Below are 125,495 nucleotides of genomic sequence, written 5' to 3' on the forward strand. Positions count from 1 at the left end.
AGAGCTCTGCGGCGGAGCTAGTAGTAGCCTAGCAGGAGCTATCGTATGACATAGCAGCCTAGTTATCATAAATCTTTTGATATTTTCTTATTTTCATTGAGACAGTAATAAAGTGATCATTTTTGTTTTTCATGTTCCTTTTTTGAACGAATATGGGTCACAGAGACACGGAAGTTACCGCTGAAAGCGGCTTTTGCCGGCGTACAGAGAGCATATCCGCGTGAATGACTTATGAAGTGAATAATTATTGCGTTCGAACGGATTAATTATTGCGTTTGCACGAGTTAATAATTTCAGGGGGAAGGAATAGTATTTTGAGGGAACGCAATAGTATCTTGTGGGAACGGAATAGTATCTTGTGGGAACGGAATAGTATTTCGTGCGAACGACATAATAACCTGTGGGAACAAGATATTAATCTGTGGGAACAAGATATATTTTAATATCTTAATGTCAGGACACGGGCTCCGTACAAAAGTGTTCAGAATTGTAGAAACATTTTTATCAAAGCTTAAAACGGGAAAAACTATGACTGTTAGGTTCACCCATTAAAATACAGTATTTTTTTAGCGACATGGGAGGACTGGCAGTTCTGGTCAAGGACTTTCAATTCTGGACGTTGATGTCTGCAGCCAGGTCCTCGTCTATCCATCAGGAAAAGCATTGAACATCTGTATTTGCAAAGCAGACACATTGATCACTCCGCCCTGACAACTCCGGCTGTGCTAATGTAGCTTCAGAATAATGACGTCATATCTTGAAAGTCTGAGTTTGAATTTTATTTTTATTTTTATCTGACTGAAGCAATTTTTACCCAAAAGTTTTAGAAAGTCAATAACGTTTTCAGTTACCATGGAGATCCAGAAGGTCCTCTGTTATGGCTGGGTTCAGTAAAAGGAAACTAAAGTAAATAATCTTGTTAGACCCATTTTCCCCACTACAGGGCGCACCAGATTATAAGGCGCACTGTTAATAAATGATCTGTTTTTCTTATTAATGTCATATATAAGGCGCACCAAAATATAAGGCACATTAAGCGAGACAGAAGAGTCAGAGTCCGCCAGTCAGTCAGACTTTAACGTTCACACTAATTCTAAAACTTCTTTGTAACACATAAAAAACAGACCTAAAAAAAAAGAAACAGTACTGTGACTACACTAACTCCCAACGTTGTTAGTAACACGTAAAAAAACCACAGTCCAACATGCTACACTTCAGCCGCATTAGAAGCATCGGCCACATTAACGTATTCACAATCCCTGCAACTACCAACCTTGTTTGCAACATGTAAAAAAACAACTGATAATGTTAAAACAAACGTTACTGTGACTACGCTGTGACTGCGTAAAAAAAAACCAGTCCAAAACGCTACACGTTAGCCGCGTTAGCATAGTTGCAAGAGCCCCCCAACTAAAGATTTTGACAGAGAAATGTACCTCTCAAAATTGCTTCGACATTAGTAAGAATTAATCCATATATAAGATGTCCTTTTTTGGAAACAAATAAATGCTTTTAAGGGGGCCTTATAGTGCAGAAAACATGGTAATACTGAGAGAGAAAAGCATAAATGCTTTATGCTCATCATGTGCGCTTGCGTGCACGTACAGGTAAACACGTCTCGCTGAATGCTGGGTACAAATCAGAAACTTTTACGTGCTAAATGTTGTGCACTCTGACAGCAACATGTTCCTCGGGGTGTGCTTGTGCACTTCAGCTTTTTTTCGAAATGCATGAAGGCTGAAAACTGTCGGCCGGGCCTCTCATCTGTCACATGTGCGGTAGATGAAGCCGCGTAAGGTCAGAGCGGGAATCATCTTTTATCTTTTCACGTCAGGCTAGTCAGAGCAGCTTAGCATCTTACCCTGAGTGTGTTCATAATTTAAAAAAAAAAACTCTGTCTGACGCTGTGACGTGCCATACATTATTCAACACATTCCTCTCTGCTCGCAAACATACAAACACAGCGCCAGAATGACGGCACCAAAACAAACAGCAGACATCGGAAACGGCAGAAATGAACAGCTTAATTAGGACACAAAACAAATGGAAAGTTGACAGCGAGAGAGAAGCCACTTAACATTGGCAGCAGCTTATCTGAACTCTTCACAAATGCTAGAGGTGTGAGCCTGGGCTCACTGCACATCTCTGAGCACGACTGCTGTCAACACCTCCAAAATCTATTCTGCTTTGAAGCAGGAAAGAGGCTAAAAAAAACAAGATGTACCTGCCAAAATCCATTATTTTAAATGCTTTCTGTTGAAAAACATCATCCAGAAAAAAGCAGCACTATGTGAGTCTATGTTAACTGGTTACTTCAAAGTGCTGCAAAACAGGACTTCAGTGTAATTTGAAACCCCAGGTATCACCAATCCTGTCAATACAATGCCAAGAGATGGATCTGGGGCCACTGATGTGAGGGTGACTGTGAGTATCAGCATACATGAGTCACTATCTGGGATCAATTTAACCATAAAAACAGCTGAGGAACATCCCTGCTCCTTAACATGTTCATGCTAAACCATGGACAAGCGGGGGGGTCTTGCTTTTTTCTTTTCTACTGTTTACTAGCACATGTCTGCCACCTACAGTTGAAAGAGGCTTAGTGTAAAATGCCAAAGTGGTGCAAATGTTGTGAATCTTGCTCATGGCTTTTACTTTCACAGCTCTATTCCGATATTTAAAGACTTGGTGTCATACGACTCTGTCCAGGCACAAACCGCAATTATTAATTTCCCCTCCATGATCAATTTTCAAATGGTCGCTACTTCCGTTAGTTAAAATCGACGCCGTCCATGTCACTATCAAATGTGATTCCCTGATTGGTTCTACCTGCTTTTACTTGGAAAGCCCGTTAAATAGCCGTGCACTTTTTACGTAGAGCCCATGAATGGTTATAGAAACTTGAATAGCTACATGAGAACAAGTTTTAAACGCGGAAGCCTTGAGCAAACGTGTGGAAGTGGACACTTGAATGCATGTTGCAGAAGGTGGTGTGAACGTAGCTTCAGGATGAATCTGATCAACCTCAACTTTTAATGAAAAGACAGACCACAATATGAAGTCTCAATGTTACAGTAAATCATCTAATACGATCGAGCCCTTACTTCAAGTCTGTCCACACCGCAGGCACTAGTTGAATGCATTTCATAAAAGTGTCGACAAGAGGCCTCAAGCAAGAGAAGCCTGATCAGACAGGAAACCCCCCAAAGGTGAAGCATTCAGGCTTTTCTGGCTGACATTGCAATGCCGGAGCTAGCTCACGCTGACAAATGCTACCTTTGGGGAATGTTTCCATGTTCCCTCTGAGGATGAGGGACACCGGGTCTAGCTGGATGGAAATACACGGGACAAACATGCATCCAGCACAAAGACAAAAACAAAAGCAGGGGGGAAAAAAGACTTGCTCCAAGAAGACACTGATTTGTATTCCAAAGTGTCTGTGCCATATCCCTCGTTCAAATAGAAAGCGTTTCATTACTAATAAATGAACAAACGTTAAGGGGGGGGGGGCTTCGAATCTGCCAGTGTTCCATGAATCTTTTATGCAAATAGAATTTCCAATGAGGTGGAGCAATCTTCAGAGGACACTTTTTCCACAGCCCTCGATTAAAATTGATGCTCCGGTTGATTTATAAAATGTATTAATAAGTTGCTGCTGTGGAAAGCGGAGTAAAAGTGATGAAACAGCTTCACTTCCCTGTTCCCCACCCCAGGTCCAGCAGGTCCCTCATCAACCTCTTTGGTGCCCCCCTCCCTCTGTTTCTCACACCCTTTATCTCACTCCAGTCTTGTCTCATAGTGATTTCATAATTGGGCTTTACTCATTGTTATTCAAAACCCCGCAGAACCAATTAATGACAGACCTCCTGACCTCTGGTTGCTACGTAATGGCGGTAACCACAGAGCGCCGACGTCCAGCTCTTTTTTTCCTGCACTTCCAGATAAATAATGATGTCGATTCTGTCTCATGCTGACATAAAACTGAATCTGTAGTTTGATGCTCCCTTCATTTTTAAAGCCTCTTCGTCTTTTATGCCATTTTATGAATCTTTAAGGCTGCCTGGATGCACCCCTCCTGCTCTCTTGTCAGATAAATGTTGTGATTAAAGCGTAATGAGACGTTGTAAGAATGCTGCTCAGTCAGAAGGGGCTGGAAGGTGACCTCCGTCTCTGTCCATGTTCCCTAAGAAGAGTAAATCAGAGGGTTGTTTTTTTATTAAATTGTACTTTTCTGAGGACTCATCTCTGAATGTTTGAAAAATAATACAGATTAAAGCTCTGACTTTAGTTCTAATCTAAAAAGTAGCTTGATGAAGTTGCAGTGATGATGGACCAGAGGGGGACATTATCATTAGGGGAAAACAAGGCAGTTGCCTGTGGGCTCCAATATTCTATTGCCAATTTTATTAGATATTATAAACTCTAAATATTTAGATCTGTCAAAACATCCCATAAAATAAAATAAAAAGTCTCCATGTTTAAGTCACATTAGTTCATGACTGATTTGACTGGAACCAGATAAAACCAAATATGCGGAAATGGGTTTATGAGGAAAAGACAAAAAACAACAATAATAATAGAATGGAAATAAAATTTAAAAAAACAATTGCTTTCATTTCAAGTGTAACAAAATTATTTTCTGCAAACAGAAAATATAGAGTTATCTCAACCCTTAAACAACAACAACAGAAGTTTTTATTTGTCTCTGATGCAGTAATCGTTTTCTGTGCATCCATTTAGAGGTGGCTATAAAGTTACCAAAGCAAAATGATAAGAATAAAAGCAATCAAAAACACAATCAATGAATGTACATATACAAACAAAATGTGAATTAAACGGTCTAGTGAAGTTCATTGATGGACGTGGACTGCATTTTTCCGTTTTCACAGTGCCTTGTCATGTTTTACAGAGCAAAGCAGCCATTTATCCATCCCCCAAAAAAAGAACAAATATATATATATATATATATATATATATATATATATATATATATATATATATATATATATATATAAATAAATATATATATATATATATATATATATATATATATATATATATATATATATATATATATATATATATATATATATGAGAGTTAATTAATGTGATAAAAAATTTTAAATATCAAAAAATTAACAGAGTAATAGTGCAAAAGTCTGATTGGATTACTGGTTTATATATTGTTTGTCATGAAAAATTCTGTAACTGCCTAAAAATGTTGGAGGCATCAAAGTCTTCACTATTGAGCTTTAGAGCTAGAACTGTAGGGAAAACAGCTACTTTGTATGGAAAGAAAAAGAACAGAGGACAACTACTCGAAACAAGGATCAGGTTTTAAAGAAAACAAAACAATGTAGGGGTTAACGTCGAGGTGAAGTCGCTGTTCTCTGCCTCTAAACCTTGCATTTGTTACTACATCTGACTGTCTTTGCAGAGTACAAAAAAAAAAAACAATCAATACTGTAAAATCAGAATTTTGTCAAATATTTTTAGGTTTTTTGTACCAATTTTGTCTGTTTGTTTTTTTAATTTCACAGCTTTGAAAAGTCCCACCCCAATCATTTTTTAATCTATTGTAAAATTGTTCCCAGTGGTCTTTTTGATCATGATTTTTAGCCAAAATAAAAATGCAAAAGGTTTTTTTCTAGGACATAGTTTCTGCAGAGCGGCAGTACTTTATTAGAATTCAGGATGAGGAAAACAAAGACGTACATGGATCTAGTTATCTGCAAGTGGACGCATCCGAATGGAGCAGAGCAGGGAGTTTGTGGCCCGCCCAATATATTTACTATTCTTCCAACAGCATTTGTCTGCTCCTTCTTAATGATTTGAATAAGAAAAAACTCAAGTAATTCAATTTTAAGCTTAATTTCCTTAATGTATGTCATCCGTCATGAAAAAGACTCCACAAGAACATGTTAAAAACACCATATACAGGAGTTGGTCTTTAAGAGACAAATGAAACTTTTCATCAATGTAGGTCATTTGTAATTGTCACACATTTTCTTTGTTTTGTTTTTTTAACTTTTGAGAACCTGCTTAAAATGTGATGAACGTCACCTTTTGAGGTTAACTTCAGTTACTCTAAGAAATAGAACAGAATTATTTTTGCTTTATTGATGAAATTCTACGTTCCTACGCTTTTATATGATAAGATAACTCAAAACTCAAACCAGGAATAGGAAGCAGGGTCAGTGGAAACAGCCAGAGAGATAACAGACAAATTCAGCTTCACCTGAAGACGTCCTTTGACATCCACAGGGAAATGTCTGTATCAGCCTAATGTCAACACAGACAACTGCCAAGGCCTATAAATGTCTGTCCGGTCATACTTCCATCCAACACAAGATGAACTTTCTGTGACCTTGTCAGCACTGAGACTCAGTCAGGAAGAGAACAGAAGCCTTTGTTCACCTACAACAGTAAACACTGACAAATGTCACCAGACAGCCCACAGTCACAACAGATAAGTCAGACACGGCGATCGGCACAGACACAGCGATCTGTACAGCCAGGCGTCTTCCAGTAACACTTCGGCAGCACCTGACAGCGCTGCACATCAAGAAAAAACCTCTAACACGCAGAACAAAGGCCTGAGGAAATCCCTGTAAATACGTCCACAGAAAGACCAAGAAAAATGGAAGAACAAAGCTGATGGATAAGCAGACGGATAAACGCCGGCGGGCAGACAGGTTTTGTGCAGGAGCCAGGGCTGCAGCAGCCTCAGAATCTACAAAACCATATTTTATTCTGTCAACATTTTGACATGATTAATTATGTGTTATCCTTTAAGAGCCGAGAAATACAGTATATATTTGAAAAAGGTTCTGTATCAACTGTGAAGAAACACAAATGACCACAGTTATTTTTTTCCACAAACACTGACATGGTTTGTGAAATTCCATAAGATTGTGTTGAAACTCATTTTTCAAGCAACTACCCCTCTGTGCCCCATCATGCTGCTGCTCCCATGATGCAGTCCATAAAGATTATAATGATGCCTATGTAGAACTGAAGTTTTACTTTACTGAAGGGTTTTAAGGGAAAAAAAATAAAAGATGCAACACAACTAAAAAACAGAAACACAATAATCCAACATGACTTCTCACTGCTGGTCATAGATTTTTCCAATATAAGTGGAAATTGCCATTACTTGCTTTTACATTTATTGAAGTACTCATAATAATGTGTTTTTACTCAGAACAGGTAAGAAAATTAATAGATTTTTAGACAAGTCAAAGTATTTAATTAGAAGTTTCACTTAGTTTCAGTTGAAATTACAGTAGAACACAACTTAAGCCTAAATCTTTGTTATTTTGACAGCTGCATCTCCGAGTCCTCAAACATTTCTGTAATTTCGTTTCAGTATGCACCAAATATTAAGCTTAGTGCACAGTGTTACATAATGTTAACATGTTATTTAAAAAAAACTGTTTTATTCTTGCTGATTCATTGCAGATCTGAAATATCAGCAAGTCATTCTATGGGTTCTGATGGTCATTGTGAAATCGGCCCTTTAGGTTGTTTTTTTATGGCATTAATAGTTTTTGTTTTTGTTTTTTAAACAGCATATATTGGTCATGCAGCCAAACCAAAACCACATAAGCAAGAAAAACAAAGTTAGAAGGGAGTAAGAAATCTATTACTTTTTCTGTAGTGATGCATAAAAATAGAGTCAAACTCCAAAATAAGATGTTTAAAGGTCCAAGAATATTTCATTGGTTGATTACATGTATTTTAACGATACAATGATATTCTATTGAATCAATATTAATGCTGTCCACCCCTGAAACTCCTTTCTGAAACGTAGTGGTGGTAGTGTCATGATTTAGCTACAATCTACTGCAACTGGGCACTGTTCATAACCTTGAATACAGCCCAGAAATCTAAACAAATCCAATGCTGGAGCATTTATCTCTGATGCCACACATAGGATTGGATGAGTTACCTCCTCCTGACGGAACAACTTCTTGGAAAATGGAATTTTTGGGCCCTGGCTCCACCTACCTGTCAGTCAAAAATGAAACTCCCCTAGTAATGTTCAAATTTGGGATCTGATACAATCCAAATAATAGACAGTTAACATTATAGTCAAGTAGAAGAGAAATCTGTTTTGTATTTTTATTGTATTTTTTGTTGTATTGCAATCTTTATGTTGTTTCTGTGAACATTCTTCTCTAGTTTGTTGTGTACGCGTTTGGTTTCTCATTGCAACCCTCAGACTTGAGCTCCATTTGCAATTAGCTCAATGCTCAACCATGATAAATACCAGACTGTTTACAAAATTCAAATTGCAGGTGGATGAAGAGGGTAAAATCCAAAGCAGGGCCCGTTTTTCAAATGATCATACAAAGAATACACAGCAGCAGGAAAATGGATCTTCAAAAGGCTCCCCATCATTTTCAGCACGGATTATGTTGAAAAGCAGCAGCTTGACCTGCTTGGAAGGATGATGGCCGTCTTAATTGACATCTCATATGACAGGCGTCTCCATAAGCTGTTGACCAGACTGCTGAGAAGAATCAAACTCAGCTCGTCATGCACACCACACTGCTGATGTAATTAGATCCCAAGCCAAATAAAAAAAAAAAAAGTGCTTTTATCAGCTTTGCCATAAAAGTGGAATGATTGACATGGAAAAGCAGAGGCTGCTATATCAGTGGGATCAGTCTAATAATAATGCAGGTGGAAATGGGACAGATTTCTCTCTGCTGCATGTGTGTGCTGATTGGTGTGACACATTGGTGTGATAAAGAAGCGGGTGCGTGAAAGACAGACAGCAAAAATCATATGTTTTGTTTCATCCATTGACTGACAGAAAAATATCAAATGAAAGGCATAATTTGACATACTCTTGCGTGCAGACATCCGATGCTTGTGGGAGAAGAACTAATGACACAGATGAGAAAACAGCCCTCTGGTTAGTCCCATTAGCTTTACTAATGACAAACTCCAAGTCCTCTCTCGTGGTGATCTACAAACCCTTTAGTGCAGGTTGCTAAGGGCCATTTCCTGCGCATAATGCCAAGCCATTAAGTTCTCCCCAAATGCTTCTTTGGTGTGTAAAAATGCTGCATGTCTAAGTCAGTTACCAAATGGGCAATTACCAAACCAATGCTAAATCTAAGTGGATGATTTGATTCAATGAGCAACATGCACAAACACAGGGACAGACTACCCATTACGGGACTAATAGACTGTTGGTTCCACAATCATTTTAGCATCGTATTCCACAAAGGTACAGCAAAAATTAGCATTACCTTCCTTAGGTGCATATTCTTCCTGTGCACGTACAGGACTTTGGGGATCAAGCTTCCTCCGCAATCCGAAATCATATAGGTAATCATTTTCTTTGTTCTTATTCATCCACATAAACAAGCTTTTTTTACCCCTGAGAAATATGTGGCATGAGGTTGTATTAGAAAATGCTAATTAAATGTAAATAAATACAAACAAATTGAATGAATAGATGTACTTCATATTTAAATAAATCAGTATCTTCTGAGCTCATATCTGGATCTTTTAAGAACTTGACAAAAACAAGAAAAGTCATTTAGTCCCAGAAATTCACCTCTAGTTTATGTTCCAGCCACTTGCCCCTCGGCCCATTAGCTCAGGTGTTTTTCTCGCCCCGGGCCAAATAGACTTGTCTAAATAAAACATGATATCCTTTTAAAAATTAAACAAATCAATTGACGTAAACGATTTTTCCTCACTTTTTAATGTTGTTTTTTTTCATTAATGTATAATAAATGTAGTGTTCTAGGTTAGCCTTCACACAAATTCTTTGTAGAACTTATGGAAGCGAGAGTTTTTAAGAGCAAAGCAGCCCTGTACCAGTCGGGGTGAAGCTTCTCTTTAAGCAACTTGGTACTAAAAGAGGACAAAGCCAAAGAATTAAGAGAGATTAACTGACATCAACTTTTACAGCTATAGTAGAATGCATTTTTGTATACATTTGAACGTCTGAAGTTAGACAAACAGCTTTATTTGGCCTGTTGATGCTCTATTCTGAATGGACAGGTCGTGACATACAGCCACTACGTACATTTTGTGCATGTTGTACAGATGAAAATTGGTCATACATGGCTATGTGTGGAAAAAGTGAGGACATTTGTGGTCTTTACGTGAACCTTTCACAGAAGCATCACGAATGAACCACATTAAAACTACAGAAATACAAATAAAACACCAAAGAACGCTTCAATCAATGTAAAAGCCACACAATACCCAGATAGTGCATAAACCATGCGTGGTTATTGCGCTGTTTATAAACAATTCATTTGTGATTCAATTCCGTATTTTGAATGTGATATGTGCGCCGTATATACACAATATAAAAGGTATACATGCGTGAGAAGTCCGTTAGACATACGTGGAACTGTCATGAAAAGCCACAGATATGCATTTGCATCTTGCGAAATTCATGCATGCATGCATGTGTAAACTTCACGTATAAATTGTTTATAAGTACGTAAAATCAGGATAAACTGCATAAATCTCAACCGACCAAAAATTCTGGACAGCTCAGAACCAAAAGACTCGTCGACCGAAACCCTTGACGGACATCTGCGTACATCGACAAACACTTGGGAATTACATGTATCCCGCAAGTATCTCGAAAGATCAAAATTTTGCACATGGAACCACTAAAATGAACTTTGGAGAAATACAGGAACTCTTCTGCCAGAATCTTGGATCAGCTGGAGGCTCAGAAGATCATTAGATTTTAAGTCTGTGCATAAGAAATGAAAGCAGCTTTCTTTAAGTTTTTGAAGTCGGTTGGTTTTAATGACACTCTTTCTGCTGTTGAAAATGGCCATCAATGGTACACACCATCATTGATGTTTAAGGAGACATCAAAACACTGACCAGTAAGCCACGACAAAAATCCCAAAGACATTCCGCATTCTGCTACAAAAAAAGGCCTCCTGAAAGCTTTCGGAAATCTAAAAATGGAGAAAATGGTTTTAGATTGCACGGCATCGGCGTGACCTTTCCTTTTGAAAATGCTATTATCTTGGTGCGCTGCGGAGACACCCATGACTCATTGGTTTTGAAGGGAAATGGCACTGGTGCAATGAAGTTTAGCTAAGTGGCCTCAAGATGCTTCTGACGTGACACAGGAGCCCAAAAGCACCAGAAAACAAAAGAAAACAGGGAAGCGGTTATTGCAAAGAAAGAACCCCTGAAATGACAGAATGACAGCAGGATGTGAAATGGTGGGAGGATGACGGTGCTTATCGAGGTGGGGAAAGGAAGGAGAAAGAGGGAAGTAGACAGGAGGGTAAAAAATGTGTGAAATGCAAGATGTAGTAGTCATCATGTGGTTGTGGTGAGGACACAAGTGCAGCCATCCAGCTGAATTGAAAGCAGGTTGTGAAAGACAAATATGCTGACCCAAAACCACTGTGTTCCGCAAAAGTCAAGAGCACAAAAAGAGGAGATTAACTCAAGCATTTCATGTTCCTCTTTTTTCATTGCAGAAAATTGTCAACATGATTCAGCCACAGCCAACAAACTTGGTGCCTCTTTTACAGCTTTCCATAAAACCTTTTCAAACCTTTTTGCATTTACTTTAAGTTTGAGATGTCATTTTTAGGTATAGAAATGTTAAATACTTTAAAGCCAAAACTGGGTCTACACGACAGCCCATTGCTCTGGGATGTTCCCCTTAAACCACCCAACTGATGGGGGCCAACAAAATAGATTTTCTCACATGAGAAAACATTGCAGCCCAGACGAAGTGACATCAACCCCAAACCTAATCACTTTAACATTGTGATGTTACCATCGGTCAAATCTCTTTAGCAATCGCACGTGCCCTCCGAGGACGCAGCGTCACAGCCCCTCCTCCGAGTCAGGTCAAAAACACAGTTTGTAACCACTTCTGCAGCCCACCATAAATCCTTAATGGCGTACTCCATAAACTTTGCCAGACTTGAATATTTATGGATGCCTGTGGTTCCCCAGAGTGCCATTTCCTGTCTGGGGCTTAGTGCAGATCAGAAACTGCTGTGGAGAAGCTCTGCCGTCACAGCTTTGATTGAGAAAAGAGCTTTTGAATACTGATGGGTGGTCTTCTTGGCTTCAGCCATTAACAAAACAGTATTTTGTGGTGGAAAAGTAGCAGCATATCAATAGTTTTAACAAATTCAAGACATGAGCCACGACCTACCTCCATAGCTGCCTAAGGCTGTGTTGTTCTTTCCCTCCTGACTCTAACCAAGTTTGAGTTTTTTCAATCAATAAAAGAGTTAACAACTAGTAAGAACACTCTGGCTTTCAGAATTACTCAAAGTATTAATAACTATGAACACCTTTTATGTAATATTGCAAACCATGTATGACACTTCTTTGAAATCCCACTTCGATCATCTTTTTATCTAAGAGTTACCACTAGTCTTTTAATCAAGATTTCGCGGTTTTTAGCCAAAATGCAAAAGAAAACCTGTGTGGTTTTCTAGGACATAGTTTCTGCAGAGCGGCAGTAGTTCATTTGAAATTCATCGTTGGTGCAAAAGCCTGTCCCCCACTTCTTGACATCTATCTTTACACATCTTTACACACTCTCCCTCTAGCTTACAGCCCCTCACACCCCTACTCTAACATTACCTGTGCAACAAAAATGGTGAGCAATATTAAAAATATCCAGCCGTAAAGTTTTGATCTAGATGGCAGCTCAGTCGAGGAAAACACAGACAGTCATGGTTCTATTTGTATGCAAGTGGATGAATCACAATGGAACAGGTAGCTCATGGCTTGCCGTAGTAGCTTCTAAGTCACACTAACAAACTTTTTTCAATGGCATTCTGCTCCCTATTCACAACAATCTGAATGAAGAAATACTCAGAAATGCAGTTTGAATCTTAATATTCTTATTACATGTCCTCCATCATGAGAAAAATGCTACAAGAACATGTTAAAAACACAACTGTCATTAGGGTGGGTCTTTGAAAGATAAAATTATCCATCAAACTGAGTCAGATGCTTTGTGCATACTTTGTATTTCTTGCTGTAGCCTAGCTTCACCAAAAAAGAAATATTCTTGCAAAACAAGCCCTCACTCAAACATTCTTTCCCCATTTTTCTTCTAGGAAATTAACATACTGTTTGAACAGTCCAATTACGTTTTGCATGAAGAGAATTCCTGACATCCAACTCTAAATCTAAAATTATTTCATCTTCAATGTTTCCCATGGAGCCACAGCAGAGTAAAAATAATGCTTTAAATTAGAAGCATAGAAGCTAAATGTCATGTTTACATCCCTTAAGCCAGTAGACAGTATCACCCTCTAGGGACAAAGGTTTGCAATGAGCTGATTAGAACATACTTTGTTGCTGCGCCGTGTTGTACTCCCTGTGATCTGCTTCAGGGGAATACTTTCCCTCAATATGGTAACCTTAATTTCCCTCACAACTGTAAAAGCGTTGAGAGAAACCAGCTGTTTAGGATCTCGTGTTTTAGCCTGTTTTCTTAATGATTGTGGTGGAGAAACAGTCCTCTCCCTACTCAAGTTTTGAAGCAGGCAGCAGGTCAAGTCTGTTCAGAGCATTCCCCAGACTAAGAGAAAATTCTCTTTGAATTAGGACTAAAAATTCATGCTGAGGTGCTGCAGAAAAATGCTTTATTTATAGGTTCTAGTCCTAAAACACTCGCTGCGGGAAATACCAAGCTAAATTGAAAGCAGGGCAGAGTCAGTGAACAGAGCGAGGACAGCCAGAGGCATCTTAGCTCCATCGGTCAGGTTCACAAGTTCTCTGCTCATAAACTCCAAACATATAGTTGGTGTACATCCCAATGACAGCTGTAGGGAAACACGACACTGTTGATATGTAGACTACACATGTTTACATTTACATCCCGGGACCCTGAGATGGGAACAGGAAGAATTTCTTCAAACACCAGCGGATCCCTGGTGTCAGTATCAGATGTCCAGCACAGACACTTCCTCTGTTATCAGTCTGCATGGGTCACTTGATTGATGTCGGGTTCAGGTCAGCTCAGCCTGCTATAGATGACAAATGAAATACCTGACCTCTCTACTTCCCTGATCCAGTTTGCTTCAAACAACCACCAATGGGTGCGAGAACTGAAAGCGTCGCAGAAACTTTTTAAAATGACCCATTGATTAGAGTTGTCACATTTTTCCCACTCAATGGTCAAATACACACACCAAACTTTGGCGTTTTGGACGAAAACAGCCAAATTGGTGAGAGGGGAAAGTCTGATCATTGCTGACATGTCCAGTGAAGCAGCAGTGAAGCAGCAGTGAAACAGCAGTGAAACAGCAGTGAAACAGCAGTCAAGCAGCAGTGAAGCAGCAGAGAGGCAGCAGTGAAGCAGCCGTGAAGCAGCAGTGAAACAGCCGTGAAGCAGCAGTGAAGCAGCAGAGAGGCAGCAGTGAAACAGCAGTGAAACAGCAGTGAAGCAGCAGTGAAGCAGCAGTGAAACAGCAGTGAAACAGCCGTGAAGCAGCAGTGAAACAGCCGTGAAGCAGCAGTGAAGCAGCAGTGAAGCAGCAGTGAAACAGCAGTGAAGCAGCAGTGAAACAGCCGTGAAACAGCCGTGAAGCAGCAGTGAAACAGCCGTGAAGCAGCAGTGAAGCAGCAGAGAGGCAGCAGTGAAACAGCCGTGAAGCAGCAGTGAAACAGCCGTGAAGCAGCAGTGAAGCAGCAGAGAGGCAGCAGTGAAACAGCCGTGAAGCAGCATTAAAGCAGCAGAGAGGCAGCAGTGAAACAGCCATGAAGCAGCAGTGAAACAGCCGTGAAGCAGCAGTGAAGCAGCAGAGAGGCAGCAGTGAAACAGCCGTGAAGCAGCAGTGAAGCAGCAGTGAAGCAGCAGTGAAGCAGCAGTGAAACAGCAGTGAAACAGCAGTGAAGCAGCCGTGAAGCAGCAGTGAAACAGCCGTGAAGCAGCAGTGAAGCAGCAGAGAGGCAGCAGAGAGGCAGCAGTGAAACAGCCGTGAAGCAGCAGTGAAGCAGCAGTGAAGCAGCAGTGAAACAGCAGTGATACAGCAGTGAAACAGCCGTGAAGCAGCCGTGAAGCAGCAGTGAAACAGCCGTGAAGCAGCAGTGAAACAGCCGTGAAGCAGCAGTGAAGCAGCAGAGAAACAGCAGTGAAACAGCCGTGAAGCAGCCGTGAAGCAGCAGTGAAGCAGCAGTGAAGCAGCAGTGAAGCAGCAGTGAAGCAGCAGAGAGGCAGCAGTGAAACAGCAGTGAAACAGCCGTGAAGCAGCAGTGAAACAGCCGTGAAGCAGCAGTGAAGCAGCAGTGAAACACCAGTGATACAGCAGTGAAACAGCCGTGAAGCAGCAGTGAAACAGCCGTGAAGCAGCAGTGAAACAGCCGTGAAGCAGCAGTGAAACAGCCGTGAAGCAGCAGTGAAGCAGCAGAGAAACAGCAGTGAAACAGCCGTGAAGCAGCCGTGAAGCAGCAGTGAAGCAGCAGTGAAGCAGCAGAGAGGCAGCAGTGAAACAGCAGTGAAACAGCCGTGAAGCAGCAGTGAAGCAGCAGAGAGGCAGCAGAGAGGCAGCAGTGAAACAGCCGTGAAGCAGCCGTGAAGCAGCCGTGAAGCAGCAGTGAAGCAGCAGAGAGGCAGCAGAGAGGCAGCAGTGAAACAGCAGTGAAGCAGCAGTGAAGCAGCAGTAAAGCAGCAGAGAGGCAGCAGTGAAACAGCCGTGAAGCAGCCGTGAAGCAGCCGTGAAGCAGCAGTGAAGCAGCAGAGAGGCAGCAGAGAGGCAGCAGTGAAACAGCAGTGAAGCAGCAGTGAAGCAGCAGTAAAGCAGCAGAGAGGCAGCAGTGAAACAGCCGTGAAGCAGCCGTGAAGCAGCAGTGAAGCAGCAGTGAAACAGAGGATTTGATGGTCACCTGTTAAAAAACCACATCTAGCTTGGGTTCAGTTTTAGGTTTTAGGAGGACAGATAAAGTCACATTAGAGTAAGAAAAAGAAGTTGCAAAAAATTCAAAGAAAAAACACTTATCCTATATGTATATATATATCTATATCTATAAATATAGATATAGATATAGATCTATATATATATATCTATATATATATATATATATATAGATATATATAGATATATAGATATAGATATATATCTAGGAGGAGATACAGGTCCGGCAGAGCAATGGACCAACAGACTTAAAAACAGTTTTTACCCATAATCCATCAGGCTCCCTAATGATACTCTGAACACTCTGAGTCACCCTTTATGTATGGATTTGTGGGGGGGTTTTGTGTGTGTTTTTATGATCTTGTTGCACTTTGGCATATTGCCCCCCTTCAATGCTGTAATACTCTTTTAATAATGAGAATAACACATTCCAAATTCCAATTTTCAATATAATGCTTTGTCAAGCCAGGGGTGTCAAATTCCAGTGTACTACATGTTTTCCAATCAAGCTGATTGTGATTCTTTGCTGAATAAAAATGTAAAAACTAGCAGACTGAGCATCCAAAAAGAGCACACACCTTCATCACTAAGGAAAAAAAGCACAAAAATTTCATTGCTTAAATGAGAAATTTAGCAGCTTTTCGTCTACATTCGAATTTCCTGCACTAAAGAAGGTGAAGGAGCCCACTGCTCACACAGAAACTAAGTTGTGTGCTTACATCACTGTGACACTGCTGCATGTAAAAATGTTCTCCAAGACCTTCTGTGTTTTCACAAATATTCAGTGCCGGAAACTCAACCTCGTCACACCTCATGAAACTGATGCAAGTCAGAACCCGAGCCAGATATTTATGCCTTCTGCCACATGTCAGGCTGCAGGATTGTTCTTAAAAAGTAACAGAACAGAGGCAGCAAGCCCTGTGCAGCCTCTTCTGTTAAACACCTTTGACATTGGTGACGAAACGCATCCCTCCCAGTCTACTAGCATATTTGTATGATTAGTTTTCTAATGATTCAGAAGTCAAATTAAAAACCAGAAATTAACCTTTTATTTTTTCATTAATTCATCTTCTAACCCCATTTTGTCCCTTTCTGGGTCACGTGGCTGCCGAAGCATATCCCGGGAACTCGTGGGTGTGGGGAAGGGGACATCCTGGACAGGTCGCCAGTCTGTCGCAGAGCCACAGTCACACCTGTGGACAATTTAGAGTTACTAATTAAACTATGAAGCATGTTTTTGGACGGTGGGAGGAAGCCGGAGTACCAGAAGAAAAGCCACGCATGCACAAGAACATGCAAACTCCACACAGAAAGGTCCCCCATTGGTGTTCTGTTTCAGGTTTTAGGACTTGAACCGGGGGCCTTCTTGCTGTGAGGCCAGGGTGCTAACCACTGCTCCACCATGCAGTCCCTTTTTAACCTTTTAATGCTTGGTAAGTACAGAGTACTGTATAATTACAACACGAGTTTGAGTTAATAAGAAAAGGGGATCCTGGTGAACTCCATAAGCAAAGTGTAAGTTAACCAGTATCTATGTGTTGTCATGGTTACAAGGATCAATCGGATACTGAAAAAAAATGCACATTTTCTCTTAGATTTTGAAGTTTTTTTTCCCCAGCACTTGTTACATCCAACTTCGATCATCAAAAGCATTCCCAGTGGTCTTTTAATTATGATTATGCCATTTTTTTCAAAAATGAAAAAACCTGTGTTGTTTTCTGGGACATAGTTTCTGCAGAGCGGCAGTAGTTCATTAGACATAGTGATGCCGCCCCCGTTCCCCTCCTTAATGCTGAGAGCTCTGTCTTTAAGCACGGGCACTTGTGGCCCACCCAGCCTATTTTCTACACCTCAACTAGGATCTTTTTCAAACAGCTGTATTTCTTCTGCTTCTGATTCCCAGCAATTTGAATAAAGACATTCTCAGAAATGCAATTTTTAGCTTAATTTTCTTTGTAAATATGTCCTCCATCATCAGAAAAATGCCACAAGAGCATGTTAAAAAAATATCAAAAAAACGATATTCATCGCAGTGGATCTTTAAAAGGCAAAGAGTTCACCATCAGGCTGTGTGTCAGCAGGCAATTATGAGAACCTGCTTCCCTAAGAGTGTGGTTTTCCCTCTCAAATTCATCCAAGGCCTGCAGAGAACTGCTGTTTTTGAATCCTGGCCCACTGTGGCAGTAACCTTGTACCACAAACATCAAAGTTAAGCGAGCGTGAAAGGTGCGATTGTCCAGCACGAGCAGGTTGGACAGCCTCCCCCCTAGGCGGCGTGTGACAGAGCCAACCACCAACGAGAGGAAACCGTTCAGGGAACGAGATGCTGTTACTCAAAACTTAGGAAAACACCATAGCGAAGTATTTACAGTACTTTACAGCCTGCCAAGGCGCATGGAAATAAAGGATTACCGTAAAGCAGAAAGTGGTGAAGTTGACGCCAGGCTCTGTTTTGCAGAGATCCAGGAGGAATCATCAGAAGTTCCACTAAAGCATCAGACACAGATCTCAGCCATTATGTGGATTTAAATGCAGCAGGACCACTTCACCACAAATCTGTGTCAAAGTTTCAATCTGAACAGACAAACGAAATCTAAATACTTTTTCCTTTGATTTTGTGAAGTTCCAGCAACACACAGACACACAGACCCAAGTCGAAATGGACTGTTGAAGTGATTGCTTTAGTTTCTGCACAGACCTGTCATTCCGATTACCTCTGCTCTCTTTAGTCCAGTGTAGGAACTCCTCAAATTTTTCCTAATCTACTTGGATTTCTGCAGGCCCCCATTAATCTAAATGATTTAAACATTGACCATATTTTCTGCACTATGGATCACACCGGATTATAGGGATCACCGTCAATAAATAGTCTTTTTTTCAAACTTGTTTCATATATAAAGCATACCAAACTATAAGGCACCTTAAGCTATACAAAAGACTAAGAGATAAGACCGTCAGACTTTATTACCCGTGTTCACATTAAATCTAGAAACACTACACGTTACTACCCGTGTTAGAAGCGTTAGCCACATTAGCGTGTTCACGTAACTCCCAACCTTGTTTGTATTACATAAAAAAACTGATACTGCTAAAGCAAACTTTTCTGCTACGCTAACTCTCAACATTGTCAGTAACACGTGAAGAAAACACAGATTTGACAGCAGATTTGCAACTCGTAAAAAACAAACTGATGTTTTGACAGAGCGCCGTGTACCTCAAGAAATGGCTTCATTATCAGTAAACACAACTGAAATGAATCTATATATACTGTCAGTTGCTCTGGAGTAGAAGGCGCACTGCCATTTCTTTTGGGCGCTTTGTTGATCTCTGTTACGTTGTGACAGAAAAGAGTAACTCTCTGAAAACATGCTTAAAGACTTATCTCTTAATCAACCTTTATTACTCCAGCCATAATTGCGCAATCTTGAAAGTAACTGAGCATATAAGTTAAAGACACATTTAACATAATAAACTTTCACATCATGCACACATCACGTTCAAATGACTTAATTGATGCATGAAACTAACTAACTTTTTTTAATTCCACATTGTTTTTACTTCATCTTGGCTTTGTTTCAGGATTATTTTTTTTATTTTTTTATTTTGATGTGTTTTACAGCAAATACAGTTTGATCTCATTTTCTGGCTGTTTACTCTTTTTTCACAGTTTTAGGTTTTTCATGGAATTAGTGTGTAACAAAATAAGGCAAAAAAGAGGCTGAAGTTGAACTAAAAAGATGGATGTCAAGCATTGCCACAACAAAACTAAAGGTAAAGTATTTCAGCAAATTGTAAAGTGCTAAAAAAATTGGCTTAAAAAGGCCTCAGACTACTAAAAATGCGTGACAATAACCTATGACACTAACTCTATGAAATAGAAAGAAGTGTGTACTTAGAAAAGCATGATGTGTTCGTAATGTCACCATGAAAGTGTTAATTATGCTTTGTTGTTAAACCTACAAAGTAAAACTAACCTTGAAACTATTTCCCTTTTTTATGACGTATTTACAGGAATAAAATGAAAATCTTAAGGCATAGGTTGACTTTTCAAACCAAGAAATAAGCTGCTAAAAATCAAAATAGAGCTTTATTCCAAAGTGTAACTGTGGGTTAGCAAACAGTGGGAGTGAACCAGGAGAAGTGAGCAGCGCTGCCGTTCTTTAGGCCTTTAAAGCTGTTACTAGCTTTCATACAGGTTTGCCCTTATAATCATCAACAGCCTTAAACCCTCAATATCACTCAACTTCACTTCTTGCTATTATTCATAAGATTTATCAGTTTCCCCATCTAGCAAACCAACCTCTCACCAGCTGCCTATTAAATTTGTAAACAGACAGAAAATGAAGGAGCTCATTCAAAATACATCTTTGCTCCACAATCAACTATTTTCAGAAAAAGCCACGCCGAAGAGATCAAACATCGTTGGAGCTCATTAGCATCGAGAAAATCTCTGCTAACAACCTTTGGATAAATAATTTATAGCTTTTACCCAACTGCTGGGAAGAAAAATGCAAAATTCATTTGTTGGTGTCTGCGAGGCTCTGCTGCTGTTTACAATCCAAAGCAGAAGGAAAACTCATTTGTAAGAGTGCCAGCACAATTTCAAGTATCTGATCATGTGCTGTGATGAGACGCTTTTTGAATTAATGCTAAAATAAAAATCACGTGCAGAAAAAAACTCCTTTGATAGTCGCCTGTTAGAGCTCGTGTCATCGTATTGATGCTGTAGAGCTGTGATGAGGCTGTTTTTCATTCAAAAATGGGATGTTAAAACAGCAGCAGAGTCATTGTGGGATCATTTAGTCAGCACCATCCCCTCCTTGGCCAAAGCTGATGATATTATGGAGATAATAAAAGTTTGGATTAATGTCTGTATAGCCGCGTGGAGATAAGCTGTATTGTCAGTGATCGGGGTCACAGCAGGGGAGCTTCGCCTCCCCTCTATCATCCAGTTAAAACTACTGTGGAGTCCAAAATGTCATCTTGGCAAAAGGTGAAGGTTTTTTTAAAACCCGCAAATCACGACTTTTATACTCAACAACTGTGTCCAATAACCTTGTCATGGACTAAATGTAGGTTGAAGAGGCTCATGTGTAACTCCTGTGAGTCTCTGTGGATAAAGGTGTCTGCTAAATGACAGAAAATGCAGCTACCGCATTTTTCAGAGAATAAGTTGTGTTATTTTTTTGTGTGCATAGTTCGGCCGGGTGTGTGACTTGTAATCAGGTGGGACGTATAGACAGGAAGCACAAAAATCATAACATTATAGAAATATTAAATGGATCAAAGAAGACGATAGATGTATGGATAGATGAACTAATTTGATGATAGCATGATACAATGCCCCAAACTGGGTAACAAAAACCCAGGTGGAAGCCGGGGAGGAGGGAGGGGCGAAGAATGAGCGCTGAAGGTAAGAAAGAGAATGAACAACTGCGCACCTGGCCTAAATAGGACACTGAGCAGATGAGTTAATTAACTGAACCGCCCTATGAGTAACCTGTAAAACACTGCCGAATGTGCCTTCCAGAAATTGCGACGGGTTGCTTATTTAGGCATTTTAGTTTACAGGGGTTAAGATGGTACAAACATGTTTCTTTTATTTTCAAGCATGGTTTGAAGAAATATCCTTTCTGCAGATCCATTTTTTTTTAATGTTTGATTTTGTCAAAAGTTTCTCACTGATATTGAATTATTTTGAATATTCGCTGATAACCACTGAATTGGTGCTTAGAAAGGAAGGTCTGCAGGATGCTTCACTTGACGTGGATCAGAGCATCTTTTAATGATCAGGGTCTCTTTTCTTCATTTGTGGTTTGATAGCTTTATTATATATATATATATATATATATATATATATATATATATATATATACACACACAAAACACTTTCCTCTGCGTAGATGTAAAGCATGTGTGGTGTTGTAGCCTCAGCCCTGAGCAGGATTCTCAGCAGATGACCCGTACGCAAAAGCCGCACGCGTGTTCCTCTGCTGAAGAGTTTCTTGAGGTCTTTTACAGTTCAGTTGGAGGTTTGACTTGTTTTTCCAGCATTACTGGAAGTGCTTTCTAAAGTATGGTTTTACTCCTCTGAAAACATATTGGTCTTCATGCAACATTTATTGTTCTTTTCTTTTTCAATTCAGTTTCAAAGTCTTCATGTTAAGTTCCTGCACTTTTGGACAAACTGAAGATGCAAACGATATATCTTCTTCCAAAAGGCCAAAGGGTTTGTTGCGGGTGCCTGTAATCAAGTTCAAATTTGTTCGGTACTTTCCCCCTTTGTGGGATTTGTTTTTTCTAAAATGTCAAAAATTATAATCAGATAATCTTACAACCCAGTGCACAAAAATTCTGTGTAATACTAAGGATAAAAATGTTGCCAATTTGTTTCCTTACAAATTTTAAATCCCATCTAGTAATGTGGAGTCAGAGCCTAGAAAATATTTGCCTTGGCTAACATTTTTGTTCAAAATTCAACTGAAATATTACTCAAATGTTACACAGTGGGTAGGAATCAGGGCTCAAATGTTTCTAGCTGTACGTATAGCAGTCATAAGTCGTATGTTAAAGGTCCAAGCCCTGAATATCAAACTCTTGTTTTTAGGAACATTTGATGCCTCTCCAGGCGTTCTCCAGCCACATTCACAAAAGAAGCAGTTTCCTGACATATTCCATCAAGATGGTTGTAATGGCAGCGCTGAAAAACTGGACTGAAAGGACTGCACAGGCCGTGCTCATTTAATACGAACCAGTGCAGGGAAATAAAGAGTCTGCACTGACTTTATGGAGAATCTTTTCCAAGAAACATTTGGATTTGTTCTGAGCGCCTGCAGCTCAGAGAAATGCTGCTCTAAAACATCGTCTGCAGCAAAAGTCAAAGACTTGTTTCATTCCGGCTAAGGCTGCAGCCACGTCCTGCTTTAACATTCTCTAAACTGTCTTATGATAATTATGGTTTGAGGTCTGATACTAAAAGACTTACTCCACTTTCAGTGTTTATGAAATGATAAACCAGCAGTTTGGCTCCATTTGTGCTTCGAAAGAGATTGCTAAATAATTACCAAAGGGCAATTTTAATCAGGATTCTTTTCAACATTGAATCTATAATGCCGGTTAGCTTCATGCAGCCGCTCCTTCCATGTTTGTGGTTTTATGTCTGTGAGTTAGACTAAACATGCTTCCATTTCCATGTGTCGGCACAAAACAGGCTGAAGATCACAACAAAAGATACTCATAGAACAGGGGTGCCCAATGCGTTGATCCCAATCGACCGGTACATCACAAAGGAAATTGCCATCAGCCAATAATAAGGGGCCCAAAGGGTACCATGAAAATATGCCCCACACCATCACATCACCACTAGCTTGAACCGTTGACACAAAACATGATGGATTTATGCTGTTATGTTGTTAATGCCAAATTCAGACCCTACCATCCTAAGATCAGAGCAATTTTCCAATCTTCTATTGTCCAGTTTTAGTGAGTCTGTGTGAATTGTAGCCTCAGTTTCCTGTTCTTAGCTGACAGGGGTGACGCCCGCTGTGGTCTTCTTCTGCTGCTGCTGTAGCCCATCTGGCTCAAGGTTGGACATGTTATGGGTTCAGAGATACTCTTCTGCAGACCTCAATTGGAACCAGTCTGACCATTCTCCCCTGACCTCTGGCAGCAACAAGGCATTTCCGCCCACAGAACTGCTGCTCACTGGATGTTTTCTCTTTTTCAAACCATTTTCAGTAAATCCCAAAGATGGTTGTGGGTGAAAATCCCAGCAGATCATCAGATTCTGAAATACTCAGACCAGCTTGTTTGGGACCAACAACCATGCTATCTTTATTCCCCATTCTGATGCTCAGTTTGAACTCCATCAGATCATCTTGAGCATGTCTATATGATAAATGCATTGAGTTGCTGCCATGTGATTGGCTGTTTAGAAATGTGTATGGCTCCACTTGTCATGGAAAGCACTGTTGTAGAAGAATATAATGTTGGTCTTGTCTCATCTTATGGAGATCTCCTTAAATCTTTAGCCAAACACATGAGCTGTAGATTCATGGCTTCAGCTTGGGCTGAAACAAACTAAGGTTTCGTGGTTTCATGTGGAATAGAGACTGGTAATGAAACTGCATTAAAAAAAAAAAGAGAGAAGTTAAGCAAAACTGAACCGGTGATGCTAAATATGCTGATGAGTTACAGTTCAGAGGGGAAGTCAACGCTCTCTGTGGGTTAGTCACCAAAAGTGACTTCCACCTTTATCAGCACATGTTTCTGTGCGATTTCATAAATAAAGACCACAGCTGCACTAGTGAAATGTGGGAAAAAATATAAAATAAAGTCTCTGAATCCGAAGCAAATGCACTCAAAAATAAAGACAAAGCCTGACCTCTGGCAGGATTAAGAGGTGCTTAGAGGTAATTCTTTGCTTTTCAGTTACTATCAGAGGACTTATAACATTAAGTAACATGTCAACAGTCAAGATTAAAATCTGAGTGAGAGATTAAAGAGGCTGGGAAACAGTGGAGGTGAAACAAAGAGCTAATCTAATTAAGATCAGCATCACTCAATTAGATTTGAGCAAGAGAAACAAATGGCAAGTAAATTCTTTCATCATAACAAGCGCTTTAATTGCTCCAAGATGGAGTGCTGACATCTGGCATGTCCCCTCCAGACTGAGCGTGTGTGTTCGTACACACAAGAACACACAGAGCTGGAGGGGGAGAGTTTGTTACAACAGGGAGGGAGGGGGGTGGGGGGGTTAAGTGATGAGTGTGTTTCCACTGAGCCCTGACTGTGTTTATGAGCATGACGCTGCCTGAGTGCAGCCGTGCAGCAGCCTGCTTTTTGCATTTTGGCTTCACCCTCATGGTCAGTGGAGAAGAGTCCAATTAACAACCCCCCCCCCCCCCCCCCTCCCGAGAGCTCAAACTGAGAATGAGGAGATCTAGTCAAAGCTGAGGAGCACAGGTTCTTCATGAGAGCTGCTTGTGAAGCACAGGAACCACAGAGGTGCTGTGCCAAAAACAGACACTAAAAGGGAACAAGAAGTGTTCTTCAGTACAGATCGGCGCTGGGTTGTGTTGAAAGTCGGTCTAACCACTTCCTCATGCAGCAAGCAGAGGTCAGGGTTCACTCAAGTCCTCTGACAGCCACCACAGGCTGCAATAACAAGACTGCCAGGGGGAAAAATAAAGTGCCGTTTCATTTACTCTCTTTACTCCTCTGACTGTTGTGTCCAACCTGAACCCTTCTTCTACCTTTAATTATCTTTCAATCACCAAAAATAACCAAATTCATTTCATTTTCTGCAACTGTTTTGCAAAAAATATTACTTTAACTCATTAAAATGTTCAACAGATGTTTTTTTTTCTCTCATAAAGGATCAGGTTTGTTTTTATTTCATGTTCTGGTTCTCTGATTCTTGGTGTCAAACATCACCAATGCCTAGGAGAGACTATATTGACGTCAAATCCCACTCTGTTGTTTCAATGAAGGAAACGTCCACACCATGGTCCACATGTGGGGGTATGGTGCCCTCTGCCGGTCAAAACTGAGACTGCAGCTGTCAAACGGAAAACACGAGTCACAGCACCAGAAACGGAATTCATCATTCAGTCAGTCTGCTGGAAAACCTGCTAATAAAAAGAAACATTTTTTAAAGCTTGTTATTTTTGTTTTATCCTAGAAATAAAGACTAAAAATGATTTTTAAATTAATAAAGTTTAACAACACAGAGCAATAATTGAAAGATTATAACAACCAACAAGTAAACAAACTAAAAAGCAGATTTTAGTCATTTGCTTTTGTATTCTTTGTTTTCTCTTATTGACCAGTATAACACATTAAGCTGATCCCAGTGTTTTGGATGCAACTGCATTAAATGGTCACAAAAAGACAAATCAAATCAGAAAATGTTGGGATGGAATTATAGAGAGTTAGTAAAATGTCAGTTTAAAACATTTCAAAACATTTGGGGGAAGAGAGAGAGATTATTCCTTTAAATTAATAATTTGTGGCCACAGATTAGTATTTTGTGGGCAAAAATTAGTAGCTAAAATCCTAAAATGATCCTAAAATGTTAATTTGTGGGCATAAAATGCTAATATGTTCTAAAAAAAAAGAAGTCATTTTTATGTACTAAATTTTAACTTGTATCACAAAACACTAATACTTATAAAATAGTAACTTGTGGCCAGAAATTAGTAATTTGAGGGAACAATGTATCCTTTTTTTTTCATGTTCAGGGCAACACAGTGCATAAAATAAATGAAGGAGGCAGGATAAAGGCCTTTAAAAAGACACACGATGGGACAGTTTGGGCAGGGTCACTCCAGGAGCCTCTGAACTCTGATCAGGGAAGGGAGACTCTGAACAGTCTGGACAAGTTAATGCATTCATTTTTAATTGGTTAGGTGTGCCCAGACTTTTAACAGGCGCTGAATTTCAACAAGATCCAAAGAGTCTGCCGGCCACATTTAGACAGATGGGCTGAGGTTCAATTAAACCTGACCTGAGGACGAGTGGAAGGGAGGAACCATCTGGTTTGTCATCAACATGCAGCTCAAATGTCGAGCGTCCATTCATCAAACGGATAAGAAGTTTCCCGAAGCCAGAGTGAAGGAACACACAAAGAAATGTTTAATCTGAAGTTTGATTCAAAGAGATTATTCAAAAGCAACAGATGCAGCCTGGAGAGTCAGCAGACCCGGACGCTGCACTACTGAAGTGCCGCATGTTTGGATTGGAGCTTCCAGCTAAAGATGAGTTCGTAAGCTCATGGGGAGCCGGCTGGTATTAACAGGTCAGAGTGCTGTGTGTGATGCACGAGTCCGCTAAGTGGGTCAGAGATGCGGTTCAGAGAACACTCTGCCGGGTCAGCAGGCGCTCTCAGAGGTGTATTTGCACATTTCTGGCAAGGGTGACTGCTGAATAACTTTGCCCTGGCTGGTCCGCTTCAATATTTGTCTTGTGAATGATTTAGAAATATTTCCCTTTGGTCTCACCAAGGGCAGCATGCCGGAGGGAGGGGGGGCTCTCTCTGAAGTGAGGCCATGAAAAGTCTGATCTGTGAGACGCCTGCATCCTTAAACACTGAGCAGCCTTTTTCATCTGCTCTTCACACACCTCAGCCGCCAAATAACTCTGATCAGGCAAACATCAAGCTAACGTCTCGTTGCTGTGAACATTCATCAGTTAAGACATCGACCGTCACCGAGACAGTTTAGAAGAATGTCAAACTCCTCCAAAGTCCCCTAAAGCTAGGAAGACTGTTTAAAGTCGCTGTTTTTCTTTGGTCAACAAGGAAAAAATGCAAGAACATCTAAAAAGAATGTATAGAAATTGCCAAATCAGCAACTTTTTGGGATTTTATTTGCAAGAAAACAAAGACGTATATGAATCCATTTGTCTGCAGGTGGATGCATCAGAATGGAGCAGGGAGCTTGTGGCCCACCCCCAACCACAGGCCATTTCAAGCAGCAGTTTATTGGTCTGCTCCTGATACACAATGATTTGAATAAAGAGATACTCGGAAATGCAACTTTGGGCTTAATTTTCCTTATACTCTTTATATATTTTTCAAATGCCACAAGAACATGTTATATACACCATTTCTATTGGAGCAGGTCTTTAAATTCATGAACGGTTGTCTCTCTCTGCATCCTAGTTGGTTATGAACAGAGCTGGTGGTGTTTTTCCAAGTTAAGACCCCCTCAGCTGTCCCACACATGGATGTGCACGCTTTGTTTTCTGCATTTAACCCATACCCCAGTTTGATGGTTCAAGGACATGATAAAATATCATGTCCTTGGTATTTCAGAGCAGAACATTTAAAAATTAAAATCAATAAATTTTTGACAGTATATACCGGGGTGTGTGTGTGTGTATGTGTGTATATATATATATATATATATATATATATATATATATATATATATATATATATATATATATAGTGACAATTAGGATTTTTTTTTACAGGTGAGTAGACTCAACAAAGTTCTAACTTTTCTCTTCTGTCTAATTGGTCTTTTGTTTTTTTAGTCAATTCCTGTCCAGATGAGCCACTTCAGGCTTCATCGCTGATGTTCAGAATTCTCTGGGTGACAGCAGAGATGAATCCTCCATCTTCAATGACTTTGGTGTTAGCAGAACAAATGGAATCACTGGAGGTTTTAATGATTTACAACAATTGAAAGCCAACAAAAACTCTCCCATTTAACTGCTGCTACACTGCAACTTTTGCAGCAATTAAAGTAATTTAAAGTCAAAACAATCTTTTTCTGTCATGAAGTTTATTTCTACCAGGTAATCGGAGGCCTGTTAGGTCTACAGTCTACGTTGTGTTCCTTTAAAGCAGATTGATTTACGGTAAAATGTATAAATGAACAATCTTTCTTGATTAAATTGAACTAAATTCTATACCGGATGGTTAAAATGTGACACATGACAGTTCCAATCAAACGTTGCAAACAGCTTCATACTTGAGTGAGATGTTTGGCTGAACCACGCCTCCAAAGTGTTCTTGAGCTGTGAAGGTTACAGATCAGAAAAAAGAAAAATCAAGACAGATGTTTCTGTTTTTACAACCCGTTTGTGTCTTGCAATTTAGTGCCCCCCCCCCCCCTCTCGGAGGAGAAAAAGAACCACAAACGCGTTTCCTCTTTTGTGTTTAATTACGGCGTGGCAGAACTCTTTCACTCCTTAACTGCCACCTCCGTCCCACAAAGCCGGTTTGAAACCAGCCTCTGTTTAATCTCAGCAATCCCCTCTGACAATAACTCAGCAACTACAAACAGGAAGGCAGTTTGACCTCTGACCTGTACTGCTTCCAAAATGCAGAGGAAATGAATCTCCGAGCGACCAGAGCAGCTTCCATCAACCACAAGCTCAAATGGATTCACGTTGGGAAAGAGGCAGCAAAGAAGCCAGAACCTGAATGTCCTGATGTTAGTCATAGTCTGCCCTCTACTGAGAAAAAACAAACAAATCAAAAAACAACTGTGGTTCTGACTCTGACGGACAAAGAACTGGGGATTTGGTGTTGTTTGAGATTTCTTTTCATGGACTCCATCTTTCCAGGTATTCAGTTTGGGTTTGCCAAGAAAGAATCCGCAGAAAACAATTTAAACTGGGTTGATCCAGAAACTGCAGAGGTGTTGGTTCTGGCCCGCCATTCTGCTGCTATTGCAAAGCTAACCGCATTGGTCGTCCAAAGGAAAACAAGATAAATCAAATGTTCACACCAACGTTCAAGAGGCCGCTTGTAATTAAAATCTAAAGTCTACGTAAACGTGCGTAGATGCCCGTTTCGGGCTTCAGCATGTGAAACGCCGCGCGTTCACGCGTAGCTACTCGGGTTTCTACAACCCTTGCTTACCGCGCATTGCAAGTTAAACCAGGTGAAACTTTAACCAATCAGGGACTCACATTTGGTAGTGATGTGTGCATGGCGTCCCATTTAAATCACAGAAGTACCATCCGTTTCAACATTGATCATGGAGAAATGAACAATTGCAGTTTATGCCCGGCTGAAATGATTTGACACCAAACCTTTCACATATGGGAATAGAGCTGTAAAAGAAAAAAGCCTGGAGCGAAATTCACGAGATTTGCTCCACTTTGACATTTCACACTTAGCCTCTTCCAACTGTAGGTGGTGGATATGCGAGAGTAAACAGTAGCACAGATGAAGAAGAAGACGAAGCCCCTCCCTGCTTAGTGTGAACACCATGCATGGTTAAACGTGTCCGTGTTTGTAGCCTCAGTGTTTATTTCATCCACTCCTCTTAAAAATATATTGTATTTCTGACAAATATTAACTTTTTTTTTTAGCTTAGTCTAAATATTAAATTAATGAGCTGTTATAACCAGAAAAAACAAAACAACAAAGCTTTTCTTTTTCTACACCAGGGGTCTGCACCTGAGACTCCAGAGCCACATGCATGTGGAATTTTAACTCAATGTTGTTGTGCTTATATTTAACAGTAAAAAGAGAAAAAGGATGAAGGTGCACCAAAGTTATAATGATACAAAAACACTATATTTGACTTTCCTCCATTTTTAATTCAAGTAAATCTGCTGCAGCAGGAGGATCTTATTTGACACTGGGCGTATTTTATTTTGAAAGGAACTTGTGTATGCTGCTGTTAATAGTAAAATGGCTTGATGGCCACAAAAACATATAACAAACGTATATTTTTCTAAACACTAACGTTTGAGGCTCTAGCTGGGTAATGGTCCTTAAGAAACCAACCCAACCTTAACGTTAGGTTGCAGACCCCTGTTCTACACATCTGAAACTAATGTCTTTTAATTTTACTGTTAGACATCTAGAATAATAGTGGAGAAAGCTGCAGATGTGAGCCAGTTCTTTGTCGCATGAGGACCATTTAATTAACAAAACTCTTGAACAGAACGGCATTGTTGCAGCCGAACAGCACCAGATTTCTGCCAGCATGTCTGTTTGCAGCAGTACGTCTGTCAGTGGTTTGTCTCAGCTGTTGATCCAAACATCCAGCGTTCCAGGCTGAAAATGAAGCGTCTCCGAAACACCAACATGAGATCTGGATCATCTCGTCAGCCTTCATCCGCTCATCTTAGAATCAAACATGTTTTTTTTCCAACCAAAAACAAGCTGAACTGATGCCCTCAGGCCTGAACAGACTCCACGGGATGACAGAAGCAGCTGGAGGGCAGGTTTCTAAGAACCCAGTAACCTCAAAAGCTTTATCTTTTCAAGCCACAAACATTCTCTCGTGTGTCGAGCAGAAATGCAAAATGAAGGTGATTTTCCATTTGAGAGACATTATTCTCATATAAAAAAAAGAAAAGATGTGGGCAGGAGCGGAGGGGGAGGTGTGGTGCTCTGGGCCCATCTGTTTCTTGCCAAGTCAAAGAAGTCAGAAAGAAAAGCAGAGCAGATACACCAAGCATTAGTGGTTAACCAACTACTAATGAGGGAGAAATGAAAACACTGGGCTCAGATGTTAGCGTTTAGCGTGCAGGGGCGTGCAGCGTCCCCACGGGGTTTCCGGGAGTGACGGCCAACACTCATCTTAACCAAACGATTGGAAAGACGGGAGGCCCATTTCTAAGCTCTGATTTATTCTTGGAGGAAGAAACCTTTTCAGAAATTCGGAGCACATGCTACAAATTCCCTTCATTCAGTTAAAGTCCAGAGCTCCAGGGACGTTGAAGGAAAATCCTTTTGCTAGTGTTTGAGGTTTCCTGGTTTCCGTTCTTCGTCTACTCCCAGTGTATTCCTCCTCTAAGCTCTGGAATGAATCGTGGGAAATGAAAGGGCCTGCTGCCCTCCTCCCTCCTAGGTGTGCACTATTCAGGTTACCTAAATAGGACGCGTGTTCGGAGGAGGAATAATAAATAATGGTAGTTGACAAGTACAAAGAGAAGGGATGTGATTGGCGAGACAAAGGTGCAGGGAAGAAGATGAAGGTGAAGACAGACAGCCTGGGCAGAGAGCTGCTTTTGGGAATGTGAAGCATCATGAAACCATTTGGCTCAAATCAGATCCATGTGTCCTCCAGAGTCTTATTATCCCATAAATGAACTTTATTGAGGCAACAAAGTGCTTCAGAGCTCTGCAAAAACATTAAAGGGGCCCCACCCGTCTCAGCCTGCAGCCAAGAGCTGCACTGTTCCTTCAGGGACAAATGAAAGAAAAAAAAAGAGGAGGCCCCCTCGTGTTCGCTGCCCCGGTGCGGCTTCACGAGCTGGTTGGTCGGCGCTGCCGGACTAATAGCCTATTAGTGATGGAGAAATGGTGGGCAATTACTGTAGAGACACAAATATCCCAATGACCTTTGGACTGACCTGACCTGTGAGGTCAACCAGGAAGGAAGGATGGGGATGAAAGGAAGGCAGAGACAGGAAAAAGACTTCCTCTGCAGAGGAAAAGTTCTCCACCAGATAGAACCATTTCACCAAACTAGAACTGAGCAGATGACAGTCCAGACGTACATGAATCAGGGCTTTAAGTGGAGGCATCAGAAGAAAGCAGAGCAGGCAGCTCCATGTAGTAACTTGTTCATCACACCTACAAGCTTTTTCATCTTTTCCTCTGCTCTAAATCCCCACAATTTGAATAAAGAAATTTGAATCTTAATGTTTTGTTTTTTTAAATATGCCCATCAGGAGAAAAATGTATTTTCATGAAAGTGGACCTTAAATCACTACTGGGTAAAAACAAATGTTTAAATGGTCATTGCAGCAGTTTGCCTTTATTTCCAGCATTTTTCTTTAACCTTCTACTGTTTTTCCAATGATGTCTTTAGAGGGGCTTATAAAAACATTTGTCTTTTATTTGGCTGCACCAATCTCCTTTTTGGGAGATGGCAAATAAAAGTTAAACAAATAAAAGTCTTTGTCAGGAGGCAAAAAGTCAACTATTGTGGTAAGCTGATGAACGAGCCTCAGCAGGTCCATCTGAGGGCGCTCGCCGTCCTTCCTGCGCCGCCTTACTCCGACCACTTGCTCAGTCAGAAAAACGGAGGCTGAGATGTTTGTGGCGTCCTGGAACAGGTTGGCACTCCTGAAAACTGGAATCCATCTGCAGGAGAGCTGCTCTAATCCTAAGCATTAGTGTGTTTGCAGGTCCTTGGAGTGCACCTCTGCACGCAACACAAGACTTCCATTAAATGATCTCGCAGGACTGGCTCAGAATGGAAGCAGTAAGAAAAGGCTTGAGGAGAGGAGGACAACATTTCTGAGTATGACAGGTTATTAAAAATGGTTTCTTTGAAACCAGCAGCTCCGCTTTGAACTGGAGGAGGAGCAGGAAAGTTAATTGAGTGGAGAGCTCCTTTAATGAGAGTTAGGAGGCATAGGAGAACAGGGCAAATGAGTTAAACCTGCCCCTGTCGGAGTGAAACAAGCTGAAAACCACTGATAAAAAGCAGAAGAAGTCAGCTTGTGGGTTACTTTACAACAGAAGAATATCGCGTTTCAGAGACCGCAGAGTCTCCGAGTGAGCGGCAAAGCGAAGTGAAGCGGCTCCTCTGGGGAGCAAGCGTGGAGAGGAGCAGCACGCGAGGTTGAACACTGAGGCGCGGGATGCTAAATGTTCGTGACAACTCTGAGGGCTGAGGAGGTGGGGGGTGTTTGATGTGTATATAACCACCCATCCTAGACCCGCTCCAACATAAATAATGTCTCTGATCCTTTTTGGGACAAGGGATTTTACAAAGACAAGACCTTTTAGCAGCAGGGAAGTGGGTTACATAATCAAACAGCCACAATGGGGGACGCATGGAACTGATTAGGACCCTGAAATGAGATTAAGAAGAGGTCTACCAACAAACAGAGATGCTTTGACGTCAACTGCTGAGAACAGCTCATTTAGAGAAGCCCACAAAAAGAAATCCCAAAATCTGACGAGCTATGAGTTGAACACCAGAACAGAAATCTGAGAACATCCATTGTTTGAAAAATTTTACTGTCTTACTTTAAAACTTTTCCATTTTTGATGTGTTTTTTTTTTTTAGGTGAAGTAAATCCCAAAATGTTATCCAGAGCTTCCTCACAGCACAGGTTTATTTAGAGAGATGCTCTCAGCATCCATGAACACTCCTCTAATGAAAAACAAATCTCCGCAATAAGGAAAAACGCAAGTATTAAAAAGTAGGAAAGCCCCAGACCTGAAGATAAAAGTGAGAGCTGTGTGCCAGAGGCTGCCGGCTCTCATTCCTGGGCTGATTGTACTTGAAGTGAAACCACATGAACATGCCATGAGGGAGGCACACGTGTGTGTAGCTGAACACACAAACACAGACAAACTAAGCAGTCAAACGTGTCCTGAAACAAAGATACAGCCACATGAAAGTCCTGAACAAATGAACATTTCCGTCGTTCCAAGTGTGTATTGATAAGTCAGATGCTGATTGTGGAAACGGGTATGGACAGAAAAACAACAACAACGTAGTTTCTATGTTAGGCACTTTAATTGATATTTTCAACGTCTGATTAACAATCAAAATGTTACCAGAGAAAACAGCCTGCTTTAACACACTGGTTAAAGAGTGCACATCTTTAGAAACCTAACAGTGGATTCCTAACAAGTCAGGAAAAAGAAAGAAATGTCACCAAAAATGAGCCGTTCCCCCTTAGGTCTGCAGATCCAAACCTGAAGACGAGGCCTTCAGAACCCAAAAACGTTCCGCTCAGACACTAGCAAGGGTTTTCCTCAGTGAAACCAATCCCAGGAAAAGACATTTGCTCCAGACCTGCTGAAAATCAGATTTGTTGGTATCAAAATTACACAAACCTATGAAAAATCGAGGCTTGCTCATCTGTTACAACCCCCCCCCCCCCCACACACACACACACACACACACACACACACTGTCCCACCAGGGCCAGACTCAGGTAAGGGGGGGGGCAAACACTGCCTTAAAGGAGCTGCCAGGCTCTTTGCTGCAGTTATTGCATTTTAAAATGTCAAAATTTAGAATTTGTTATAATTCAGTTTTTTCCAACTGAATGTAGGTTCCAGACAGCTTCTAGCTGTGGAGCACTGGCGAGTAGTGGCGACTACAGCTTCCAAAAACAGCGGCGCACCCCGGGGCTGCTATGCCTTCTAATTCTATCAACTTGGCCTGCCAAGTTCCACCACTAGAGGACACTCTTGTTTCAAAAACAAAAATTGTAAAAGGTGACACTGCAAACTTCAGAACAGAGATTTCCACTGACTCAAATCCAGGCGGACTAACGCAGACCTTTTTAAAAGACAAAAAGAAAAAGGTTTTTAGCTTTAGAAGACCAAAATCCAACCTCAAATCAAGTTTAATTTGCAGAGTGTAGCCGAAGTCTAACAATAGGTGTGAAGGTCTAAAGGGAGGATTCACATTTTTTGAGTTTTTGAGTCTCTGCAGGAGATGTAGAAAGTGGGGACAAAAAGGATTCAATAAATAATTTTACAACTAAAATCAGACTTGAAGTCTATCATCTACAAAAAGATTTAGTTGTGATTGTAAATTCCTAATCATTTCTAAAGGAAAGAACAAAATCAAAGATAAACAGGAGGGAAGTACAGAAGTGATGTCACCACTGCCTACTGCAATAAAATCAAAAAAGTCAAATCTTAATATTATTTTTAATTGTTTTTAAGATATTTACACAACTGCTTTATTTGAATGTCAGATTTATGTAGTTACTAAAAAAAAAAGGACACATTTTAAAGTTCTATAGTACAAATCTATTTAATCCAGTCAATGAGTCTTAATCAGCTCCCATGAGCCAACAGTTTAGGTTTTGGTGCTTTTACTCTACCAGATGTTATGAATCGAAACAGCTTTCAAAGTTCCTGCAGTTAGACCGTATCAATCAACACCCCCCCTTTAATATTCTTACTTTCATGTTATTTGAATGTTGACGGACGGACGTCTGTCTTTTGCAGAATCATTTATGGTCACAGGAAGCTCGACTACAGCAGCTCTTCCTGTAAATCATGAGGTGAAAACATGTGGATCTGCCCTTTATTTGAGCCAGTGATGGCAGTTGGGTGTGGAAATAGTGTCTCCTCAGGTGGGAATGTGAAAAGTAGTCTGTGTTCATGTCCAGTCCCCATTAAAGCTGAACATTTACAAGTGTCTCCCCATGACTGGACAAAATGAGTCATGGTAGAATGAAACACAGATTTGTAACATGAATTAAAAATACAGTCTTTTGTTTATTTTTCTGTTTGGAATATGGCCTAAATTAAATTTCCTACTTCTGCTCAAAGTTGAAAAAAAAGAAAAAATGATGGAAGCTGCAGTTAGTCATCTGTAACCACAACATGGATATCTGGGAATCAATGTATGGACACACAAAAAACAGATTGCAGAACCATGGTTTTGTGACACACTCATTCCCACACACACACACACACACACACTGGGCACCCCTGGGGCAGCAGTAGAAACAAACTACAGAGAGGAGATGAATTTGAGTCAGCAGGTGCTTGAAGCTTTAACACACAAACTCCTGTCTCATGCGGATGATCTGTAGTAAGGCGGCCTGCACGTCCTCATCCATGTGACCCTGTGAGAGAAACCAAACATGATCTCCAGTTAGATCCCTGTAAGCCAGCTACGGACACAGCAGTGTCTAGGAAATCATCTTAGTCCATCCACCCATTCAAATAACCAACAAGGCTTTTGTGAATCAATCACTTAAGCTGTGTTCACATCAAACGGGATTCGGGCGTCAACGTTGTCAGACGCGATCGGGGCTCTGTGGCACGTCGGTCTGGCAGCAGCGCTTTATGGGCGCATCGTGTCAACATATTGGGAAATCAGCTCTGGCCATGGCGTGTTGATGTAATCAGCGGATAGATTCCAGAACCAACATAGAGGAAAATCATATTGTTTTGTTGAACTCTAATTGTCTTCTTATTTTCCCTCCTTGGAGACAAAAGCAGCGCTGAAGGCAGCGTCACTCAGACGCAGCTCCTGCAGTAGATGGTGCTGCGTCTGAATGATCTCAAAAATCCAGACATGGATGGAGACGTGTTTGCTCATGCTTTTGTAGAGCTCTTTAATATAAATAAAACTGGTCTCTCAACATCCTCATGTACTGTAAATACGATATACAGTCAACGCCTCCATGTAGCAATGTCGTAGCTCCTCCCACATGCGTCTGGAGTATCAATAATATAAATAAACTTTTGGACAAGTGTCCAGCAGCAAATTTGACACGTCAAAAGCGAGGCATCCAAATCGAATTTGCCGTGCGAATTGTGTTCGTTGTGAACGCAGCATAATAGTGAAGCAGAGGGAAAAGGCAGTTTTGGTTTTGTAGAACAAACGTGACCTCCCGACTCTTAGGATTATTTCAGAGATTGATAAGATCTCCCAGCAATGACGACACTCAAATAGCAATAATTAACTTTAAAAAGAAACCTTTAAACCAGCGTTTAACCTGCCATCCAAAACAAAAACTATTTCAGCATCAAATTTTTCAAGAATAAATAAGTCAAAATTATTTTGCCTTGAAAAAACATAAATAAAGGGGAGCGTTCACTTTTAACCAAAGGTTACAAAAACTCACTTGTGCAGCGCTGAGAAGATGAGTCCGATAAATGGAAACCACCTCTCTGTGCTGCCTCTCAGCATCCTTATCAATGAGAGAAGAGGGATGCAAAGAGTTACCGGGAGTTACTGTTTCACATCCAAAAGCTAAATCATTTTGCTAAATAAGTTTGTTGTATCAGAGGTTTGTTCTGAACGTACAGCCAGCTGCTGCTGGAGGCTGTGTATCTGGGCTTGAAGAGTGTCGGCGTGCTGCGTTTGTCTCTTGTTAGGTGAGCTGCTGCTTGTGTACGCCAGCTGGGACAGGCCATTCAGGGCCTTCTTCAGCCGCTCCACGTCCGTCAGTAACTCTGTGATCTGAAACACAAACACACGTGACCTCTCAGTTCTTTCACACAATGAACAGGAAGGACCCAAGGATTCTGCCGAGGGAAAGATGCCCCTTAAACTCAATCAATAAATGTTTTACCCTGAAAGAAACCTATGAACTGCAGAAGTATTGAGCATTTTTACAGACACTGCTGACATTGGAGAGAATTTTCAAAAGAACATGGTCTACCTTTTTGTCTTTGGCTTCAGTTTGTTGGGCAGATGTCTCAATCCTCTTCTGGAGAACACAGATGGTGCTGAGTGACTCATCATACCTCTCTTTCAGCTCTCTAATTTCCTTTTCAACTGCACGTCCTTTTTCCTGGACGGCCTCCATCTCTGTCCTGGCCCTGCTCTCCCCCTCTCTGGCCTGCGCCGCCTCCTCTTTGGCCTCTTCACGCTCCTTCTCTAAGCTCAGAAGCTTGCTGTTCAGGTTGGCAAGCTCCTCCTCCAGTTGCTGCTCCTTGGTTTTCAGCTGGGTCATCTGTTCTTCCTTACAGCGGCTCTCTTCAAGTGCTTGTGTGGCTTGCAGGAGTTCGGATTGCAGGGCGGTTACGTCTTCGGCCCTCTGGGTGCTGCTCTCCTCCTCTTCGGCTAGAGCCGTTTGAAGCTTGGCCACTTCAGCTTCCAAGGCCTCCTTGGCTTCGGCATGTTGTTGCAGCAGAGACGCTTGATGCTTGTGGAGATCCTGGAGTTGCTTCTGTAGGTCAGAGACTCGCCGGCCTTCCTCCTGCTCAGCCTCTCTTGCTTTCTTGCAGTCTGCTTGAGCTTGCCTCATGGCATCGTGAAGGGATTTGAGCTCTGTGTCGTACGTGGCTATCCGAGTCAGCTCTGATTTTAGACGCTCCTGCAGATTCTGAATCTGAGTGTTGGATAAGGCACTCTGAGCCTCCAGATCAGCCTTCTGGACTGCTAGCTCCTTGTGCTGCTGCTCTAAACTGAGCCACTTCTCGGTCAGCTCCTCGTATTTAGTTTTGAACTCTTCCTCCTCTCCTTTGTGCTTTCCACTGGCAGCTAGGGCATTATCAAGTCTCTGCTGAACAGATTGCATTTCAGCTTGTAGTTTCTCCTTCTCCTCTGCGTGGCGCTCTCTGGCAGACTTTTCCTGATTGTACTTGTCTTCCATTTCCAGCAGTTTCTCTGTCAGGTCCTTCAGCTTGTTAGTGTAGAAATTCTCCTTCTCCTCAGCAGCAGTGAGTGGAATAAACTTGGACTGAATAGCCTCTTGTATTGTATCAAGTTCTTTCTTCTGGGCTTCCAGCTCTTGAGTTAGCTTCAGTATTTCCTCCTGACCCAACGCATACTTTGCAGATGCTTCATTTGCTCTGTTCTCTGCCTCAACCACAGCAGCATTAAGCCTGTTAGTGGCCGACCTGAACTCTTCAATGCTATCGTGGTTACTCTTCATGTCTGACATCACTTTTTCCAACTGGTCTTTCAACTTCTCCTTCTCTTCTCTCACATTCTTCAGTTCCTGACCACTTTCTACTTTCCCAGCCTCCAACTTCAACATCTCACCTTTCACGCTCTCTAAGATGGAAGTCAGCTCCACCTTCACCTTCTCGTGCTGCTCTCTGGAAACATACTGGGTTTCCATGCTCTTTTTCAGGCTCTGGTTCTGCACTGCCAGTTGTCCACATTCCTTATCCTTGTCTTCACATTTCTTCTCCACTAAATCTAGTTTCTTCGTCAGTTGAGCATTCTCTGACCTCAGCGCCTCCACTTCCTCCTGATGACGGTCACTGGTGCTTTGGAGGTGGCTGATTGTCTTCTGCAGTGTGGCCTTCTCATTTTGAAGTTGCTGGACTTGGGCTTCTGCTTTTCCACAACTTTCGCTGGTTTCCACCAGTTGGTCCTTTAGATCCTCAAGGGTTGCTACCATGTTCTTTTGAACCTCCTCGTGGTCTTTAATGGGTATGAAGTCATGGTCCATCCTGGAATTGACTTCCTCCAACTGCTGTCGCAGCGCATCTTTGTCCTTGACCTCTTGAATAAGAATCTGACTTTTTGCAGTCACGTCCATCAGCTTTTTCTTCAAAGAGGCATTCTGTTCTTCCAGAGCTGCTCGTATTCTTTGATGCTCCTCAACTGTGACCACCTCGGACCCTCCCTTGGATGACGGGCTGTCGAGCTTTCGATGGAGCTCGGCCACTTCTTCCAGTACTCGATCGTAGTCTTCTCTCAACTCAGCCAGCTGCCGTTCCTTCTCGTCCACTGCGTTTGTCAGCAGGTTTTTCATGTTGTCAAACTTCTCAGCAGGTACCGTGTTGGCATATTTCGTGTGGGCATCTCTGAGCTGATTTTGCATCTCCAAGAAGGCGACTGCCAGTTCGTCCCGTTCTGCGCTCACACCTCCCAGTTCCTGATTCAGCCTTTCTAACTCTGTGGCCAGCTGGCTCTCACTGCCCTTGTATTCTTCTAGAGCTTTCTCACTCTGTTTCAGACGGTTCCGAACACGACCCACTTCAGCTGAAGCACCTTCATACTTTGCCTTCACATCCTGGAGCTGGGTTCGGAGTTCTTCTGTGGCTTGCCCTCCCAAATGTTCCTTCATGGCCACTACATGTGCTTGAAGCTGTTTGACTTTACACTCTGAATCCAGCATCCTCTTCTGGACATCTCCCAAGGCATCCTCCAGTTCCTGCACCTGCTGCTCAGCCTGTTTCTGCATGGCGTCTCGACTCTGAATCAGTTCCTGGCACTCTCGGCTTTTGCGGCTCAAAGCGGACTGAAGCCTCATCGTGTCCTCTTCTGCCGCCTGCTGTCTTTTGCGGACTTTTTCAAGTTCATATCGAAGAGCATCCACCTCAGAGAGATCCCAGCTTCCCACTGCCTGACTCCTCTCCAGGGGTTTGGATGCTGGTCGTGAAACGGCAGGTTTCTGGAGCATCTACAAGAGGGAAAAGTAAGACAAACTTCTGAGTTTGAACCAAACTATTGAGACATTCCCATAATTTATTTGTTACACAACATGCTTTGGGACATGATTAGCTTTTTAAAGCTGTACCCTTAAAATCTTTGATCCCCGCACTTCATACAGCCATGATCTAACAGTGTTTGCCTTTAGTCCATAGTTGTTTAAGATCAAGAACATGTGCAGCGGTTTTGTCTTTCAATGTCTTGACTACAGTTTTGACTATATACTGTATAAACCAGATCTCCAGACTCCATTTTTTTACTAACAGGAAAATTCTGAGATGGTTCTGTTCTGGCTGGGATGCTGGAACCATGGCCACGTGTGATTGATTGCTGTTGTGGTTTCCCTTCAGCTCTCGCTGGCATCGGTTTCACTGCAAGCTGCTTCTTCTGGCACAGTCAGCCGCAGGAGTAATTCTCACAACTCTGCCAGATATCTTTTCCAAAATTACACCATCAGTGAACCGCATACGGATGCAGGCAGCGCTCCTCCAGGGCTGGATGCTGTGTCACGCATACTATCATAGATCTGAGGTTCGTGTTCTCCTGTGGTCCACACAAACGTAACAGGAAAAACTATCTGTCCAGGACTCCTCTTGTTTTTCTCCCACATCCCTCCTTGAAGAAAACAAGGAGCTGATGTCAAGCCAGATATGCTTGTAGATCAGATTTAGAAAGGGCTTCAAATTAATAACGCGCTTGTATTGTATGAAGGTAATATTACAAACGACATGAGATAATGCCAAAATGGTGTTTTTGGCACAGAACAAGACATTTTTGTTTCATTAAACTTTTTCTTTTTCAAAATCCAATTTTGAACACTCAATGGAAATGTTTCATGTTGCTCCAGTTTCTTCTGGTTGATAGAGACTCATCAACCCTGAATTCTCTCACAGAATCTCATGATCCCATTCCATGCATCATTACAAGATTTTCCATTTTATTTATTTTTTCTCACTTTTTATGGAGTTACTACCTAAAAGCATCATTTAACTCACTGCTGCTCAATGTGGACAAGACCAGGGAGATGGTGATCGACTTCTGGAGGAAAAGGACTGTCTTACAACCCCTCTGCATCCTGGGCAAGGATGTAGAAGCGGTCGAGGAGTATAAATATCTGGGTGTGACTATCGACAGCAGACTGAGCTGGAGGAGCCACAGCACTGCTGTGTACAAGAAGGCCTGCAGCAGACTCTACTTCCCAAGGAAGCTGAGGTCATTTAATGTGTGCAGCAAGATGCTGGGGATCCTCTACCAGTCTGTGGTAGCCAGCACCCTGTTCTCCTCCGTGGTCTGCTGGGGAAGCAGGATTGCGGTCAGTGACACCAACAGACTGAACAAGCTGATCAGGAAAGCGGGGCTGTCATTGGCTGCAAACAGGACATATTTGAAGCAGTGATGAAGAGGAGGTCCCTGAACAGACTCCTTTCAATCATGGACAACCCAGAGCATCCTCTCCACCCTCTTCTGAACAAACAGTGGAGCTCCTTCTCTAGGAGGCTTAGACAGCTCCGCTCCAAAACTGCCCGGTACCAAAAGTCATTCATACCCAATGCAATAACCCTGTACAACAACACACAATGCAAAAGATAACCTTTGCACATCTTTTATTACCTATTTATTTGTTTTCTATTTTGCACATTTCTTTTGCACATCTTTTTACTTGCACTGTTCTGTAAATAGCTTTTTAAATTACAATACCTTGATGTCTGTATTTATGCTACATTTTCTTGTTTTTGCTTTTTTTTTTAACTTAATTCTAAGTCTTTTTTTTCCCTCTGCTGTCAGTTGCTATGGTAACAAACAAATTTCCCACGTGTGGGATCAATAAAGTATCTCTGATTCTGATTCTGAAAACATCACATTTTTTGAGAAACCAGACAGTTTTTGTGTTGAATTGAACCATCATCTCTATTACACATTTGCTGATTACTTCAGAAAGGTGATGAAGGTCTGACTTGGAGCTCTGACAGCTGGCAGGTTTTTCAGGACTTTTGAATAGTATGCTCATTTTCCCCTTTACATAGAGAAACAGGCAGGTTATACAAACTTTTTGGGTGGAAACTTACTTGATCGGTGTCCAGGCTGTGAGCTTGATTGACTAAAATGTTTTCTTTACCTACAAGAGAATATCACATAAGGACGCTGTGTTTTAAGAAAAAAAATGACAGTGGTCTTCAATCTAAACTCTAAAACAAAACTAACCTTTAATAACAGATTGTCCAGAGTACTCTCCCTGTGAAAACATCAAGTTAACATCGTATGAAAGGCTGTAGATGAAACAGTTATACGTCTGAATTGAAGTTGTTTTCTATTCATTTCTTTGTTTCAAAAAAAATTAGCCAAGTTTAAAAATGATTTGACCCCTAAATGTACTTAGAACTGTAAATTTAAAAAGGTTTAAAAAAAAAAAAATCAGCTCTATGTGAAGTGACTGACCAAAGCACTCCGGAGCTGAACTTTGACCGTCTCTGAGCCTCGGGCTCCTTCCTCGCGGTCTTTGACTGACAGTAACACCTTCAAGTCTTCTCTCTGCGAAGTTACAACGACAAAGCACAAGTATGATCAATATTATCCATTAAACTGATGTAAAATGATACAAAAGCAAATGTTTTATTAATTTAGTTTTTATGAAAAAGAGACAAACCCATGTTTGGATAAAAGCAAAAACAAAAAACAGAGAAACAAACATCAATACATAAAATGCCTCGACTTGATCTAGACAAAAACATTGACCTGGACACGAACTGTTCTGTGATTGAACGTTTGTAAGAGTCGTTTTTAAGTTTGCAGCCACATAAAGAGTCTCCTTCTGTCTGCAGCTAGAGCGGCATTGAAGAGGCTGAAAATGGAGCTGGCAGTAAAAACACAACATTTCACAGTTTGTTCACAACAGCAGCTGAAGGCGGATCTTTATCGAGATGATAAATGACAATCTTTGAGATGCACATTTTTTACAGGACACAAAATTGTCTATTTCTAAAGTACTTAATCGCAGATCCAGCAGACATATTCATTCACTTAAAATTTTAAAGCAAATGCCAAGAGTACATTAGAAATGAGATGAAAAAGTTCTGAGTGAGAAATCCTGTGTTTTCTGCACTTCCAGAACTTTCTCCACACACTGTTCTTCCACCAGCTGTCACTTCAGGATTAATGGTTTTCATGTGCGAGTTATCCACACACATCTGATTCACAGACTGTTCATGGCACCTCTTTGTGTAGAACAACTGGTTACTCACTTCTTTGTTGGCCTTTTCCACTGTCTTCTTTTCCTATAAAAGTAAAAACATTACCTAAATACTACATGACATTGTGCAGGCAGCTACAGGCAAAGAATATGAGGTTCTCCCTAACATGTTGTAAGGTTAGCCCTTAGAGTTTTGCATAAGCGTGCTGCCTTTCAACCTTAAACCAGAAAGAGGACAGATAAAACAGAAAATTTGAAGATGAAAAAAAGCAGTAAACTGATCCAATAATTCGCTGTTTTCTATCCTTTAGAACACCTTGAAGTTGACTAATACCAACTGGACTTCTTCCTTAAAACATTGTGCTGTTCATTGAAGTGGCTTCTTCATCAGTCTGAGTGGTGCAGGAGTCAGTTCACATTTATATCCTCCAGGTGAGACGTCCACATTCCTGGCTCATTAAAGAGAAACCACCACTCAGACTGATGAAGCCACTTGGATGAACAGTGAAACGTTTCAAGGAAAAAGGTTTTAAGTCAAGTTGCTATGACTCCACTTCAGGACATCACCACCTGGATGAATAAGAACCTTCACTGACTTTCCTTCAAAATATTCATCAGTACACACTGCCAGCTTTAGATGTATTTGGAACCTTTAAACAACTCTAAAGCAAAACACAAACACTAAACACACCAAACCTGTGCAAAAACATTTGGATCCCTGCCGGTATGATCTACTCACAGATGAATAATTACATTTTTGCAAACCAGTACTTGCTTTTCTTTATTGTTAGTACATAGAAATGTCTGTTATTTCGTGAAAATAAAGCTCTACTCTAATGCAGTCGTACCTGTGTGAGTTGTTGCTGCAGCGAGTTGACTTTATCCAACAGAGATTTCTGCTCTTGCTGGGACTTCCAGAGGCCTTCCTGAAGGGTCTCATTTTTCCTTTCCAGATCCTAAAATACACAACCATGCTTAAGAACATTTGTATCCGACCTAATTATGAAATGTTACAAACACCTTTTGGCTAACATCTTGCTAAACTAAAAAACCTTGCGTAAAAGCAGGGTAATAAAATAGAGGGCATACGCGGATGATCAGGTCTCGTCGGTTGGCCTCAGCTGCCTCCGTTCTCTCCACTGATTGCTGGGATCATTTTTAAAACAGATATTTTTGCATTATGTTGGGCAACAAGTGCACCTCTGAATACAACCACTAGATGGCAGTCATGTACAACTGAGAATGAACTTTAGAAAGAAGCACAGAATAAAAATGTTTCAAAGATTCTGTATGACTGCTGGCCAATTACCTGTCGTTTCCTCTGCTCCAACTTTGCAGCCTCCCGATCTGCGAAAACAGGAAAAACTGTTCTTTCCAGTTCTTATCAAGATATAATAAGCCTTTATTTTTTGAACAGATAGTAAAGGAAAGCATATTCGACACTGCCAAATGTTTAAATTTTAACATTTTTTTAAAAGCTGGGTGAGATTTTATTAGGCTAATTCTTTCTTAAAACAACTGACCTGAGGAATATTAAGACTGAACACTGTCTGGGTCTGGAAGTGCTTAACCAGTGCCTCTAATGTCAAACATGTCTAAACGGAGTGGAAATCTATAGCACCAATTAGGCAAGTCTAGAGTGTCTAACAACCTTTGGCATAGGCTGGTCTGACCTTTGGTGGCTTTCTCCAGGTAATTTTTGACAAGTTCAGTGAGCTCTGGGTTCTGGCTGAGACGGGCGTAATGAAACGCATCGTGACCCAAAGAATCCACTGCCTTCACATCAGCTCCGCTCTTCAGCAGCACCTCTACTGCGTCCTTGCACCTGAACTCGCAGCCCAAAATCAGAGCCGTCCTACAAGAGTCCACAAACAGTTGGAGTGAGAAAGGCTACAAACTAATTGAAACCCAATTTGTCCCTGATGGTGATCACTGCAAAATAAAAGCAAGGAGAGAAGGAGAGAAATACAGTACATTTTCTGTCTTTTGTCTTGCTTAGTGCGCTATAAAGTTTGGTGCACCTTTGCCGCTCTATAAGACACACTTAAAAGCCTTAAGGTTTTTCAAAAATCCAACAGTGAGCCTCATAAGCTGAAGCACTTTATATATGGATTAACTGTGGCTGTTCTTACAGATGTCAAAGTGAGTTTGAGAGATACACAGTGCTCTGTTAAAATGTTTAGTTGGGTGTCATTGTGACAATATATTGATATGTATGATAATATATTACCTTTAGCACAGCAACAAACGATTTTTCAATGAAACTTTGTGATGTCATAACAGCCCTTCCTGATCCACTTGTTTTTGTGGCTTGGGAGGGGCTGGTGCTCAGAAAGTAGGGTTTAAGAGGAATACTCAGAAGTGCATTAATGGATCAAAATACCACTTTGGGGTTGTTTTTTTGGGAGGAATGAACACTATAATACAGTAAAAAGCTCAAAAAGTAGATTTTGCATGATAAAGGCCCTTTAAATGACCAAAGATGATGATTCTGACAAAAAATCAGAGCCTGAATTCTGCAGTCATTACTTGTCTTGTTTGTCTCTGAGTTTGATGTCAGCTCCCCGCTCCAGCAACAACTGACAAATGCGTGGATGGCACATCTGTGTGGCCAGAATCAGAGGTGTCCTGCCTTCCTGCAATAAAAACAGACAAGAACACTCTTCAGCAAAGAAGATTCATGCAGATTCTCATGTGAGAACTGCCTCTCAGCGACGAGCCCAACAACAATCCAGAGAGCTGATACGCCTCCTTTCAAGTGGACAGTGTAAAACATTTCATGCTGATCAAACTGAATTACATTTTACAAGACGGGGGGGAAAACATTTGCTTAATACAAATAAGTTTTCTCAACACAATATGATAAGAAAATGAAATTCTCACTAGATCACTGGCATTCACAGAGGCCCCACTGTCACAGAGGAGTGTCACAGAGGAGCAGCAGCCTGCCATAACTGCAGAACAGAGGAACAAAGATGGGTATTTCAGCTCATTGATCTCTGAAAAACATGCACATTCACTCAGCTGTGTGGCATGAGCATGCACAGAATTCACAGTGAAAAAGGCACAAACCTGAAACATTCCATAATGAATGAACTTTTTCAACTCATTCATGTTTGTAATCACAGTAAGAATTTCGATGGTGAAATCCTATAAAGGTTTTGACTTAAATTATTTCAACAACAACAAAAAACAAGCTTATGGAAACAAAAACCACCAACTTAAGTATTGCAATAAATATTGCATAAAATAAACATCTAGGTTCTAATATGGAAAAAAGGTTATCAGTACACAATGAAACCACAAATGTAGAGCGGAGACAATCTGAATGGAGGAACTCAGACCACAGTGTTGTCTCACCAGCATCATGTAGAGCAGTCCGTCCCTGTAGGTCCACATTTCCAACTGGACAGTTGTGCTGGAGAAATGGCATGAACACATTCATATTATTTGCATGATCTTATTCCACAAGGCATCCCTGAATACGTATCATTTAATTTAATTTTTTTAAGTCATGGTGACCATATTAAGTCACTAAATGCTACTGTCTTTATATGATCAACAAGTCAGTTTAAAAGAGATTTACAGGATACTAACTCCACTTAAGTCACCTGGGGGGTATTCCAGAAAGCAGGTTATGCTAGCTCCCATGATAAGTTTGAGGCTAAGGAAGTTGATAACCTCAGCATTTGGTTCCAGAAATGGAGGTATGTTTCAGGGTAGGTCAAGTTACCATGGCAACTCATGCTCTGAACATAACCTGGTCTGGAGCAGGTTTAGTTGAAGCTTAGTTTGTTTACAGAGAGGTGAAGCAGCATGGTGTGTCCATTTAAAGATGACTTAGTGGATGAAAAAGCTCAGATAATACTTTTTCCACCATGAGAGGGTGATAAGACCACATATGGATGTTGGAAAGATAAACTTTTTTACTTTGATCTAACGTAATTATTTGCTTCAGTTAAGATAAATCATTTTTTTTTGTTAGGTCACCTTAAAAATAACACGTAGTTTTCAGACAATTATTCTCCTTTCGTTCAAATTAATTCAATTAAGTAGGTGTAACTTTGGTGCTGCCGTTAGATCGGCACCGCAAGGGATTCTGGGATATCATTCCCTTTGCCTGTCTGGACGGATTTGGGTTTAAGTGTGGGTTTTTTACAAAATGTGTTTAGTTGTATAGCTGTTTTACCGTGTTTCACCGTGTTTTGCCGAGCTATTTTGTCTTACTACGCTTACGTCTCTGCACCATGAGTGAGAGTAAAGTAGAGGATGATGAGTTTATATAGCACCCCTACCACCATAGCATGTTATGATAGTGACGGAATATTCTTTAATGAATTTTTGCACTCGGTGCATTTTTTTTCCGTTCTTTTTATAGTTATAAAAATGAGCATATCTGCCGGCTCAAACTTAGACATATGAAAGTTCAAGAAATATAAGTAATTAAGATGGAAAAAAGATTAATGGAGTAATGTGACATTTATTTAGATAAATACGTCAATTTGAGTTGTATAAACAATTATTGAGTTTGAATTAATTTAACTAAATTATTTAAATTATTTTTCAGCCATGTTACTTTTTTGATGGACTTGTAATTTTTTTCCGCTGTCATTAAAATCTCAGACTCCGTCTCACTTAAGTACAGCTCTTTCTTTTTTTTTTCTCCACGCGTTTCCATGGTGACTCCAGAAATCGGCGATCTATTGAGAATGTCTTTATGTACCGTGCGTTAACCCAGGGTTACCAAGTCGAGCGTAATTACGCCAACTCATATCCGGTCTTTTGGAACCGACATACCCAGAGTAAGCAAGTTCAGGCGGATTTCAGCCAGAGTTCAGGCTCAAAGTCAGGCTAGTTTAAACATGCTTCCTGGAATACCCCCCTGACTGATTAGTTCTTATCTCTAAATTATAATCCTAGCAAACAGATTATTTATTTTTACAATAAAGCAATGATTTTCTTTGACTATAACTGCAGTAGATTTAAAAAGAATCTTGAAAAACAAAAATGGTAGTTTGCTCTAAGGGTTTTTCCGTACATGCTGAAACAGGGCGGGGCATTTCAGGCAGTGTGGCGCTGTGCTGATGTGTTTATGTCTCTCCACGCTCACTCAGATGGCAGGACACCAGTGACTACACTTCTGTGGGGATGAAGGCGGTGATGAAAGCCTTCAGGATCAGTGCCAACTCTGGCTTGATGTTGCTAGGTAAGACTACCAGCCAGCTCTGCCCGCCCATTCTGAAACCCCCATCTCCCTCTAGCAACAAGGGGCAAAAATTATCAACATGCTCAAATGACAGAAGGGGGGGGGGGGGGGCTGCAGTGGGAGATGACGGCACAGTATGGGGGGGGGGGGGGGTAAGATAGTAGAGTTAGAGAGTGTTGGCACCCACTTTGTGAGGTGCAATGACGGCACTAAGAACAGACAGAAAGCATGTCAACACCACCCACAATCCCCCACCAATAGCCGTGACCTCCATTAGATCATTGCCATGTGACAGAATGAAAGTGGGAGAAGGCTTACAATACTTTAGGAGCACAATAATGAAGCCAACCCCCCACATTGTAAACACATAAATCCCCAGAGAGACACAGTGACTCATCAGCCTACTGTTGACTGATATGGATTTGGCTCAGCAGCCAGAAGTAGTTGGTAATAATTATTTAGGGGTGCTGAAAGGGAAACTGCTCTGACTGGCCACATATTGGGAGGCTGCTACATGAAACTACATTACAGTGGTGCCTAGATACACCATGTACCAGTATAGAGGTTCTAAAATAAAATCCTAAAAACCAACATTCATGTTTCTCCTCCTCGCATAGGGAAATAACGCTCAAGGTCTGCGTTTGTTTTACCTGCAGCAGTTTCTGCACACACCCAAAGTGTCCATTTCTCGACGCCAGATGAAGAGCACTTTTGCCTACAAAAGAAAATCACCTTCATTAAAAAGCAATAAGTTCTGTACTGATGTTTGCATCTCATGAGTGCAATTGACGTTGCGTCAGAGTCTGCCAATGACCAAAATACTCAAGCTATGACCTTTCCAGATTTCTAAAACATTGTTATGGTTATTAATTTAAAATGTAAATGTAAGAAACGTGTTTTTTTGTGTTCTTGTAGCATTTTTCTCATGATGGAGGGCATGTATTGAGCAAATTAAGCTCAAATTTGCATTTCTGAGTATTTCTTTATTAAAATCGTTATGAATCAGAAGCAGATGGAAAAAATGCAGTTTGAAAAAGCTTATAGTTGTGGCACAGAAGCTACAATCAGCTGTAAAGCTCCAATATTACTCGTCATTTTTGCAGCAACCATAATGTTGGGTTGGTGGTGGGGGGATGTTAGTGGGATCTAATATGAACAATGAGGATGATGGGAAATGGGGGCAGGCTTCCCCACATCATTAGGCCCGCCTACAACTCAAAGGCGAATTTCTAATGATCTATTGCTGCTCTGCAGAAACTATGTCCTGGAAAATGGGGGCTAAAATGTCACAATCACAATTAACAGACCACTGGGAATGCTTTTATAATAGATTAAACGATGGTGGGAGTGAGACTTTGGGCATTATAAGTGTTTAATGAAAGAAATGACAGTTTTAATCATTTAAATGGACTGGGTTAAAAGGATTTCAAAAGTTTAATCAAAAATTATTTGCATAAAAAAGATGAATTAACAGTTATGTACCGTAATTCTTATTTAACACGTTTAACATTCAGCACTAATTAAGATATGGAGAAAATATGTTGTCTGTAGGAGTATTAAAGTAAAGATCCCCAAGCACAGTATTATTTATAAAGCAAAAGCTCCAAAGTTGAACATATTTTTCACTCAGTAGCATTTTCTAAACTGATATAATCATCATTTACTAACTTTCATCAGTAGTGCCATTAAATGGAACTGACTACAAACTTTAACTTACAACCCAATGTATGTTCAGTCTCAATTCTAAATGTTTCTGTCCTTCTTTACCAACGAAAGTGCAACAGGCCTGTTTTACGACAATTTTGGATCAGAATTTATCGAACTAGTTAGGACACAGTTAACTTAGAAACTACAAAACAACAAAAGCCCAACCAACCAAAACTCACCAGTGGCATCGCTTGCTGTGATATCAACGTTGTGTCCCAGAAGGAGATTGAGACATTCCAGGTGTCCTCGTGCTGCTGCCAGATGAAATCTGGGAAATAAAAAAAACTAGATTCAAATCCAGAGAGGATTCAGTCAGTGTCTGAGACAAACATGGCACAGAGCAAATGTAAAAGAAAAGGGGGAGGATGACATCTAAAGATGAATACTAGACTTTGACCTTGCTGTCAAAACAATCTGCATCTTAGATGAGAATAATAACAAATGTGACTTTAAAAAAGAAGAAACAGAAACAAGAGCAACAACCCTCTTCTACCAAAATTAGCCTTAATACCTGAGCAGATGGTATTAAAAAAAAACAATGTTTTCCACATTTTTTATATGCTCAGACTTTTTCTTGACTGTTTTTTGGGTTTGTAGTACTAACTTTTTACTCAAAGGTCTCCTTGCACATCTTCGGCTGAACCCACAGCAGCATAAGCAGTCAGGGGGGGGGGGGTTTAAGGCTCCTGTGTGTAAGCTAACCTCAGCCTATCCCAGCCACATGAACCGTTTACGCGTTAACTCAAAGGTATCTGCCAAGGAGACAGCGAGGCTGTCACCTCAACACTGGTAAGGGGTATTAAAAGCTGTGTTGATGGCAGGAGAGATCAGTCTCTTGGGGAGAAGCAGGGGGTCACGACCCTAAGTGGGGCACAGAGCAGACAGGAAGCTGACCAGGGCAAATCAAGTTAGGTGGTCACAACTGACAAGTTCAGGCTGTACACTTAAAAGAGTGCAGGATTTTTTTCATGACTATTGCTAAAAATGGAGTGACAGCTCACATTAGTGTCGTTTACACTAGCTGCTGTTAAGGTTTGCGTGTTAGACCTTTGGAGCATGTCATTTTCCTTCCATCTCTCTGCAGAGTTTGATTTGAACACACGTATGGCGTGTCCCATCTGAGGCCTCAGTGACATGCTTACAGTTAAGGAAGCCCATTCAGCACTGCCATTTCATCTTTACACCTGCTCCTTGGGCACACTTCAAGTTGACAGTCTACAAAATATGACTGCTATTTTTAAAGTTGGGGAGATGAGAGACTAAACCATAAAGTATAAGTCAGTAGCTGAGCCTTGTGTCATGAAGTGAACCTTCCAGGTCAAAACTGTGGCAGCATTTTTTAATCCACATATTAATTAATTTTTAAAAATTAAAAATAAATTAATTTAAAAAAATGAAATCACCCAATTTGTTTTTTTTTATGTTCAGATCAATGTATCCCTTGTGCTATCCAAGGCACTTTAACATTGGGAGTTGGGTCATCTAGACCCACTAGACAGTGCTCTGAACCTTTTTTCTTCAATGATTTGTGATCTTCACTGGTCTCCATGGATTACATGGACACCAGTACTTTATCCACCTTTGTCATGGTAGGGAGAACACGTCAATGTAAGGGTGGGGTCATTTTGACCCCACAAGATAGCAAAAGGGTTACAGCAGTGGTCCCCAACCTTTTTGTCACCGCGGACCGGTACAACGCAAGGCACGTTTACCGCGGACCGGTGGGGGGGTTGAGGTGCAACGCAAGGTGTGTATCACGTGATGTTTGGTGTCACGACTTTGACGTGCGTTAAGTGTGACGGATGTAACAGAGAGACTCCGGTCACTTTTCAAAATAAAACGCTTTTTTCGAAAAAAAAACAATAAATGCAAATTGTTTTTTCTTTCTGTGCGTCCCGGTGCCAAAATTTCCCGCGGCCCGGTACCCGGTGCTAAGTGTCCCGTGACCCGGTGGTTGGGGACCACTGGGTTACAGGACCCCTTAAAGACCCACCACAACAAAAAATGTGTTTTTGGAGTTTTTAAACACGTTCTTCTGGCATTTTTCTGATGACAGAGGACATATTTGAAGAAAATTAAGGTAACAATTGTATTTCTGAGTACTACTTTATCTTTTTAAACAATTTTTGGTGGAGCATTTTGCTTATTTTTTCTTTTTTTAGTTGTGATCAGTGGGACCACTCGGATTAATTCTTCTAGTTTCCATTTGAAAAAATGTTTTTTTGTAAAGTAACCTTGAATGCATTTCCAAACAGCTTTAGGTGGACCTGGTCCTTAACTTTTGTACTAAATTCTAAAAAAAGAGGTCACAATTTTTAAACACAAAACTCAATACTTCCAGTCCTACAATGGAGTTCATGGAACCGGGAGTGCCATAAGACTTTTGCTTTGTGTGTGGCCAGCTGCAAAGCTGTGATTACGGTTCTTTTTTTTCCTATTTTGGACAGACCTGGCAAAAGAACAGTCTCACCTCTCCCACTATATTTTCAAGTACTGCAAGTTGCTTTTATGTTTGAGTCATTGTGATGAAGTTTAAACAGTAAGAGATGAGATGACAGTGTTTGAATACAGAAAACTCTATAGTATTTTATTGTGGGGCTGAAAAACACAGCCCTGAGTGGAGATCTGATAAAAACCAGCCCCTTTATTAGAGGACCTGTTAGCTGCTAGTACAGCTCAGCTCATTCATATCCATCCATCATTTGTCTAATCAGTGCTGACCTAACAATTCAATACAGGTCAAAAGAGTAGGTTGTGGTTTTATCATTTAACAAAACTCTTGTCAAAATAAACTTGCTGCACAAAATAAAATTAGAGTGAACTCCCATATAGTTGGTCTTTTATCTTTTTAAGTTAGGAAGGAAAAGCAAATGCCTACCATCTCACTATCTTGTTTTCAAAGTCCAGGCTTTATGATAACCCCTAGCAACATGGTTGAACCAACTATGATAGCCTAAAAAAAGGGGCATTAGGGGCAAATGCAGGCATCACTTTTAGACTGGGCCACTATAAACTCTCATTGTTTTTCTAGTGTTTTACTTTTAGCAACGTTAAAATAAAAAAAAACTATATAGTCTGCAAAATTCTGACATCTAAAAAACTTGGAAGGCCTCATGTTTCCACAAAACAGTCTTAATTTAGAAAATGGGGAGAATCCTGGTGTCAAGCAGTCATGATAATAGGGTTTAAATGCATTAGTTTTGGAAACACTGCGGTGGATCTGATTTCCAAGGGAGTCATTTCCTGCTGGAACAACATAAACAGCTTCTGACCAGTGTGGCCAAGGCTTCAGTTACCAAAAGCATTCTTTCCCCAACTCCTACATTGACCTCAGTGCATCTGGGCACAAAAAGAAAAGAAAGCTCTACAAAAAGGAGACTCGACAGAACAAAACTGCACTGTTAGAATGAAATATTTTAATTGGGTTCAAAAGGGTAAAAGTTACATTCGTTAGTGTTGAAATATTCAAAGAAGGAATTTTTGATGCTGAGACAAAAAAATAAAATAAAAATAAAGGGTCAGCAAGATGACCTTGCACATTTGCACATCTTGTTGCTGATTTCCTTGCAGAAAGAGTTTCATACATGCTTTGTTTTTACTCTAGTGTGTGCAGATGTGTGTGTGTGTGTGTTACTCACGCCGAGCGTCCCTCTACATCAAGCTTGGTGGGGATGATGCCTTTCTTGCTGAGAACAGCTGCAGCTTTGTCCACTTCTCCACGCTCCACTGCCTTAATCAGCCGATCATCGTACTTGTTCCAGTCCGTGTTCTGACAATGACAGAATTCAAATATTAGATACACGACGGACAATGTTTTATGAGCCAAAGGCTGGCCAAGACTTTACATGCAACACACTGACACCTGATTCTCTGTGAGCTGTTGATTTAGCACACAAGCATACCTGATTCCATAAAAGGAAGGCAGCCCAGGTCTTAATTGTGCAATAGGAACAAGCACTTTGTTTTTAGATCAGTTCTAACATGTATTTACAGTACCAAGATCTAGAGAAGATAGAGACCTTCCATTTCTGCATTTAGAGACTAAAACAAATAAATACTACAATGCATTGCACCCTTAAACGTCTACAACTTTTGACTCGGAGCTACAATCATAGGAAGACAGCTTCATGTTTTTAAGCTTCCATGCAAAACAAATGACTTAAAACTGACAAATTTATGAGCCAAAAGTATAACAATAAATAATCACAATACAAGACAGTCTTACTTTGCCATGTTAGACTTTACTTCCCATAAAACAATAAATAAAAAAGCACAGAAAAAAGTTGAACTGTAAAAAGAACCTGCAATAAATTAAAAGAAAACTACAAGCATCAGATACATACAAAGTGCATGGAGGTGCATTTCAGCCAGCGGCTCATTTTGGGTGAGTGGAGCTGGTCCTTGCACCGTGCTATAGAAAAGGTCGCCACTGTTCCGGTTTTCAAATGAGGAAAAACTGAGAAAAACAAAACGTATAAAAAAGATCCTCAGTGTCCTACTGCACTCAACCAGTGAGTGCCAAAAGAGGATGAGAGCACAAAACCTCAGTCAGTGCAGCAGTGGAGGGTCCTTTAATTGACCAGCAAAACCCAAGGGTTTCCCTCTCACTAGCAATGAATTTGTCAAGAATTTCTGAGCATTCCTTTGTTGCTCAGGAGCTGTGCCTGCATGTCCATCACTGCACAGCAGTTTGGAGGATTGTTAAAGGAGGAGGAGAAGGAAAAAAGGGAAAAAAATGGAGGTGGAGAAGCAGTAGGGCCAGCCCTGCCAGCCTCGGGACCTGCCCTAGCCGGCAACTGCAACTCCTCCTCTGGAGTAACAGTCAGCTCAGTGTGGCTGCTTGTTGTCCCCCTCGGATGTAGTTCCCTCTATCCTTGCCTTTAAACCTTCAGTTTAACGCTGTTGCTTTGTTATGATCGTTGTCTTCTTGAAGTCTGGGGAGTCTTCTGTTGGTAAAGGCAGCCTGCTCTTGTTTATCGAGGAGCCAGAGGTTAAAGGACTTCTCTCTTTGCCTCTTCTCTTCCCTATCAGTAGTCCCCAGCTTCCTCACACCACCAAATGGCAAGGTCAGTCCAGCTCAGTGGGGTAAATATGAAAGCTCTCAGGTTTAAAATATCACCCCCTCCCTGGTAAACAGCAGCAGTGCAGACAGCCCTGCAGACTGGTTACCTCTTTATTTTTTGACCCTCCAACCTTTCTGTAGTGACTGATAGGAAGACAGGGGCTAAGAATACATTCTGGACATTCCAGTCCAATGAGTAATGGCTTTAGTATCTTTCACCACCGCAAGCATGAAAAAGCATCAGCCAAAGAGACCTTGCTTACTCTGCCCACCCCCACACTACACTCACTGCTTGCCGCCAAGTGAAAATATTAATGTCTGTGTTGGGGGAGGGCAGTTATGGTTTACGGATTTGAAATGATGTGGGCTCGAGCTCCGAGGGGACACTATAGACCTATAAGCCCACATTAACCCAACAGAAGTGGTTGACTATCCTATTGCAATGCAGCAGAAATGTTCAATAATTACGCGACGTGATGTTCGACCTCCATGTAACGCTTTCACCAAATGGCAAATGTATCATGCAGAGTCTTTCCCACTTTTAAGAAGTAAAAAGCATCAAGCAAAAATGCACAGTGACAGCAGTCCCAGAAAAGGAGTAAGAGTATGGAGGACCCGTGTAATTTACAGACTGCATCAGCTCCTTGTGAGCTCTAGTTACTGGCCCTGCCAGACTGGCGTTTACAGAGTAACACTGATATTCACAAACATGCAGAATAACTCTTCCACATGACATGCCATATGAAGAAACAGGTGTCCATTTACAAAAGTTGCTCTCCCTTGCATAGAAACAAAGATGCCAAAATGGCCTCCTGCCATCCCATTTGTCTTTTACAAGGTTTGTGTATCTTAGGCTTTCTTATCAATTCTGTTTGAGTACTTTACAAAAGTATGTCTGACAAGCTGGAGTCGTCAGTGTTTTTTTTAACCTTTGAACAAAAATTCTTTAAATCAACATCATTTGGGTTAAAAGGTCTAAAAAATCCAACTTTAGATGAAGTTATATCATAGATAACTGTATCCAGTACTGCTTAGAGGTTTATTTTATATGCCATTGGAAGTTTGATGGCCTCCAGATATGACCACACACAAAAAAACATCTGAAAAGAATCCATTTCCCCTTGAGTGTCTAAAAGGTAGAAAACCACAAACAACAATACAGAGCTTAACTGTTAAATGAGAAGAGGAAATCTAAACTAAGCACATAGAAGGTGGGCTTAACTTTTCACCATAAACCAAGAGGTAAATTATTGCTGTTTAGAGAAGTAACTTTAGGAACGGGTTAGTTGTACAGTTGAATTAACTTTTAGGTTAACTGCTGACCTTCCAGTTGGTGCTAGCAGATGCAAAAGCTGCTGGAAAGCTTGATCTTGTCCTACTTTTGAAAACACTTTTTATTAAATTTATGAAAATCCCAGTAGGTCCAGGTTAGACTGTAAGACAAAGTCTTGCTAAAGTAAACTGTCTACAGGACACTTTGCAACTCGTTTTACTTTAAAGGGCCTATACCATGCTATTCTTAAATATTTCAGAGTAAACTAAATGATATTATATTACCCATGGCAAATTAAAGAACAAAAGTTTTATGAAACCAAACAAATCAAAACTTTTGCAAAGATGGATGTGGATATTGTGCCCTCTCCGCTGAGGAAGTGGGTGTGTGTGTTAGCCTGGGGGCGGTGCCAGGAGTGCAGACTCTTCCTGGAAGGGGCTGTTCCTCACAATGTGACATCACAATGAGAGAACCTGCTCATTTTTTCGTGGATTGGGAGGGGCTTGTTCTCAGAGTGCAGGTTTTAAAAGAAATACTCAGAAATACTTGAATGGATCAAAATACCGCTTTGGCATTGTTTTTTTGTGAAGAATTAATATTAAAATACACCTAAAAGCTCAAAAAAGATGGTATTGCATTATATAAGCCCTTTAAACATGTGTTTTTCATTTAACAAAATGAGGAAAAATGTATTTTGACAAAAATCTTTAATCTGATAACCGTTTTAGAGTGGGACACACATTAATAAAAATGGTAAATAACAAGTTGGATGGCTGAGTATTATTATCCCAGCAGTGGGGTGTGATTTAGCTCAGCAGGCTCAACAGGTGCACCATGTCCTAATGATGAATGTGAGTCTTCATTACAGACAATGGAGGATCAGGTCCTTCTGTTACACAGCATGTGTCCCCTCCTCAATTTATTACCTGAGTTAGTGCAGGCAGATGATGATTAGTACACCACAACACCAACATGTTTGATCAACGTCAAATCTATACTGTATTAGTAAACTTTGGTGAAACTTCTACTGATCAAATAATGGTATCTGTCACCATATTACAGGTCAAGCTAGATTATTCCTTTAAGTTTGCAGAGCAAACTTCAGAAAGTACAACAGACCACAAACTAAAAGAAGTGTAATGGATCAGAGTACAAACCCCACAACTAAAACAAAGAGCAGCTGTTGACCTTCCCAAAACACTCAGCGGTCTAATAGGGGTCTGATGCTGTAATTTAGTAAGATCAGATGATGGGGCCCACGGCCTCAAGTCAGATGGCAGGTTTTAGAAAAACAGATACAACTTAAAGCTTTACTCGTAAGGTTGACTTTAAAAAAGGAGACAAAGATCAACCATCCAGAAAAATCTCAAGGAAGAATAGTTACTCCTTCAAATTTAAAAGAAACCAATTCTGGGGGGTTTTTGGGGGCAAGAAAGTCACCCTTATTTGGTAAGACTATTGTATCTACAACCCAAACTCCAAAAGCAGTACACAGTAGAAGTATGGATAGAAGCTATTGTTATCTGGCAAGCTGAAAAAACGCTTTTAAAAAAACTGTATAAAGTTTTCACTGTAGTGTCATTTTTACACCAACTTCAGAGTCAAAAAGGTCACTGCAGGTTAATTCAAGTCATAAACATGCAGAAAACTCAAGCTGCCAACTATTTTTTAAGCTGAGTATGTGGAAAGTTATTTAATTCTTTGAAACCAATACTAACAGTTTTTTATCTAAAAAATATAGCACATTTAAAATTTCAATATTTAATAAATAGTTAACAAATAAAAATGAACTCTTAAAATATGACACATGCTGTCACCCAAATGGAGTTATATTATTAAACTTTTACTGTGCTAGTAAAACCTTTGCATTACCGTAACCTTCTATTTTAACTTTGTGTCACTCAGGACATAGCATCCCCTGACAGAAGATGAGGTAGGATAAGATACCTGTCTGCAAAGATTATTCTGGGTGTGTGGTAATACTTTCACTCAGATTCCAGACATCCTTGCTTCAAATTTGCCAGCAGTTTACAGGCTGAAATTCTTTTCCAACACCCTAGTTTCCTCCTCTCTCAGCCCCTGGCCAGACTAATGGGTCTCTAATGTCCTCACAGATGAACTCATCAGCAGAAAATATCTAACCAGTCATCTGACAACTGACTGAAGCCAAAACTACACATAAACTCACACGTTAATGTGTTAGGCAATAGCTGTGTACGGCAAACTGCAAACGCTTATGCGGTTTCAAGTTATAAGTATGTGGATGACAGTGATCATTGGAGTCATGTGCAATCAGACGGTGCATCATGAAACCCCAGCCTCAAAGATTTTATAAGTAATGTGTAAAGGCTTTAGGAAAAGTTGATTAATTGCACTTTTTTCGTGATGAATTAAAAAAATGTCCCAGGGCGTTAGAGCGAAACGAAATTGGTTGCCGACCGAACCTCATTTATCAGTGGTACACATCTTAGCAACCCCACCTCTGATTGGCTAGGGTCCAGATACTCATAGGTGTATGTGTGGGATTTCATTAGCAAATGCTACATTCAGAGGGAGCAGGGTAGCTACCAGAGTCTAATAAACAGAATGTATGTAGCCTCAGACGATGAAAGTGGATTAAAAGTAAGATTGCCAACTTTTTTGTCCAAAATGTTCAGATTGTTTTTTGTAAAGAAATACATTTTAAAAAAAATAATTTAAAAAAAAAAAAAAGTTCCCAATGACCATGTTTTTACTCCAGTTGCACAGCAGCATAAACTTATAGCAGCGTTGCTTTAATCATTAACCATTATAATCAGTCAAAGCAGGTCCCCTGAAAAGATGTCCCCAAAAAGTGCTGCAGCACGGTTCAGAGGCAGCCAGCCACACTCAGGCACTAACAATCCATTGTGGGTCTATTTTTTCAGCATGCTGATTGTTGTAAAACATAATTTGTATCTTAAATTTAGTATTTATTGCAACATCTTTGGTCAAACAGTGCTAAACACTGACCCACTGTGATTGTTTCATTTATGTGTTAATAAAAACGGAGGGACTATCAATCTCACCCAAAACTGTTTAAGTGTAAGCTTAATGACATCTAGTTTGACCCCTAAGTGATAGCAGGTTTTACAAACTGCACTTGTAAGATCTTCTTTTTACAAGAAGGGAGGCATGGCTTGCTTAGAATGAATGAATACAACCAAGGAGAAATTTTTTTTATTTCCGATCGAGATAGGTGGGTTATGCCGATTGCTGATCCAATCGTGTTGCATGTTAACGGTTCATTCCGATCGTGTGTCACTACTGCTCTGGTTTAACGTCATGCATAGATCGTGTTTCGCTCCAGAGAAAGCTTTGGAGCTAAAACAGGACCGACCAGCTGCTCTGCGGACGCCCGGTGCGAAGCACCGCTCCGCTCTCGCCCCACTGGCTCTTCGCCTCTCCCCTATCTTACACCCCTCACGAGGGGGGTGCTTCGTGCCTCGTGACGTCTGGACCCTGCTCGTCCGGGGTCGGGTGCCGGTGGACCGAGCGAATGGCGTCTCTGAGCAGAGCAGAACAGAATTATAACTTTGTGTATGAGGGGAGGGGAAGATGCTTTGTTACGTGTGCGTTTTGTTGTTTTGTTACGTGTGGGACTGAGACTTCGCACTGGGATCCGTCATGCGGCTCTGGGTCAGCGGCTGCCGGACTTCAAGTTCACACAGTGGCTTTGGGGCGGTGTGTGAGCTTTTCAAAGCAGAAATGCCGCTCAGTCCTTAGAAACTGTTTAAACAATCCCATGGATTTGTGTTTCCAGTCGTGTCCCGACAAAATAAAGGCAGATGTTATTCCCACATATTTACGTGCAGCCAAGATGCAGATTGTGGCATTTCCCGCATGGATTTTATGTTCAAAGGCTAAATGTTGTTAGCGCGTGTTAGCCTTCTCCTAACGGTTCTTCCAGCTCCGTTCAACAGAAAAAGCACTGACCACACGAACTAAAAATACAATTATGAGCGAACAGGCGCTTCATAACATTCATAACAGTAATAAAAGCACGTTTATAAGATCATCTCGTAGATCACCGAGCTGCTGAATAAATGTATATGGCAACTCAGTTTGTTTACAACATGACTCATTTCTTCTTCCTGTACTTTCAACACTACTGAGCATGCCCAAATGATTTATTCCGACCGAAAGTGTGACCATGTGAACGTTCGTTCTAACCGGAAAAAGTTTTTCTGATGCCATGTACACGGTTGGATTTTAATCCGACCATTGATCCAATCAAGATATTTTGCGCATGTAACCGCGGCTAGTGTTAATGTAACACAAAAACTCAAGTAAATACATATTCTTTTAATTCATGATTTATTTTGAACGAAAAAAGCCTCCCTGGCCCTGCATGCAGTATTGAACCAATTACTGGTTCTGCCCTCCTACAAGCAACAAAGAAATGCATTCAAACAACCCTTGCTGCAAGACTTTGGGAAAACTCATGAGTGTTTCACATGGCTGTGGAAGAACTTTGTTCCACCCTTCCTAGAAGTGTTGTAAATCTGCCACAATTGAGGGTTTGTTTCACCATAAACAGTCTGTTAAAAGTTCATGCTACAGCATCTTTTATGTTAGGTCCAAATCTCGTCTAGGCCTCTATGAAAACATGGATTGTTTTATTTGGAGGCATCAGTAGGTCATAATGCATAACCTAAGTGTTTGAGGCAGTGATGGCTGAACAATCCTAGGATTTTCTGGTGCAGTGCCATTTTTGTGGTTTCCTTACTTGCAGTTGTTCAAGTCCTGAAGCTGTAAAGTGGCTTCAGACCATCAGGGTTTCCACATTCTCTGACTGGTGTGGATCCTGAGGTAAAGACCAACAGTCATTCTGGTTCTGCAGAAACTTTAAATGTTTTTTTTTAGTAATGAAATCGGTATTTTGTTTAGTTTTGTCAACAGTGTAATTCTCCTTAGAATTCAACTATGGATGTGATACTCGTCTCTGTTATTGGACATGGTGACTGACCCCAGTTGACCCTTCATTTCCTTACAGCACATGTCCTGCTTCTCTGTTTGACCTCTTGGATAATTCGCTGTTTTGAACCAAGAAAGGGGCAACACTGTTTAATTGTTCGTCGTTCATGTAGAATTTAATGCTTTTTTTAGATCTTTTTGGTAATTTTACTTCAGACAGCCTCCATTCATGTGCATCTTTGGTTCAATGGTTCCGGTAGTGATAAGGCCTAAATAAAAACCCTGTATATAGCATTCCATTAAATGAGGTCCTATGATTATAGGACCTCAATGATTTTGCAAGGATATGAAGCAAGGTATTACAAATCAATTAGGGTTGTGCCGATGGACGATATCATCGTCCATCGTGATGGGTGACTGACATCTCGATGGAGAGACCACCATCGTGATGCCACGCCCCCGCCACGTTGCGCGTCGACACCATAAGCCGCGGTTACATGTACAAAATATCTTGATGGGATCAATGGTCGGATTAGAATCCAACCGTGTACATGGGCCCAGAAAAATGTTTTCAGAATATAAAAACGTTCACTAAGGTCACACTTTCCGTCGGAATAAATCATTCGCACATGCGCAGTAGGGTTTGAAAACCGGAAGGATATAAATTCCGCCGAGCGGCTTTTTTTTTTCAAAACTTTATTGAATGTAACAATTCAATACAAAACAATGTTAAACAGCGCCGAGCGGCTATATACATTGACATGTCAGCTCGGTAATATACGAGACGATCTCCTAAACGTGCCTTTAATAATGTTACGGTTATTATGAAACACCTGTTCGCTCATCATTTGAATTTTAATCTGTGTGGTCAGTGCTTTTTCTGAACGAAGCCAGGATTAGCAGTATGCGAACACGGGCTAACAACATTAGCTTTGGGTGGTGCTGCTTGCTGGCTGCACGTAAACATGTAAGAATAACATCAGCCTTTATTTAGTCGGGACACGACTGGAAACACAAATCCGCGTGATTGTTTGAATGTTTTCTAAGGACTGAGCGACATTTCTGCTTTGAAGCTCAAACCGCTGTGTGTGCTGACGATCCGAGCTGTGCTCAGACACACACTTTTAGACCCGGTTCTGAGTTCGGTTGCATGTACCCCTAGAGCTGCGGGACGGATCGCAGTCTTAAATCTCCCACACATATCACTCATGTACCCCCCCCCCCCCCCCCCTTCCCATCAAACACAAAGCTGTAAGTCCGCGCTCCGCCGGTCCACTTCACTAGTGAAGTGCGGGAGCGGACTACTTCTTTTCTATTTTGTTTGTTACTTTTTTTGTTAAAGTCACTTCCGTCAGTTTATACTGGATCATCGCGGATTAGTCATTAGTTGGGAAATAAAATGAAAAAAGCAAAAAAACGAATAGTTATATAAGAACGAAAAATGTAAAAATACCCCCCCCCCCCCCCCCCGACGATGTCATCGTCCATCCCGATGGTTGACAGCAAACATCGTCAACGGCCAATTTAAGGGGACATCGCCCAACCCTAAAATCAATGTTGACAAGAACCTAAGAAACAAGCTCATATAAGATAAACTGCCACAAATGATTAAGACCCTAATAATAAATAACAAAATATCAAGAGCAACACAAAACATATGCATTTAGAATTAGATACAGTATAGGTTACTCGATCATCAGTGAATACTTATGGAAAATATACTGTGTCAACTAGACAATGTATTCTTGTTCACTTTAGCAAATTTCCATTGCTCCAAACCAAATGCTGAATTTTTCTTTCTACATTTCTCTGTCAACTATTAACCCTCCTGTTATGTTCGTTTGTGAGGAACAGAGATGATGTTCCCGGGTCAATTTGACCAGGTGAAGGTTTTATTAATGAAAAGATGTCTGAAACCCAAAAAATCCTAACAAGCAGTGTGAATATTTCATTACTAACTTCATTACTAATTATTCCATCAAAACTTAGTGAAATGGTATTCCTGACCTCTAACACGAAGTGGTTCAATTATTAGATAATTCACTCTTTTTTATTAAAAATCTACATGTTCAAACTTTTTTCAAATTTTTCACTACTGTAATACTTTTGAAAGACTACCATATAAAATACAATAATTTTACATAACATTGAAACAATCTTGAAATTTTGTTTTACATACATGCACTGTGAACCAGAAAAAAACTAAATCACAAAACAACAGACAAGCAATTGCAATATGAAGTTGTGTGTGTGTCTGTACATCGACACAGCACAAGAGTGACCAGTCATCACACTTTGCTTTGTGCAAATTAATTTTGAACATTTCGCACAGGTCATGCTGGTCTTGACCTGGATCCTGTCTCCGGCTCGACTCCGCACCCCCGGCCGTCCCCCCAACTCCATCTGGATGAAGCTCGTCTGCTGGACTTTAAATATGTAGTTGTAGAGTTAGATAAGTTAATTCTTCTCTATGAGTTCTGGTAATCGCCTGTCAGTCCTGGGGGAGGATCCCTCCTTCATGTGGACACCAATGAGGTTTTTTGTTTTTTTCCGGAATCCGTTTTTTTTATTATGTGTTTTTCCTTACTGCAAAGAAGGGTCTAAGGGCAGGGATGACCGTTTAGTTTAGTCAGTTTAGTATTTTCCTATTGAATTCTATGTATTCATGATCCCTCGTATTTTATGTTTTACTTTTTCAATTACCTATGCGAAGCCCATCGAGACGACTGTTGTTGTGAATTTGGGCTATGCAAAAAAAAAATTCAATTGAATTGAATTGACATGGTCACATGAGTCACTGCCATCCTAGTGGGCCCTGGCACTGTCTTTATTATTTTTTCTGCAGACAGGTTTTTCTGACGCATATTTGGGGATGACGACCAATATATTCCACCATTGTTTGACATAAATGTCTTGCTTGGAGGAACAGGAATAGCAATTCCCTCATCTGGTTCAAAATCAGAATCATTAGAATCACAATTTAGCTCAAGATAGTCTTCTGATCATGATCAGTGATGACTTCCAGAGCCTCCTGGACTGTCATTGTTCTGCTTTGGTTGCTCATTTTGTCTGCCTGGCAGAGTGTAATGTTGTAAGAATCCCATGCAGAGAATCTTTTAAATTTTTAGCCCCTCCCGTTGAGTGTCCACTGAATGTGGGTTGAGTTTTCCCGTGAGAACATAAATGGTTCCTATCAAAAGTCATAATACCTAGGCACCTGTGTGTGTGTGTCTGTGTGTGTTTGTGTGTGCGTGTGTGTGTGTCTATATGTGTGATTGGGGTGAAATATGTCTCATAGCTGCAAAGAAAGCAATACTACTTATAATGAGACATCCTTGTACCTCCAGTTTGACTGCCGGGTCAAATTGACCCGAACAGTATCTATGTGATCTAAACATGCAGGGGGGGTTTGCAAATATGTGAGATGAACCAAATTTATAACATATGTTGATTACACTAATTAAGGCAAGCAGAAGAGGTTTCATGCTGAAAAAAATACTTTTAACTAATTTTGCTAGATGTTCAAACTTTAAAACGGGTCGATTTGACCCGTAACATAACAGGAGGGTTAAATATCAGAGGGGTGTTTCTGATACCAGCATTTGCTGTTTTGCACCCCCCACCTCGACACACACCCCCTGTGAACTGTGACAGTAGACCTGAACTGTGAGCAACCGTCTGGGCATGTAGAGTGTAACTGAAAACCCCTTGAGATGGGGGGAAAAAGGGAGGAGCAGGGAAAAACAGGGAGTATTTGAAAAAAGCAAAGTGGAGAAGAGTGCTTGTAGTCAATCTGTCACTACAGAACAGGTAAATAAATACTAGAGCACATCCCTCTTGGTTATCTTTGAGTGCCTGCTGATGTTCCAGGTCAGGTATGTGGAGAAAACGGTCACTCAGTTTTTGGCATGCATAAGGAGCAATTGCTACTTGCTGTCTCTGGGTAGATCACTTTTGTCTGACAGTAAGGATTGAAACACACACGCTCCCTGGTGGAGAAAAGAATAATAACATCCAATTCACCAAATTTGAATGAAGGGAGAAGCAACAGCTTTCATTTATTGGTCTAAGTGCATTTTAATATTTGTCCTACTGTATTACAATCAGGAGATTTAAAGGAATCCTTTTTTACAAATGAATCCTATTTTTAGGGACATATGTTAAATAGCAATCTACATTGATTAGGAGCAGATTTTCATTTCAAAATAAGGGAACAGTGAGAAAAACATTAAACACCTCGAGTTGAAAGTGAGTCTGGCAGCTAAAAGGGTAATTAAGTATATCGCGAATCATAACTTTTTCTCGATAGAAGAATGAGTCTATCGTGAGTGGTCCGAAATTAATATTCGCCAGTTGCGAACATTTTCTCCTCTTTGGCGAGTAAAAGTTAGGTTAGTCGCCACACAGCTAGTAAACATTTGTGTAAACTTATTCATGTTAGTTAGCTCTCCTTTTGGTGAATTTCTTTTGTCCTCTCCCCTACAGTCTGCACGTGAGGTAAACAAACACATGCCAGACACACTAACCCCGCGGTCACCTTACCTGTGCAGCGTTCAGTTTCTAGTGATGAAACTGCGGAACATGCAGCGACTTGAACAGTATCCAGTCATAAAGCTGCTTCACTTAAAGCAGCAACAGACAGTTTAATAAAACTGCTGTTGTTAGATACTAATGCTATGATGCTTTGCGAACGAGCTGTTCCATCCATCACCTAAATGTTAAACATGGACCGGTTTAAAGTCTGATAGCATTTTTACGGACCAGACTTTAAGACATGGTGAAACAAAATCAATTCATAGGACAGTAATAAAAACAGTATTTTATAAATAACAGAATTGAATCCACTTTGTTTCAGCAGTGTCTTTATAGCATTACAGAGTCGGTGTTACACCAAAAACTGTGACCTGTTGTCAGATGTGCTGAATCCTCCCGCCCCCTTCCCACATGACAGCTGCAGCTTTAATGTCAATGATACATAATACCAATAATCCAAAACATTAAACTGTTTTCAGAATGTTTTTTATGATTTAATATAAAATGTAATCACCTGGAAGCAGAATTATGAAATTTATTGTAAATCTGTCCCTGTTTTCTCAGAATATTTGAATTTGGTTCTATAGTTACATCATACCATTTATAATCTACTTTTATGCCATTTCATTTTCTTAGAAACATTCCGATGGCAGAGGTCATTTCTGTTTAAAATACTGTTATAATTTGGCCATTAAAAAATATGCTGGTCAGTAGATAAAAATTACATTTCGGCCCCTGTGAGGAGGTATAACAATTATTTCAAATTCGACAAAAAACAGAGTAACATGTGCAGAAGGTGCAGAAATTGTGCAGAAGGTATGTTCCTTCTAAAACTGAAAATACCACGAACCTTTTTTTTAATCACCTAAAGCAGTACCACCAAGCAGGTTCAATCTCAGACTGAAATAAACAAGGATTCTCCAGCAAAAACAACAAAGGTAAGACCTGCACAGCAGCAACAGTCTAAACTACCAGAAGAAATTCTCAGAATTTGCTTTTAGTTCCTAGCTTATTGTGAAAATGTTGACAAAATTGTATTTGTTCTGTAAAACTTAAAAACATTAGAATTTATTTGTAGAGTTAAAATTTTGTAATTTGTAGAGTTAATATTTTGCATTTGAATAAAACCCCTAACTTCTCCAGAACCTGAACCTCTGTCCCCCCCTAACGCCCCTTAAATGAGTTTTCTACAAAACCCTCAATAACAGCTACTACGTGTCCCATACAATCAATTACGGTTTATCAAACTGATTCAGTATTCACGTCAAAACTGTTAACAGGAAATATAAAAACTTAAAACCAGTACATATTCAAAACTCATTAACCCCCCCCCCCCCCCCCCCCCCATGAACCTGAAAACAATAGCAATAGGTCTTAACTGAATCTGGCACTTTTAAATGTACGCTCACTTTCAAACAAATAATTTCTTATCCACAACTTTATTTTGGATCATAACCTAAATGGCCTGTTTTTAACAGAGACTTGGAATTGTGGTTCCACTAGTTCACTGTCTGAAGAGACTCCACCCCTTTTTTGCTTTACAAACAAAGACAGAAAGCAAGGACGGGGTGAGGGAAACTGCTGCAATCTTGTCTGCTTTTATTGGTTGTAAAGACAAAGTGTCTAATGAACATCTTTTGAATATCAGGCCATTGTTTTTAATAATCCCACTGTGTTGTGTTTGATAGTGTACAGACTGTAAAGTGTAACTCATCTTTAATTCTGACTTTGCAGACCTGCTTTCAATTATTCACATAGATTTTAGTAGAATCATTAGTTTGGGCGATTTTAACCTACATGTGGACGATCCTTCGGACTCACATGTCCAACAGTTTTTAAACATTTTAGCAACATTTTTCTCAGCATGTCAGTGCTCCCACTCACAACACGGGTCATACTCTGGATCTTTTAATCACTCGTGGCCTGATGGCCCCTGTGATCTCTGTTGTGGATGTTGGCATCTCAGATCACTTGTGTGTGTTTTTTGCTGTCAAAGGTTTTGTCAGACAGAAACTTCCAAAGAAAACAGAAGGCGTTGTCTACCCCCTGAAGTGGCTAAAAAACTTCACTTCACATCTGGAAAACAACCAATCAAATTCAAGTTCATCTGTTGATTTATCTTTCCAAATTTTCAATAACAAACATATCAACATTAGAGAAGGTCGCTCCTTTAAAAACAAAAAACAGTTAAAACTAAAGCACCTCCTCCTTGGAGAACAGATGAAACAAAAAGACTTAAGAGAATCTCCAGGGGTGCAGAACAAAACTGGAACAAAACAAAAATAACAATTTATTACCAGATCAAGGAAAATGTAAACAAAATACAGCAACTTCATTAACCCTTGTGCTATCTTAGATGACCCCACCCTTACTTTGATGTGTTCTCCCTACCATGACAAAGGTGGATAAAGGTGAAAAGATTTCATGTAATCCATGGACACCAGTGAGGTTCACAAATCATTGAGGAATACTTTTCAGAATTAATAGCAGACAATTATTCTAAACCAAAGATGATTATTTTTTCCCCATTGATTGATTAATTAGTCCAATCTCTTCCAGTCCATGTTCTATTCTCAGCAGTTCAAAATGAGAAAAGTCTGCAGCCCACTTCACGGATAAGATGAATAACATTGGATTTAATATCACCCAATGACCACTAACAGTTCATTCCATTACATTCTCTTTGGTTTGTAAAAACACACTACAGTTTTGCCTTGATTGTTGCTGCAAAGCTTAGGAAAGTAATTTCCCAACTTAAAACTAAAACCTGTTCTCTGGATCCCATCCCTACCTCACCGTTTAAGTCAGTGTATTCATCCTGTGAGGAGGAGCTCCTGAACATCATTAACCGCTCTCTTCAGCCTGGGATCTTCCCCACGTTCTTAAAGACTGTTTTAGGGTGGGTCTACCCTAAAGAAGAGCAGTTTGGATGCTTCAAATCTAGACAAATACCGACCAGTGTCAAAACTGCCCGTTTTAAGCAAAATTTGAGAAAAACTAGTTTTTATTCAATGAAATGATTTTATTAATACAAATAATATTTTAGAAAAATCTCAGTCTGGTTTCAGACCCCATCACTCCACAGAGATGGCGCTGGTCAAGGTTATAGGTCTCTCAGGTCTCTCAGCTCCAACACTAACACAAAGAAAACATCCGTTTTAGTATTGCTGGACCCGGACGCAGAATTCATCACAGATGACCACTCAATTTATTTTAAACATACTGCATGACATGGTTGGAATCACTGGAACAGTACTTAGCTGGTTTGAATCCTAACTCAATCACAGGAAGAGATTTTATTGTCATGTAAATGATTCGTCATCTGGGAGGCAGAGACTGACATGTGGTGTGCCACAAGGTCCAGTCCTTGGTCCTAAACTTTTTAACCTTTATATGCTTCCGCTTGGTGATGGCATCAAGAGACATGGCATAAACGTTCATAGTTATGCTAATGACACCCCGTTATATGCGACTGTGTCTCCTGAGGACCCGTTGATGCCCAAAGTTGTATTTTAGATATTGAAACGTGGACGGGAGAGACCTTTTTAAAGCTCAATCATGACCGAAACAGATATTTTAATTGTAAAAGTCTGCTCCGTGAAAATATAGTCTGGCTTTAAACCGGTTTGTGATCAAATGAAGGCGACACATGGAACAGCTCATTAGCATAGCATCATAGCATGATAGCATCGTTACATTTAGCATCAGCATCTAACAACACTGTGGTCTCCAAATCAACACTTTTTAGCAAACCTTCTGTTGCTGCTCTAAGTCCAACAGGTTTTTCCTTCAGTTCTTTCTGGATCCTGTTAAAAGTCGTCACACGTTCAACTGTTTTATCATCTTAAACTGAAGCTACACTGAGGAAACTAACAGAAGTTATGGAGGTTGAGGAGAGCTTCTCGCGGCGCGTGAGCTAGTGTTTCTTTTCTCAGCCTCGTGGAAGTAGCTGCCTTTTGCTTGCTGCTGTTTTCACATCTGCACTTTGCTGCAAAATTCAATAACAAAAAATAACAAAAGCGAAAAAGAGCAGAGAGCTGAGAAAATAAAATCTCGATTTTCCCCAAAAAGAAATAACCTAAAACAACACATTCAAATTAACTAATTAAATTGATTAATCTCCCAGCCCTACAGTGGTTTTATTTCAGAATGAACTTATACCACTTTTAAAAACAATATTTCCACACTTTTCTTTTAATTAAATATAAAACAGTAAATAATTAGCTGCATTTTTTTATTTACAAAGCAAAGCCTGCAAAAGCCTTTTTCAAAGAACCAACCATGAAAGGTTCATTCAGCCTTTTAATGAAACCACTGAACCAACATGATCAAGACAGTTTAGAAGTTTACAAGTCAACATAAAAAATTGGAAGATTTGTCATTTAAGATGCCCTAAAATGCCTCACACATCATTTAACCCATGAAGAATTTTAGAAGTTTTAGTTCCCTCGAATGAAATATATTTCATTATATTCTGTCAGATCCATAATGGAGACATTCTTCTTACTTGTGGGTCGAACAATTTTACATGACTTATAACCCAAAGGGCAAAACTTTTTCCAAGCTACCAAGAGACTAACTACCAGGGCAAAAAGTCAGCTTTTTAGCCGTCCTCATCCTGGGAACTTTGCCCTGCTACAAGCATGGAAGAAAGATTAAGGAAACAAATCTTAAATACAGCGCACGTAAGAAATTTGGTCTCTTTTATTTTTTATCCCTGAGGCGCTTCTTGCTCTAAAGAAACACATTTATATTTCTTGTGAATTTGAATAACCAAGGTTTTGATCATACTTTGTTTGCAAGTATAAACCATTAGTGAAATTCCATCAGCAGCAAAATAAGCAGATTGGGGTTCTGGACACACAATGTGGCTGAATTTATTATTAATGAAGCTAGTTTGATCATGTGGAAAAATAAATAACTAGCACCAAAACAGGACAGATGGAGCTGTATGGGGAAAAGGGAAAAAAAAACAGACATGGGCCAAAGAGTGCATCAGTTTCTAACACATTAAAGTCAAATAAACTGCAGACTATTCGTGAAGGGTAAAATATCAAGGCAAACTACACTTACATTTAAGCAAATGTACCTCTTCTTCTTTTTTATTATTTTTTTTATTTAGAACGAATATACTTATACCTGTTATGAATCCAACACCGGTACAGCACAGTGTTGTTCTGCTGAAGGAGGCATTGTAAAGACAGAAATCGTTTATGATCTCACCTCAGGAGGACATTGGCTTATGCAACAAACTATTTGGGCATGCCTGTACTTGGGAACAAATAACAGTGCTGCAGCTTGCATAGCCAGCATTTTCAAGTCACCCAACACAAAGACAGAGAGGGGGTATGAAAACAAGGAACTGGTTACATGGAAGATAGTCAAAATAAAACATTCACCACTGTTACTTTAGACTATGTGTGGGTCGAAGTCAGATTGATTCAGACATTCCAAACATTTAAAAGCAGCCATCAAAGTGACCTGATTAAAGGTCTTTTTTAAAGAATGCTGTTTGGAAATTGTGTTTTAAAGAAGTTAAAAGAAAATCTATAGCTAGAGTCAATTGTTTGAAGATAAGGATTAGTTACATGTGGAGCACATCTGGACTTGTTTTTTCTAACACTCCTCAGCACTACAACTCATGACAGAAGACAGCTTCCCAGAAAAGTCTCGTCTTAGCATGTGAGCTCTACAAATAGCTTTATTTAAAGAAGACAACTGTCCTTTTATTCAGCAAAATTGGATAAATGAAATATGTAATGTTAAATTATGCAGTTAAAGCCGCAGATTCATTGGAAATACAAATCTTTACAATTCTATCACCCTTCTCAAGTTTAGGATAACAGCTTTGAAAAGCATTACTTGCTGCACATTGAAAACAGCAGGATGGCTCGGCTTGCTGCAAGTAGGACAGGTGCACGAGAAACCAGGGTTTGATTCCCAGGGGCCAAAATGAGCTTCATCCAGTGTGGGTCCTTGGGCAAGACCCTTTGCGCTACTGCCAAACCATGTAGCCATAAGAAGGGCCCAAGTCCACGTCCTCCTGTGCTGGTCCCCAGCCGGTATAAAATACAGGGTTGTGTTTTGGCAAGGGCAATCCCTGAAGGGATAGGCCAAAAGGTGAATAACAACTGAACATGTTACTAAATAATCAAATACTTGGCCTGGACAAATAAACAAAAACAAGAATGTTTTTTTAACCTTAAGCTTCACTCACACCATTTTCAGTAATGCCTGGTCAGGCATTACTTTACTCTTACTATAGGCCATTTCCAATAAAAAGTCTATGTAAATGCACGATTCAGGCTCCGGCATATAACTCCCATGTTCACGTATAGTTTCTAGGACGGTTTTGGGGCTCTACATACAGGGCACGTATCACTGAACACTGGTTGAAAATTAAACCATATCAAACTTTGGCCAATCTGAGTTAGTAGTGAACTTGTGTCACAGGCCTGGTGGAGAGCAAGAGGAATTCTGCCTAGGTCATAGGTTAAATCACAAAAGAGGTTTGTTATGAAACCTGCCCATCTTTCATTCGACTTTTTTATTTAACAAACATTACAGTCAACTTCAAAATGGATAAAGTTCTGTTACTGATCAAAAAGCTAGTGATTTGAATTTACGATTACATTGATGTTTTGTTTTTTTTAGTTTTTGTAGTAGGAAAATGCCAGTTAAAAGATTACCGGTAGCCCCATTTTTTTTAATTGAATTTGTACCTGTTGGAATAATGTATATAGGTTATCTCATATTTGCTTATTTTATGCATCACCTTGCTATATATGTATAGGTGATTTAATCATGTTTGCAGAAGTGTCTGTGTGTGTCCAAATCTGTTTCACAGGAAGGTGGAGGTGACACCCTAGGGAGAAAATGTTTATCTTTGCGTCTTTTCACCATTCTCCTGAGAACCTGTGTTAGCTATGTCTAAAATGAATCGAAGGACGCTCTGTGTTAGTTTATCTGTGAGAAACGGCTTTGCAGGTCCAGAGATGATTTGAGAAGACTGTGGAAGGATAGACATGTTGTAATAAATGCTTTCTGATAGCGCTGCAGCTGTGTTTTTATCTGTTTCCCCTCCTTAGAGCTCAGCGCATGTGTAACTTAGGGAAAACCCAAATCAACTTATTAAAAGAGGAGGCAGCAGAATTTGCGCCAGAGTGGAGAGAGATTGTTTACTGGGTAGATCTCTGTCTGCTCTCCTCGTAAAGGTACCTTTGTCCGTTGGTCTTTCTTTCCTTTTTGAATTGTTATGATGTTGCAGGTTGTTTGAACCCAACATTAATTTGGTCCCTTCGAGCCGGATACCAACATACCTGAGGATTTCAGCAAGCGTGGTGGGCCCCAGGAGACTGTGGCCACAGCTGACTCCTAGGTGAGTCAACCCTTTGTTGGAACTGGTGCCCATCCCGTTGGCTGGAGTCCAAAAGGTTGACGGTATACCGAAGGAGAAAGACAACGGAAAGGACGACGGAGTCCTGTGAAATTCCGTAAGTACGGACGGCGGGGTCCTTGAAATCCCGTACTATTTGGTTGGACGGCGGAGTCCGTGAAATTCCGCGTTTAAAAAGAAGTAAAGCCCTGAGAATTCTAGACACTATCAGGCAAGGACGGCGGGGTCCTGGAAATCCCGTACCATTTGGTTGGACGGCGGAGTCCGTGAAATTCCGTGTTAAATAAAATAATGAAAAGAATACATATATGTATGAAAAGATATGATATACAAAATCCCAGTACCATAACTTTCAGATGTAGGAATTAAAGATAATTAAAAGGCCGGCATTTATAAATTAGTAAAGAAAAGAGTGTGTGAATGTTAATGTGATTTTGTGTGCAAATCGCCGTATTTGCTGTTTGTTTCTTGTTGCTGTGTTTTGTTGATGTTGTGTTTAGCAAATCGCTGAATTTGCAGATTGTGTTTTTTGAACTGCTAAACAAGTGTTTTTTGTTTTGTTTTGTTTTTAAAAATGAGAAAGGCACAGAGTAAGGAAAGTCCAAAAGAAAGTTTGCAGAGCAAGGATTAGAAGTATGTGGGAAGTCTGGATCCTGCAAAAAACGAGCATTTGGATAAATGGGTAAAAGACTATGGATTTAATGGAAGGTTAAACACTCAGAAAATAATTGCATTACAGGATGCGATTAAAAAAAGACAGGAAAAGATCAGAAGAAAATGCAGAAAGCAGGATTTGAGTCTACAGAATTTTGGTTGAGAGAGGCGGAAAGAAGAAAAAAAAAAAAAGGGCAGTGCGGCTTCAGAGAACAGGAGAGAGCAGAGGGAGGGGGCGCGTGCACGAGCCTGCAGGAAGGAGGACGAGAACGTGCAGGAAGGAGGAGCGCCTGTTCCATACGGAGCAGATGTTAACAGCTCTCTTTACCCCCAGTTAGTAAAGGATCCCCCACCTAATGATGGGGAATCCTCTCAAAAAGGAATGTTGACTAGATCACAGACAGGGCAGAAATTACAGTGGTCAAAAACAATGGGAGAGAGACTTTCTCCTCTCCCGTCTGAACCTAAAGACACATCAGCAATGACAGAATCATTTCCAATGATCCAGGTTGCAAACCCTCAGGCAGGAGATGATCAACTCCGACTATTTTAGTGTATAGGACATGGACAATGGAAGATGTTAAGAAAGCTATAGAAGGTGTGATTTCTTACAAAGCAGAAGTGAATCAGTTTGTGCAGGACATGGAAAACTTGAGTGGAAGAGTTTTATCATGGTGGAGGCAGCCGAAGAAGGAGAGGTTCCAGAGAGGACATGACAGAAGAGGTTTGAGATGTAGTGAGGTTGTCAGAGAGGAGCTTATGGTTACCCCTTTTCAGGGAGTTGGACCTGTGGAAGAGAAGGAAAAAGCATGACGAGGCCAGGGGACAGGGAGCTTTGCATTTTTTAATGCAGGACTCCCTGAAAAGCAGAATGATGAGTCAGATGGAGATGATGAGGTGTTGATGAAGTTCTAGGATTTATTGGCTTATGCAGATGTGAAATCAGAAATTAAATTAAGGATAAATGGGAATGTGATGATTTTTTTGTATGACGATGGTGCATGTAGGACAGCTATCAAAGAACAAATTCCAGGAGCAAAGCCTGCAGCCACGCGAGTTTCAGTGAAAGCTCAAATGGTGAAATCGTGTGTATTTCTCAGTTAGAGTTAGTGCAACTAAAATTACTTTTACATAATTGTATGCAGTGCAGCTGTAGCTGCAAAAATGGGGGAAAACATGTTGAATTTTAAATCACCTTTGGCATGTCTTCATGCTGAATGGGCACAATCAGCAGTGGCAGGATCTGGGGAATATGGTTAGGATGGGGGAAAGTGCTGATGACTGATTCCAACACTATCACCCCACATCCAGGGAAGTCCCTCAACTGGACTGACTCGAGTGGCTTTGTTTGGACAACTTCTTTTAAAATGGATGTACATTTGGAAGAAAAACTAAAGGATTGGGCCAGATGATTATTAGCATTAACTGAGGAGGAGGAAGATCTGTTAAAGGATCTCCCTGACACTCTGTGGTCTAAAGGACCCACAGATGTAGGGTTAATTAAAGGCGCTTTACCAGTTCAGATTAGACCAAAAACAATATACACCATGTGTTCGACAATACCCTTTAAGACCAGATGCACAAGAATGTATTAAACCAGTAATTTCAGATTTAATAGCTGCAGGAGTAATTATAAAGTGCAATGACTCACCATGTAATACTCCTATATTTCCAGTGAAAAACAGGCGTCCTCCACTGGTTGGAGGATGGTATGAGACTTACAAGCAGTAAACAATGCAGTTATTCAAAGAGCACCCTGTGTGCCTGACCCCTATACATTACTGAACTCCTTAGGATCGGATGCAGCCGCCTTCACAGTGGTAGACATTCAGTAATGCATTCTTTCCTGTGCCTGTCCAGAAGGACAGCCAGTACTGGTTTGTGTTCACATATGACGGCCAAAGGTACACTTACACCAGACTACCCCAAGGTTAGTGCGAAATGATAGCGAGCATGGCAAAAATTCCAACCTCCAGGGGAAGTAAAAAAAATAATTTATGTTGATGATGTTCTGATAGCATCACCAGAGAAAAAAAAACTTGTATGAAGGATTCAGTGGCACTGTTAAAACATTTAGCTGATGAAGGCCACAAAGTCAGTAAAAATAAATTACAGCTGTGCAGGGAACAGGTAAAATATCTTTGTCATATTTAAGCGCAGCAGGACGCACAATTATGGAAGAATGGAAAACTGCAATTCTGCAAGCACCAAATTCTCTAACGAAGAAGCAAATGATGTCATTTTTAGGTCTGTTTAATTATTGCAGGAACTGGGTACCAAACTATGCTGAAATAATGGTTTCTCTCCAAAAGTTGATGTATGACAAAATTTTAAAAATGAATTCCCCTGTAACCTGGACACAAGAAGCGGACACAGCCTTTGGTAACATTAAACAGGTTATGGTGTCGAGCACAGCCTTAGAGTTACCTGATTATAGTAAACACTTTGTATAAATGGTAGACTGCAAAGGTAATTTATTGACCTCAGTTTTAGTCCAACAACATGGAGACAAAATGAAACCTGTAGCTTATTTCTCTTCAAAATTAAATGGTGTGGCATGTGTACTGCCGCATTGCGTTAGGACACCAATTGCGGCATCAATGGCAGTAGAAGTAAGTGCAACAATAGTACTATTCCACCCAATGACCCTTAAGGTTTCGCATGCAGTTTTAGCATTACTTTTACAGATGAACTTAACTTTTTTTTGTCGCCTGCGGGACACTTATCCTGCATGGCCGCATTACTGTTCCAACCGCACCTCACGATAGAATGGTGCACCCAGTTGGACCCTGCTACAATGTTGCCACTTCCTTATGGTGGAAGTGTGCATGATTGCCAAGAATTAGCAGAGAAAACAGCACAGAGCAGAAATTACCTAATAGATCAACCACTGACGAAAGGTGTAATACTTTATGTAGATGGTTCTTCATAGAAAAATGAGGAGGTTGACAAAGAAGTACTTAAAGAAATGCAACAATGGAGATTGGAACCTGAAAAAGAGCTCTGGAACAAACATAATGCTAAACTCCTAAATAGTATATATGTATGACCAGAAAACAAACCTACTTTATAAAAAAAACTATTTTTAAATGGGCAGCTATATTGACCCATGGGGTGACCAATGGGTCAACGGGGGGAATGATGGGACAGGTAAACAAATATTGGATTTAATTCTTATTCAAAAAATTTTTTATAGGAGCATGTAAGCACAGTGCTCGGGGAAATCTTAGACCAACACGAGGGAAGTTTCCAACTCCCCAATATCCGTTTCAGGTTATACACATGGACTTGATAGAATTAAAACGCAAAATTCTGTCTGGTAATGATAATGCATTCTCTAAATGGATTGAATTGTTCCCAGCAAAACATCCTGATGCAATAACAGTAGCCAAAGCATTATGCAAAGATGTAATTCTTCAGTATGGTATACCTGGAAAAAAAAAATATATATATATATTATTATTTATAGTGACAATGGGTCTCATTTTGTTAATCGAATTATGAAAAGGATAGGAACTATGTTTCACATTAATACAATAACAAAGCAGGATGCCCACTCCATCAGCCCTTTAATTAAGTGCTTGAAGAAATTACAAATCTGGATGGCTCTTAAATTTTCTCCACCTCAATGACGAAAACACAGAGGTGATTGTCTTCGGTCCCAGTGTCGACAGTGAGTCACACCCAATAGCTCTGGGCTCTCTCACTCAATCCGTTAAATCTACTCTGACAAATTTAGGAGTGAAGATGGACATTGGTTTTAAATTTGGACAAGCAGATCAGTTCTGTGGTGAGATCCAGCTTCTTTCAGTTAAGGCAGCTGGCTAAAGTCAAATTGTTTTTATCAAGAAAGTTCTTTGATAAGCTGTTGGACAGGACAAGAAAAAAAAAAAAAAAAAAAAAAAAAAAAAGAAAGTTCTTTGAGACAGTAATCCACGCCTTTGTTATAACTCGGATTGATTACTGTAACTCCCTTTACTTTGGTACCCCTCACTCATCCTTGTCCCGTCTCCAGCTGGTGCAGAACATTGCTGCACGCTTGTTAACTGGAACGTGGAAGAGAGAGTATATCACACCAGTTCTGGCTGCCTGTCCATTTTAGAGTTTAAAAAAAAAAAAAAAAAAATAAAATAAAAAAATCTTTTATTTGTTTTTAAGTCTTTAAGTGGTCTGGCTCCACCCTACCTCTCTGAGCTGCTACACCTGCATTCCCCTTCCTGCTCACTTAGATCAGCTGACCAGCTGCTCCTGGATGTGCCAAGGACACGGCAGAAATTCAGGGGGGATAGAGCAATTGCCGTTGCTGGCCCCAGCTTGTAGAATGCACTCCCTATGCAGATTAGGAAGGCCCGTTCGTTGAATGATTTTAAATCCAAGTTAAAAACTCACTTTTTCTCTCTGGGGTTTAACTCGGTGTGAGTTGATGTTTTTATTGGTCTTATTTATTTTCAATCAAAGAGACATCTTGACTAATGAAAAACCTTTTGCCCCTCAGCAAAACCAGCTTTTAGAACCAGGTGATTGGGTTCTGATAAGAAGCATCAAGAAATAACACTGGTATTCACCCAAGTGGGAGGGGCCATACCAGGCACTGCTGGCCACTCCTACTGCAGTCAAATTCGCTGGAAGATCCACCTGTGTTCACCTGACATGTTGTTTATATTGTAAAAAGGTAATCTCGACTGGAAACTCAAAGGTGGAAGGTGAGCTAAAGTCTGATAATAGGGTGGACTCAGACGTTTAGAGTCTGGGTAGACCCGAAAGTCAGTGAAGCCTCCTGTAAAGCCACCAACCCATATAGACGACGAAAAAAGAAATAACAGTTGGTCGAGATGGTAAACCAGGGTTTTCAAATTTGTGTGAAATGTATTGTTGTTGTGATCATAACCATTGTTATAACGGGCATACCTGGCAGTACTTGCGCCCCCCTGGGTATGAAAATGGAACAACCCTTTCGACTGAGAGGAGGACTGTAAGTCCACCCACTAATGTTTGCCCAAAACGACTAATGGCTAAAGGAAATCCACTGAACCCAGAGAATACTGCTACTGTTTTTACCTTGCAACTCTTGAAACTAAATTCTGTTACCTTTTTCAGTGTTTCCTATGACGGTTTACGTTTTGGTTGCTGAAATGTCTGGTATTTATCCTCACAGATGGAAACCTCGCCATAAGCGGGAAGTGTGGCTGACAGACACTGACCCTACTTAAATAGACGCCATAGGGGTTCCTTAAGGAGTACCAGATGAATGTACATTAGTTCATCAGGTGGCTGCCGGCTGGGAATCTTTACTCTGTTGGTGGTGTACGATTGTCAAAGGCGTGGACAGGATCAACTACATCCACTACAACGTCCAAAAAATTAGGTAACTGGACACGAGAAGGGTTTGAAGCTGTGCATGAACAGCTTTCTGTTACATCTATAATGGCATTCAGGAACAGGATCGCTCTCAACATGCTGATGGCTGAAAAGGGTGGCGTGTGCACCATGTTCAGTGAACAGTGTTGCACGTTCATTCCTAACAACACCGCTGCAGACAGCAGTCTGACCAAGGCCAAGGAGGGCCTTCGCACTCTAAATGGTAAGATGAAGGACCATTCCGGTGTTGATACCACCATGTGGGACTCCTGGCTGGATGTGTTTGGGAAGTACCACTCATTGGTAGCTTCCGCTTTGGTGTCCATAGCTATATTTATGGCCATCTTGACCTTGTGTGGATGCTGTTGTATTCCTTGCCTGCGTTCTTTGTGCAATCGTCTCATCTCCACAGCTATTAGACCTGAAGAGACCCAGCTGCGTCCCATCTGTGTAAGTGTCTCCAACACACACCCTCCAAGTGTGAATGTGTTTGTGCTCGTAAACATGATCTTACAGTTAAAAATCTTGTGAAGTGGCTGACTAATAGTGATGTTACGTTTGCGCAGATATGGATAAACAGGGGGGAGTTATGTTGGAATAATGTATATAGGTTATCTCATATTTGCTTATTTTATGCATCACCTTGCTATATATGTATAGGTGATTTAATCATGTTTGCAGAAGTGTCTGTGTGTGTCCAAATCTGTTTCACAGGAAGGTGGAGGTGACACCCTAGGGAGAAAATGTTTATCTTTGCGTCTTTTCACCATTCTCCTGAGAACCTGTGTTAGCTATGTCTAAAATGAATCGAAGGACGCTCTGTGTTAGTTTATCTGTGAGAAACGGCTTTGCAGGTCCAGAGATGATTTGAGAAGACTGTGGAAGGATAGACATGTTGTAATAAATGCTTTCTGATAGCGCTGCAGCTGTGTTTTTATCTGTTTCCCCTCCTTAGAGCTCAGCGCATGTGTAACTTAGGGAAAACCCAAATCAACTTATTAAAAGAGGAGGCAGCAGAATTTGCGCCAGAGTGGAGAGAGATTGTTTACTGGGTAGATCTCTGTCTGCTCTCCTCGTAAAGGTACCTTTGTCCGTTGGTCTTTCTTTCCTTTTTGAATTGTTATGATGTTGCAGGTTGTTTGAACCCAACAGTACCCCATATTCAAAGTTAACAAACAATAACAATGAACCACTTAGGACGCAACATTAAAAGAAATGTATGAGAACAAACATTTTCTACATCGTCAAATGAATAAAGCATGACATTTAATGAGTCACAGAAGTATATTTGTATACAACTAAACAGGTCTGTCCCTCTATACTGAGCAGCTCTGTGGACTAAATGTCTAGTGTTCACAAAACTGAAAACTGCAGTTCTTGCCTACACATTCCTAGTAGAGGGAACCCAGGAATGGTGCCTGGTCACTGGAACTACAGTTGAAAAGTCTGAACTGATAATCTGGGCCTCCCTGGGGGCCATGACAACAGTCTTCACAATTCTTTGTGATGGTGAAATTGGATTACCATGGTGGAGGCATTGAGAAGCACATAAACAGATCAGCCACAACCTTTTCAAACTGCAGGCTGATAGTGGAGCCAAAGTGGGTGCCAGTGCTCAGAGGAAGCAGAACCAGCATTACTGTCCCAGAGTAACACCCCAGAACCCATCCTTTCTGAATGTGCCAGCTCAGCTGACCTGCAGGCCTAGAGGCAAGGAAAAACCCAACCTAAAAACTTAAAGAGAAACCTATCAAAGAAGAAAAAGGAATTGAATTGAATTTTTTTTAAAGGGGGCAGGGCGCAGTGAGCCAAAGCCAAAAGAGATGACAAAAGAGCAACTCTGCATCAACTCCCATTACACTGTCCCACCAAATCAGTCATTTCTGACATGCTGTTGAGGTGGGCCGAGTTAACTCCAGTCAACATACCCATCCCACTTTGGGCTTCATTTTCTCCATTCAGAATCCTATTTGTGAGTTTAGAGATTATCCATCCAGTGTAGACATGTCAGTGGCCCCATCCACCACATCATTTACGCTTCCTTTAAGTCTGTCAGTCTAATTGTGCTGTAGAACAATACTGAACAGAAAGCAGCATTAAAAAAAGGCATAAAAAGAAGAATCTCAACATATGTCTTCCTTATGTTTGCTCACAAATCACCAGTCAGCCTGCTCCTCTCTGCTGCCAAAGTATTTTGTTAAATGACTTCTAGGACTTTTGAACCCAGCTCTGCTCTACTGAATCCCCCCCATAAGCTTTAAAAGAAACCCATCTTTGAATAGGAATGAATGTAACAGGAACCAAGGAGAAACGCTTTAAGAATGAAGTGTCAAAGCACTGTTCTTACACATTCTGCTGCTTAGTGTGCATCAAGGCCAACGCATCAACACAGAAATAATTGAAACTTGGTGTGAAAAGTAAAACCAGATTTAATAAATTTGCCTTGACTAATTTACTGAAGGACATCCATTGAAATGGAAGCATTAGATACCGCCATGCTCCAGGTAGAATTAACTTGTACACTTTGCATGTGAGAATGTCTCAACTATTCCCCAACTTTGCAGCAGGAAAGCTTTTTCTTAGTCATCTATGACAAACAGTTCTGTAATGTCTGTACAAAGACATGATAACATTTGATGGTTGAAAAGGTTTTGTGCACCTGTTTGCTAACAGTGGTTTCAGACACAGGCTAAAACATGTTTTTATTGGGTTCAAAAAAAATCTTCCATCTCATTTAACTTGCGTCTGTGTACAATTAGGGTTGTGCCGATGGACGATATCATCGTCCATCGTGATGGCTGACTGACATCACGATATCACCATCGGGATGCCAAGCCCCCGCCACGCTGCGAGTAGACACCATAAGCCGCGGCTACATGTGTAAAATATCTTGATCAGATCAATGGTCGGATTAAAATTCAACCGTGTACATGGGCCCAGAAAAAGTTTTTCCGATTATAACAAACGTTCAAATGGGTCAAAATAAATCATTCGCACATGCGCAGTAGTGTTTGAAATACCGGAAGAGGAAATGAGCTCTGCTATAAACAAGCCAAGCGGCTACATGCGTAGATACCTGGCAGCTCGGTAATATACGAGATGATATTCTAAACGTGCTTTTATTAATGTTACGGTTAGGGCTGGGCGATATGGTTTTAATTCAACTTCCGATCCCCCCTCCCCCGACTACAGGAAAGCAATAAATACAAACGGCAGACAACTTCAAGCAAGTTTTGCTTTTATTTAATCAAACACAAGACAAATGTAACCCCCATTTCTGAGATGAATAATAAATTAATTGGAATCAAAGTCCACGCTGTGTTTTAAGTCACACTTTGTAGTCTAGACTAAAAGGAGACAAACATTGACCTTGAGAGTGGCGCCATTTTCTAAAGGATTAACAATACAGCTCATACCTGGAGTCTAAGGTTATAATTAAATCAATAAACGCCGTCTTCTCCACAGTATCTATAGGTACCATGTTTTTGGCAATATGCAAAGCGACCGCTTCGGTGATTGTTCTCCACCGTGCCGCTTTCCTAAGGATGGGTACCGAGCCCCAGTATTGAAAGAGTCCCAGGGCAACATTCTTCAAGACCGCAGTATCTGTAAGATCTGACCTCAACGGTTATCCCATCAGTACTGGAGAAGTCGCATTTTTTTGTTTCCCACAAGATATAAACTAGAGCTGTGACGGTATGGGGTTTTTGATCATGCGGTGATGAAGCAGCACCACAAAAAATAGTTACTAGTAATCAGCAGACACAGTCACATCTTCAAGAAAAGTGATGTTATATTTTTTCCATGTCCTCTTCCATGCTCCAAAACTCTTTTAGAGAGTGGTTGGGCAAAAAAAGAAACAGGAATCATAAGGGTCAAATGTATATATGCACATATCAATAGTTAATACAACACGTAAGCGGAGGATTGGAACTTTTGCAGAAAAGCTAATATGTGTTTTAGACACATCTGAGAGACTTAACTAATTGACAGACTGAAACATAAAAAACCAGAGAGAACAGCTTGACATAGCTAAAGCCTGAGCCACTGCACAGCAGATTGTCTCCTCATCAGCATAATCTTTGTGCTTCTGTTGCTCAACATGATTGTGTGCACGTTACGGCTGATGTCAGCGGCAGCCCGCCCAAACACAGTCAATAACTGGGCCCCTGTCCCACGCCACCCTCCCCCAGCATTTCTAATCTCTCCGTCAAGATCCCATAACATACAGAGTTCATGTGACCCATCCACTTAAACTTTAGTAATGTGTTCTCGATTACTTGTCACAAAGAAACATGACAAAAAAGGTTGGAAGGAAACTTACCAACTTAATAACCAGAAAAAAAGAAAAAGCTGCCCTTTGTTGGTCTGAATGGAAATCCAGTAACAGACATGGAGGGGTTAACATTGCTGCGATTACCTCAAAGCAGCTCCCATGGAGCCAGACATTAATCCTTAAAATGACACATCCCTGCACTGCCACTCATTTTACAGTCAGCACAAAAACAGCACTTTTCTACACAAGAGACCATCAAAAGTCCAACAAACCAAGATGTCGACGGTCCAAGCCAGAAATCAAACTACCAACTCTCCAACTGTCAGGTGACCGCTCACCACCTGAGCTACAACAGCTTCTGAAAAAGTCTGGGGGGGGGGGAAACAACATTTAATGAAGGTTTCTCAAAAGTTAAGGTTTAAGTACTTTCGCACAGTCTTACTAGCTTAAAAATGTGTTTTCCAGAAGCCTCTTAAGATTTATTTTACAAGACAGCAAAGCATACAAGATGACAAGAACAAAAAAAATAAAGGAAATAAAAACATGCCCCAGGATGGAAGGACAACTAAAGCATTGAAACATAACTGTAGATGGGGGGAAAAGCTGCAAGACGACTTAGAAAAAGCAAAAGCTCAGGAATCTTCCTGAACTGGAAATAAAAGAAAATTGGCAGCTTAAGCTTTCTTTTAAATTGCTCAAGGGTTTTTGTAGCTCTGACTGTTGGAGATAACCTGTTTAAAAGTATTTAGGTTACAGCTGAGACAAATAGTTTCAGAACAGTTAGAACAGAGTACTGGTATCACGGTCCAAAAAACTAATGAAAAAAACGATAATATGCTCCAATGCTAGATAACACTTTTTATCAAAAACATGAACACTGTGTCCTGCGACAAACTGCCAACCTGTCCAGAATGTCCCCTGCCTACGCACACAAGTGGCCGGGATAGGCTTCGGCAGCCCCGTGCCCCCACTGAATGAATGAATGAATGAATGAATGAATGAATGAATGAATGAATGAATGAATGAACCAATGAATGAAAACTGTGGGCAAAATAAGGGTACCAATGATGATAGCAATAGGAGGATTGTGTTACCATCATCACATGACTCTGCTGTCCCAGTGCTGCCTTAAGGCCACCCACCACCACAAGATGTTTTGCACTGAACTACTGAAGAAATGATGCGGCGCCATTGAAACAGAACATGAGCTGAACAATGGAACCAAAAGAAGTAAAAAGTTTAGAAACAAAATGTTAAAAGTATTGGAGATTTTTTCTAAAACAAAGCATACAAAAAAAGAAAAGAAAAAAAACTAACATGGGCATCCTAACAAAAGCCTTGCTGTGCTATGGCCTTGCCTTGTTCTCCAGGTATGAACCGTATTGGGATGAACAAGTAGCAGAACTTTTCAAAGCCACAAGTTTACAGACACTGCAGAGCCTACCAACTTTTGCCTGATAAATTCAACAGTAGTGTTTCCAAAGAAACAATTTTGAGCAAAAAATTATCCAAAAAAAAAAGGAAATTTCAGATTTTGTCAACTGTTCCAACTTAACATAGACATAATTTCTGTGGAGAACTTTGATTTTTAAATAAATTGGCCGCCTTTCACACCATCTGAACAAGAGCTCTCAGGAGTTGAGAACATTGCGTCAAAGAGGAGATCCAGCTTCAGTCCTGAGCATGCTCATATGCTTACTTTGATGTTTTGTATTTTTGACACATTTACAAACTATTTAGATAGTTTTGTTGATCCCAACTTTGACCTTCAATTTTTGACACTAGTTTTTCAAATAGACTATATATATTTGACTTTGTATATTACTTGCAAAATAAAGTGTAAGCTTAACAATCCTAGTCAGCGGGGCAAGTTAAAAACTGCTATTTATCTATAACTTTATGAAATAACTTTATATTTTTGAAAAGGTTCAACTTTTATTTTACCATTAGCATCTATTTATTTATTTATTGTAGGCCTGGACAATAAATCGGAAATGTATTGTCATCGTAATAACAGCCTGTACAATAAGCGTATAGCAAAAGACGACGTAAACTGCAGTAGATAGTTACCAACGTTTTTTAACGAATCAAATAGAGCCCTTTACACATTTGACCAAATGGATGGACCCCTTCACACAGACAGCTGCCAACAAATGCTGTTATACTTAGATGTACAATGATAATAAAGGTTCTAATGTTAAAGAAAACTACAACCTTTTGTATGTCTTCTTGAGCGCATTATTGAATACAACCAGAATGACATTTTTTGCAAGTCTCTCAAAGACCACACTACAAATCTTATATTGTAACAAATAGCAAACAATAATTTAAAGGTAACAAAATAAGACACACAGGTTTCTGCCAGCACAACCACAGTCAATCAAATCTTAAAGAAACTGTTAAAATAACTCAAAATGTTCAGTTCCAACAAGCTGCTTAACTAAAACACTTAAAGGCCGAATCAGGAATTGGAGAAAACCGCTGTGACACACGGCTTTAAGCAACTTTTTTTTTTTCCTAGTTGAAGCTTTAATCAAGGGGTTTGTATTACACAGACTTAATCTTAAGCAGGCTGAGGAAAGAATGATTTAAAGGCTTAATTTCACAGTCCTTGGGCAAAAAAAGCCACAGAACAAAATGCATTTGTTTGCATAGAACCAAAGTGAATCACCCATGGGATTTTGAAAATCAAGAAATCCAATTCAATCCAATTTTTTCCCTTAGGGAAATGCCATTCTGTTGAGATCTGCAAAATCGAATGTCAAACAAGGAAGCCAAATCACAAACTCAGACTGAACCTTTAAGTTTGCCTGCAGATATGCATTAAAATGGATAAAAATGTAATTATTGCAAAAATCATTAAAGAACCTTAAAACAATAAGATACTTCTTTAAAGTCCCACTAACCACCTTTCAGATGTTTAGGGTAAAGGCGCCCCCAGTGGTCTTTTAATCATGATTGCACCAGTAGCTACAACCCTACAACCCACACCTATCATTACGGGTGAAACAAAAATGGCGAGCAACACTGAGGCTATCCAGCCGCACAGTTTTTGAGCCAGATGCCAGCTCAGGCGAGGAAAATGAAGAAATAAATGGAGCGAGTTGTCTACAAGTGAATGCATCATAATGGGGTGGAGCAGGAAGCTAATGGCTCACCTAGCATATTTTCTACAAAACAAATACAATCTTTTTTAAATGCATTTGTCCGTCTTCTCTTGATTTACAACTATTTTAATAAAGAAACTGTCTTTAGGAATTTTGAGCTTATTTTTTTCAATACAGACCCTTAATCATCATCAGGAAAATGCCTCATGAGAATATGATAAAAACACCAAAAACAGGATTTTTGTCAAAGTAGGTCTTTAAGGAGAAAGGGGAAAATCTAGTCAAGAATATCTTAGTGTGTGTTTGTTGGAAAGTGTGTTTTACATGAAAAGGTGATAAAGTTTTGGAAACAGAGAAAGAAAGAGCAGATGAACTGATCCACAGTTAGCAGACACAGTAAATATGATTTTATCATTTCAAAAAGTAATCAATTGTAGCACTAATAACTTAAGGATTTTAGGATACAGTGATAAAGACAAAAATGTTTGAAGAATGCTTGACTGAACACCTCCAGACATTTGATCCTATCCATCAGCAGCTATGCTTCTCTGGCATGTTCTTTTCTTTTAATGCCATATGTTTTAAACAGATGAGATATAGCTGGGTGTTTTGATTTTGTCAAAAGAAAGTTTTAAATATCTAACTGTCTGCTTTATTTTGTGAAGGGATAAGATGTTAAGGCTTTGTATAATAAAAGTAAATTGACAACTGTATTTTAAAAACACATGTCATGATATGAAGTCCAGCCAGGCAGAATTGAATATGAGCTGCATTCTGCTCAGGTTTCCAGGAACTGTTCAGCGGAAGCCATGGAGGATAGGAAATGGGCAGAGCTGTCAAAACCCAAACTCGTCATGATGGCAGACGTGGAGTTCCCAGATGGAGTTACTGTGATGCCAAAAAAGACATCAACGCGGCATCACGAGCCAAGCAACCACCGCTGTGGGACACAGGCTGTTAAAAAATGAAACGCTTCTGTTGTGAGACTAAACGTGGTGTCAAAGGAGCAGAGCGGCCAAAGAAATACCATGCAAACAAAAAACTACAATTATATATATATGTAGATACCTCGCTGAGCTTTCTCACAGATTTTATTTGTTTATATAAATAGAACTTGCACCTCAAATGAAAAATAAAGGAATTGTGTGGCAATAAACATGAGAAGCCCAGCAACACATAATCCAAAACAAAAGAAAAGACTGCAACACAGAAAAGAAAACACACAACGACCAGCAAACCACAACCTGCATCTATTCTACGACTGGAATTAGGAGAAAGTTTTACAATAATGAGGGTTGGTTCTTTCATATTTACCTTTGTTCTCATTACCTTTAAACTGTTCATAGCATACTCAACATTCCTTGGCAGAGCTGAGTCTTAAATCTTGAAGAAGCGAGAGTCTAAAAATGGCATTTTGAGTTTCATTTTTTAAGTTACATAAAACGCAAAGTGCATGACAAACTGATTAGAGTGGACAAAGATCTCTGCTTCCTGTGGTTGAAAAACATATTTGTTCTCAGGCTAAAAGCCAGATTCTCCATAATTCCTTCTTGCCTCTCCCACTCCAAAAATGCTAAGGGGTTCTCTTATTATTAGTCAGTCCACCACCAGGAAGGAGTGAGCGTGCTCACCTCCCAGGGACTGCTGGAATGAGGAAAACATTTCATCACAACATTCTCCACACGGCTTGATAGTGTTAACCTAATGTCTTTGATAGATAACAGTTCATAAACAAAATCAGTTCCAACTGGATTAATAGCCTTAACTTGGTATCCAATGAATCCCAACTATGCCATAATTTTGGAGGTAAACAAAGTTCAAATGAAAAGAATCTTTCTTCACATGTAAAAGGAGCTTGAAGCTTCGGTCATGTGTCAAAACATCCTTCAGTTTCTTCATTTTATTGGTGGCTTCACAAAAGGGAGCACTGTCCAATGCTAATGTTATAAATCCATTACACAGATCCGTGTGAATGTCACTTTTGTTTCCTACACACAGCTTACCTAAAGCATTTCCAGAGGTTGCTTCCCAACAAATGGCGCAGCAGTGTTTTAGAGGGAATGAGCATGGTTTCTAAAAGGGGAACTCTTCCTCGAGCTGAGAGAGGAGTCGGACCGTCAATGCAGAGAAAATATCCTGAAAGCTTTTTTTTTCAGTCAACAACGTGGTGGGAAGATCCTATAGGCTTTCTGCCTTTCTCATGATAATTGCAGGAAGCTGAACCAAACAGCCATCCAATGCTTAACTCTCAGAATTACAATGAATTGTGGATGAGCAAAGTTAGGCAGTGCAGCTCAACTTTTAGGAATTCAGCATTTTCTATATGACCCAACTAATAGTTCAGTCCAATTCAGTGAACAAGAGGACTGGCATTCCCAGAGCCACCCCTGTGTATCCATGGAGATTGGAGGGCTTGACAAACAGCTAAGTAAAATAAACTTGTACACAAGTCACTGCTTTCTCTTAAAGCAGACATATAAACCATTAAACATAATTCAGTTTATTGTCTACACACATACAAAGTTGTATTTTAAAAGCTTTTTTTATGTTTAAAAGGCTTTCTTGTGTTAATCTCGAATAATAAAGTGATGTAATTTAAGTGCTGTACAAAGAGTGTGGCGCCTTAAAAATTTCCAGAAAACCCAAAACAGCAACTTCAGGCTGTCTGAAAAAAACGTACGACTTTCAGACAATCATCAGTTGCGATATAAGAAACCAGGAGAGGCACTTTGGTGCATTGATTTGTGGGCTTGTTTTCTCCCCATGTTTGTGAATAACAACTGCCTGGTTCTAGTCAGGGGGGATATTACATGTATTAGAAACACCTACATGAAGCCAGGGCTGCTAACCCGGTCGAGCGAGGTTTAGCTGCAGGTGCTCACACGGACAGCCAGTGCTCCGTTTTCCTCCAGATTTATAACCACCGTGGGAACACGAACGCGGTTAACGTGTTTGTTCATAAAACGAGGTCAGTCAAAAAACTGCAAACTTAGGGTTAAAGACAACTTCTACCAGCAAAAACATTTTTACCGTAAAGTTAGCTAAATGAGGTATCAAAAAACCGGCGGCTTCGCTAAAAGAAATATAAACAAAATAACTTACTGAAATGGTGACTTCGTGCCTTTTCAATCGATACTTGAGGCTCTTCATTTTAAAAAGCGTTAGGTCCCGATACTAAGTATCCTTTTCTTTGAAAGAAAATGTTTTTAAATATATATATATATATATACTACATTTAGTTCACAGAAAGTCTGGAAAAATCAACGTATCCTTTCTGTTGCGCCTAAAAACTAGTTTCACCTGACGCCTATGACCGTAAACGCTGCACGCGCCTTGCTTGACAGTTGGTTCAGCCAATCCCGTTTGAATATTTGGAATCTCTGCAATTGGAGGTCCTGGGGGGCGGGACTTCCGGGTAGAAGAAAAAAAAAAGCCGATGGGAAGAAGTTTGAAGAGTCCGGGAACTGGATAGGGAGAGACAGCTTGTGACGTCAGATACACCTGAAAAATCGAAACTCATAATTTCATAACAGAAGTGTTATGGAGGGGGAGGTTAAACCATTTATTAACAATTAACAGTGGCAGGTAGTGATGCCGAAAGTTGAACACATGCTTTAAAGTTTTAATAACGCTTTAAATGGTGGAAGAGGGGGTGTTTAAAACAACGTTTTAGTGACCCTCTGCGGGCCCTGAACTCACCATGAGTTTGCCAATCACATCGGTTCTAATTGATGCAGGAATGTTATCGACTTCTGTTTTGAAAAAGTTATCAAGCTTCAAAATTTTAGGTTTAAAACAAATTAGTGAAGATATTACACATTTGTGACACATTTTGGTATAAATTCCTGGAACTTTATATATAGCATGGTTCAGTGGTGTTTTGTCTGTATATAAGAACATTTTCACAATGTTTTGACAATGTATTTGCCTTGTTTGTGGATTCATAAATTTGTCTCTATATCTTTGATCTTTTGTTTTATAGCCTATAAACTCTTTTATCTTGATTTTTGTGATTTTTTTAAAGCAAAGAAATGACCAAACTTACCATTCTAAATTGAGTTTTTGTGGACAGGTTCATAAAGAATTTATTGTATCATATAATGAAAAGTAGGCCTACATCTGTAAAAAAATAAAAGTAAAAAAAAGAAGAAGAAGAAGAAGTAGGGGTTGTATTAAGAAGATGGATGTCAATCATTGTCATAAAAAGGTTTTAAATATATATTAATAGAACAAAGTGTAAAGTTAAAAAAAAAAAAAACAGACCAAAAAGCCCCTGTACTATTAACGGTTAACACAGAAAATTATGTAAAAATGAATGCAATAGCCTCTAACAGCACTTGTGTATTATATCTTAGACATTCAAAGTCTGGCCCACAGGCCTAATGCGGCCACATTAACCCCTTGTGCTATCCTAGGCACTTTAACATTGGGAGTTGGGTCATCTAGACCCACTAGACAGTGCTCTGAACCTTTTTTCTTCCATGATTTGTGATCTTCACTGGTGTCCATGGATTACATGAAATCTTTCCACCTTTATCCACCTTTGTCATGGTAGGGAGAACACGTCAATGGAAGGGGGGGGGGTCATCTAAGATAGCACAAGGGTTAAAATTCTAGCAGCCAGCAGGCTCCTGTCATAAAATCAATAATATGCGACCCACAGCACTTTCTAAAAACTGTGTGTACATTTTCTTGATTGTAATTGGCTAAATTCCGTTATAAGCCATTGTAAACATGTGATTTTCACAGGACCCTTTTGTGAACAGACATGTTACGCTGATCAAAATCACAGTGGTTTGTACTTCTAAATAAGATAATTATTTGTTTTATTTACTGTTCATGTGATTTACATTTAGAAGTTTATACTGAGTATTTGACAGTAAATAATACGTAACATTTCATGTGAACCCAGATTTTGACAAAGCTTTTTTTATCCCCCAGACTATTTCCTTGTTTTTGGTCTTCTAACCTAAAATTCACAGCAAAAATGTATTTAGATGTGTTTCTGCTATATGTGAATACATATAAAGTATCCCATAAAAACATCTTTAAATATAATTGCATTTCATGTTAATACAATACAATCAAGAAACCGTCATAGAGTTACTTAAATTCAGCTCATTAATATAACTGAAAACAAAGTTTCTATTAACCTTTAATTATGAAAATAATGATCAAAGAATGCAGCCTGATTGGCTGGCCCTTCCATATTTTCACCTCACCAAGTCTGACCCTCTTTGTAAAATGTTTGGACACCCCACCATAGAAACCCATGAAATTTCTGAATGGAAGTTAGAAAAGTAAAAAAAGGATTTATTTTACCCACTGCTGTCGTAATAAAAATAAAAACTATTGATTTTGTGGTCAACAAAGAAGGAAAAGCCTCATTAGTGAAAATAATTACACTTTATACAAAAGCAAAAGTGGACTGTCATGCGTCATCACCAAGGGAGCAGTCAGTAGCCAATATTTTAATAATTTTCATTTTCCATGCTCCATAAATCAGATCAGTTCACACTAATAGCATGGACTAATAGTGTTAATTACTAAATAATATTTTCATACAAGGTTGGGCAAAAAAAGAAGAAAAAAAAATATTAATTGCCCCTTTTTTATGTTGTACTTTATTACTATAATGTAGAGTATTGGAACCAAATTCTGTTTATTAACTGTATTTACATGTTTGCTGTGTGATGAGATCAAATATCAAGCTTTAAAATAATCTTTAAAATAATAAAATATTTTCATGCAAACTTCAAATTTTAGGGAATTGTTGGAAAGGTGCCGACTTATTTCTCAATATTTTTGGTGCACAATAACGATGACAGAGATGTAAAAGATACAGACACGCATAAAAAAAAGATCTCAGGGAATAGCAGCAGAAAATCACAGATACAAAAGGAGATTATTTAAGTAAAAGAAGGCTTAACTTCATCTGGAAGTAAAAATCTGTTTCTGGAAAATTTTGAAAGTGGTAGTAAAAAAAAAAAAAAAAAAGTTAGTCTGTTAAAAGTCATTTTTTATTTATAGTTTTAAATGCCAAATGAATAAATATCTAGATTGCGGCGATACAATACAGTCCTTTTTTTAACTTAAATATATACAAAGTACGTTGTATCTTTTATGTATAAATTTGTGGACAATGTGTCATGTGTCATGTGAGAAGGAAAGATACACCACTTGTAAACAATTATAAATGGGTCACTTTTAAGACTTCGTCTGTGTCTCCATCAAATGTTTGGTACTTCTCCGGCTAATGTTGGGTCTGGCCAAGTTAGGTGTCAAGTGTATTTATAGTTGAATACTGCATTCATAATCATTTATTCATACTGATCTTGCAGTATGTACAGTATTTATGTTACTTCTGCAGCACTGAAGAAGGACCCATTAAAACGTCAGTGGCTCCAACATGCACGGCTGCCGGCGTCGTGGATGCTGCAGACTTGTGACACTAATTAAAAGGCTTGAAATGATGTCTTTAGGCGGCAAAAATTATATTTCCCAGGAACCGCAACATGCACGAGAGATGTACTTCTTTGCTTAATGGTGCATTGAAAGAATTTTTACACAGCAAGTCCTTGATTTCAGAAGCACTCAAGAACAGCAGGGAGGAGCTGTGAGACCCAATGAAACAGCAAGTCTTTTTAACAAAATGCCTGTTTGCAGAGCAATTATAACACCAAACAATTTACAGAGTGTCCAAATCACCGTCAAAAAAACAATAAAAAAACAAACTTGTGTAGAAATGCTATTTTTTTGTTTACAAATTGATACAAATACACAAATTACAACTAGATATTATTGGCTGACCTTGAGGCAAGGCATTAAATTGCACCTCATGAGGCAGAAATAAACCACAAATAAACACATGAAACAGTAACAAGCACCTCAACTGGAATGCAGATTTACACAAGAGAGCCAAATGTGGAGATGAAGCTTCACATCTTCTCAATAAATTGGTATAAATTAAAGCAAAAAAAGTGGGGAAAAATAGGAAATCGATAAAGATTTTACAAGTTTGTTCCTTCTTCTTGAGGACTGACGCACCCCTGAGACCTCCATGGCAGAAGTGTATCAGTTCAAGTCTGGACGTGTCGTGATGGATATTTTACATGTGACCTAAAAAAGTGCTCATGTGTGCGTCTCCGAGTGTTGCGTGTCTGAGAGCTTTCACACAGCTTTGCGGTGGTACTCTGGGGGCGCCACTTCATAGTCAGTGGCGCTAAAGAGGGTGGCTGAATTCTTCACCAAGTACCTGGAAAGAAAGCAGAGCGGACCGTTGGCATCAAACAGAAGAAGAAAAAAAAACTGAGGCAGGCAGCAGAAAGTGAAACCAATCAAGAAACCTTCCACTCCGGGTCACAACGCAAATGCCAACAAATGCCCTGATAGTTAGAGCAGTTAGAGCACAATGAGGAGGTAATATGAGGCAAAAAGTCCTGCACGTGTGCAGGGCACAACGGAGACAGCTAGGTTTTGCAATATTAAAAATAACAACATCAAGGTTTTGGAGGTTGCTCAGTCATCCATCTTAGTTTTCAAGGGAAAAAAATGAATTACAGAAATGAAACCAAATTATTTTGTTTACCAGCAAAACATTCAGGCCATAGATCCATCACTCATTCCTTTGTGGGGGTTTTAACGCCACTCAGGCTTCGCAATCGCAAAAAATTGCTGCAATTATTGACATTAGGTTCAAAAATAATGGAATCACTTCAAAAGGGGAAAAGTTGTAACTTGCATTTGTGAAAACATGTCAGGGTGCATGTGGAAAGATGCAAATGAGCCTACGTTTGCAAGACGGTGCAATCCACTGCATCTGGCTGACGGGAAACAAGCCCCAAGCAGGAGCACTGTCGCTTGAAATCAGGCTCCAGAGGGAAACACGTGTACAAATCTACAGTGTCATGTTTTTCTGGCCAAATTTATTGAATCAACTTTTTAACAACCTAACGATCTTCATACCTACAAGCTTGTCATGGCCTCCCAGTTTAAGTTAACGTAGATGGATACACTCCACAAACATTTGTGGTGATAAAACTTTTGTTTCTTTAGGGCACATTTACATTTACATTGCACTTTTCCCTAAAGGGACGTACATGTGATCTGCATAGCAAGACAAAAGTGGCCTTGAGTCGGTACAGTCTGAGTGAAGCAGGACATTTCATCAGGTAGATCAAATTGCATTTTCGTTTTGGTGGAATCAATGTGTTCAGTTATTACAATAGAAAGCTATTTCAGCATTAATACTGTGAGATATTTCTATAAATAAAACAACCTAAATGTGAGAAAACAATGTAATTTCACTGAAATGATGTTTTTATTAAGAGTCTACCAGTAAAAGCACTGAAGCAAAAACAGATACAAGAGAGCCTACAGATGGAACATACACAACTATTCTATCCTGATAACGACACTTTCCATCAACACAAAATACTGCTAAGTTGTTAGACAACTTTTCCACATAGCTGAAAAACAAAATCAAATGAATACAAAACACTAAACACAGTTTTAGTGCTTTGGTGTACCAGGCCTAAAGAGAGTAAAAAAGTACAAAATAATAGGATGATGCCAAAAGTCAGAGCTGTGATTAAGAAAAATCCTGAAAAGGCTGTAAAAGTGAGACATAAATGCCAAAATGTAAAAAAAAAAAGGTCAACGAAACAGGAAAGGAAAAATAAAACTGTTGTCCTAAGACCAGACAGAAAAAGAGAAGGGACAACAAACTGGGAAAAAAAAAAGATTTAGAAATAACTCAGTGGCTATGTTGGTAGTGTCAGGGAAAGAGGGATGGAAACGATTATTTTAGAGCAAAAAAGAAGATATTGTTGAGTTGCAGTTAGGAAAACAATAAAGCAAACTTCAAAGGTTTGAATATTTGCCCCCCAAGGGGCAAATTCTTGAACCCATCCATATTTTTGGGGGAAACTAATGTGGAATGAAGGATGCTGATGTTCATTAGCGAAGCCTGTGCTGTGTTGTTTGTGGGCAAGAATTTCCTACATTTTCCCACATTATTGAGTGATTCCATCCTTTCCTCCTTTTACCCTGAAGCTTGCCACTATTTAGCCTTGATTACAACTATTTCATTTTCAGAAAAATGCTTTCTAAAGTCAAATGATCGAGCTGATCAACCACACAGAGTTTGCATTCTACCAAAGGTACCCAGATCCTTGCTGTATGACGTGCAGTCAGGGCGTGCAAAAATACTTTCCAGAGCAGAAAATCGATTTCATGGCCTGACTTTTAAGTATCTGCATCAAGCCAGGCGGCACTAACGTGAAAGCAGATGGGACAGAATGTTTCAAGAATCAGTCAAACATGACATGGAGTCTCTGGTGGCGTGCTGGGAGTTGAAGCTTACTTGAGGAAATCTTGGAGGTAAGTGAGGAGCAAAGCCAGACTTTTCTCATCTAACAGAGTGTAGGCCAGCATGGCTCCAATGCGAACTGTTGAGAGACGACAAACAAGGAGATCCTTACATAATTACAGACGACATTTATTAGCCCTATATAACCATTGGTGTCCTATTTGGGACATGTGTTTCTGGGACCCCTGTCTCATTAGCATGATCCACAGTTTCCTTAAAAACCCCTTGTAGATAACTCGGTCCATGTTAACTGCCCTGTAGTTCATCATCCCTCCACTAGAGGGCCTTTCCTGCCAATGCCAAAATGGCTGCTTCCGTGAAATCTCAAAAACACTTTTGGCCGGAAAAGGTTTAGCTATTTTTTTTTAACTTTATGATAAGAGTAACTCATCTACTGTTAATCTTTTTTTTTTAAATCACTACTATTAAAATAATGCAAAATCAGTTGATAATTACTTCTTTAAAACACAGTTACACCATGTTAAGAATGCGAGGATCAAATTTGAGACAGTGGGTAAATAAAGTGTTTTTTTTTCTGAAACCACTTGTCAATATTTTTAAATCTTTAACTAACATTTGTTGTGAGCAAAACCTTACCAAAAGGTTAAAATATGAAAACGGACAACAAATTTATTTGAGTGACAAAGATTTGGATTTTTTTATGTTTTAGATTTTATAAGCATTGCAAACGTGCAATTCGCATGATCTGACAAAATCAACAGTAAGGGCTCATGCCGCATTCGAACCACAAACCTCTGTGCTGAGATAAAAAGCTTTATAAAGAGCTGAAGCTAACATATAATTAAAAGTACAACTTTGTAATCCAGCATCTGGGCTAAACATTCTGCATTCTTTTTCATCTCAGAGAATCCCTTCAATACAGCAGAAATCAAAAAAGACCTAATGATTTTCCATCAGGGGTTTCTGAAGCGATGCATTCACACAGTGGCGTATGCCCAGCTTTTTCTAATCATCTCTCATCTCTGGGATCACAATAACACCAGTGTAACCCCCGTTACAAATACACTCAGTAATAATAGAGCATTTTACAATGATATAAAAAGGTCAATAAATATTAATAAACAACATGATAAAAACAGCTAAAAGTTGTGAGGATAAAAATATAAATAGTATTAACATTAATAATTTATAGGTTTTATTACTATTTTTGTTTAAAAAGAGAAATTGTTTTTGTTGTCGATAAAGTTTAAAGTTTTTCAAGAGCCCTCCCCAACCTGTGCGTTGCGTAGCGGAGAGATAGGCCTGTTTAGGGCAGAGACAGCAAGCACGCGCAGCAGAGTAGCCATTAGCTGAAAAACTACGGTGAAAAACTAAAATAACGGTGCAAACCTGTTGTCTAGCCAGACCGGAAGAGGGGTGTGAGCCAAATAAGATTTTATGCCATTACCAGACGAGTTTTGGTGAGTTTTGTTTTGTATTTTGCCTACTTTTGTGGCGTGGGTTTTGCCGTGATGAGGCGAGCCCAGTTGAGACCAATTTAAGTTGTGAAAAGATGACAAAACAGTACTTTTGAGTTATTTATAATTTTCTTTGACACTTCGAAACATGAATGTATTTTATTTGATGTATTTTGGGTATATTTTGTGTGAAAAGAAGCTAATTTTGCAAGTAGAGTTGGATGTATGAAAAAGAAAAAAAAGAGCAGCCGCCATTTTAAGTTTCTAAAGAGTCACGTAGCCTTCTAGTGCGGCTCCGCTTTCATTTTGGAGTGGTTTTATTTTGCATATGGACTAAAATTATTTTTATGGCCTGTCCTGCAGGCCAGGTTTTTGAGTCCCCCCGAGAGTAATTGGGAGACGGTTCCGGACCGGATCGTTCTGGACTTCTCCTGATCCATGGATGGCGAGCCTACCCAAGGAGCACGATAATCCGGACTGCCTGTAGAGCATCACGTGGTCCTTTACTTTTCCTCACTACTACAAAATCTCTGCCAAGGTCGCGGTAGGAGATTGAACACTAACTGTGGATCCAATATACTTTAAAGGAGCACTACCAAAACTGGATACGTCTGCTAACAAACTTTAAAGGATTTTGCTAAGCAATTGGACATTTAGAAAAACAGTTCTTTGTTTGCTTTGCATATTGAATTGTCTTTTGTTTGATATCTGATATTTTGTAACTTTAAAGGATACTTTTGGTGTAAATTTAAAGTGACAAAACTGATTTACAAAAAAGTGAAAAGGGTAATTATAGTGAACTCAAAAGAAAGCTTAAACTAAATTTAAGTTAAATAAATTTAGTTCTGTAACTAAAATCCCTTTAAACCAAATGACCGGTCATCTTTAATTAAAATAGATTGAAACTGAAATTAACTTGAACAAAACCTTTTATTTGAACTTTAACAGAAAAAGTAAAGGAAGAAACAACATAAAGGGTGTTGAAAAGGTGTCTTAACATTACTTAAGAACCAAATTTGTATGTTTATTGTTGTTTGTCAATTGTTCAGTAAACTGCCGGCTTTTTCCATTCTACCTTTATATTGACTCTTGGCTCTTTTATTCAATACACACCACTCCGTGCGAACCTATATCTGGTCCAGTAGCTTGACTACCTCTGCCTAATAGCATAGGTGCTACAAATTCTTGGCGAGCCAGCCAGGAGTGGTTCGTAAATAATTTTCAGAGCTCAAATTTGACTAAGAACTGAACAAAAAATGGAAGCCGTGCAACGAAGTAATGTTAAGATACCGAACTCACTTCTTATTACTGGTTTAACTGACACTGAATCTGATGAAGAGCTTTTTGACTTCCTCAAACAATATGGGTCCATTCAGACAATGGTACCTGTAGATCCCCCGTGTCCAGAAAAGGGCAAGCAGTCCTTTCTTGAGTACGCGTCCAGTGCACCAGTCCAGGCATTATCTAGCTTACTGCCATACAGATTCTCACCCAAGAACAAACCTGACATACTTTACCTTGTCGAAGCATTAAGCTCAGTTTACAGCCCCGTAGTTAGCAAGACAGCTACTCAGACTTACCTGACTGAACTGAGAGACATTGCAAGACTGACAGGTAAAGACTTTGCAGACTTACTGAGAGACGAACTTTCCTCTATAAGCCAAGTAGTTAACCCTGACGAAAATGACTCAGGTGACCGCCAGGACTCACCCCAAGTCCCTGACACGAATGCTCCTCTCAGTCCTCTGCAAGAGAACCCACCAACTCTTGAACCAGTCCACCCACTGATCCAAGCTCCAGTTGAGAATCCCCCACGAGTGCAGGTCAGTGTTAAGACACCCACTCTCAAACCTTCTGAAGTAAACCCACCAGAGCTTCAGAAAGTAATAGTGGAACATGTGCTGAGAACTGAAGACTTCAATGCTCAGATGAACACTCCTTTCAGATTGAGACCCTTTTCAGGGCGCTGTCCCCACCCAAACAACGAAGTCGACTATGAGAGCTGGCGCTCGAGTGTGGAACTCCTTTTAAAAGACCCCAGACAGCCTGATTCATGCAAATCCAGGAGGCTCTTGGAAAGTCTCTCTTCACCTGCTGTCGATCTGGTGAAGCACATACCTACAGAGTCACCTCCTTCCACCTACTTGAAAATACTCGACTCTGCCTTCGGTACGGTTGAAGATGGAGACGACCTCTTTGCCAAATACTTGAACACTGTGCAGAATAATGGTGAGGCACCATCGTCTTACCTCCAGCGTCTTCAAGTCATGCTGAACACCACGTTCATAAGAGGTGGTGTTCCTGCTGGTGAACTAGACAAGCAGCTGTTAAAGCAGTTCATAAGAGGCTGTTGGGACAATGAGCTAATAGCAGAGCTCCAACTCGAACAGAAAAGGCAAATTCCACCTAACTTTTCCGAACTCCTTCTCATGCTCCGGACTGCTGAGAAAAGGCGCACAGCGAAAATGTCGCGCATGAAACAGCACTTGAATACAACAAAACCAAAAGTGTTTTCCAACTACCAAGGCGCTCAGTCCCAAAGTCCAGAGCGAGATACATCAAAAACTGTTGACTCCCTTTCTGAAATACAAGACCTCAAGAAGCAGATCGCCAATCTGCAGTCCCATCTTGCATCTCTAAAGAACAAAAAAGACTCAAACAGTAAAGTCAAGTCAAAATCCACAAACTCGACCAAGACAAAAGTCCCCCCTGAAAGTTTCAAAACTCCAAAGCCACAGCCTTCAGAACAAAAATCAGAACCTCATCCAAGAAATCGTCCAAAGCCCTGGTACTGCTTCAGATGTGGGGAGGACGGGCACATCAAGCCCCAGTGTGAAAATGAGCCAAACTCTCCCCTAGTTGCTGAAAAAAGGAAACTCTTAAGAGACAAGCAGATGGCATGGGACAAAGTGAATGGACAAGAACCTACTTTTTTAAACTAAAGAGGGCTCCAGTTGTGGGACAAATTGGAGCTGAGCCAAAGACAAAGAGTCCCAAGGAAAAGAAACGCGTCTTGAACTTCCACACACAAGCTGAAATGTCACTTTCTCTTCCAAAAGGTCTTGTTGGAGCGAAGTGCACTGCCCAAGTAGCCATTGACGATCATGTGTGCAGCTGTCTATTAGACACGGGCTCGCAAGTAACGACGATCTCCCAATCCTTCTACGAAGAAAAACTGTCTCACTTACCTGTCCACAGCTTAAACGACCTGCTGGAGGTAGAAGGAGCGAACGGCCAGAATGTCCCCTACCTTGGCTTTATCGAAACTGCCATCACGTTCCCCAAGAGTTCATTGGGTGCGGACATTGAAGTGCCAACACTAGCCCTGATCGTTCCCAACTTAAGCTCCAACTCACCTTCGCTGCTGATAGGTACTAACACCTTGGACATCTTGTATGAGCAGTACGGATTGGTTGTAGATTCCAAAGAAAAACATTCAGTTCCATATGGGTACAAAGTCGTTCTCAAAACACTTGCAGCCAGAAAAAAACACTCCGTTAATTCAGGCTTGGGTGAAGTCAGACTCCACAGTACTGATTGTGAAACTATTGGAGCTGGACAAACAAAAGTTTTGGAAGGATCGATAACTCGCAGAGTACCAGAAACTGGAAAATGGGTGACTGTTGAGGCGCCAACAACCACCTCTTTACCTGGTGGCCTTTTTGTCGAAGATGGGTTAGCAACCCTCCCATCCAAGTTCCCTCGCTGCATACCAGTCATCCTCAAGAACGAATCTGATCATGTCATCACACTCACCCCAAAGACAATCATTGCAGAGATTCATGCTATCCAAAGTGTCCAGCCTGCAAACAATAAAACAGTGAATCCAAAATCTGAGAACAAGTCAAATCTCCAGTTTGATTTTGGTGATTCCCCCATCTCTAGTGAGTGGAAACAAAGAATAACAGACAAGTTAAACTCAATGCCAGAGGTATTTGCCCAACACGAGCTTGACTTTGGTCGTACTGGAAAAATCAAGCACCACATCACTCTCAGCGACCCTACACCTTTCAAACACAGGGCCAGGCCGATACATCCGCAAGACTTGGAGGCAGTACGCAACCACTTGCAACAGCTCCTCCATGCCGGAGTCATTCGCGAGTCTGAATCTCCCTTTTCGTCCCCGATTGTAGTCGTTCGCAAGAAAAATGGAGATGTCAGATTATGCATTGACTACAGAAAGTTAAATCTGCAGACTGTAAAAGACTCGTACGCCTTACCCAATCTCGAGGAGTCTTTCTCGGCTTTAAGTGGATCACACTGGTTTTCGGTCTTAGACCTAAAATCAGGCTTCTATCAGATAGAAATGGAGGAGGCCGATAAACAGAAAACTGCCTTCGTCTGCCCCCTCGGTTTCTTTGAGTTTAATAGAATGCCTCAAGGAATCACAAATGCCCCCAGCACGTTCCAGAGGCTCATGGAGCGTTGCGTGGGAGAGCTCAACCTGAAACAAGCCCTTGTGTTCCTTGACGACCTAATAGTGTTCTCTTCAACCTTGGAGGAACACGAAGAACGCCTCTTGCAAGTCCTGGGTCGTTTGAAAGAGTATGGTCTAAAACTGTCGCCACAAAAGTGCAGGTTTTTCCAGAGCTCCGTAAAGTACCTTGGCCACATCATCTCAGAAAAAGGAATCGAGACTGATCCTGAGAAAATCTCGTCACTCAAAACCTGGCCAAAACCAAACACTTTGAAGGAATTGCGGACATTCTTAGGATTCTGTGGATACTATCGCAGATTCATAAAGGATTATTCAAAGATCATGCGACCTCTCAACCAACTCACAAGCGGATATCCACCTCTGCATAAAAAGACAAGTGCCAAAGCCGGCACAGCCCAATATCATAACCCCAAAGATCCTTTTGGAGCAAGATGGAATGTGGACTGTCAAACAGCATTTGACGAAATCATCGAAAAATTGACAAGTGCCCCAGTGCTCGGGTTTGCCGACCCTACTCTTCCCTTTACCTTGCACACAGACGCAAGCACTTCAGGGTTGGGGGCAGCCCTCTACCAAACACAAGAAGGTCAGAAACGTGTGATCGCCTTCGCAAGCCGCGGGTTGTCAAAGTGTGAAGCTAAGTACCCTGCACACAAGTTAGAATTTCTCGCGCTAAAATGGGCAGTTACCGAAAAATTCCAAGATTACCTTTACGGACGCCCTTTCCTTGTGATCACTGACAGCAACCCCTTAACGTACGTCTTGACCACCGCAAAACTTGACGCTACAAGTTACAGATGGTTAGCTGCGCTGTCCACCTTTGACTTCCAACTGCAATACAGGGCAGGAAAACAAAATCAGGACGCGGACGGACTATCCCGACGCCCACATAGCGCACAACCAGACGACATGCTGTCCAAGAAAGAACTGGAAAGAATCCAACAGTTCACACAAAGGCACCTACCTGACACACCCCATTCAAACCTTGTTGACCAGAGCATAATAAAAGCCATCTGTGAAAAGCACTTTGTCCACCAGTCCACAGACGAACTAGCAGAGTCCTTTACTGACAATCCTTTGGTTCTGTCTTTTGCTCTCACTCCCCAAGCCGTCCCCCAAAGCTATGAAGAGGAGGACCAGCTTGGTGGTTTGCCAGTCATTCCTCACTTTACAACATCAGACTTGAAAGAAAAACAACATGCTGATACAAGCATCAGAGAAATAGTCAACCAGATAACGTTGGGAGAAAAACCCCCACCAACTGCAAAAAATGAGCTTCCTGAACTTGGCTTGTTGCTAAGAGAGTGGAACAAGTTAGTCCTTAAAGACGGAGTCCTCTATCGTACCAGACAAGAAAGTGCACAAACGCAGTATCAACTCGTGCTACCACAAGAGTTGAGACCCCTTGTCCTGAAAAGTTTACACGACGACATGGGACACTTAGGTGTCGAAAGGACATGGGACCTGGTGAGAAAGCGATTCTATTGGCCCAAAATGGCCACAGACATTGAGCTCAAGGTCAAGACTTGCGAACGTTGCACACGTCGCAAAGCCCGACCAGAAAAAGCCGCACCTCTCGTGAACATTGTCGTCACCCGTCCACTAGAGTTGGTGTGCATCGAGTTTCTAAGTCTAGAGCCAGATTCGAGCAACACGAAGGATGTGTTAGTGATTACAGACCACTTCACGAAGTATGCGCTCGCCTTGCCAACTCCAAACCAAAAGGCGCGCACAGTTGCTCGATTCCTCTGGGAAAACTTCATCTCTCACTATGGTTTTCCCGAGAGACTTCATAGTGACCAGGGTCCGGACTTCGAGTCTCGCACGATAAAGGAGCTCTGTCAGCTGGCTGGTATTCGAAAAGTACGAACTACTCCTTACCATCCGAGAGGGAACCCTGTTGAACGGTTCAACAGGACCCTCCTCGGCATGCTTGGCACACTGGAGAATCACAAGAAAACACACTGGCGCGAACACGTCCGACCCTTAGTACATGCTTATAATTGTACAAAGAATGAGGTGACGGGGTTTACCCCATATGAACTAATGTTTGGCCGACAGCCCCGGCTACCCGTCGACCTCGCGTTCGGTCTGCCAGTCGACCATCAGCAAAGTTCCCACTCAGAGTACGTTCGCAACCTCAAGTCAAGCCTCGAATCCAGCTACAAAATAGCAACTGAAATGGCAAAGAAATCGGCCAGTCGCAACAAAGCAAGATTTGATAAATGCATTGTTGAGTCCACCTTGAAGGAAGGCGACAGAGTGCTCGTGAGAAACCTTCGTATGCGAGGCAAGCATAAGTTAGCCGACCGCTGGGAACCTGAAGTTTACATCATTGTGAAACAATCAAACAACCTCCCTGTCTATGTTGTTAAACCAGAGACAAGAGACGGTCCTCAAAGAACCCTTCATCGTGACCTGTTATTGCCATGCGGTTTCCTTCCTGCTAGCCCAGAGGAAGCAGAACAAATTGTGAAAGACAAACCAAGGCGACCCAAAACACGCCAACAAACAGAAAGTGTTGAACAAGGGTCCGATTGTGAAGATTCTGATCCTGGCTATTACTACGATTATCATGATCTAGTAGTGGAAACCAAAAGTCCCTACATCCCACCTGACACAGAGAACCCTGAAACCGCTGTAGGGCAAACGCCAGTGGAAACAACCAAAGCTGCTGAAGCTAAAGAGAGTCAACAACTATCGGATGAGACATACTTACCAAGTGAGACAAACCCACCAGAAGAGTCCTTAACCGAACCTGTAGAAAGAAACTTACCTGAAGAGAATCCAATCGAAACTGACGGAGATATCCAAGTTGATACTTACCCTGAAGAAGAAAACCTACCTCAAGTAGATCCTGAAAAGTCCCCTGAAACAGACAGCCAAACCAAAGACATTTCTGACATGCCCATAGAGATTGTCACTGACACAGACCAGTGCCCAGAAGCCACTGACACTAATGACACCATCACTGATCCCCTAAGACGTTCAAACAGACATAGGGAACCTGCTCAGAGACTGACCTATCCTGAACTAGGTAACCCACTCGTCACTGTAGTCCAGTCTCTATTTCAAAGCTTAGCAGTAGCATTCACTGACTCTTTAAATGCTCCCAAGATGTTAAAGATAGAAACTGTGTGAAACATGTACGAGGACGTGCATGAGAAAAGGAGGGGAGGATGTAACCCCCGTTACAAATACACTCAGTAATAATAGAGCATTTTACAATGATATAAAAAGGTCAATAAATATTAATAAACAACATGATAAAAACAGCTAAAAGTTGTGAGGATAAAAATATAAATAGTATTAACATTAATAATTTATAGGTTTTATTACTATTTTTGTTTAAAAAGAGAAATTGTTTTTGTTGTCGATAAAGTTTAAAGTTTTTCAAGAGCCCTCCCCAACCTGTGCGTTGCGTAGCGGAGAGATAGGCCTGTTTAGGGCAGAGACAGCAAGCACGCGCAGCAGAGTAGCCATTAGCTGAAAAACTACGGTGAAAAACTAAAATAACGGTGCAAACCTGTTGTCTAGCCAGACCGGAAGAGGGGTGTGAGCCAAATAAGATTTTATGCCATTACCAGACGAGTTTTGGTGAGTTTTGTTTTGTATTTTGCCTACTTTTGTGGCGTGGGTTTTGCCGTGATGAGGCGAGCCCAGTTGAGACCAATTTAAGTTGTGAAAAGATGACAAAACAGTACTTTTGAGTTATTTATAATTTTCTTTGACACTTCGAAACATGAATGTATTTTATTTGATGTATTTTGGGTATATTTTGTGTGAAAAGAAGCTAATTTTGCAAGTAGAGTTGGATGTATGAAAAAGAAAAAAGAGCAGCCGCCATTTTAAGTTTCTAAAGAGTCACGTAGCCTTCTAGTGCGGCTCCGCTTTCATTTTGGAGTGGTTTTATTTTGCATATGGACTAAAATTATTTTTATGGCCTGTCCTGCAGGCCAGGTTTTTGAGTCCCCCCGAGAGTAATTGGGAGACGGTTCCGGACCGGATCGTTCTGGACTTCTCCTGATCCATGGATGGCGAGCCTACCCAAGGAGCACGATAATCCGGACTGCCTGTAGAGCATCACGTGGTCCTTTACTTTTCCTCACTACTACAAAATCTCTGCCAAGGTCGCGGTAGGAGATTGAACACTAACTGTGGATCCAATATACTTTAAAGGAGCACTACCAAAACTGGATACGTCTGCTAACAAACTTTAAAGGATTTTGCTAAGCAATTGGACATTTAGAAAAACAGTTCTTTGTTTGCTTTGCATATTGAATTGTCTTTTGTTTGATATCTGATATTTTGTAACTTTAAAGGATACTTTTGGTGTAAATTTAAAGTGACAAAACTGATTTACAAAAAAGTGAAAAGGGTAATTATAGTGAACTCAAAAGAAAGCTTAAACTAAATTTAAGTTAAATAAATTTAGTTCTGTAACTAAAATCCCTTTAAACCAAATGACCGGTCATCTTTAATTAAAATAGATTGAAACTGAAATTAACTTGAACAAAACCTTTTATTTGAACTTTAACAGAAAAAGTAAAGGAAGAAACAACATAAAGGGTGTTGAAAAGGTGTCTTAACATTACTTAAGAACCAAATTTGTATGTTTATTGTTGTTTGTCAATTGTTCAGTAAACTGCCGGCTTTTTCCATTCTACCTTTATATTGACTCTTGGCTCTTTTATTCAATACACACCACTCCGTGCGAACCTATATCTGGTCCAGTAGCTTGACTACCTCTGCCTAATAGCATAGGTGCTACACCAGCATATTAACTTGCTCAGAGATGAGTTTTCGGCCCCTGCATAGACCCGTTTTATCTCTGAGAAAACGTTGGTGGGACTAAACTTTATCAACTGAAGCGTTTAAGTGACTGCAAATGAAGTCTCTGTCATTGTTTGATATGCAAAGCTTCACAGGAGGTAATCTGAGCCTTTGTGTTTGTGAAACACCGGCGCCTCTGCTGGGCCTCACAGCGGCCAAGCTCCTGCAGAGAACATTTGACAAATAGTTCCATTTGGCAAAATGAGACTCCGCATGCCTAAGAAAGCATATAAAGAGAAAAGTTTTGAAAAAAAACAAAGAAAACAAGGCTTGTATGTCCGTTTTAAAGCCGGTACAGACGGCGTACGTGTGCTCCTCAACAAACCCACCGAACAGCCGCAGCAGGTGCGGGGCTCCGTACACCTGAGACATGGGTGTGTCTGGGTGCTCGGCCAGGATCTCGGCATACTGCGGTCGCTCAAACTTGTAGAGCAGCTGAGTGCCGAGCATGACGTTGAAGTACTCTCGAATTCCCGCCACCACTTCATTAACTGCATACTCTCTGAGAAAACAGAGCATCACTTCTACTGTGAGCATTGTCCAAGCCTGGTTTCTTTCCTTACCTTTCTGATTTACTGAGACTATTAAATAATCTGTTTGGATTTCATGCCAATAAGGCTCTGAGTGTTTGCTTACTTGTTATCCGAGTTTCCTTTCGACTTTTTGTAGTTCGCGTAGTCCTCCAAGACCATATCAACACTCTTCTTGGCAGGAAGATGAAATAACTTTGAGAAAAAAAAAAAAAAAAAGGAGAGAGAAAAAGATTTTTCTCTTCATCTGAAACTTGCAGGCTTCTGATTATGCTAAACTGATTCCATATTGCCAGGTTTTAAATCTTAGATACCATGTGCATTGCTTTGAAATCCCCCCAGCGGTTTATCACAATCATAAATACTTTATTGATATATAGACAGAAAGTTCTGAGGAATCTGGCTCAAGTTCTGCCGACAGTAAAATGTTTGTTCTTGAACACAGGGCTGTCAGACTAAACCCAAAGGTCAGGACATCTCAGTCTCCAACGGAAGCCCAGGTGGAGAACCTAATCCTCGTGTGGCGTACAACTGGTAACGGTAAAGCTACGTAAACGCCAGCGTTCAAGAACTTCATGCTGGACAAGCAGGGAGGGGCTTCTTCTTCGTTTCCTGTTTCTACTGTTTAGTAGTGCATGTTTATCACCTACAGTTGGAAGAGGCTTTGTGCAAAATGTCCAAGCGGTTCAAATGTTGCAAATCTTTTTTCAGGCTTTTTCTTTCACAGCTTTATTCTATATATGAAAGATTTCATATATTAGTGTCATAGAATTCCACAATTATTCATTTTTCTCGACATGATCAATGTTGAAACGGATGGCACTTCCGTGAATTAAAAGGGACGCCATATGTCCGCCACTACCAAATCGGAGTCCCCGACTGATGAAAGTTCAACCTGGTCCATTAACACGTGTTGAAAGTTTGTAACTCGTAAAAACTTGCGTAGCTAGCTCGTCGTGAACAAGAGAGTTTTGAACGCGGAAGCCCGAGACACGCGTTTCCACGTGTTTCCACCGACCTTTTACTGGAAGTAGCCAGTGAAAAGTAACTGAAAGTGTGTTGCATTTGAACCTGGGCGGCGAGAACCTAGCTTAACAATACAGGAAATACAGCTATGGCAGAGCAGCAGAAACAGGTGTTTTTGAGGTGACAGAAACCATGTTGGAAATAGCTGAGCTTGATTTACTGTTACTATAGGACAGCCCTGTTCCTCGTGGGCTTATATTGCAGCAAACCCTGCTTCAGTGATTGCTGCTCACCTGGATCAGGTGTGTTCAGTCAATCAAAAACCTGCCTGATTCAATCCCGCTAGTCAGCATCTACTGAAGCAGGGTGGTAGCTCACCAGGAGCTAGGTTGGTGACCCCTGCTATAGGAGGTCAGTGAGTAAATAAAAAAAGGTCAGTTTAGCACTATTTCCCGCACAGTACTTGACTTTTAACGCTAACCAATCTGATTTAAACGATTGACTGATCACTGGTCACAACTGAGTCAGAAGTTCGACAGTCAATAAATAGCACTGTAACGAGAAGGCAGAGACTTAGACATCCGCAAGCTATTGCAGAACGAAACGGGTATGAATATTTGTGATATTCAAGATCGCTGATTCACAATCGTTGGAAATCTAATGGAGTCTAGAAATAAATACACTTCAGGCAATGTAATTATCAGAGTAATGTTGGATTTTAAGTACACTAACTAAACAAAGTGAAGTGTCAGAGAAGTCTTTTCAAAGTAAAACTATTAAGAAATTTTTTCATGAATAAAAAAATGAGATTTAATTTAGTTTTCTGAAATAATTCCCATTAAACGATTTTGTTTTAAATAGTCACGAATTTGTTTAAAAGGGTCCCATGAATATAAAATTAGAAATAATGTAAAAAACTCGTAAAAAGTTCTGTTTTTTGGTACTAAAGATGAAAAAAGTCAGTTTATCAAACATGTCTGTTAGAAAACACTGTTGTCTGTTTGGATGAAAAGACTGAGTTTTCTGGATTTTATTGAGGTGTTGCTGTGTCTTTATGTACTATCTTGTTGTCATCCATCTCCTGGAACTGCAGTCAGCAAAACCTTGAGAGGATGGAAAAACTATGGAGAACATTTTCAAAATTTGTTGTTCAGTGATACAAAGCAACAGTGATGTTTATGTTTTGTTGGAGTTAACCAGGAAGTTGACAGAAAAACTTTGGAGTGTGACATTGTATAAAGTAATAAATAACATTTCTTTGTGTTTTTATCTGTCATGTTTTGTTGATTTAGAGCTTCCATTTTAAATAAAAGGTATAAAAGATGGCGATTAAATATCATCTTCATTTTCATACATTCAGTAGACAGACATACGTATGGCAACCATTCACACATAATAGAGGAAATAGCAAGAATTGTGGTTTGATCTGTAAATCGTTGGTCTTGCTTTGTGAATTGAATTGGATTGCAGCCTAGGTAACGATCCACAGCCCGACTGGGAAAGAAGCCAATTTGAAGACCAATGACATGGTTTTTATCTCGCAGCCTGGGTGGGAGAACAAATACTACGTTTCTCAAGAAGTTCAACTTAGAAACAACTCAGCCATCTCAGCTCGTTGCATCAAATGAGGAGAAAGAAATCTGCAGAAAGAAGCTCTTTTCTGATCAGATTTAAGCAGCATCTTTGTGCTAACTTCATGGCACTTTCTGAGATTCGTCCAGTGGTTTGGTTTATCTCTGGGTGCATCTCAGAGAGTAAATAATTATGGTGTGTGGAGAAAAGGTCATCTCTGTTGGGGAGTTTCCGACTCTCACCTGCTTCTGTCGTGTGATGAGGTCCCAGTCATCCACCAGCCACGGTTTCAGTTCCTCGGGAATCTTCACCTTCACCTCCACGCGGTTGGTGAACATCTCCTCCTTTGAAAGATGCATTTTAGTGTGAGAAATATTTTGTTTCAGTCCTTTTTTTAAGATCTCCACAAAGGAATTGGTTCCAAATCTGATTAAAGTATCAAAGGTTGTAATAAATATTAGACCTTTTTTCAAATGCATAATTATAATGACAGCAGTTAAAATAATGAGGCTTAGATACCATCTTCGTCTAAATTACGGTAGGTGTTTAATTGCATTTCTAGATTTTCCTGATTTCATGTTTTTTTTTCACAATATTGACTACATTTCCAACTGTCTGTGATGATCTGTTAGTTTCAGGGAAGGCTGGGCAGCAGTGAAGGTGCTGGTTCAATGCTGCTCGCCTTCTAACTGGCTGAGCTGGTAGTCGTGGGAACACGTTAAAGAAAACACCACAGGAACCTTTTAGAAACGTTAAAAGTCAAATGAGGTTAAATCAGATCTCCTTGAAGCTTTCTGAGTCAACACAGACAGCTGGAGACGGCCTGACGGTTTATATTTCATTTCCCTTTCTTTCCCCGCTATGCTAAGGGGAAGGATAGAAAAATGCATAATTTTAAACAATCTCCAAAAGAAAATAGAACAATAAAACAGAAATGTTGTCTACCGAAAAGGACATTAAAGGCTACGTTGCGCGTTCAACTTCCAAAGAAAACTCTATGGAAACGTGCATAAATGAGCATTTTGGGGCTTCTGCATTCAAAGTTCACGCAAAGCTACGCAGGTTTTTAAGACTGTTTTCGCCAAACATACATTAAACAAAGTTGAACTTTGACCAATCAGGGACTTGGATTTGGTAGTGTTGCATGGATGGCATCCCCTTTCATTCACAAAGTCCAAACTATTGAAAAATTGATTACGGAGGAAAAATGAATAATTACAGATTTTGCCTGAAAAGAATTCTATGACACCAAGTCTGTCATTTATGGGAATAGAGCTGTGACAGAAAAAGCCTGGAGCAAGAGTCACGACAGATGTGCACCGCTTTGACATTCTACACCAAGCCTCTTTCAACTGTAGGTGATGGACATGCGCTACTAAACAGTAGAAAAAGGAAAAGCAGAAGAAGCCCCTCCCTGCTTGTCCAGTGTGAACACCATGGGCCAAAAAACATCAAATGTTGGGTAGCTTTTAGGGGTTTTTTCTTGTAAATTCTTGAGTTTTACAGTTTTATGCTCTGCTCCTGTCTTTTTGTGAAGATGCAGCATATCATAAAGCCCCCCCACCCCACCCCCATGACACATACACTCTCCACAGTGGGATCAACGCGAGCCCTCTTCTTCCGTGGACCCTGAGGCATTTCTGCACTGCTCGTACCTTCAGCTGGCCCTGGAGCTGAACAACACAGACGTCAGAGAGGTGGACAAACGATGACAATTGTTTACTATATTTTACTGTAAACTTCTTTAAAGTTTTTCTTTTCGTAGCAGTGCCCCCAAACTTTAGCACAGCCCTACAGACATAACATGTACACATCTGAATGCAGTCTGCAGCCATTCATGTCTTCACTCACGGATTTCTTTAAGTTGAGTTCTTCTCAATAACTCAATCTCACTTATTAATGATGAATGGGAAAATACATCTTAAATATGAGCATTGAGAACATTTTGGATTAAGTTGGTCTGCATTTGTGTCCCAAAAAAACTAAGTGATGGTACATTAGCCACATAAATCACTCATGGTTAACTTTCAAATACTGTTATTGTTTCATTGTGTTGTAATCACAAACCTATGGTTAACACAACGTTTAGAAATACGCAACTTACTTTTCTGTTTCGCCTTTTTTGCTTTCCTAGAATCAAGAGGGACAAAAATAGAAATCTAGATGATCATCTGATCACAAATATTTATTTGACAGATGCTCTTACACTTATTCATAACACAGCATTGTCCTTTAAAGATCCCCTCTGATCATCCTTTGATCCGTTTTTAAAGTGTTCCCAGTGGTCTTTTAATTATCATTATGCCGTTTTTGACAAAATGTAAAAAAATCTGTGTTGTTTTCTAGGACATAGTTTCTGCAGAGAAGCAGTAGTTCATTAGAAATTTGCCTCTGAGTTGTGGGCAGAACTGTGGAGCAGCCCCGCCCCCACTTCTCCTCCCCTGGTTCACCCAACTTAATTTCTACGCCACAAATCAGCTGTTTTTTCAAACCACAGTTTTTTTGTCTGCTCCTGATTCACACTGATTTGAATAAAGACAATTGAATTTTGAGCTTCATTTCTTCATATTTGTCCTCCATACTCAGAAAAATGCCACAAGAACTCGTTAAAAACACAGAAAACATCATTTTCATCAGAGTGGATCTTTAAGGCAGGGAACATTTTCAAATTGCCTCAAATATTTCTGTCATCTCCTGTAGTTGAATGATTTAAGCATATTTTTGGACACATTCATTCATTGTAACGTAGTGTAAAGAGTCTCTGACTGCAGCTTTAAACCACATGCTGGTACTGACTTGGATCCAGTTCAGAGCTCCTTTACTGATTACTTTCCATGATTAATGAATTTAAAGGATTCACACAAAAGAGGTCCAAATGTCACTAAGTCATTTCAAATATCTCCTCACGACTACCTATCCTCAGGTGTTGCCTGAACTCTGAGACCTGCGGGGGTCAAGAATTTTCACAGTATTTAACTTTTGCGCTGCAAATGCACTTACAATAAAAGCATTCCAGTCTCTTCTGGACTGTTTAATCTGTCAAAAAGAAAAATAGCACAAAAGCAGAGTGACTTTCTTCTACTCCTTTATGTGGAAATTCCGATCTGAAAGGGGTCACTAAACAGTGTACAGTTATAGACCATCTAAACAGTTTTTACGAGGAACGTTAGCATAAACTGTTTATGGAGCCGGTTTTCAACCTTTTTGTTTCTTAAATCTAAGAAGTCTTTGTTCCACAGCAAACCTGCAGGACTGACTGCTATAATGGAAAACCACAGTTCAGACCATTTGCCTTTCCATTAAATAATTTGCCATTTTTAATATATTTGTATCAAATGAGCTTTCAGGCAGAAAAATACATTTAAAAAAAGAGCAGACAGTGAAAACTTACAGATCAACATTTTTCTGCTGCACAGAGGCAATCTTCTTGCTTGGTGCTAAACCCCTCATCTTTCCCTCAACATAGTGATCCCTGTGAGTGAGAAGGAAAGACATCACAAAGAGACGTTTCACATCAACCTACACACCAATGCTCACAAGCTGATGCAAGTTTCTGTAGATGTATTATTATTCATTTATTTATACTGAAAAAATATTAAACATCATAAGAATACCGATGAATGAATACATGCATAGTTCAAAAAGGGCTTTAGTTGAAGAACTTTTCCAATTCAATCCAAACTGAAATTTATTTATTTTTTAAAAGAGTATTTACAGCAGAATTTCAGGAAGTAAACACATAAACTGACAACAAGCAATTATGATCAAAAGTTAAAAAAAAACACACATACATATTGACTCCCTTATATTTATTTTTTGATTGCTTTTAGACTGACCGTTTTCAATGTCTTCCCTGCAGCTTTTCTCTATCTAAACTCGTTCTTTGGAGACGCAGTAAAGTTTAACGTTCTGCTGTCATAAATATATTTGATCCTCTCAGACTCTATTATTCCTTAAGTGGAAGAGTCTCTGGATGTTCTTTGGTTATTGTTTGTTTTTATTTTCTTCATTTTGAACATGATTTAAATTATTTTGAAATCAAGCAGGTCTCCAAAATTAAAGAATTGTAATTTGTTAAACTTTGAGTTGATCTGGCGATTATTTTTAAAAAAATAATGAAAAAGAGTTTTCTGTGGTTTGGTACGCCTTTTACCGCTACCTCAACACAAAAGATCATAAATTGAAGGATGAAGGAACACTGCAAAGTGTTCAGGGATGACTGATTTAAAAAATGTTTCACTTTCTGAAGAACACATTAAGATGTTTAAGAATATATGTAATGTGTGTTTCTTTCAATTCAATTTTTCATCAGCCAAGAAATGTTATTTTAGACACTCTTTTAATTCAGCATTAAACCTAATAGTCTCAGTGTCTATTGCTTTTTTTCCCAAATAATATATACCTAGTTTAATTTAAAAAAAAAAAGGTAATTTATATATATCAAACCACACTTTTTTTTTTGCTGCATCCAAAATCTCCAAATTATCTCCACAACAAAAAAGATTTTGTATCACTTGAAAATAAAATTGTTTTCAACAAAACAGAAACATCACAAATATTACTGATGTACAGAATAAATAACAATGACCCCAGAACCGAACCTTGCAGAACCCCAAACTTAATTGGCATTGATTTTGATTTTACCAGGTTTATTGATCATACTGTTCTCTGGTATGCAGAGAACCACTAAGGCAGGTTAGGGCCGGTCCTCTCACTCGAGACATGCAGTTTGTTAATCAATCACTCAAGATCAATAATATCTAAAGCCTTAAAGTCCACCCAATATTCCAAAAGTCTATTGTTTTAGTAAATGAGCAAGACAAAAGTACTTGAGAATAATCGAGAAGGAGGAGAACAACTTACTGATTAGCCTTTTGAAGCTCTCTTTGTTTTGCAAGGTTGCTGTCCACATATTTGAGAACTCTGCTTTCAGGAACCCATTCATCCCAGCTGGAAGGAAGGAGAACCAGAGAATCAGGGAAGAGCATTCAGGAATTTCTTCATAAACTGGTTCAATCATGATCATGAGGAGGGAAAAACAGTCAGGATGCTCACTTTTTGTTCCATCCGCTGTAGTGAATGAAGTATTTGATCTGCTTATCCTTGATGCTGATCTTGACACACTGGAAAACAACAATCAAACAAACAGGCCTGCTCAGTCGTTAGCTGACTTTTTTCCGTATACTAGCTGCAAAGCAGACACGAGCGCGCGGGACTGAGGCAAACCTTAGCTTCGTACAGCAGTGGCCCATGAAAGCACAGGACTCTTTCACCTGAAAACACACACAAACACACACATGGTGACGCAACCTGCAATATTTGAATAAACAGCTTGGCCACATTCGAAATTAATTCATTTTTCAATCGGACTTAATTCGGCGAAAATATTTTCAAGCTAACCACATCGTGCTAGCTTAGCTTTCTCTAGTCTATGTAACTTTAAACTCGTGGTTTTTTTTACACGTTTTAAGCTTCTTTCAGCACATTTTCAGCACGTTAATACGTATCAATCCTGTCGTTCACTGGAGACCACTATTGTTTGGTTCAAGTCGCAGCATCAGAAACAACAACAAACCCGCCCCCTTGCAGGAATGCACAGCCATCATCACCCGACTCCTTTTTTCCCCCTCTCCTGAAACAAACCTTCCTGAAATTTAGGTTTAGGGTCCTGTTTTGGCGCCATTCACAGACTCAGCTGATCGGATCCCTGACTGATCAAATGCGTGCATTGCCAGAGCCCATTTCTCCCAGCTACGAACTCAGCGGACATCGGAGCCAAAGCACCAGAGAAGCCGAGAATGGGCCGCCAGCTCCGGTCACCTGACCACCGTCAAGAGGCGGAGCCGAGGTGCGTTCATGTGCTCGCCTCCTTGCTCTGAAAAACAAACTCTGACAAAAACAGCACAACATAGCTGAGTGCAAAAGTCTATATTTCTTTTTTATACAAAAAAAGAAAAATACAAAGGAGTAAAAATTACTAATAAATACACAAGTATATAATGCATTAAATACATTGGTGGGCATCTAGACACTCATTTTGTTCTTCGTTTTGGTGCATATATCTGTCAGTAGCAGAACATTTCTACATGGGCATCTCAAAGTGATTCATTAGTGTTACTGTTATAGATTTTAATATTAAAACAGCAGTTCCGTTAGCTGAGGTGCTAACACTAATGCTTAATGAAGGTTGTGTTGATGATTTCTTCAACTTTGTCAATGATGATACTAATAGTGCCTCAAAATTTGAAGAGGGCGGGGGGAAAAGCTTCTTGCTGGTGGGCAGCTGTCCTCACGTAACCCCCCAGCGCCACCCCAGATCTGCACTGTTTCTACATCCAACCATAGATAAAGCTTGTTTAAAGAATCAGTTGGTAGTTTGACTCTTGACCTTGAAAACAGATTCTTATAAATGTGACGGCCTTTCAAACCTCCATTACTGGAATTATTCAAAGGCATTGACTTTACATGAAAAGTGGACTAAGTAACCCTCTTCCATGGCTTTCCAAATAGGAAGTATCTGCTAGCTATTATTGAGAAATAAACAGCAGTGATGGTTTTCAAAACATGTTCTTGTTAATCCTTATTTTCATCATAATGTTTTTTTTTTCTTCATTGCAAGTCATTCAAATTATAAACTGACCAATCAGATGCCTCAATAAAAGCATGTGGTGCCCGTTGGCCCCCAAATAAAAAAACGTATTCTCGCGCTTTCAAGTAGCAGGGGTGTGGATTTCCAACAAACTCACTACTGATTAGTGAGAGTGTTCACCATAGAAACGTAGACTCAGACCGACTCAGACCAATAACTGCTCACTGACGTTATCTGGCTCCAACATGGTGCAAAAAAACAATGACTGAACTGACTTCATTTTTCGGGTTGCCCTCTTGCCAAAATTGGAATTATGTCATCTCCTGTTGGCACGATGAGATAACATTCCTGTGATCGCTATACAAGGGTTTCTCAGCCTTTTTCTGGCCAGCACAAATTTCTCATGAACTGTACACTGTGTCAGCTTTTACATTGTAAAGTGAGGGTCATACCATACATCTTTGTTGACATTGACTGGAACTCTTAACAGACCAAAGTGTCGTTTCTTGCCAGCATCATGTCAAGAGGAAAAATCTAGACAACGTGCTTCCAACCAAAGTCGTCTATTTCACCAAAAATGAAGGCCAAATTAAGAATCAGATATTCTGTTGGGATTTGCGTCACTCCTTGCATGAATGTCATAAAAGATACAGAAAACTAACTGAGGCCGTGTGACTTGGAGCAGCCCAGTTGCATCCCAAAGGAACACGCATGCAGAGGGAAACAAATTACCCTTCTAAGATCAATAAACAGCTGCTCCTCAAACAGTGCGTGTCTGCTGATGCTGGGGACGTGAAGTGAGTTGAAATAGAAAATGGACACTAAATGAAATTCCACCCTTGAAGTTATAAATGAGAGACTGCATGAGAACAAGCTCAGAATCATAATGTGATGTCAAACAAAGTCAGTGCAAGGAAGTAAAAAGAAAAAGGAGAAATCCTGGAGAGTTGTCTGGTAGCCTGCCAGTGTCATTTGAATATAAAAAAACCTGCACTTTCCTTGAGAAAGTGGGGATGTTTAAACTACGGTATGCTCCTTGGAGGACCTGAAGGTGTACTGAAAAACCCCCCATGCAATTTGATAACCACCAGTCAGTAGAGGGAACAGCACAGATACATGCTTTAGCCTTGTCTATGGCATATTCTAAACACTAAAGGTCATAGCTGCAGGACTTGGACAGACAATGCTTATTGTCCTGTTTCGGTGAACTTGTGCAAACAGTAACTTAAATTCTGGGATTTTTTTCCGTGGTGGCCCCCGTCAGGCTCTTCTGCGGCTGGAGCCCACCTGCGTCACGGTTTGACACCACAAAGTACTCTACAAACATAAGCTGTGACAATCAATCAACGTTATTGATGGGACAATTTTCAAGTAAACATTTACAACACATAGCGCTTCACGTCCCCCAAATGCAATCAAATCCAAAATCAGGGAACAGAAAAACATCATAAACGAATGAGAAACAGCAGAAATTTGGTGTAATGAATTGAAACGCTGTCGTCTACTTTTCATTAAAATCAAAACAGGGCAAGGAATCTGAGGAGTTTATATATTAAAAAAAAAACATTAAAAAACAATTTGTAAAAAATAAAGATACAAATCAATTAATTATACATTATAATAATAAAAATACAAAGATGTACAATGACTGACATCAGAATGACTCCTACTTTTAACTTGTGTTTGTTTCCAACTAATACAAGTTAAAAGTAGGAGTTGGTTACTTTAACTAATTTACGGTAATTCAGCCCCTTATTTGAGTGTTATCTAAAACCTCCATTCTCCTCTGATCTCTGACTTCCTTCAGGCATTTCTGCTGTTAGCACTCTGAATATTACATCCTTCTGACCCCTCTGAGTGAACCCTAGAGACGGTTGTGCAGGAAAATCCCAGCAAATACTCACAGCAGAGCCAAACATACAACCAGGGTCCATTCAAACTCACTTCAATCTTTTTTTTCTTCTCTCATTTTGACTCTCAGCTTGAACTGTAGCTCATAATCGCGACCATGTCAACATTCTACAATACATTTAGCTGTTTTCATGTGATTGATCCAATGAGTAATTTGTGTTAATGAGTAATGAAATTGATGCTGATCCTACAAACTCTGTCCATTTGATGCCAGACCAGAAAGAAAAATGTACAAAACAGGCGGTAAAACAGGCCAATACGGCCCCTAAATCATCAAAAAGAATAACTTTCAGCAGCTTCCTCAGCTATGCCCTCCAGTAACCTTCATGTTTTCGAAAAAGTAAAGCTCAGGAATTGAAAGCTTTTGCAGAGCAGAAGTGATGACACTTCAGTCAGCTAATGGTGAAGGATGCTGACAGAATCAACTCGGTTTAGGAGACCGACCTACAACCTGTGAGAAGGAATCTTTTGAAATATTAGTCCAATGATTCAAAAAGCTACGTTTGTAGATAGAAACTACTCCCTGAAGAGCAGCACTGCAGCAGGATTACTATGAAATATATTAATTATTGCTAATGAACAACTGTATCTGCTTGAGCTTTTGTGGAGACTGTTTTTTCCTCCTACTAAAAACTTTTCACGTCAAAGTAGATCAGCTTTAAACCTTTAATGGCTTATTTTAAACTGATGGAAATCTTTATTTATTTATTTGTTGGCTCATTTGTTTCCTTTTTCTTTTTTACAGCTTTTCTGCATGTTTTTTTTTTTTTTTAGTTCCCGAAAGCAAAAACAAGTCTATGTTTACTGATGAAGAAATAATAAATGATGACTGATTTATAGAGTAAAAAGCAGAATTCAATTAAGCAGTCTAATTTTCAAAATAAGAGCTTTGTATAATAATAATGTGGATTCATGAGGTGTTCACTTGTCTTCAGTTTTGAATGCCGCTAAAGCAAAAGGCCTTTTTAAGGTGGGAAGAAGTTCAATTATGTGAATTGCTTTTCGCCACATGATTCAGTAAGACTGTAATGAAACTTGTTCAGGCGTCTGTGAACGACAAATTATTAGAGCATTTTAGGCGCAGACTGACACATGGCTCTCAAGGAAAAGCAGAAGCTTTTCCAAACGGAGGGATGAAGATGAGATGCAGCTGCCGGAGCCGTTCAGTGGGCAGAAACGTTGATGTAAATCTGATTTTGCAGTCATCCACTTCACTGAATAACAGAGTGGCAGGCCTGCTCTGAGACACTGTTGTGAATCGGCTGTGTGGGTTCAGTGTGTATTCAGAGATGAAGCAGGTTTGTAGACGTCAAAGTGGGTCAGATACAGCAAACTGCAGCTGAATAAGAAGAGACACGCTAAGTCATAGCCAGCCTCACCTTTTTTTGAGGAGAAGAAAAATCTGAGTGACAGATGATGGCAGTCCTCTGTCATACAGAGACTCAGACTTTATCAAAGGTCTCATGAGATTTGTTTTTTGGGGGGAGGGGGCCTTAACGCCTTCTTGCTATATTTAGAAAAAGCATGGCACAAAAGTTCCATACATCCACCCATTATCCACACCGCTCATTCATGTTCAGAGTCACAGGGATACCAGAAATCGGCCAACTACTGTCAGGCGGAGGCGGGGGACACCCTGGACGGTTTGCCAGTCCATCACAGGGCCACACAACGGCAGACAACCACACACTCACAATCACAACTCAGGGACACCGTAGAGTCACCAGTCAACCACTGAAGCATGTTTATTCAATTCAATTCAATTCAATTCAATTTTATTTGTATAGCCCAAAATCACAACAACAGTCGTCTCGATGTGCTTCGAAGTAAAACATGAAAGCAAAAGGATCACGAATACAAAGAGTTCAATAGAAAAATACTAAAATGAACTAACAAACTGACTAAGCTATACTGGCATCCCTGCCCTTAGACCCCCCTTCGCGGTAAGGAAAAACTCCCAAAAAAACCGGATTCCGGAAAAAACGAAGAAACCTCAGGGGTGCCCACATGAAGGAGGGATCCTCCCCCAGGATGGACAGGCGATTTACCAGAACTCTTAGAGAAGAATTAACTTATCTAAATCTACAACTACATATATAAAAGTCCAGCAGACGAGCTTCATCCAGCCGTGGTTGTGGGGACAGTCAAAGGCGCGAGTCGAGCCGGAGACAGGATCCACAGCCAGGTGTAGGAGCAGGAGCAAAGGTGAGGTAAACGGTCAGGAACATGAAACTGGAGTGTGGGAGAAGGCAGAAGTGCCCAGAGAAAACCCACATATGCACAAGGAGAACATGGAAACTCCACACAGACAGGACACCACTGTGCAGTCTTAAGAACCAGAAATCCTTATTTGCTCAAACCTTAGTTTTAACTTTTTAAAAGCTATAACTGTTCCGAAGTCTGATGAAAAATAAAAATCCCAGCAAAGCTGCATGTGTGGAGTCTGTTATTCCGTTTCTGATGTGTCTCCAGAGGCGGTTTCAGAGATTCTATAACCCTGGAATCTGGTAGACGCCACACAGAGAGTTGATGCTGTGACCATGTTCTGGTAGAAAATGGAGTTTGTTTTAAAGTCCCACTCTGATCATCTTTTGGGGTCTTGTAAAAGCTTTGTAGACTTTTAATTACGATTACACTATTTTTGGGTAAAGTAAAAAAAAAACTGTTGTTTTCTAGGACAATATCAACACAGTGGCAGGAAGTCATTAGAAATTCTTAATCTCTGAGTTGCCTCTCTAACATTATCGATACCAGATGCCAGCTCAGATGAAGGGGAAAAAAAAGACGTACATGGATCTATTTGTCTGCAAGTGGAGCAAAGCAGGGAGCATGTGGCCCATCCAGGGTATTTTCTACGTCACAAATACAATCATTTCAAAAGGCATTTTTAAATCCTGATAACGATTTGAATAAAGAAAAACTGAAATTCAATTTTAAGCTTAATTTTTTTATAAGTATCATCCATCAGAAAAGTGCTACAAGAACACGTTAAGCAGATCAAGTAGCACGTGACACTGCTAAACTGCTTTTATAGATAAGAGAAGTACCACATGTAAGCACACAAGACCAAAAGTATTGGCTCACCCATCCAAATGATCAGTCACTTTTGTTTCTAGATGAAGAACAAAGGGGTTTTTTTGTTCCAGAAAACCTCTCTTCCAGAAAACGTGGATGATGTCACAAAAACTGCTTAAAAAATAACTTTTAAACACATTTTTGAGCTTTTAAATTATTGTAAAAATGACGTGGAGTTTTACCGTATAGCCTACAAGATGGTAATAAATAAGTATGTTTTATGATGAGGAAATAAATGTATTTAACATGAGCAGATTTGTTGACCTAGATTGAATCCATGGCGGTGCTCTGTCATCCATTCAGATGTGAACCAGACAGAATCAGACATTAATGCTGAGGTCCTGCTTCATTTAGAAGAAAGAGAATCTGTTTACTGCAGGTGTGCATGCAATTCAAGAAAAGTTAGCTACTTTACGTAAACTATTCTTTGAATTAGCCTGGAACAAAAACTAAATCACACAAAACAAATTGTTAATAAGAAAAAAAGTTTTTTTTAATTCATGGTTGTAGGGTTAATTAGGATTTTATTTGTCATTGATTAAATGAAGTTTGACTTGATTATGTTGACGTAACCCAAGTTTCACAGAAATTACAACATAAAGGATCAAAAGCAGGAATTCTGTCATGGCAAGCTAGGCGAGGAAGACCCAGGGGCTGAAACCCGGAAGGAAAACACAAGGTGAGCAAGTTGGCAAGTAAAGTTTTAATGTTATCCGGAGTTGTTTGAGATCTTGATGTGGCTGGAGGCCGAGGCAAAGCAGGTGAAGTAGCTTGATGAAGATTTGGCTTGTGGCGAGGCTGGAGGTCGGTGTTGGCTCGTGGTGAGGCTGGAGGCTCTTGAGGTTCTGTGGCTCAGGTGATCTGGTGACTCAGGTGTCCACTTGTGGTTAGAAGGTCCTGAAGGCGAGGCAATAACAAGGTTAGACGTGATCATGAACACTAGAGAACTAGACATGAGACCAGATTAAGCACCATCAGGGGCAATGAACTGGCGATGAATGCTGGTTCTGGATCTCCTTATGAAGGTCTGGAGGGTGATGAGGTGAGTGGACACAACTGAGATGAATCAGAATCCAAGCAGAAAGGGGAGGGGGAGGAGAGCTGACAGAGGCACCATGACAAATTCATTGTTGATTTTGTTGTCAAGAACTCCAAAAAGGTTCAAAACTGTGATTTATTTGTTCTCCTATAACTTTTTTCTTAAAATTGATTTAAGAAGTGACTTACTTAAGTGATTTAACACAAAAGGTGCTCAATGATTTGAAAGGGACATCAAACAAGACTTAAAACACTTTTCCTGTACTTTATTAAAGAGCTAATGAAAACAGATTTTGTGAATTTCTACTGCTTCTTATTTTGTCTATAAATAATTTAACTTCACTTTCTATTCTTGGGTCAATTTTCTGTTTGTTGACTTGCATTTTCTCCTCTTGTAATGTAAAAATTCTTAGCAATTTTTTAAAAATAAGTAACAAATATCTGCTAATGGGGTAAAAAAATGGTTTTAGCCAAAAATATTATTAAAAAGAAGTTTATTCATTAAATAATTATTTTTATATTGAAAACCTTTTGATAAGACAGAAAACAAGTCAATTTTTCTTAAAAACAAATGTTTTTGTTAAGATTCCGTTTTTGCATTTTGCTTGTGTTTGGTTTCACATAATCCAGATTATTCACATCTTTTGCTCTGTTTGATTACTAACAAAGATTCACTGTCATCTGCTTGGAACCACACAGTTTCCATGATTCTCCACCTGCAGCACGTGCGGTAAAGAATGGATACTCTGAATGACTTTTTTCACTTTCAACTTGTTACAAGAGAAAGCTAAGTTCAAAGTAACCATAACTGAACTGATCAGGGTTTTAATAGCTGTTTTTTCCCCTGCAAATGTCAGAGTCCTCCGAGTGCCAAGAGCTGACCTTTACCAGATCTGCAATCCCTCATTGAGATCAAAGCACCTGAGAAACCTCAGACTATTTATCAAAATGTCAAAATGTTCCATTTTCTTTGGAATGGTGGGAAAACGAAGAACGCATAATCTCACTTTTTTCTGCTTTGTAACTGAGCCACTTTGCTTTAGGGTGCTATTATTTGTTAGAGGTTCACTGCTCATGTTGGGGTGAAATCATTTACTCTTGTCAAATCAATACACAAACCCATTACAGGCGACAAGTGCAGCAGACATGCATTACATTAGCATCAGCAGATACATAAAGTGTACATATTTTTCTGCGAAAAAGCCATCAGTGGCTCCCATATTTGCATTTTTATTAGCTATTAGAGCCGCTTCTGAATGAATTCATATGTAATCGTGTCGTTACGCAGCTCATAGATCCTGACATTACAGTCCCCTATTGGTCATTTTTCTCTCACACACGGCTAAAGCTTTGATTTTTTTGTTTTTTTTTTAAACTTGCAGTTGGATGCTTTCAGACACCATTTCATTTCTGTCTTGTTTTGCTCTGCTCCTGCATGCAGTCGAGTCGGCCGCTGAAAGTGTGTGTGGGGCATCAGCAAGAAGAGACTGAGCCGCTGACATATTACATTCAGCAACACAAAGACAGGTTTCTCTTTCATTACTGCAGCACTTAGTCACACAAAGGTTTGCAAACAAATAGGACTTGGATTTGAAAGAAAACCTAGAGTAAATGAAAAGGCTGATGGTTTCATTTTGGGCCAAATCGGTGACTGTGAGACAAAGGCTTTGACGTATCTGTTTTCTGAAGGGGAAACAAATAGGCAGGCTTATGATGAGTAAAATTAATAATGCATCTCCTTCAACAGTAATATTTAAGCTTATTATTCTTGGGACTTCTCAGCTTGTGAATCCAGCATGGTTTGCATCCAAGGGAAGCATCTCAAAGACTCCTTCTCATAGCTGCTTCAACAGAACAGGAAATGTCCTTATAAGGAATCCAAGCTGCACGACATGTTTGTGAAAGTCATTTTCCTTCTATGTCTGTTCAGATAAATGTGAGACCAAGGCCCAAACTGAACTGCTTTTGCAGAAATCACAGCTTTGTTCACGTTGGGGGCTAATTTTGTGGAGCCTTGAAAGTTTAGTTTGTTTTGTTGCAAACGTATTTCTGTTTTTCATTACTTGTAACTTTTTTGTCATTCGAGTTTGAACATATAACTGCAGAGGACAAATATTACATCATTTAAGTACCGTAGCAGTTATGGACGGCAACGACCGCCGTCGCATACTCCAAAAAAATTTACACACGGCTAGTACCCGATGAAAATGACTTCTTTTTTTACATCGTGAATGCCCCCTCCCTTAAAAATGATGACATCACAGCGGGAGAAACCGAAAAAAAATAAATAGGGCCCAAATCCCCTATGGGGCTCAAAAAGTATTTTGAAAACCCTTAACAAGACCAAAACACACATGTCGGGGAATATTTGAAATTATTATGGGATGGTCACATGACCTACGACTTATTTGGCGGCAAAGTGTGATATGTGGCAATTATATCACAATATGGAAAAAGAAAACTTTTGTTTGAGCGAACTTCACAAATTATCACACAAACGCCACTACCTTAAATCGACAACCTAAACTGAAGTTTGGTTGACCTTTGAGCTTAAGAAGAGGCCACCATATTCAATAAAAAAAATCACCTTTAGTACCAGCTACAAACGTAAACTCCTGTGGATTTTGATCTATTGCCTTCAAACTCCTCGAGTATCATTGGGGAAAACTGTTGGAATTAGAAGTTTTCAACAGCGTTAGTATGGCGAGCTCACAAACGTGACGTTGCTCTTGCTGTTTGACCAAAATACTGTAAGAATTCAATACATGAATCCTTGGCTTAAGCTAAACGAAACAACATGACATACAAACATATTAGGAATGTGGGCGTGGTTCCCAAAAAAGCTCTG

General features: G+C 40.2%; 2 protein-coding genes and 2 long non-coding RNA genes across 8 annotated transcripts; 1 reads left to right on the forward strand and 3 right to left on the reverse strand.

Moving 5' to 3' along the window:
• Positions 1-33,834: 33,834 nt before the first annotated feature.
• Positions 33,835-90,213, reverse strand: uaca (uveal autoantigen with coiled-coil domains and ankyrin repeats). 2 transcript variants are annotated; one of them, XM_011488101.3, is made up of 19 exons: positions 90,010-90,213; positions 53,952-54,082; positions 50,493-50,581; positions 49,257-49,321; positions 46,761-46,818; positions 46,284-46,354; positions 45,930-46,036; positions 45,074-45,255; positions 44,710-44,747; positions 44,490-44,546; positions 44,249-44,356; positions 43,453-43,485; positions 42,650-42,742; positions 42,416-42,446; positions 42,280-42,329; positions 37,485-40,184; positions 37,127-37,282; positions 36,945-37,010; positions 33,835-35,936 (listed from the first exon to the last, which is right to left on the reverse strand). In XM_011488101.3, exons 1-19 carry the CDS (start codon positions 90,055-90,057, stop codon positions 35,865-35,867), a joined length of 4,155 nt encoding a protein of 1,384 aa, XP_011486403.1. In that variant the 5' UTR covers positions 90,058-90,213; the 3' UTR covers positions 33,835-35,864. The 2 variants fall into 2 exon arrangements, with proteins under 2 accessions (XP_011486403.1, XP_011486407.1); XM_011488105.3 differs by lacking the exon at positions 90,010-90,213 and adding an exon at positions 54,657-55,389.
• LOC105356553 lies at positions 72,761-82,445 on the reverse strand. Its single transcript, XR_910668.2, has 2 exons — positions 80,680-82,445; positions 72,761-72,838 (listed from the first exon to the last, which is right to left on the reverse strand). It is a non-coding gene; the product is annotated as an uncharacterized LOC105356553 (long non-coding RNA).
• Positions 90,214-92,296: 2,083 nt separating the features above from the next.
• Positions 92,297-115,876, reverse strand: LOC101169275 (mortality factor 4-like protein 1). Of its 4 annotated transcripts, none has more exons than XM_011488135.3 (13): positions 115,678-115,876; positions 115,261-115,307; positions 115,090-115,185; positions 114,898-114,984; positions 113,426-113,506; positions 113,035-113,070; positions 112,139-112,164; positions 111,619-111,707; positions 110,277-110,378; positions 107,603-107,691; positions 107,296-107,468; positions 96,272-96,356; positions 92,297-94,162 (listed from the first exon to the last, which is right to left on the reverse strand). In XM_011488135.3, exons 2-13 carry the CDS (start codon positions 115,284-115,286, stop codon positions 94,078-94,080), a joined length of 975 nt encoding a protein of 324 aa, XP_011486437.1. In that variant the 5' UTR covers positions 115,287-115,307; positions 115,678-115,876; the 3' UTR covers positions 92,297-94,077. The 4 variants fall into 4 exon arrangements, with proteins under 4 accessions (XP_011486437.1, XP_011486431.1, XP_011486444.1 ...); XM_011488129.3 differs by having other exon boundaries at positions 115,090-115,157; positions 115,678-115,875; XM_011488142.3 differs by lacking the exon at positions 113,035-113,070 and having other exon boundaries at positions 115,678-115,875.
• Positions 97,261-98,775, forward strand: LOC111947078. The gene is made up of 2 exons (XR_002872877.1): positions 97,261-97,698; positions 98,059-98,775. It is a non-coding gene; the product is annotated as an uncharacterized LOC111947078 (long non-coding RNA).
• Positions 115,877-125,495: the final 9,619 nt, after the last annotated feature.

Source organism: Oryzias latipes, chromosome 3 (assembly GCF_002234675.1).
Source record: "Oryzias latipes chromosome 3, ASM223467v1".
Lineage (NCBI taxonomy): Eukaryota > Metazoa > Chordata > Actinopteri > Beloniformes > Adrianichthyidae > Oryzias > Oryzias latipes.

Coding starts and splice junctions, on each gene's coding strand:
- LOC101169275 (XM_011488129.3), bottom strand. CDS start 115,717: ATGGCGCCAAAACAGGACCCTAAACCTAAATTTCAGGAAG. Junction 113,507..114,897: donor GAGCTTCAAAAGGCTAATCA/GTAAGTTGTTCT, acceptor TCTCACTCACAG/GGATCACTATGTTGAGGGAA. Junction 107,692..110,276: donor TCATCACACGACAGAAGCAG/GTGAGAGTCGGA, acceptor TTTTTCTCAAAG/TTATTTCATCTTCCTGCCAA.
- uaca (XM_011488101.3), bottom strand. CDS start 90,057: ATGAAGAGCCTCAAGTATCGATTGAAAAGGCACGAAGTCACCATTTCA. Junction 43,486..44,248: donor TGCAGCAACAACTCACACAG/GTACGACTGCAT, acceptor TTACTTTTATAG/GAAAAGAAGACAGTGGAAAA. Junction 42,743..43,452: donor TGGAAAAGGCCAACAAAGAA/GTGAGTAACCAG, acceptor GTAACTTCGCAG/AGAGAAGACTTGAAGGTGTT.